The 131,155-nt window shown below is 37.4% G+C and overlaps 7 protein-coding genes, 2 long non-coding RNA genes and 2 pseudogenes across 33 annotated transcripts; 5 read left to right on the forward strand and 6 right to left on the reverse strand.

Moving 5' to 3' along the window:
• Positions 1-3,955: 3,955 nt before the first annotated feature.
• On the forward strand, positions 3,956-9,150 carry LOC148845010 (uncharacterized). 3 transcript variants are annotated; one of them, XR_016102355.1, is made up of 6 exons: positions 3,974-4,635; positions 4,899-4,961; positions 8,040-8,116; positions 8,192-8,335; positions 8,698-8,862; positions 8,946-9,150. It is a non-coding gene; the product is annotated as an uncharacterized LOC148845010 (long non-coding RNA). The 3 variants fall into 3 exon arrangements; XR_016102357.1 differs by having other exon boundaries at positions 8,211-8,335; XR_016102356.1 differs by lacking the exon at positions 8,192-8,335 and having other exon boundaries at positions 3,956-4,635.
• A 12,099-nt stretch (positions 9,151-21,249) lies between these two features.
• LOC148845011 (glucan endo-1,3-beta-glucosidase-like) lies at positions 21,250-23,810 on the forward strand. 2 transcript variants are annotated; one of them, XM_088955685.1, is made up of 2 exons: positions 21,250-21,460; positions 22,569-23,810. In XM_088955685.1, exons 1-2 carry the CDS (start codon positions 21,364-21,366, stop codon positions 23,540-23,542), a joined length of 1,071 nt encoding a protein of 356 aa, XP_088811811.1. In that variant the 5' UTR covers positions 21,250-21,363; the 3' UTR covers positions 23,543-23,810. The 2 variants fall into 2 exon arrangements, with proteins under 2 accessions (XP_088811811.1, XP_088811812.1); XM_088955686.1 differs by having other exon boundaries at positions 21,256-21,460; positions 22,572-23,810.
• A 6,519-nt stretch (positions 23,811-30,329) lies between these two features.
• On the reverse strand, positions 30,330-32,890 carry LOC148845012 (glucan endo-1,3-beta-glucosidase-like). 2 transcript variants are annotated; one of them, XM_088955735.1, is made up of 2 exons: positions 32,680-32,890; positions 30,330-31,571 (listed from the first exon to the last, which is right to left on the reverse strand). In XM_088955735.1, the coding sequence occupies exons 1-2, from the start codon at positions 32,774-32,776 to the stop codon at positions 30,598-30,600; spliced, it is 1,071 nt and encodes a 356-aa protein (XP_088811861.1). In that variant the 5' UTR covers positions 32,777-32,890; the 3' UTR covers positions 30,330-30,597. The 2 variants fall into 2 exon arrangements, with proteins under 2 accessions (XP_088811861.1, XP_088811862.1); XM_088955736.1 differs by having other exon boundaries at positions 30,330-31,568; positions 32,680-32,884.
• A 4,201-nt stretch (positions 32,891-37,091) lies between these two features.
• Positions 37,092-38,267, forward strand: LOC148845013 (glucan endo-1,3-beta-glucosidase, acidic pseudogene; annotated as a pseudogene).
• A 7,059-nt stretch (positions 38,268-45,326) lies between these two features.
• Positions 45,327-56,267, reverse strand: LOC148845014 (protein IQ-DOMAIN 12-like). 4 transcript variants are annotated; one of them, XM_088954867.1, is made up of 7 exons: positions 56,079-56,267; positions 48,319-49,095; positions 47,584-47,724; positions 47,204-47,500; positions 46,732-46,962; positions 46,429-46,569; positions 45,327-46,350 (listed from the first exon to the last, which is right to left on the reverse strand). In XM_088954867.1, exons 3-7 carry the CDS (start codon positions 47,656-47,658, stop codon positions 45,736-45,738), a joined length of 1,359 nt encoding a protein of 452 aa, XP_088810993.1. In that variant the 5' UTR covers positions 47,659-47,724; positions 48,319-49,095; positions 56,079-56,267; the 3' UTR covers positions 45,327-45,735. The 4 variants fall into 4 exon arrangements, with proteins under 4 accessions (XP_088810993.1, XP_088810995.1, XP_088810994.1 ...); XM_088954869.1 differs by lacking the exon at positions 56,079-56,267 and having other exon boundaries at positions 48,319-48,423; positions 48,574-48,715; XM_088954868.1 differs by lacking the exon at positions 56,079-56,267 and having other exon boundaries at positions 48,319-48,423; positions 48,528-48,699.
• A 2,498-nt stretch (positions 56,268-58,765) lies between these two features.
• On the reverse strand, positions 58,766-62,562 carry PAP16 (purple acid phosphatase 16). Of its 2 annotated transcripts, none has more exons than XM_088952799.1 (5): positions 62,016-62,562; positions 61,613-61,837; positions 59,841-60,117; positions 59,575-59,743; positions 58,766-59,163 (listed from the first exon to the last, which is right to left on the reverse strand). In XM_088952799.1, exons 1-5 carry the CDS (start codon positions 62,317-62,319, stop codon positions 59,041-59,043), a joined length of 1,098 nt encoding a protein of 365 aa, XP_088808925.1. In that variant the 5' UTR covers positions 62,320-62,562; the 3' UTR covers positions 58,766-59,040. The 2 variants fall into 2 exon arrangements, with proteins under 2 accessions (XP_088808925.1, XP_088808924.1); XM_088952798.1 differs by having other exon boundaries at positions 58,766-59,167; positions 62,016-62,545.
• Positions 62,563-71,934: 9,372 nt separating this feature from the next.
• On the forward strand, positions 71,935-75,593 carry LOC148845016 (uncharacterized). 4 transcript variants are annotated; one of them, XR_016101673.1, is made up of 4 exons: positions 71,977-72,117; positions 72,248-72,321; positions 73,249-74,412; positions 74,708-75,593. XR_016101673.1 is itself a non-coding variant. In XM_088952741.1 (3 exons), the coding sequence occupies exon 3, from the start codon at positions 73,344-73,346 to the stop codon at positions 74,223-74,225; it is 882 nt and encodes a 293-aa protein (XP_088808867.1). In that variant the 5' UTR covers positions 71,935-72,117; positions 72,248-72,321; positions 73,249-73,343; the 3' UTR covers positions 74,226-74,576. The 4 variants fall into 4 exon arrangements, 2 of the variants coding, with proteins under 2 accessions (XP_088808867.1, XP_088808866.1); XM_088952741.1 differs by lacking the exon at positions 74,708-75,593 and having other exon boundaries at positions 71,935-72,117; positions 73,249-74,576; XR_016101672.1 differs by having other exon boundaries at positions 72,083-72,321.
• Positions 75,594-78,621: 3,028 nt separating this feature from the next.
• HCF153 (high chlorophyll fluorescence 153) lies at positions 78,622-81,512 on the reverse strand. The gene is made up of 2 exons (XM_088954717.1): positions 81,154-81,512; positions 78,622-78,995 (listed from the first exon to the last, which is right to left on the reverse strand). Exons 1-2 carry the CDS (start codon positions 81,442-81,444, stop codon positions 78,879-78,881), a joined length of 408 nt encoding a protein of 135 aa, XP_088810843.1. The 5' UTR covers positions 81,445-81,512; the 3' UTR covers positions 78,622-78,878.
• Positions 81,513-82,758: 1,246 nt separating this feature from the next.
• On the reverse strand, positions 82,759-96,356 carry ARP (apurinic endonuclease-redox protein). Of its 14 annotated transcripts, none has more exons than XM_088954731.1 (12): positions 96,059-96,356; positions 95,230-95,408; positions 95,026-95,126; positions 94,476-94,555; positions 94,125-94,376; positions 92,373-92,695; positions 89,718-89,828; positions 88,850-88,983; positions 88,693-88,732; positions 87,253-87,333; positions 85,485-85,644; positions 82,759-83,330 (listed from the first exon to the last, which is right to left on the reverse strand). In XM_088954731.1, the coding sequence occupies exons 2-12, from the start codon at positions 95,266-95,268 to the stop codon at positions 83,209-83,211; spliced, it is 1,443 nt and encodes a 480-aa protein (XP_088810857.1). In that variant the 5' UTR covers positions 95,269-95,408; positions 96,059-96,356; the 3' UTR covers positions 82,759-83,208. The 14 variants fall into 14 exon arrangements, with proteins under 14 accessions (XP_088810857.1, XP_088810858.1, XP_088810855.1 ...); XM_088954732.1 differs by having other exon boundaries at positions 82,759-84,730; XM_088954729.1 differs by having other exon boundaries at positions 88,693-88,740; positions 88,846-88,983.
• Positions 96,357-96,932: 576 nt separating this feature from the next.
• LOC148845019 (tyrosine/DOPA decarboxylase 5-like) lies at positions 96,933-102,025 on the reverse strand (annotated as a pseudogene).
• Positions 102,026-112,278: 10,253 nt separating this feature from the next.
• On the forward strand, positions 112,279-113,066 carry LOC148845020 (uncharacterized). The gene is made up of 2 exons (XR_016101676.1): positions 112,279-112,778; positions 112,911-113,066. It is a non-coding gene; the product is annotated as an uncharacterized LOC148845020 (long non-coding RNA).
• Positions 113,067-131,155: the final 18,089 nt, after the last annotated feature.

Genomic DNA, 131,155 nt, shown 5'->3' on the forward strand with positions numbered 1-131,155 from the left:
TTGCTGTTGGGTTACAAGAAAATTCGTTCCCAGGATACAACAGAGCCTTGGGCGAGAATCTGCAACCAGCAAAGTTGAAGAGTCTCCAAAGAAACCTTCTGTGAGACTGTAGCAGGCCGGACTGAGAGAGAGAGAGAAGTGAATTTCGAAATTGTGTTTTTGGAGTTTGATTCATGCTCCTTAAATAACTTGTGAAGAGGTATGAGGAAAATGTAGGTGCTGGTTTAGAGAAGGCACCTTGAACAGTCACAATTTCAACCATTGTGACTGTTTAAAAAATTGTTAACAGTGGGTGACTATTAACTTTGAATTGTGCCTCTTGATCACACCCAACATTGCCACCTCTGCCCACCAACGCCGTTGCTGCCACCACCTCTGGCAACGTTGTCGGAGGTGGAGGCGGAGGTGGCAGCATTGGGCATAGGAATGACCACCAGCGTCACCACTGCCTCTTCCTCCACCCACCTCTGGCATTGTTGCTAGAGGTGGAAGTGGGCAGAGGAATGACCACTAGTGTCGTTGTTGTTGCCTCTGCCTCCGCCCACCTCCGGCAAGGTTGTTGGAGGTGGGTGGAGATAGGCGAAGGCGAAGGCATTGGCGGACGGTGGCGTTGATGAATGGGTTGCAAGAGGAAGAAAATGAACAGTTTTTTTTACCTTAAATTGATATTATTTTTAAAAAGTTAACCTATTTTTTATTTTTTTTTTAAATATTACTTTTATTGATATAGATCCCAAAAGTTGCCCTTAATTCTGTTTATAATTAATTTAGAAAAAAAGACCTACATCTTCAACCTTGGAACAAATTTTCTTTCCAGAAACAACCTTGGAAAAATGAAATCTTGACAATGGATGGAACTGTATTCATCCACTAAACCATCTCTTTATCTCCCTCCTTGCAAATTAATTAAAAATAATCAGATATCAGAAATCTAACCGCAAATGGGTGTATTTCACAAACACATTTGGTAATTGTATAAATCTGCAAAAAAAAATTGCAAAAAATTATGAAAAACATTTTTTTTTTATAGACAATGCCCTCTGTTCAAGGTTGCCTTACAACGGTGAGGAGAGGTTTTTGGTACACAATTTATTTCATTAGAAGAACAAAGCTACATTTGTAGCTTTGTTCTTCTAATGAAATAAATTGTGGAGTAGTCGCATTCCAAATCATCTATCATCCTGGAACTAGACCAAACACAACCTTAGAGTTAGATTTGCCATATTTGTATGCGGGTTTGCTATCCCTGGGTAACTTAATTTGCGTATCAAAATTTCTACCACTTCTAACTTAAAAGGGCTTGTTTTCAACATGTACTAACAAGGTTTTGTCTAGGCTGAAATTAATATGCCTGATGAGAGAGAAATATGGAGGGGTACTTTAGCCCAAACCATGTTATCAAGTAGAAATTTCCTGGAATTAATTTTTCGTCTATAAGCTATATTGTTGATTCATGTAACCAGAATATAAAGGCTATCAACACCCAAGTTTCAAATCACGGGGCCATGAGTTAGGCTTTCCAATACCAAAGGCGTGAGATGTATATAAGATTGCTAGAGGTATCAGCTTCCTCAAGAGAGGAGTAATAGTAATCCCACAGGTGTATTCTTCCTCTCCATTTATCATGACTTGTATGTGCATGAGGTGTAGGAAACATACCAGTGTCCAGAGGTAGGGTTGATCATGGTCCAGGCGGGGCTTCGCACTTATAATAAGGGTTACAGATCAAGCCTGGGCCCATCCTTCTGGCCCAAAATATAAGTCCAGGCCTGGGTCTGTATGGGCCCAGGCTGGGCTAGGCCAAGCTTTGGGACTAAGGCATCATATAATGACAATTTAATTATTTATAAAATTTTAAATTAGATAATGTTCAGTACAAGAAAAAAGAAACAATTAAGTGGGTGTAAGATGGATCAGGTTTGTCTTGGCTCTAGGCCTATGACTCAAAAAAGGGAAATTGTCTAAAACTAACCATGAGTCAACTGATTAAACCACTCAACATGTTTACAAAATGTTATAAATATGAAAGACAAAATGAACATAAGACCTATATCAATGTTCCTTTCTTATACTCAGACCTTGTATTGCCATTTGTTTAAGGGAATACTGGTTTGTTCATTAGTTATATCCATGGTGGGTTGATCACCATGTTTAGAATCTTTAAATTTGCAATATTAGGAGCCATAATAAATCAATTAGTGTTGCAAACTCGAATTGGATAGAGACCATTTGGAAAGTGGGCTATGGGTTAGTTAAATGGTTCAACAACTCTGTTAAACGAATACAAAAGCTTATAAAAAAAAAAAAAATAATGAAAATGATCCAAGATTAGATTTTAAGGCTTGATTTATTTGTAATACAATTTCATTTGCATTGATGTAAAAGTCTGCTTTTGTTTCAGATTTCACGTTTGCATTGCAAATAAAGTAAAGTCTGGAACAAAGCAAAATAAAACCTAAAACGAAATGAATATCAAAGTTTGCACTTTTGTAAATATATATTTATAAAAATGAATTTGCATTGCAAACAATTAAACGGGGCATTAGGGATCATAGTTTTCACGGGACATAATATTTTGTTTTTTTTAGGGGATTCGTGGGACATAATCACTCTGCTCATGTCCATTACTACTTTATTATTTATAAAATTTAACATCATGATGATTGATGAAAACCATTATTTGAGCAAACTCGCAGTAGTAATTGAATAAAATAATGCGTGTGAACCATGACAGAATACCATCTAATGGGTGTCAAAAATAAATCCATTCTAAATTTCTGTATGATGGTAAACTGCAAAATATTAAAAAGGTGAAGTTCATTAAAAAATGCTCGGAATCTAGCTCAAGAAAAATACCATGAGAAAGTAAAGTCCCAACACAGAGAGAAATTAAACCAGAAAATAGGGACTTAAACCCATCACTCGGAACGATCAGAGAGGTGTAAAATTCTAGAAAGGAACGATCAGACAAAAGGAAATCCATTTTTCTACGGACATCACCACCGAGGGTTAATTTTAGAGAAACACATCTTTAATTAATGCTAAACCAAATACACAAAATTATGTAGTTATTTATTGTTGTTTTCGTGGTAATCAAATACTATGTTCCGTTACATCAATAACTCTTGAAATAAAAATCACTTGGAACTATTTTTTCTTGTACAATGACAAATCATATCATGAATTAAAAGCAAGGTTCAAACTATTGAAAGTATAAGATATATAAAAAAAAGATAATTTTAAGAGATGTATCCAATACATATATATAGACTAAAAATTAAGATGCACAAAATTACACTAAGAAACTCAAAATGAATCATAAGAAAAATATATTAATAGTAATATATAAATATAGGTTTAATATGATCACAAATAAATTATTTAATATACAAAAACATACTTTAGTGGTTTATATAAAATGAGATATTGTCATATAAACAGTGATTGTTAAAAAATGACCGAAAGATAGATATCTTAATTTTCATAAAATAAAATAAAATACTTTGATGCTAATATTATTTGTTAGTATACAAATTTTAATAATTAATCTTAACATTTATGGAGAAACACAAAATTTAATTAATAATCAAAATGCATATGATTATGACAAATAATTAAAATATCCATAATGATGAACTTAGGACAATTACCACATTACAAGAAGGAAGAGTTTAAGGTGGCGGTTCAAAGCCGGCGCTCCTTACGACCGCCGCCTTAGAGAAGGGTAAATTACCTTCCCCAACGCATGCTAAATTAAGGCGGCGGTCTTTGACACCTGGCATGAGTCTAAAACCTAAAATGCAAATGAGAGAAGTACCAATCAGATCAAAAATCTCTAACCCAAAGTACAGGAAAATGCATCCTGACCGTTAATTAATGTCAAATTTACGGACAGGATGTGATTTATAAGGGGCAGGGGGCTAGTAATAGTGGCAGAAATTCAGAATTCTGCATCGTGTCTTTTTGTACTCCCACTTTTGAACTTCTTTTTATTTCAGCAACTCACATCCTCTGTCTCGTTTCCCTCGTCTTTCTACTGGTCGACACCCAATAACTGCGCCGGTGTTAGGTTCTCTCTTTATTCCCGCCCTCTCTCTCCCCCCTCTGTCTCTCAATCTCAATCTATAAAACTTTCCCGAATAGGGTTTCAATGGCTTATCATTGAGTTCTCTCCCCGCCCTCTCTCTCCCCCCCTCTTTCTTCTACTGTCCATAACCGGTTGGCTTTCTCTCTTCTACTGTTCTGTCAGTCTCTCTTTTTCCCCTTATCTTTTTTTTTTTTTTTTTTCTTTTAATGAAACAAGATTAACGTTTGTTGTTCAATCTTATTCTGCCTTTGATCAAGTTGTTCTTTTTTCGGTTTTCGATCTCTCTATTTTCTTTGGGTTTTCATTAGAGAAGATTAGGTTATAATGGTCGTTCGCATCTTCTCCAGTGTTTTTTGGATAAAGTATACCTTTCTATTGTGAAATGGAATGCATCCATTTCCAGATCTGCAACTCACAAGGATAGAAACTATAGAGTAGTGTATTGTATTCATCGTGTAAAGCACCATATACAAAACATGCGCAGTGAATGTCTTTCCGGTGAGGCAAGAAATCAGTTGGTTCAGCTCTGGTGCATTTGCAACACTTTGGTTAGTGAATGTGCTTCACATCGTAATTTTCTAGTAATTTAGATTTTGGTGCTTTTGAGTCTTTTCCTAATTTACTGACTAGTTTGTTAGTGTCTAGAACAGGGTTAAATTTATTCTAGTTTACCTTTCCATCGTAATTTTCTGGTATTAACAGTCATTTTGGAGAGGTCTTAGAATTTTGAAAAGTTGAAGATGAAATTACATCCTTTTTCATTTAACTTACTTTCAAGGGATCATAACTTGCCCATTTTGCATGATTTCAGTGTCATTTGAGCTATCCATTCAATGGGACCAAGATCTTGTAAATCCGGCATGTCTTGAAAGAGGTATAGCCATTTTATTGATAGGGTGCCAATCTTTGACGATTTGGGTTTTTATATTTCTTTAAGTCAATGTTGGAGTTGTTTCAAGACATATTATGCAAAAGAGAAATTAGTGCATATGTTGAAAATTAAATTATGAAATAACAATAATAAGCCATAAACAAGAAGGACAAAAATCAAGAATAATTATAGAACGGAAGCAGAGATTCAAGAAAAAGAAATAAGATGGAAAGGTGAACTAGAATAAGAAAACAAAATAGAAGGATATCCAAAACAATGAACTGCAAATGCCATGTTTGGCTCCAAATCTGCATGACCAATGTGATAAAGATGAGATGGTCCCTCAGCATCTACATCTGCAAATATAATTCAAAACTTCAAACATTGTCCTAGATGCATTCTATTATTAGTGCCCAAAGCTCAAGTGTGCTACTTGGTTTGGGTTGGATTGAGAATTTGTAAATTTTCAATGGACAGTGTAGTTCGATGTACTTGAAATTCTTCAAATTGGGCAGCTCGATCCATATGCCATAGAATAATTCCTTTATAGAGAAATTTATGACTAATGGATCCATTTTGCTGGTTTAACTTGTGCTCCAAGATGTCAAGGAAAACAACAAATGCAGTTGTTTCAAATAGTAAGATAAGAATTTTGATAAGTAACATGGGGTCGAATAGAAATTTGGTTAGGATTCTATTAGCAAATTTAGATTTTGAAACCAATTCAAGTCCAGGAGTGACCCTTCACCTATGAATTTTGATAAGTAACACCTGATTGGCTACCGCATTTATGATTCACTTGATTGATCAGAAGTTAAACTGAAAGCACAAATCAAAGAATAAGCGTTTTTTGTCTAAAAACTGCATTTTGGCTTCATTTGTTTCTTTGTAAAGCTTTTCAGGATTAAATATATTTCAGCTAGTATTTCTACCTTTTTGTAGCCAGAACCTTGCTTTCCATCCCATATCTTTTCTGCATCATAGATTTTCCCGATCATTAAAAGGGGGGAGGGGGGTACCCTGTGTTCATTCTACATAATAGAAATTGGACAGGTTTGTCTAGCTTGAGGAATCTAATGAGAAGGATGTATAGAAGTCCCCCTGGCCCTAGGAGATCTTAGGCCCAAATGGATGGCCAGAAGAATATATGAGCTGGATGTTTTAATTATAGTTATATGGTGCATGAACTACCTAGTTGTTTCTGCTGAGTAGTGCCATTTGGCATTATTTATGCCTTGCCTCCACAAGAGGCACTTAACCATCAATGCCCCTTAAATTTTTTTTAGTAGGTAAAATATGGTTTGCAGAATGCATACAGATGATCAACATTAACATCAACCCAGTAGTTGGTGCTGGTCTAGATGGGTCTATCTGCATGATGTGAGGCATAGTTAGATTGTGACTGAGTTTGATATGAGCATACATTGCCCCAAGTATTTCTTCATCTGATATTTCACTATTCTTTTCTAGAACAAGTGACTTTCAATTGTAAATGTTTACTGTTCACAAAAGTCCTTGACAGGCATGAATTCTTTTATGATATTCCTTTTTCTTTTCTAGAATGAATAATTTTCAAATGTGGATGTTACCAACACAATATCAACTACTACTGTTCACCAAAGACCTTAGAAAAGTTAAAACCGAATTGCTCAAAGTTGCACAAGTAAACTATTCTCTATTCTTCTTTTGGAGTATACAATCTAATCAATCTCAGCCCTTTTGAAAATGATACAAATGAGGTTAGGTCTGGCCTAGTGCTGAACCAGATCTGCTAAATTTGTGACAAAAAATCACTCTACCATAGTAGAACACTGTGACAAAAAATCACTCTACCAGGATCTACCAGGCCTAGAAGCCATAACAGAACCAACAGATGCAGTCATGAACGTATACAAGTGGTTTCATACGAAAGATAAATCTGGAAAGTTGACCAAGAAGAATGCATCAACCGTATCCTTAAATGCACAGACTCAAAGAATTGCAGCATACAGTTACCCAGGTAGAATTTAAGGGGTTGGCTGAAAGATGAAATGACAAGAAGAGATCTGGTTTCTCTAACCACCTCTGCATAACCATATATGGTGTAGAATTAACATAATTACAATTGAAGATCTGGTTTCTCTAACCACCTCTGCATAACCATATATGGTGTTGAATTAACATAATTACAATTGAAAAAAAAAAAGAAAAAGGAGAAAGAACAGAAAGAAAGATCTGGTTTGACGATACTAACTTAGATTGTAGACAATAAAGAAAACAAAATAAAAAAAAAAAAAGCGGTACTGACTTAAGAACCAATAAAATATGGCAATGATACACCCACAGACACCCCTCCTTTGATTAGCAAGAACCCAATACCATATCCAAACGTAATCCCAGCCACCCACATAGAAGGTGTAGATGGCAACAATAGGGTAGGAAATAAACATTAAGCATCCAAAGTGGTTTCTAGATACCAACTACGATTAGCAAGAATCATCAAAAATGCAGAAACAAAGACAGAATTGAAGAAAAAAAAAAAGATTGAAAACACTTTCTATTGCAATTTGTCGAAACAAACGTTAAGCATCCAAAAACTAGTTTTGATATTGAGAAATGGTTCAAGTTCAGTAGCTTGGTGTTGAGAAAGTAAGTTACTGTTTTGTTGTATATTAATTTTTCAGTACTAGGGATTGAAAAGTTGAATAACAAATTTTTTTATTAGCTGTTTGTGCTCTTGAATCTATGCTTTGACACCAAGCGGAGTTGAGCAGTGTGATCCTTCCACAGTCTCTATTCACCCCTGTTACAATTTTCTGGAATGATTCTCAGAAATGCCTTGTAGATCTGTTGTTGCTTTGCCCTGTGATTAAGCTGTCATCATTAGCATCGTCAACATCATCATTGTTTGTTGCTTTAGAATTTGATTTTCTATATTATAGGCTTATGATTTTAATTAGAAATATGCTTATGGTGCCTTTTAACTATATCAATAAAATATGGGATAGGACACCTGACTAAAATCCCTGTCGAGTGTTTGTAATTTTTCATAAGCACAGTAATTGAAGAAGAATAGTTGTGACTACTCTTTCGTTGTTATAGGTGCTGGTGCTGTGGAATTTATTATATGCCATTCAGAGGTTTCAATTGCTTTTGTAGAGGAAAAGAAGATTCCTGAGGTATATGATGCTTTATGTTTACTTTTCATTCTTTAACTAGTTTGGAAAAAAGAATGGTGGTTATTTTCTTCTTAGGACTAGAGATATTAAAAAGGCTTGGTTGCACACGGGCTGACATGGCCCGGCACAACACAGTACCATGGCATGCCAAGCACAGCTCACACCCTCAGGCTGGCCTCTAGAATCTGACTCCCATGGGTGAATACCTGCCAAAAGCCAGTAAGTAACATGTGAAGAAAAAATTACTGATTCCTTACTCTATCATGCATCTATATATCCAAAGTAAGTTTGTCTGTAGTCTAGTGACAGTAACTGTTTGACAGAGGGGCCAGCATTCCATTATGGGGGTTTGAGCCCCCATAATGTGCCACTTATCCCCTCTTTTGAGCAGAGGGACTAGCATTCCATGTTTATTCTCTAAATTCTAACAGATCTTATTAGTGAAAGGGTTGATTTGGAAAATGACTTTTACTTAGCTAAGATTGGATGGTAATAGGAAGCAACTTCTTCATAATTCAATACTTGAGTTCATAGAATTTTATATAATATATTGATCTTACTAAGATAATTTCTCTTTGCAGGGTCTACATCTGGACAACATTCTTGTTGTTTTTTCTTGCCATATTCAATGCTTGCATTGCCATCACTAAATTCAGTAGGATTGCATGGGGCATTTTGGCATGTTAATATTATGGTTGTTCTTTTAATCCAAGAGGCCATCAAGGATTGCATTATATTTTGCATAGGTAAATATTTATTTTTATACATATTTTTATCAATATCTCATATACTTTATATTTTCTAACAGTTTATATGTTATGATTTGTAGGTTTAACATTATGTTAAGTGGATTTGCATTGGAAGATGTGGTACATTATTTGACAAATTGAATGTTTCTGAAATCCTTGTATTTTTTTTTTATATGTCAATTGGATATTGTATTTGAACAATTTTTTTCTGGATATTATAGTAATTAATTTGTAAATTACTAGATTTTGCTTTAAATTGCATTTTTATTTAAGTTGTTTATAATATATCAATTGTCATGAGATTTGTATCAAACATGTATTAAAGTGATGAATCTTGGAATTAAAGTGTAAGTACAAAAAAAATGATGAAATTAATCTAGTATAAAAATAATAAAAAAAAGAAATATCAATGCCGGTGGTCATCCTACCATTGGTTTAGCCATAAACAAAACCTAAGGCGGCAGTCGCATGAGATCTAAGCCGGCGGTTTAGACCGCCACTAAACGCAAGTGGCATTTGACAAAAGCTATGGTGGTAGTCATATGAGATCTAAGCCGGTGGTTTAGCGCCACCAAAAGATGCAATTTATGTTTGCCAGAACCCAAGGCAACGGTCATTCAGGATCTAAGCTGGCAGATTAGATTGCAGCCTTTATTGATGCTAAGCTGATATTTCTGATTGATCGTCGTTTTAGTGCATTTCGAACTGTGTCGGACCGGCCATTAAAGGCTGTGGTCTTTTTCATCTGAGCCGGCTGTCTTGATCTAAGACAGCAGTGGTAGATCAAGGGCGGCGGTCTTGACCATTTTTCTTGTAGTCCAATGAAGCTTCATGTCAATCCATCCATTTGACGTCGTAATTTCACATGTACCGATGACAGCCGGGAGGGAAGCCCATAGAAATATTATTGCTAGATACATGCATGGTCAATGAGACCAGATTTCCTTCTCAATATTGTATAATATCAAATGACATTATATTAAACCAAGATGAATAAAATCATTTGTGCACTTATTGTACCTCAAAAAAATCAGATGATTTGTGGTCCATGAGTGCATGTGATCAGCTGACAAGCATACATTCGATTTTATTCTGAGACGAAGACTTTTGTTGTTTATTCGTTTAGTCTTTCTCCAAACAGCTCAACTTCCAACCTCTGATACTTGGTGGGAAATGCCTGTGAGGTCGGTGTGAATAGCGCGCATGTAAACGAAAGAATCTTGACAAGTTGGTGAGGCCCAAACTTAAGTCTTAATTAAATTTAACACCTCATGATTCATAGTTCTATATAAGGGGCTCAGATGTTGATGAGGTTCATGCGATCGATAGTTCTTGGCGTCTCTTCAATAATATATTCCTTCTTTTGCTAATTTCTATTTTCCAATTTGTAGATACGTACGTGGAGTTTGTTATCCGAGAGTAGGAAGAGGGCCTGTTAATTTGTCAATTTCCTTAGAAACATAGACGGGATTATTGTTGCTTTATTTATTTATTTATTTTATGAAAAAATAAGAATCACATATCTATTGTGATCAGTATAGACGGGATTATCAGGGCAAAGCTGTATTTACACCATTCTAACAATCATTTTCACCCTTGCATTGGGAATATCTCCTCATAAAATAAAACATACAAAGCATAGACATATTTTCAATGCAAGGGAGTAAATGGTGCTGGAACCCTTTACTATAATAGGAAATATAATCAGATTCATAATTTAATTATTTGATAGATGAATTAATTATATATTGAACAAATAATGATGGATATTGATGGAGCGCAATCCGATCGGTCTTAGCTGTTAACGAATTCGCCTCTGAGCTGGAGCGTCGGGGAGCCTGAAACGGAGAAGATGAGAGAGCTCTGGGGGGAACCCGGTGTGATAACTCCGAAGCTCAAGTCAGTAATCTCTCAAAGGAAAAGTGTAGACTAGATAGCGCAAAGTTCACATACCTTGTTTGTTGGGGGCAGGGGGCTCTTATAATCACTTCGCACACTCACTCCGAGGCCCTTGTCAGGTCGGGTATGATTACCCTTGCGTCTGTCAATTCGGCCGCCGTCCTTTCTGCTGGGACAGAACCGTCACTGCCTAACCGTCTCTCTAACTAGAGATGGCGGTGGCAGGTGGCCGTTTAGAGTGCGGCCGTCAAGCGTCAGATCCCAAGCCAGTCAGGTGCGGCGCCCTTGGGTACGGACTTCCTCAGTGTCAGGCATGGTACGACTTGTTTGGTTTTGGTGCCCAGAAGGTGATGCGGAGTGGTGAGCGAGGCAAAGTCTTGAGTTCGGAGGTAAGTATAGGGCGGGCCCGTTCGGCAAGGTGTATCCCGAACTGTTACAAGGTTGGCCAGTTCGGCGAGGTATATCTGGAACTGAAGGTAGGCCAGTTCGGCGTGTACCCTGAACTGTTACAAGGTTGGCCAGTTCGGTGAGTACCCCGAACTGTTACAAGGTTGGCCAGTTCGGATTACTTTCTGTTTTGGGGCCAAGGGTGAGTTCAGGCCCCCAGTAGGGAGTTCGGTCCGCTGGTGTCTCCCCTTGGTGTTCGCGCCTTAGGCTTACTTTTGTGTCGAGCTGTTGTTTTTGCCACGTGTCACATAACTGTGAGGTCAGGCCAAATCTTCCTTCATCAATTGCCCCCCACTCCTCGTGCAAGGGTCTTGCCCTAGCGCGGGGAGTTTTGCGAGGTGGTAGGTGGATTTGTCCCGTCCTTTGAACCTTGACTGCGCGAGTTGCTTTTGCGAGGGTTCTTCGGTTTTCGAGAAGGCGGGAAACATGCCAGTAATGAATGTTAATGGTTGACAGTGCGAGTTTTGAATTTCAAAAATTCACGTCGCTGGGACGTGACAACGGGTCATTCAAACTTGAAAAAAGCGCGCCACTGCTGGACGTGCGCTGGCATTTGTCAGGGAGACGTGCGACGCGGTCAGTTTCAAAAAGACGTGCGTCAACGCGACGTCGGTTTCAAAAAGACGTGCGCTGACGTTTCGCTTTTTTCGGAAAGACGTGCGCCAATCACGTCTCGACCTCAGGAGACGTGCGATCAACGCGAATGTGGGCCGTCAGATCGTCTTTGATCTGTATGGTCGGTTCTTGGTTACTGTAGCTATAAATAGTGGGGGACCCCAATCGATTTGTCACTTCTACGGTTTGCCTATTGAGCTCGCGTCCAACTTTTCAGCTCGTGTCCAAGTTTTTTCAGCTCACGTCTAGGTTGGTTACAAAGCCTTCAAGGTTTTTTGGCTTGTTCCCATCTCCGGAGCATTCAAAACTTTCTTCAGGTGAGTACTTTCCTGAATCCACCTCTTTTCCTCAATGTCTAGCTTTGATAGCTTAGACGATTCTTCAAGTAGGACTGACGTAGGTTCTACAAACCGAGCCGTATCCCCCGACTGCCTCAGTGATCCTGAGGTGGAACTCGAGGACTATGAACCAGTAGGCCAAGCCCCTTCGGGCAGTTTGGCGTCTACCTCTCGCCGAGGTCGGATGCTAGACAGGTTCGGTCCCTCGACCATGACGCCTGAGGGGCTTCAGTCTATACTTATGTCTTACAATCTGCGTGGGGGGTATACATATTTTATTCCTTCGGGTAGCTTTCCTTGGGAACACGGTCCTGATGAGATTGTGATTTTTCGAGAGCAGCTCGCTGTAGGGTTGCGACTTCCTTTCCACCCCTTCTCGTCGAAGTCATAAACCACTTCGGTGTCACCATTGGCCAACTTCATCCAAACTCTATTTGGAACCTGGTGAGGACAGTCCCTTTTTTGTGAGCAGAATTTCCCTTTAGATTTAGAGATATTCTCCTCCATCTTGATGCTTAAGAGACAGGCGAGTTCTCTTCCTGGGGAAAGACGGGCGTATTACTTTTCTCCTCGCCCGGGCTTTAAGCTTCTGCACAATCTTCCTAATAAGGTCCCTGCGTGGAAGCGGGACTACTTCGGTGTGCGAAGTGCACAAGGATGGTCCTTTCAGACCGGGTGGGGTGAGGCCGCTCCTGATTCAGGTGTTACTCTCGACAAAGAGACGGTGAAGGGCCTCCGGCAATGGGCATGACAAGGTTTAAAGTGCCATCACTACTTAACGGAGGCCAAGCTTATTGCGGTCGGCCTGAGTTCGGGTAGGTTTCTAGTACTACGGTTTCTTGTTGCTTTGTTCCTTTATTTTTTCTGATGTCGAAATCGTTTCTGTAGGTGTGATGGACGCGGAGAGAACTCGTGGTGGGCGTCTATTCCAAGGTATGAAGAGGAGGAAGCGGGTCGCCAAGCGAACTCGTACCGAGTTGCCCCCGGAAGAGGAGCCTCAAGTTCTAGACAACACGTCGGAGGATCTGCCCAGGGAGCCCGAGGTGACTCCATCGATGCATGAAGCTGTCGGGGCGCCTTACGCTGAGACCACTTATACGGGCGCTCCTGCATACTCAAGTGCTCCTGCTCACTTTGGGTCCGCTCATACACAGGCTGGGCCCTCGGGTTCGGGAGCTCAAGGGGAGTTCAGGAGCGTGTTGACGCCGAACTACACTCTTCAGAAGAGTAGGGAGGCTACTTTCCCCGAGGAGATCGCGGCGTGGACCGATCTTCCTTTGAACCAGATCGCCTGCCGCGCCGTAACACATGCTATGATGGTAAGTCAGATTTCGTTTGCCTTTTTCATTTTGTCGCTTTTGCTGTCATTGCTCACTTGCTTCTTTTGGTAGGTGAATTCTTCAATTCATGCCTTGGCAGCCCAAGTGGAGAGGAGCTCGCGACAAGTGCGAGCTGCTGAGGCTGCTGCTCATGCTGCTGAAGAGGCTTTCCCTGCTGCAGAGGCGAATACCCGAGCTGCTAAGGCGGCCGCTTATGCTGCCGAAGAGGCTGCTCGCGTCACAATGGCCAGGCAGGCGAGGTCTCAGCATGATGCCGAGGCCATGGGGGTCGTTGTCAAGCACATGGCAGACTTGAAGTTGGATTTGTAGCATCAAGTCGAATATCTTCAAGAGGACATCAGGGAGAGAACGCATATTTTTTCCCAAGGCATTGAAGACGCCAAGAAGAAGGTCGTTGAAGACTACATTGCCTCTCCGCGTTTTGACGATCTGATGGTGGATTCTTACAAAAGGGGGTTCAAACTGAGCCGGTTGATGATCTGGAACATGTACCCCGACCTCGATGTTAGTGCCATATCCACCTCGCGTATAACTCAGGAGATGGCCAATGCTGCTGATGGCGAGCAGGACTCTGAAGGAGAGGCAAGGCCTTTGGGTGTTGTTGAAGTGCCTTCTGATGGCGAAGAAGTAGCTCCGGGCATGTAAAGATATTCTTTTTTTTTTTTTGAAGTGCCTTTTGATGGTCAGTGTACTCTTGTTTCTTGCAACGGAATAGATAATCCTTTTGCCCAAGTGTTCCTTTGTTCCTTTTTCCCGAACTGATTCTTTGTCGAACTGATAATATGCCACTTTCTTGTCCGGGTTATTATACTTCCGTGACCTGTTTTGCCGCGAATGCTTTTGCAGTGAACTGATTTTTTGCCGAGCTGATAATATGCCCCTTTGCTTGTTTACGCTGAGGTTCTTGGCTCGCATCGTGGCCCATATGACCTGATTTCGTCCACTTCGCTTGGCGGTTTATAGGTAGTATCGCCTTAAGTTCACGATGTTCCATGCTCGAGGTACTTGTTTGCCTTCCAAGGTTTCGAGTTCGTATGCCCCCCCGAGCGCTCTCTTTACTTTATAGGGCCCTTCCCAGTTTAGTCCAAGTTTGCCCACGCCGGGTTCAGGCACCATAATCTTACGAAGGACCAGGTCACCGACTCGAAAGCTTCGTTGCTTTACTCTGGCATTGTAGTAGCGAGCTACTTGCTGCAGGTATGCCGCTGTCCGGATGTGCGCGAGGTCCCTTACCTCATCCAGTAGGTCAAGGTTAGTACGTAACTCATCTCCGTTTGTCCGATCGTCGTATGTTTCTAGAAGCAATGTTGGTACTTCGATTTCCGTCGTGATCACTACTTCAGTGCTGTAGGTGAGGTTGAAGGGGGTTTCTCCCGTGGCGGTTTTTTTTGTAGTTCGGTGAGCCCACAAGACACTTGGTAGCTCTTCGGCCCACAATCCCTTAGCTCGATCTAGACGTGCTTTCAGTCCGCGCATGATGGCTCTGTTCATTACTTCTGTCTGACCATTTGCCCGCGGGTGCGCGATTGATGTGAAGTTTTGCTGAATCCCCATGTTCTGGCACCACTCTTGGAACTTGATATCCTCGAACTGCTTGTCGTTGTCGGAAATTAGTACTCGAGGTAACCCGAAATGACATACTATGTTCTTCCAAAAAAAGTTATGTATGTTTCGGGCCGTAACAGTTGCCAGAGGTTCGGCTTCTATCCACTTCTTAAAGTAATCTACTGCAACAACTAGGAATTTTCTTCCACCTGTTGCTGGTGGGAATGGCCCCAGGAGGTCGATGCCCCATTGTGCAAAGGGCCACGGGCTGGCGAGGTATTTGAGGTCGGAGGCAGGCTGATGGTGGATATTGGCGTGCTTCTGACACTTGTCGCATTTTCTGACAAGCTCAACAGCTTCTGCCTTCATTGTTGGCCAGTATTATCCTTGTCGAAGTGCTTTTTGGGCGAGTGCTCTACCCCCCAAGTGTCCGCCGCACAGGCCTTCATGAGTGTCGTGGAGTACGAACTCGGCTTCGGCAGGTCGCAGGCAACGCAAGTAGGGGAGCGTGTAAACTGTCGGTATAACCGTTCGTCTATTATGACGTATTTGGCTGCCTGGCGCTGCACCCTCTTGGCCGCACTGCATTCTGCAGGGAGGGTTCCGTCTATCAAGAAGCTCGCGAGTGAGTCGATCCAGCTCGGCTCTGCTTCGAGGATGGGAGCGACCTCCTCTGCCCCCCCGAGAATACTAGGCCGAGGTAAGTCCTCTATGTACACGGTTCTCATGTTGTTGTGACTTGTGCTGGCTAACCGGGACAGAGCGTCTGCCTCAGTGTTCTCTGACCTCGGGATTTGCCTGATGAGTGTGACAGGAAGTTGAGCAGGGCCTCTTTTACTTTCGCCAAATATGCGATCATGGAGAGCTTGCGTGCTTCATACTCGCCCGTAACTTGGTTGACCACGAGCTGGGAATCGCTGCAGATGACCAAGTGCTTTGCCTTTACCTTTCGCGCTAGGTCCAGCCCAGCTATCAGTGCTTCATACTCTGCCTCGTTGTTGGATGTCGCGAACTCAAAGCGTAGTGCGTATTCTAATTTGGTGCCGCTCGGGCCGCATAAAACTATTCCATCCCCGCTGCCTTGCTGGTTCGAGCAAACATCCACGTGAAGGATCTAGGGCTCCTCATCAAAGTTCGCGTTTCGCCTGACCAGGAGAGATGCCACACTGGCTGCTACTTCACGGGGTTCAAACTCTATTGGCTTGGGAGCTCCGGGTTCGCCCGAACTGGGGACCTCGGGCTCGACTTGTAGGGCTTCGTGGCTGAAAGTGCACTCGGCAATAAAATCTGCCAAAGCTTGGGCCTTAATTGCGGTCTGGGGTTTGTACTGGAGATCGTACTCGTTGAGTTCGATGGCCCATTTCGTCAGCCTACCGGAGACCTCGGGTTTCAATAGCTCGGGTCAATTGGTCACTGACTGATTCAACGTTTTTTTTTTTTTTTTGTTAGGGGCCAGGGTTAGGGTAAAACAGAACCGATTGCCTAGACAATTCCCAATTAAAAAAAATAAAAAGAAAACGATGATTTGACCATCTAGTTCTAACAGACGACCCATTTTGACAACAAAAATTACAAGCAAAAAATTGAGTGTATAAGGTCTAGTAAGCAATATCATATGTGTTATGTCATTCAAGCGTTTGACTCATATGACCCAAAAATTGAACCATTTTGGCCACTGGTTTTTGGGTTGATGGTTCGAACATTTAATTCAAATGGACAGCCTATTTTGACAAAAAAATAAAAATAAAAACTAAAAAAAGGCCAAAAACCATTGAACGGGTCAATGGTTTGACCACCCGGGTCAATGGGTCATTGACCGATTCAATGGTTTTTGGCCAGGGACCAAGATTGAAATAAAACAAAACCAGCTACCTGGACAATTCCCAATTAAAAATAAAAAATTGCAAAAAACCATTGAACAGGTCAACGGGTTGACGGTTCGACCACACGAGTCAATGGATCGTTGACCGATTCAATGGTTTTTGGCTAGGGATTGGGATTGGGGTAAAATGAAACTGATTGCTTGGATGGCTCCCGGGCTGAAATATCCATCCGTTCGGGTCAACGGCGGTTCAGTAACCATGGTTTTTTATGCTTTTGGATTTTCACTATTCGAAGGTTTCTTCTACTGTGGGCTTTATTCGAGCGTGTGTGGTATGTTCCATTTTATTTCTTCCCTTTTATTTTTTCTTTAGGTTTTCTTGTGCAATGCTTTATTTTTTATTTATTTTTCCTTAAAACACGATCTACTTTGTCCCTTTCTTTGATTGCGTGTATGTTTAACTCAGTATCAAATTGGAACTTTGGAATCAATTTTCTTATTTTTTCCTTGGTTTTTCCAATTTAGTGGATTAACCGCCAATTTTTTTTCATGTTTAAGCTCATTTTGGATTTATCTTTCAAGGTTTTGGAATCCCTTGCAATGTTCACCTTTCCCATGACTACAACTACAAAGTTATTTTGTCTAATTATTGACATCTAGAATAAACGACTTGGAAACAGAACTGTTTGGCCACCGGTTTCTAGGTTGACAGTTCGACCATCTAGTTCAAACGAATGGCCCATTCTAACAACAAAAATTAAAAAACAAAAAATGGGCAAAAACCGTTGAACGGGTCAACAGGTCAATCGCCCGGATCAATGGGTTGTTGACTGATTCAATGATTTTTGGCCAAGGATTGAGTTTGGGGTAAAATGGAGCTAGTTGCCTGGATAGTTCCCAAGCCAAACAGTCCTACTTTCCGGGTCAACTAGGAGTTCCCGATATGAAACAAAGGACAACTATGAAGTAGAAATCAAAACTATCACCGTATGATCGCACTCTTTTATATGAGATACTTTGCTAAAACAATACTTAAAAAACAAGCACATAATAATCTATTTTAAGTCTTTATATGAGTTTTAAGACTTGAGTACTTATAATTTCAAGTTTCTTATTAAGATATCATTATCTTTTTTGATGTAGCAAATAGCAATATTGAAATTCCAATCCTACCCCTACAAAGTAGGGATCCTCCGCTAGTTAATAATTAAACAGGGTAAAACCCTGATAGTGCTGTCAATGGACCAAATATTGATTGAACCCAATCTGATCCAATATGAGTCCATAACAGATGGGACCAGGTCCAATCAATTTGATAAATATTTTGGACTACACTGGTCCCTTCAATGTCTTATTGGACAATCCAACCTGTTGAAATTGGTTTTAATTCAGATCCAACACAAACCTGGTCCATTGGCACCTCTAATCTACCAGATATTGGTTCAGCCTGACCCAATCCAATATATATCCATAACATATGCACCAGGTCCAATCCAATCCAAAATTAAGTCTAATCCAATCTAATAAATACTTTGGACCATTAAGTCTGGACTGGTCTAATTCAATATATTTTATTGGAACATCCAACTTCAAGCCATTCAAACTGATTTTGACACCCTTGAACTCAGACGACATTGAGACCAACTTAACTCAATTGCCCAACCTAAATTATTGAACTCCAACATAACCCTCACAAACCCAACCTAATCTATCACTGAAAAAAAACGAAGACAAAAAGATTAGGAAAAAAAAAGAAAAAGACAATTATAACCTCCATATACCACTATTTCTAGGTTAAAGATCTTACATGCCGATGGGGACATGGACTCGTCCAATTGTGGAATCATTATATATGCCTGATTTAAACATTTTGTTTTAAGAATCAAGATAAATAGGTTGTTTGCCTACAATTATGAATTAATTACCCATATTAATTTGCCAAGGTCTCTACCAAAAATCGGTGTATTTTTGATAGCCACTCTCTAATAATACCTAATAAAAATTGGCAATGCTCAAAACCAAGTTATCTAACAATATTTGTAAAAATGAAACAACACTAAAATCCATTTGGAAATAATAAAAAAAATGATATAAATTTATCTAAGATTAGGTTGTGATCTCCTTCATTCAGTGTATTGATAACTATGTGGTTAGGGTGCTCATAAGAAATCGAGAAACAGAGTGAAACCAAAAAATGTGGTTCATCAAATTGATTGGAGTATATATATATATATAGATTTAAAAAAATTGAAAATCCAAAGAATTGAACCGGACAAAAACTGAATTGACAACTGGTTAACAAAGTGATTCTGTTTGGTTTCGGTTCAAAACATGGTTAAGCTAACTGAACTGTAAGCACCCCTAGCTCAATATTGCTAAGCATGCATGTTTAAAGTCTGAAAATTTTGCTTTTCAGAGGCAAGGGATGTTTGAGATTACATTTATTTCTAACATCTAAAAAGAGAAAAGACATTTAAAATGCTAAGACCCAGTCTCATACGCATTTCAAATGTGATGAAATAATATTAATACTCTTATTATTATTATCGATTTAATAATAATAATAATGATGATGATGATGACTGTGGGTATTTTGTATCATATATGATCAAATTTCAACTTCTCATTCTATTATAAGCTTCTGAACTTGAAGTATTGACAATGGGCATGGCCAAATAAGGGGTGTCAATTGGTCCAATCTGATCCAGTCCAATATGAATCCATTACAATGGATCAGGTCTAATTCAATCTAATGAATATTTTGAACTAGCTAAATTTAATGTCTGGACCATCTAATCTGTTCAAATTGTTTCAATTTAGATAGATTATAACACAAATCAAGTCCATTGACGCCTATATTTTTATTTTCTATCAATGAATCAGATATTGACTAATCCGATACAAATTCATTACAAATAGATGGAGTTCGATCCAATCAAAAAATACTTTGGATCGTTAAATTTGAACTAGTCCAATTAAATAGGTTTTATTGGTCCATTCAATCCGTCCAAATTGATCCATTGAAACCCCTAGCCAATACTAAAGTAGTCTGGCCTTCCCAACCACTGAATAATTTTCACCAAAAGATATAATCCCAAAGCAACGTTCAGTCCACAGGAAATGATTCCACTTGTTTCTTCCCCGTTTCATAAGCCAAAGAATTTTAAGCAGTGTGGAGGCAATTAATGGCTCAATTTCGTACCAAACTATATATCTTACTTGCTAGTTGGGACGAAGTTGAGGCAGAGGGAGCATTATGATATTATCAATTGGGCAAAGCCGGATCTGACCGTAACATTAATTTTGGGCTTTGTATTATTAAATTAAATTTTATTAATATATATATATATATATTAATATTGTGATTTCTTTAAAATTTTAATTAATAATAAACACTTATAACAATATTGATTCATTATTATTAAATAATAACCTTCCCATATTGAGTCATGCAGCTAAATGGTCAACGATCGAATATTTAATTGCATCCAGCCATCCACACTGATTAAGTCTTTGGATTATCAAGCGGGCAAGAAACAACAATTGGGATCAAATGAAAGATTTCCTATGGGCCAAAGCAAGATGGCTGTATAGGGATTATTTCTTTTAGTTATTGGAAATTGAAGGCCAGACTGGTTTAGTGTTGCCATGCGCAGTATACTGTCATTACGTAGAAGTGAAATTGAATATCAGTTACCCATGTAAGCATTTGTTATGGGGTCGAGTGCAGCATTTAGAGCCCCAGTGTACAAGATTTATGGGGTCAAGTGCAGCATTTGCTTTACGGGTATTTGTTAGAGAATAAAAATCTATTTAATTATGTTACTCGATAGCTAAAACTTTTAAGTTGAATGGTTCAGGTCTAATATTCCATCCTCCGTCGTTATAATTAGTAGCTTAAATAGTTTATTGAAATCATTAATTACAATTTGCCAATTTGTACCCGCTATATATGTCATAGCTTTGGTCTACAATTATAGAATTACATCGTGGGACAATGAACCGTTTGGTTTGATGAAAACGTATTAATAAATTAATCAACGCTTCTATTGATTGGGTCAATCTCTAACCCCAAAGATGGGGCAATATATGATTAAAGGGGAAGGCCATTGACTTCTTGTTATAGAAGTCTAACTATCTCATGATTCACCCGGGCAAGCTGGGTCTCTCTTGACTTTGATTTTAACTCATGGTGACGTTGACCAATTTCCCGTCCCAGAGAGAAAGAGAGAGAATGTATTTATATGTGAGTTTCCATGCGGTTGCCGAAGAAGGTGGCTGCTTACTTCCGAAATCATTAATTAACTAAAGCTTATAAAAAAAAAAATTATTAATTAGGTGGTGTTATGGTTCTCCCTAGTTCCACGTCTAACCAACTGTAAGGATTTCACCTCCATCGATTCCTATAAAATGGACATACACCAGATGGATTGATAGCATATCAAAATTTCAGCTCTAAGTTCTTAATCTCCTTTTCTACTTGTTATTCTTCATGGATAAGTTCTATGCAGAAAGAAGCAATGGCCCTTCTGTGGCTACAGCTACAATGCTCTTTTTTGTGCTTCTAATGGCTATCTCAAACATCACAGGTATCTCTCTCTCTCTATTAATTCATAACCCTCTTTATTCTGTTTAGTAATGGTCTCCACTGTGGGCCTCTTTCCCATTCTATAAACTCGTGTAGCCACCTTCAATTATTCTCCTTTTCTTCTAGCTAATTGATAATCTAAAAGCTTTATATTAGTTTTCTTTTTTTTTTCAAGCATCTCTAAGGTATAGAATAGAATCAACTATGTGTTGTAAGACTGCATTTGGCAGGATTTAATTCCTTTTTCGCAATTAAAAAGGAAACAACAAATCCTTAAGATAAGGAATGCGAAATGTTGACTTATGGTTACACATTTGGCCTCATCATTGTGTAAAGTTATCCAACCAAAAAAGCAGATCATTCAATATTCTGACCAAAGGCTACCACAGACCTGCTGCAAATTAAACCAAGGCTGTTATATAACCCATTGAATTAAAGGGTGGTCATTTAACCCCTACTCAGGCTGGTTTTATGTTTCCCTGACCAATTCAAAAAACCAACTTTTTCTTGGGAAATATCTTAAAATACTTTGAAGAATTGAAAATTTAAGCCCAATAACTTGGGGTTACAAGGACCACGGTCTCGGTTGACCATTGAATCGTTTCAATGATTTGATTATGCTAACTAGGCCATATATAAGTGCAATGGGCCCATATACCATATAAAATTGTTCCTCAAGGAACAATTAGTGTAATGAAGGCCCTATTATGTGAAAACCTTAACACAAGGATATCTAGAAGATCCAAAACATTAATTTCAACCTGAAACTTTACATCCGCCATAAGCCCGTTTGGGTGGCATAAATTTCTCATGTTGTAAGGTAGACCTCAAATGATGCCATGAATCATTGAAGTCGTGTTTGAAAAAAAAACACTAGCTATGAAGCTAAAAGTACATTAACAAGAGCCAAGAAATTGGCTCTGCGCTGAAGCTATGGTAAGTAGCTTCTCAAAAGTGGCTCAGTTATTGCAGCTAAATCAATGCTGAAGCCCACCCAAACGGTCTCTAAGAGGGGAGCTAGGTTTCTTGTTAAAGTTTCTATTAGGACCTCCAAATTAAGGTAGTGTTGAAACTACAGTTAAGACTCAGTTTTTCTCTATCTTCTGCAGCAGGTGCGCAAAGGATAGGTGTGTGCTACGGAATGTTAGGTAATAATTTGCCATCGAAAAGTGAAGTTGTGGCTCTCTACGAAGCCAATAATATACAGAGGATGAGACTTTATGCTCCAAATGAAGAGGCTTTTCAGGCCCTGAAAGGCTCCAACATTGAAGTAATGCTGGGCGTCCCTAACCAAGACCTTCAACGTATCGCAGGCAGCGACCTAACCCCGGCCTATGACTTTGTATATGGCAATGTGGTAGCCAATAAAGATACTATCAATTTCAACTATATTCTAGTTGGTAATGAAGTCGACTTCAAATATTTCCAATATGTCCTCCCTGCCATGAAAAACATCCAGAGCGCAGTTGAAACAGCTGGGTTACAAGACCGAGTGAAGGTGACAACAGCCACTCACGCTGGAGTCCTGGATAAAACTTATCCTCCTTCCAATTCCGTCTTCCGGTCCGAGTATCTGCAATTCATGCGACCCATCATTGGCTTCTTAGCAGAAAAAGGGTCACCACTCTGCGCTAATATCTATCCTTATTTCGCTTATATCGGAAACCCCAGCTCTATTAGGCTTGATTATGCCTTGTTTACTGCACCAGGGACTGTGGTAACTGATGGCCAGTTCAGATACGAGAACCTTTTTTATGCCATGTTGGATTCTTTCTATGCTGCTGTTGAGAAAGCAGGCGGACCCTCTGTGAAGATTGTCGTATCTGAAACTGGTTGGCCAAATTATGGTGAATCTGCAGCAACCACGGCCAATGCACAGACTTATTTGAACGGGTTGATCCAACATGTGAAGGGGGGTACTCCCAGAAGGCCAAATGGTCCTATTGAGGCTTACATATTTGCCATGTTCGATGAGAATGAAAAGCCTCCTCTAAAGACAGAGACAGAGGCAATGACAACAGAGAGACACTATGGGCTTTTCAACCCAAATCAAAATCCCAAGTACCAAATTAGTTTCAGTTAACAACGATGGTTCAACCTTGAACGTGACAAAGAGTAGTTTCTGTTCTAATGTATTTTCATATTAAATAAAGCTTAGACACATAGGAATCACGAGTGCATGGAATATGGAAAAATTAATGACTCTAGCCAGTAGCTATTTTATTTTTACCTTTGTGTGTGTTTGTGTTCTGTATAAGATATGTCATAATCAAAGTTTGTACTATTATAAGCAACAAATTGTAATTCAATTGTAAAGTTTGAATAAAAGAGGTTTCTAATTGTTGATTTTCTATCCCTACTGCAATGATAGATTATGATTTGTAATCAGTTCGATAATTTGCTCCTCATCTTTAAAATGAGAGTCGAAGAACAAGAAAAATCTATACTTAAAACTAGTGAGTGACCCCTCCGCACAATTAATGGTTTCAAATAATTAATGTGTGCAAAACTCAAGGAGATGCCTTGGCTATCTTCCCTCCACGTATCTCATCAGTAGGGCTGCAAGTCGGGTATGCTGGGCCAAGGTTCTAAATATCGATACGGGTCAAGACGCTGATCGGGCATATCGGCCTGTATCAGTGGTTTTTGTATCTTTTACTTAATTCTTTTTTTTTTCAAAATCGATTTTCAGCTATCCTCTGAAACAGTGGCTGATCCGATACATCCTTTGTAGGGGCATATCAGGAAGCCACTAGCACGATATGTATTGAACGATACGGGCCAATACGTATCGATATTTTGAACCTTGGGCTGGGCCAGGTTTAAGTTCAACCAAAGCCCAATCCTTAAAATTCGACTTAATGCCAGAGCCTGGCCCAAGCCCAAACTGTGTCCAACCTTTTCTTGTTTTAGCCTGTACTGAAATTTGATATAGTCATGTTGGGCTCGGCCCTATGTTGGTCCAACTTATTTAATGAGTATGCGCTAAAATTTGATATAAATGTATCTTTATATACCTTTATGTATTTATATGTGATTTATCAAAAAAAATGCATATATGCATATATGAATGTAAATATATTTCTATATATACATACATGTATGTACATAGGGGTGTCAATTGGACTGGATTTGGTCCAACCTGATCCAATCCAATGTGAGTCCATTATAAATGGATCAGGTCCAGTCCAATCCAATAAATGTGTTGAACCAATTTGGACCAGTCCAATTCAATGTCTAGACCATCCAACCTGTTCAAATTCATTTTGATTTAGATTGGATTTGATCCGAACCCGGTCCATTGACACATATTCTTATCTTATATCAATAGACCAGATATTGGCTTAATCCAACATAAATTTGTTACGGACGGACCAATTCCAATCCAATATGTCTTGTGGGTCCGTCCAATCCATCCAATTTGATTTTGGACTAGACGGGGTCCAATCCAAAACTGGTCCATTGACACCCTTATATGTACATAGTTGAATTGGATCAAGCTATTTAACGGTGAGGTCCAAGCCCAACATGAAAATTAAAACCAATCAAATTTTTTGCCCTAGACCTAGCCGTAAAACCAAAAGCCCAACTCACCCTATATACAATTATGGGTTTTTCATTGGAGTACAACGGTTCAGCCCAAGGTCAGAATTTTTAGGCCCAAAGTACAGTTAGGGTGGGTGCCAGCTCAGAATTGATGCCAATTCATGGGTGGGGTCAAGGTCAGGTTGGCCCGAGGTTGCACCCCTACTGATAAGAGTCTAGTTTATGGAATTGATTTCTCCGTACCAAAGTCAACACTTTTTTTAGTGCAGTGTTCTGTGGGTAGGAAATCCAGAAATTAATAGAGTTGGAATCTCCTTCCAAGAAAACATGTTCCAACCACCTACCAATTTGATCTAACACCGCATATCTCACCATGAAACTGGGGACCCAATATAAAAGTGGGATCCCCCATCTATGAGATGTGCGGTGTTAGATGATATTGGTAGGCTGCTGGAATGTATTTTGTTGGCAGGTGATTAGGACTTGAAGTTGTGATGGGTTCGAGGATAGGTGAATGGAAAAGAAAGTCATTCAATTTTTTTTTCTTGGGAGTCCATCCCCATATCCATAACCCTCCAACCCTGAATGGAAATAAGTCATTCCACATGAAGAGGTGATAAAAAAATTTTGAAAAGCTCTGTTTGGAGCTTCCCGAAAATAGCCTAAAATGGGCTTCACACGTCTTTTTAGGGAGACATCATTTGGAGGCGAGATCTTTTACCAACCAAATGAGAAAAGACCAAAATGGGGCCTAACTCATTCATTTGCTGTCAAATAGCTAATTTCTAATATGGCTTAAATACTTGTTTCGCACATTGTATTTGTATTGAAATTCAAATTCACAAGCTTAATATGTAAAATTTCTTTAAAATTATTTTATGTTGAATGTTTTTGAAGGATTTTTTAACATGCATTCACGCACTTAAAAGTTTTATTTGCCATTTATTGAGATATGGAGCAAGAGCAACATTTTCTGCACATTAGGGGTGTCAACAGATAGGATTTGGGTTGGACCTGTCCAAATCAAAATCAATGTCAACAAGTTGGACAGACTAAGACGTATTGAATTGGACCAGTCCAGTCTTAATTGTCCAAAGTATTTATTGAATTGGGTGGGAATAAATCAACGGAGAAATACACTGCCACCCACCGCAGAATTCTGAAATTACAACCCACCATAGACTATTAGTAGCCCCCTATAAACTGCATCCTGCTTGTGAATTTGGCATCGGTCCACTATCAGGATTCATCCACCATAGAATTTTGAGGTGGGCTGAACAATCATTCTCCTTTAAATCAATAACTAGTCCATTGACATAAGAAAAAGAGTACAATCAGGTTTGCCAAATTGATTAGATTGGAAGTCTAGACATTGAATTGTACCAGTCATGGTTTTCAAAACCATACCAGACTGGAAAAACTAAGAACCGGTGACCGGTTCCGTTTTTCCCAAAAACCGGATTTTTCCCCAAAATTGTTGCTTTTGGTCAATGAACCGTTGAACCGGACAATTAATTGTTCGAACGGTTCTGACTGTTTTTTATTTTTTTATCAAAATGGACTGAGCATTCGGTTCAAACAATCGGACCGTTCAACCCTGTAACCAGACCTTTGACCGATTCAATCTTCAGATCGATTTTAAAAACCATGACACAAATCCAGAATTATTCAAAGTATTCGTTAGATTAAATGGGCATCGTCTAATCGAAATGGACTCATAGGCATTGTCATTAATCTTCTTCACGATCTTGTATGGACCATACTTTCGAGGCTTCAACTTGTTGTAAATACCTACGGGAATTCTTTCCCTCCTTAAGAAGACCATAACCTCATCACCTACATCAAACACTTGAGACCGGCGGTGCTTGTCTACGACCATCTTGTACTTGGCGTTGGATTGCTCTAGCTTCTGCTTCACGGCATTCTAGATGGACTGAATCTGTTCTGCTGAGGAATTGGGGCTGGGTATTCTGAGTAGTTTCACTAAGTCAAGTGCATGGTTAGGGACCTTCATATACATGATGGAGAATGGGGATCTGCCTGTAGAACTGTGCACTGCATTGTTATAGGCGAACTCAGCATGGGCTATGGCGAAATCCCACTATTTTGGCCTCTCCCGACATATGTTGCGAATTAAATTCCCTAAGGTCCGGTTTACCACTTCTGTCTGTCCATCTGTCTACTGATAGGCGGTACTGAGGAACCGTGTGTCACGATCTGATGTGATGGTCTTGAATACCCCATGCAAGCGGACAATCTCCTTGAAAAACAATTTGGCTGTAGCGGATGCATCTGTTGTTTTCTTGCATGGGAGGAATTGAGCCATTTTTGAGAGCCTATCAACCACTACGAAGACAGAGTCCATGTTCCTCTGAGTCTTTGGCAAACCTAACACAAAATCCATGGACAGGTCTTCCCATATACACAATTGTTCCCCTTTCATAAGGAACCCATCATAAATAAAGAAATCCTCTGTTGGCTGCTTTTTCACATATTTCTCCCATACCTAATGGAAATCCTCATCCTGGGCATATAAGTCTTTGAGACACTCAAAACCTACAATCTCAACACTGAGGGTCTTGATGAGGGCTATACGCCTACTAAGTGCATCAGCCACTTTATTTTGTTGTCCCGTCTTATACACAATTTTATATGGGAACTTATCTAAGAAGGCAGACCATCTACCATGCAACTCACTTCTTAATTGTTTCTACCCAGTAAGATATTTTAGAGCCTGGTAGGGAACAAATTCTTTTGCAATTAAATAGTATTCCCATGTCTTTAAGGCTCTAACCATAGCATAAAACTCTTTGTCATATGTGGATCACTTTCTCCTGAATTCACATAATTTTTCATTGGAAAAAGCAATGGGTCTCTTTTGTCATATGTGGATCACTTTCTTATTAATGGTCCAGCATGTCGTCCAGCCTGGGAATAGGAAATTTGTACCCAATGGTAATCTTATTAATGGCCCTGCTGTCGACACACATTCTCCAATTGCCATCCTTTTTAGGTGTTAATAAGGCAGGTACTGCACAAAGACTCATGCTGATCTGAATGTGTTCATTTTTCAATAATTCTTCTACCTTTTCTCGTAAGATTTCATTCTCTTTAGGACTCATCTTGTAATGTGGGAGATTAGGTAGACTGGCACCTGAAACAAAATCAATATGGTGTTATATATCTCTCATAGGAGGGAGTTCATTTGGTAACTCCTCTAGAACTACATCACTGAATTCATCAAGTAGTCCCTCCACTTCCACTAGAATTTTATTTTCATCATTAACATTTTCTCCCTTTACTACTAAGAATTGTATCTCATGAATATCCTTACATTCTTTAACAAATTCAGCATGATGATGGGTGATGGTAAGAAAATTCTTCTCATGTGCTTTTGGAGCATTTGTAATATTTTTCTCAACTATGGGTAACAAAGTATAACGTGTACCTTCTTTTTCCAGTTGGTAGGTATTTTTCCTACCCATGTGCCTTGCATCTGTATCAAATTGCCAAGGCCTCCCTAACAAAATATGGCAAGCATCCATATCAACAATATCACAATGAACTTCATCATGGTACTTACCAATTTAGAATGGTACCCTACAGCACTCCTCTACCCGTACGCCGCCTCCTTCCTTGATCCATCCAATTGTGTATGGGTTAGGATGTCTTTCAAGAGGTAGTTGTAACTTTTGTACAATATCCCTGCAAATAATATTTTCTTGACTACCAATATCAATGATTAAATTAAATAATTTTCCTTTGACAGTACACCGGGTACGAAACAACCTGTGCCTCAGAGAAGCATCTGTATTTTTTTGGGACAACATTAATTTTCTGACAACATAGGTATATTCCTCATGTTCATATGGACCTTCTTCATCTTCCCCATCAGGTCCACAATATACCTCCTCCTTAATATCTTCTTCCTCCTCCCTTTCTATCATATTAACTGCCTTCCTCCTGGGACAGTCACTGGACCTATGTCCAACCTCATTACATTTAAAACATTTAATAGGAGCAAGTCTTGCATAAGGGATATTGGGTTTAGGAGGGTTGGAAGGATTACTTCGAGTATGTCCTCCTGTAGTAGCCTTACTGGCATTAGTTGTGCTTGCCGGGTGAGAGGGTTGTACGGCCGGGAATGATTTGTTCCTGTTGACGGTTGCCGGCCTATTGTCACTCCCGCAGTACCGACAATAATTATCACTGCATGCCTTGTCTTGGAACGTTAATTCTGCTTTCAAGGCTAGGTTCCTTGCTTCCTGTACACTAAGAACCATTTGTACACCAATTTTGTCCTTGATGGATGGTCTTAACCCGCTCAGATAACGAGCTGCCTGTTGGTTATCACTTCCAGACAACTGGTTCCATTTTTCTAATCTTAAAAATTCTGATGTGTACTCATTAACACTATGTGAACCCTACGCACACCTCTGGTAAGATTCAAACATATAGTGTTCATAGTCAAGAGGTAAAAATCTACCTCTGATTAATTGCTTCACGCACTTCCAGGTTCGAACAGGACCCCTTCCTTCTCGGATTTGGGTCTCTCTCATCCGTTCCCACCAAACAGATGCACCTCCCTTTAATCGGAAAGCTACCAATTTTACCCTTCATTCCTCTACTATTTCCGTGTAATCAAGGAACCTATCGACTTCTGTGATCCAATCCAGAAGTCCCTCTATGCCAAGATCTCCACTAAACGTAGGAATATCTACTTTAAGTTTGAATTCATCATTATTCCTACGGCGGTTGAAGTTATCTTGGTTATGCCAATTTCTACCGTTTCTGTCATTGCCCGGAAGGACTGGAGCACCACCAAATTCTAAGTCATCATCACTGTCATCGTCAAGAACTGGTCGTCAGAATGCAGTATTACTAGGTGGTCTATCGTGATCATCTCCCTCGATTCGATGTGGATGCTCCCGGTTTCGTGGGACAACCTCCCGTAACAAGGTTCGCAGTTGTTCAACCATCTCTGCCAACTACTGCTCGATGTAACCTATGGCCGTACGTTGTTTTTCGATTGCTCTCCAAACAGCAGGAAACCCCTTATCAGCGTCTTGACCCGTATCGATATTTAGAACCTTGGCCCAGCATACCCGACTTGCAGCCCTACTGATGAGATACGTGGAGGGAAGATAGCCAAGGCATCTCCTTGAGTTTTGCACACATTAATTATTTGAAACCATTAATTGTGCGGAGGGGTCACTCACTAGTTTTAAGTATAGATTTTTCTTGTTCTTCGACTCTCATTTTAAAGATGAGGAGCAAATTATCGAACTGATTACAAATCATAATCTATCATTGCAGTAGGGATAGAAAATCAACAATTAGAAACCTCTTTTATTCAAACTTTACAATTGAATTACAATTTGTTGCTTATAATAGTACAAACTTTGATTATGACATATCTTATACAGAACACAAACACACACAAAGGTAAAAATAAAATAGCTACTGGCTAGAGTCATTAATTTTTCCATATTCCATGCACTCGTGATTCCTATGTGTCTAAGCTTTATTTAATATGAAAATACATTAGAACAGAAACTACTCTTTGTCACGTTCAAGGTTGAACCATCGTTGTTAACTGAAACTAATTTGGTACTTGGGATTTTGATTTGGGTTGAAAAGCCCATAGTGTCTCTCTGTTGTCATTGCCTCTGTCTCTGTCTTTAGAGGAGGCTTTTCATTCTCATCGAACATGGCAAATATGTAAGCCTCAATAGGACCATTTGGCCTTCTGGGAGTACCCCCCTTCACATGTTGGATCAACCCGTTCAAATAAGTCTGTGCATTGGCCGTGGTTGCTGCAGATTCACCATAATTTGGCCAACCAGTTTCAGATACGACAATCTTCACAGAGGGTCCGCCTGCTTTCTCAACAGCAGCATAGAAAGAATCCAACATGGCATAAAAAAGGTTCTCGTATCTGAACTGGCCATCAGTTACCACAGTCCCTGGTGCAGTAAACAAGGCATAATCAAGCCTAATAGAGCTGGGGTTTCCGATATAAGCGAAATAAGGATAGATATTAGCGCAGAGTGGTGACCCTTTTTCTGCTAAGAAGCCAATGATGGGTCGCATGAATTGCAGATACTCGGACCGGAAGACGGAATTGGAAGGAGGATAAGTTTTATCCAGGACTCCAGCGTGAGTGGCTGTTGTCACCTTCACTCGGTCTTGTAACCCAGCTGTTTCAACTGCGCTCTGGATGTTTTTCATGGCAGGGAGGACATATTGGAAATATTTGAAGTCGACTTCATTACCAACTAGAATATAGTTGAAATTGATAGTATCTTTATTGGCTACCACATTGCCATATACAAAGTCATAGGCCGGGGTTAGGTCGCTGCCTGCGATACGTTGAAGGTCTTGGTTAGGGACGCCCAGCATTACTTCAATGTTGGAGCCTTTCAGGGCCTGAAAAGCCTCTTCATTTGGAGCATAAAGTCTCATCCTCTGTATATTATTGGCTTCGTAGAGAGCCACAACTTCACTTTTCGATGGCAAATTATTACCTAACATTCCGTAGCACACACCTATCCTTTGCGCACCTGCTGCAGAAGATAGAGAAAAACTGAGTCTTAACTGTAGTTTCAACACTACCTTAATTTGGAGGTCCTAATAGAAACTTTAACAAGAAACCTAGCTCCCCTCTTAGAGACCGTTTGGGTGGGCTTCAGCATTGATTTAGCTGCAATAACTGAGCCACTTTTGAGAAGCTACTTACCATAGCTTCAGCGCAGAGCCAATTTCTTGGCTCTTGTTAATGTACTTTTAGCTTCATAGCTAGTGTTTTTTTTTCAAACACGACTTCAATGATTCATGGCATCATTTGAGGTCTACCTTACAACATGAGAAATTTATGCCACCCAAACGGGCTTATGGCGGATGTAAAGTTTCAGGTTGAAATTAATGTTTTGGATCTTCTAGATATCCTTGTGTTAAGGTTTTCACATAATAGGGCCTTCATTACACTAATTGTTCCTTGAGGAACAATTTTATATGGTATATGGGCCCATTGCACTTATATATGGCCTAGTTAGCATAATCAAATCATTGAAACGATTCAATGGTCAACCGAGACCGTGGTCCTTGTAACCCCAAGTTATTGGGCTTAAATTTTCAATTCTTCAAAGTATTTTAAGATATTTCCCAAGAAAAAGTTGGTTTTTTGAATTGGTCAGGGAAACATAAAACCAGCCTGAGTAGGGGTTAAATGACCACCCTTTAATTCAATGGGTTATATAACAGCCTTGGTTTAATTTGCAGCAGGTCTGTGGTAGCCTTTGGTCAGAATATTGAATGATCTGCTTTTTTGGTTGGATAACTTTACACAATGATGAGGCCAAATGTGTAACCATAAGTCAACATTTCGCATTCCTTATCTTAAGGATTTGTTGTTTCCTTTTTAATTGCGAAAAAGGAATTAAATCCTGCCAAATGCAGTCTTACAACACATAGTTGATTCTATTCTATACCTTAGAGATGCTTGAAAAAAAAAAGAAAACTAATATAAAGCTTTTAGATTATCAATTAGCTAGAAGAAAAGGAGAATAATTGAAGGTGGCTACACGAGTTTATAGAATGGGAAAGAGGCCCACAGTGGAGACCATTACTAAACAGAATAAAGAGGGTTATGAATTAATAGAGAGAGAGAGATACCTGTGATGTTTGAGATAGCCATTAGAAGCACAAAAAAGAGCATTGTAGCTGTAGCCACAGAAGGGCCATTGCTTCTTTCTGCATAGAACTTATCCATGAAGAATAACAAGTAGAAAAGGAGATTAAGAACTTAGAGCTGAAATTTTGATATGCTATCAATCCATCTGGTGTATGTCCATTTTATAGGAATCGATGGAGGTGAAATCCTTACAGTTGGTTAGACGTGGAACTAGGGAGAACCATAACACCACCTAATTAATAATTTTTTTTTTTATAAGCTTTAGTTAATTAATGATTTCGGAAGTAAGCAGCCACCTTCTTCGGCAACCGCATGGAAACTCACATATAAATACATTCTCTCTCTTTCTCTCTGGGACGGGAAATTGGTCAACGTCACCATGAGTTAAAATCAAAGTCAAGAGAGACCCAGCTTGCCCGGGTGAATCATGAGATAGTTAGACTTCTATAACAAGAAGTCAATGGCCTTCCCCTTTAATCATATATTGCCCCATCTTTGGGGTTAGAGATTGACCCAATCAATAGAAGCGTTGATTAATTTATTAATACGTTTTCATCAAACCAAACGGTTCATTGTCCCACGATGTAATTCTATAATTGTAGACCAAAGCTATGACATATATAGCGGGTACAAATTGGCAAATTGTAATTAATGATTTCAATAAACTATTTAAGCTACTAATTATAACGACGGAGGATGGAATATTAGACCTGAACCATTCAACTTAAAAGTTTTAGCTATCGAGTAACATAATTAAATAGATTTTTATTCTCTAACAAATACCCGTAAAGCAAATGCTGCACTTGACCCCATAAATCTTGTACACTGGGGCTCTAAATGCTGCACTCGACCCCATAACAAATGCTTACATGGGTAACTGATATTCAATTTCACTTCTACGTAATGACAGTATACTGCGCATGGCAACACTAAACCAGTCTGGCCTTCAATTTCCAATAACTAAAAGAAATAATCCCTATACAGCCATCTTGCTTTGGCCCATAGGAAATCTTTCATTTGATCCCAATTGTTGTTTCTTGCCCGCTTGATAATCCAAAGACTTAATCAGTGTGGATGGCTGGATGCAATTAAATATTCGATCGTTGACCATTTAGCTGCATGACTCAATATGGGAAGGTTATTATTTAATAATAATGAATCAATATTGTTATAAGTGTTTATTATTAATTAAAATTTTAAAGAAATCACAATATTAATATATATATATATATATATTAATAAAATTTAATTTAATAATACAAAGCCCAAAATTAATGTTACGGTCAGATCCAACTCAACAACTTAAAATCTAAGTTTAAACTTTTGATACTATATGCCCATATCGGGCAACAGGCATATCATATTGGGGTACTGATAAAGGGAATAAAGGGTTTTGGGAATTTGGGCATTTGCACGGGGTAGGCATACTCCCTGGTCATAGATTGGGTTGGGCTGGGCCAGGGTTATCAACTATGAAAATGGTTATATATAGCTTGAACTTCAGGCCTGAAATGTAAGTCCAATTTCGGTTCATACTGCTGGCCCAATTAGTTTCAATTAGGCACGCGAGCTTTACAATCCGAACTCGAATGGCTCATCAAAAGTTCGATTTATTTCCACACTTAATATATTTTAAAATAAAATATTATATTATCTATTATATTTGTCATTTATAATGTATCATATAATATTTTGAGACACGGCTTATATGCCAATTTAGAAACTAGAAATGATCACACATGAATAGAAGACATGCCATCATAATAATGAAATCCTAATTAATCTTTAGTTGTATTGTTTACGAAGAATTGCATTCAGTCAGATCTGACTTTGTAAGTGCTTAATATAATTATTCGTTAAAAAAGGAAATGAAAAAGCAATATATCTATTAGTTGATCCATTGTGTGGAAATAAAAGAAGAATGAAAAAACCACCCTATTTAACTAAGGAGATGTTTGGAATCGTGGTCGTTTTTCTGAAAAATGGTACCATGTTGGATCTACATAGGTGTTTCAAAAAATATCAATATATATGATCGTTTGGTTCACACGTTTTTTGAAAAAATGCTTGAACTGTGGGCATTCCTTGTAAATTGGGACCCCACCTATGTATGAAATGTTAAATTTGATATTTCATGTATCGATGAACTGTTGCCCCCAACGGTTGATTGATTGACGATTACGTGTATGTTATGTGGTGCTTACCTGTTAGTGCATATATAAAAAACGGTGATAAAAATCACCTTATCAAACAACATAGTGTTGTTCACTGTCTATATGGCAGAATTACTCCAAAATAAAATTAAAACATTTTTTTTTATGAAAAATAGGTCTTAAAAACATGGACATTTTTTCTTAAAAATCAGTCCCAACAAAATCTCACCGTTCCAAACACCATCTAAAATGCGTGGACATAGTGCATAGCTTAGACAAAATAGGTGATAGTGGTTCCATGTAAAACAAGCATTTTCCTCTCTTCTCAAGAAGTTCAATTGGAGAGATCGGGCAGATATTGCTCTCCCATTGCGTATATATAAAGTTCTGTCCATGATTAATGACAAGAAATAAAACAAAACATGGCAAGGTCAGAGTGATGCTTTGAGCTCTTTAGTTGGATAATACAGCATGAACCCATTCACCAATGCGACAAGCAAGCTCTTCCTCCACATTTAGACCTGGCAAAAAATTTACCCAACGCACAAATCTGAACCAATCCAATCCAAAAAAACAGGGTTAGGGTCTCATATTTAACTACCTAAATATGAAAATGACCTGATTCGATTCAACCCGAAAAAATTGGGTAGGGTCATGGGTCAACCTGCTGGTTCGATTGTCAAGTCTAATTAAGATTATTTATGCATTATTAGAAGTTTCCACTCTTTAATTTTTTCTATTTAGTCTTTACTCTTTAAATTGTTAAATGTTCAATTTTTTGTATTTTATATTTGGAATTTTAAGATTAATTTTTTTAATTTTGGCATTTTATTTATAGCTTTTCTTTATTTTTTTAAATTTCGATTATTTTTTAGAATGACCTGAATTGACCCATGGGTCAATCCTGGCCTAGACATTTACGATTAGGTTTTGGCATTTGACAACTAAACCCGAAATTGTTAATCCAATCCAAATCCGACCCATCCAACCCAATTGCCAATTGCCACGTATGTCCACATCAAACCATTGGAATTTGTTAGAGCTGATGCATGATATGATCAACTCATCCCAAGTCTAAGAAAAATTTGTGAAGTACGAATACATCCGTTACAGAATTCTGAATTCCAGTCCCCCGCCTACTATTACCCCACTCCCCCTATAAACCACATCTTGCCCTTAAATTTGATATCGATTCATGGTGAGGATGCTTTCCCCTGTACTATGAGACTTATAATCTGGGCTAATTGGTCATTCTCCCAAAATTTTGCGTACTGGACCCTTCATTTCCATCCTCGTCAATCCTTACGCATAAAAGAAATATATGAATCGTTTGCGTGTATTGAATATCTCGACACCGTCATCACAGTTTGTGGAGTCCAGAAGACTTGCACGCTGATGAATGGCTACGTGCTTACATCAGGTCCATCTCTCTCTTAACAAAAAATAACTTCAATCCTAGCCATTGAAATTGTAAAACTGGTGAGCAATTATTGTATTGTTCTGAAGCGAACAAAGACGACGATCCATTTGATCATGTACTCTGTCACTGCAGATCTCCTTGATGGGTTAGTTCAGTCCACTCAAAGGGTTTGTACACGAATTTCAGTTGAAGAAAAGAAATTTTTGCACGCCGAGTGGTGCATCAAATTTAAGTGGGTTTTTAAGTCTTGCATTTATGTTGTCATTGGGAATGCTAAAAGGTTGCAATTGATTAGTCCCTGTGTTGACAGGATAAGGCAGTAAAGTAATCCAAAAGGATGAAGTTATTAGCTCTTAAGTTTTCAATTTTGGCACCTATAAAACGGACTCAAATGGTGATGAGCTACAAGAGATACAGATCTTGGCATCCTTCTTTGACCCAGAGCCACAATCAACCCCCTTCTTCTACTACATCTTGGACTGCTTCTGCTAATGGCTACAGCAGGTCTCTCTCTTTTTTCTGTGTATGTTTCTAGTTTTCACTTTATAGATGCGAGGATCTTGGTGTGTAACAGCTGTTTGTCCCTTTATATTTGTGTCATCAACATACTTGAATAAGTTGTGAGCTCCATTAAGTCATTTGGTTGTTATCACTAATCAGACGGCCAGCTTCCAAGGCTCAAAACCTTATTGTATTTGGATTGAAATTCAAATCCACAATTTTTTTTTGAGGAATTTTAACATTTGCTGCACAACCCATAACTTGTAATAGGAAATATCATGCGATAATCTGATTCTGTCTTTATGAGTAATATCTTTGATTCAAATTTGGATGAATAAACTAACGGAGTTCCAACCATGGATATATGAGTGCAGGCACACAAGCAATTGGCGTTTGCTATGGAATGAGTGGCAATAACTTGCCACACCCAGATGAAGTCATTGATCTCTATAAGAGAAACAACATTCAGAAGATGAGACTTTATGCTCCAAATGAATCTGTTCTTGAAGCTCTGAAAGATTCTAGCATTGAGCTCATGCTAGGCGTCCCAAACCATGAACTTCAAGTTGTAGCAAAAGATCAAAACAATGCATCCAAATGGGTCAAACGATACATAGTAAGATAAAAGATTCTATCAAATTCAAGTTTGTTGTTGTCGGCAATCAAGTCAGCCGCACCCATCCAAATGATTTCAAATATATCCTCCCTGCCATGAGAAACATGTACATTGCAGTTCAAACAGCTGGGTTCCATGACCAAATCAAGGTATCGACTGCAGTTTACTCAGGAGACCTCACTGATACCTACCCTCCTTCTAGCTCTATCTTCAAACCTCAGGTGCTCTCAGCAGGCATGCGTGAAATCATCTTCTTCTTGGTCCAAACGCGGGCACCTTTACTTGCTAATGTCTACCCCTTCTTCGCATATTTGCATAATCAAAGAGACATCAAGCCTGAATATGCCTTTACTTGCCAATCAGTGAATCAAGTTGATTACCAGAATCTATTCGACGCCATGGTCGATTCTTTCTATTATGCCCTTGAGAAGGTGGGTGGGCGCTCGTTGGATGTGGTTGTATCAGAAACTGGTTGGCCAAATGCTGGTGACTCTATTTCCACTTCAGAAAATGCAAGAAAATACTACAAAAAACCTCATTGGACATGTGAAGTCTGGAAGAGGCACTCCAAGAAAGCCTCGAAAGCCCATAGAAACATACCTATCTGCAATGTTCGATGAGAACAAGAAGGGTGAACCTGCTAGGGAGAAACATTTTGGGCTGTTCTTTCCAAATAAACAGCCCAAGTACCAAATAAGTTTCACTTAATATAAGAGTGAGATGTGAATACTGTGGTATTGATTAAGTAGGTCCTGCACTCCTGCTTGAAGCTTTGATGTATGTTCATGTTAAAGAAAGGGTAGGGTACACTTAAATTAAGGGCAGTAGGGCCCCTCATAGTTTATCCCCTCACTAGATGGTAATTTAATGGTAGGTCCTGCTTTGCTATTTCTATGTATGTTGATGCTTAATATAAAGCATAATATAGAAGGCCTTATCTCCAGAACTGCTCCACGTAGCTTGCTGTTTATGCAATCAGATATAATTGGAGTGATATGTCAAACAGAAAATTATCAACACCCTCCATTAAACTCTTTTTTTTTTTGTTTTTTATGTTTAAAATCATAGGGGAGATAATTTCCAAATGTGTTTCACTCTCACACCCAATCCATATCTGATCCAAATCTATACCCTGGCTGTTCACTGCTAACAACCTCAACCAACTCCCAGGCGAGCTCAAATGGATGTGTCACTCCCTGTGTTATTTTGGCTTTTTCTACTCTCAAGTTCTTTAGCACTTGAGTGACCTAGTCTAAGATCCAATCCCTTGATATGCAATTGACTAATTTGACCGTTGGAGTCCTTGCTCTTGTGATAATACCAAGAGTTAGCTCTTTAATCCTCATGCTGGACATTGAAACCCTTGGACAAAGTAAAATTATCTTATTGCCCTCGGCCCATCCTTGGCAGCAGCACCTTTAAATATGAAAAGAGCAGCACAATTTTTGGCTCCTTTCCACGGTGGATGAAAGAACCATGTTGCTGTGTGCTTGAGATAATCAAACCTTTCATGATAAACATGGATGGCGTTACTTTTGTTACCCATCGTTGAAAGGAGGATTCCCTTCTTTCTAGGAGCAAAAATGAACTCCTAAACAGAGGATGAATTATGAGTTTAGGCTCTAAAGTTTAAACGAGCTTGCATCAGCTGTGACTACCGTTTCCTAAGAATCTGATAAAAGCGTGGACAGATCTCACCTTTGATTCAGATTCAACATAGCAAGGTGATCTGGTTTTCTGTTCAGATAATGTTTAAACTTCAAATAATTGAGACCTCTCGCAGGGCTGGGAGGCAGGTCCAATGTCAGGGTTTAACCTGTGCAATATTCCAAGAAGATGAAGGTATTTTTTGTGTCTCCAATGGACTGGTTCAGCACCACTTTGGCCGGTCTAGCCTGGCCCATGTTGAAGACCTTTGTCTAAAATCTAAATTCTTAAGTAAATTGAGAATACCAAGTGGGTGTGGCCGTGTTGGGGTGGGTCCCATTGGGAATTTACTGTATGGTCTTTCAGTTCCTCTTCTCAACCAATTTCGGTCATGTTTGGACTTCTTTCCAAAAATCAGAATTATTGGTAGTACTAAACGGCATTAGAACTTTTTAGACAACAGAAACGTTGTCAAAAACTTGAGTTGAATGCAGTTTCGGGTTGGCCCAATCCAAGATGCACCCTCAATAAGAAGCCAGCAAAATCCAACCTAAAGCTGAACTTGGTTTGGCCCTAGTTACAGAGATCGACAGAATTACACGGTTATTTGGGCTAAGTTTGAGTGATATTTCAGAAATGTCTCTGAAACTAGTACCAATCACCAAACTTGGTACCGCTGCTAGGAGTCAGAGTCTGTGTTCTAAAAGCATTGGAATTTGGAGCAGGTTTTAGAGGGTAGAGTCCATCAGCATGCGTCAGGTCACTGTGGTGGAATCGGCAGGCAAGCTCGACGAGTTGATAACTTGATATGTTATCCCAACAAAGGAAACCACGGCCTTGAGGTGGAGTGGAGTCCACGACTCTGACAATCTAAGCAGAAATATTTCATCCTCCAAATGCTGATTCTAAACCCGCTTCCTTTGAAATTTTCATGCCCAAAACTTTGCCGACATAACAACTGACCTATTTGTTTGTTGGGTTGGGAAAAGAAATATTCCTACTATTTCTCAATTACCTAAGCCTGATATCAATTCATAAACTATTGTTCCATTAGTCTGAACTCTGAAGATTGTATTAACTATATGACAAAATATGAAAATGAAGACTCAATCTTAGAAAGCTATCAAATGAACTGCAAAACCTCTAGCATCATATTACATCCCCATCTTTTTGTCTCTGTTTACTACAAAAGTGTCCATAGTAGAATGATTATGTTAATGAGTGATTATTGTTCCAATAATACCCTAGCCTCTTAATTTGGTTTTAGTTGCTTGGGGGAAAAAATGCTTTGTCACCACTTGTCTGATTGAGCAGAATTTGATAATCTGTATGTGACAAAAAGAAATTTTTGGGTTACAAGGTACAAATCCGATTGGTAATGCTATGCTCACAAAAAAAAAAAAAAATAGTTGTTATGGAGCTTTTGAGAAAGTTCTAAAACAAGTGTTTGATTGGACTGAAAAAAAAAAAACAAAAACAAAAATGTATGTGAAATTTGACCATATATATTCCATAAATGGGTAATAACGGTATTTTATCTCTTGATTTTTTTTGAATTAGGGAAGTATAGGGAAACCTCATTCACTTATCAGAGAATTAGCTCTTCTACTAGTGCTGCAATCTTTTCTTTCTCTGCAATGCTGCAATCTTTAATTGAGAAAAGTGACATTTTTCAAGGATTCATCTGTGAACATAGGCACAAAATGTCATTTAAATCCTCTATTTTCTTCTCTATTGTTGCATTCTTGTTTTATTTGATCTTGATTTCTATAACAAACAGAGGTGTTTGTAGCTTAAATCATGAGCATTGGAATCAAAAGTATATCTGTATGGTGCCGTTTGTATTGAATAGTGCAATTATGAACTCTATACAAAATCTGCACCTGGTTTAGCTTTGCATCCATTTGTTTTTTACTATTTTTGCACTTATACCTGCTGGAAGTTTGCATTTTTTATCTCATTTGCACTTGGTGGCAATGCAAACTTTTAGCAAAAAAAGTGGGTGGCAAATATCCATAAAAATGAAAAGTTAGTTTAGTTTTACAGTGATAAATTTACTTTGTTGCCAAACGAGTTTTAATAGAAATGGATGCAAAGACAAATCCCAAGGCATAAATATGCCTTTCTAACATGGTAAATGATGTAACCGTTTTCGGCCACGTACCAATGTTTTGTGATGTAAAAATTTTTTGGCAAAGTACCTCGTTATTTGACCCGGTGGTGGCGTGCCTTAGTAACGAGCTACTTGGTGGCGAACTCCCTGGGGGAGAACTGCTTGGTAACTAACTGCTTGGTGGCGAACTGCCTGGTGACGAACTGCCTGGTGACGAACTCCCTGGTGGCAAACTGCCTGGGGGCGAACTGCCTTGGTGGCGAACTGCCTGGGGGCGAACTGCCTTGGTGGCGAACTGCCTGGGGGTGAACTGCCTTGGTGGCGAACTGCCTGGTGGCGAACTGCCTGGGGCCGAACTGCCTTGGTGGCGAACTGTCTGGGGGCGAATTGCCTGGGGGCAAACTGCCTTGGTGGCAAACTGCCTAGGGGTGCTGCCTGGTGGCGAACTGCCTGGGGATGAACTGCCTTGGTGGCGAACTGTCTGGGGGCAAACTGCCTTGGTGGCGAACTGCCTGGGGGCGAATTGCCTGGTGGTGAACTCCCTGGTGGCGAACTGCCTGGGGACGAACTGCCTGGGGGCGAACTGCCTAGCGAACTCCCTACTAGGCGGTCGATGCCTTAGAGAATGTTGGAGCTCCCTGGTGTGGCGCAATCCGACTACCCTCAGCATGAGGTGGTCTTCTTTCCTTTGTAGGCTGTAGGAGATGAGGGACCTACGAGAACTTCATCTTTTCCTCCTCTTTGTAGGTGGCGGGAGCTGAAAGACCTCCGAGAACTCCATCTTTTCCTCCTCTTTGTAGGTGGCGGGAGCTGAAAGACCTCCGAGAACTCCATCTTTTCCTCCTCTTTGTAGGTGGTGGGAGCTAAGGGACCTCCGAGAACTCCATCTTTTCCTCCTCTTTGTAGGTGGCGGGAGCTAAGGGACCTCCGAGAACTCCATCTTTTCCTCCTCCTTGTAGGTGGCGGGAGTTGAGGGACCTCCGAGAACTCCATCTCTACCTCCTCCTTGTAGGTGGGGGGAGCTGAGGGACTTCCGAGAACTGCATCTTTTCCTCCTCTTCGTAGGCGGCGGGAGTTTGAAGGACCTGCGAGAACTAAATCAGAGGTCCCGGGGGTACTTTCCTGGTGGGGGCTCTCTGATGCTTAAGTTAGCACTCTTATCCTAGAGAGCTTTGAAGATAATAGGAGAGAGCTAAAGAGCAGGGTTACTTCCCTTTCTTTTCCATCCCCCTCCCCTTTGGGGGGTGAGGTCTTTATATACTGGAGTCCTCGCGGGTTAGGTGGGTGAAAAGCCTCCAAACGGTAAGACTCGTTGAATCCTGTCAAAACCGGGGTACGGTGGTGAACTCCTCGAGGTCGTCAGGCTGGCGCTTGTGTCAGGCGGCTAGGTCGGCGCCTAGGCCGGGTTGTCAGAGGGGTGCCTGCGTCAGTCGGCGGGTCAGTGTTTAGGCCAGGTCGTCAGGTCGGCGCCTGTGTCAGTTGGCAGGGCAGTGTCTAGATCAGGTCGTCAAGCTGGCGCTTGTGTCAGTCGGCGGGTCAGTGTCTAGATTAGGTCGTCAAGCTGGCACCTTGGTCGGATCATGCGCTAGGCTGGTCCAGGTCGGCCAAGTCGCGCAGGCCGTGCGTATTCGCGCAGGCCGCGCGCTAGGCCGCACGCAGTTCGCGCACACCGCGCAAGTCGCGACAGGCCGGCCAGACAGGTGCCCAGGTGGGTCACCAACTTCGTAAGTTTGTTGGCTGGGTGTTTTCCTAGTTGTCACGGGGTGCCACGTGTCACAATTTTACTAGAGGGCCAAATCTGCCCTCATCAATAGCCCCCCACTCCCGAGCTGATAGTAACTCAGCGAAGGGAGTAGATTTCTTCTGGCCCGTAAGTCGATGAGCTAGTAAGTGGTGATCCAATTGCTAGTATGGCCCGTAGGCTTTGGGAGCGACTCGTAGTCTATTATTTTTTTGACTTTGCCCGTGCCGAAGAGGCGGCTGGGTCTTGAGCAGTAATGTGGCCCATAGGCTTTTGGGAGCGACTCGTAGTCTACTCTTTTTTGACTTTTGCCCGTGCCGGAGAGGCGACCGGGTCTTAAGCAGTAATGTGGCCCGTAGGCTTTTGGGAGTGACTCGTAGTCTACTCTTTTTTTACTTTTGCCCGTGCCGGAGAGGCGACCGGGTCTTAAGCAGTAATGTGGCCCGTAGGCTTTTGGGAGCGACTCGTAGTCTACTCTTTTTTGACTTTTGCCCGTGCCGGAGAGGCGACCGGGTCTTAAGCAGTAATGTGGCCCGTAGGCTTTTGAGAGCGACTCGTAGTCTACTCTTTTTTGACTTTTGCCCGTGTCGGAGAGGCGACCGGGTCTTAAGCAGTAATGTGGCCCGTAGGATTTTGGGAGCAACTCGTAGTCTACTCTTTTTTGACTTTTTCCCATGCCGGAGAGGCAACCGGGTCTTAAGTAGTGAGGTGGCCCGTAGGCTTGGCCTGCATCAGCTTCGTAATGCCGGTCACCTACTCCTACAAGAAGCTACTAGGGGCTCGACCTTCGGGGGCAACACCACTAACTTTAGGTTGCCAGCTCACACGGGAGCCTTGGAAGGCTCGACCAGTAAGGGCGCCTATGTAGTCAGTTAGCCGCCAACTCCCGCGGAAGCCACGAAGAGCTCATCTTTGTAGGGGGGACCTTGCGGAGAGGATTGATGTGGCATTATCTGAATTGAAAGTAATGTTAGTAGAGCTACTTAGTCCGTTAGCTCCCTGCATAGTCTCTGAGTTCATAGAAAATGTAAACTACAAAGTGATAGCTTCAATTTCTAAAAAGTGAGGACTTAGTTTTGGCAAGATGAGAACTTAGCTTTGGTAGGATGAGAACTAAGCTTTTTGTAGCGGGTTCCCACATACGGCGCCAATTGATGTAACCGTTTTCGGCCACGTACCAATGTTTTGTGATGTAAAATTTTTTTGGCAAAATACCTCGTTATTCGACCCGGTGGTGACGTGCCTTAGTGACGAGCTACTTGGTGGCGAACTCCCTGGGGGATAACTGCTTGGTAACTAACTGCTTGGTGGCAAACTGCCTGGTGGCGAACTGCCTTGGTGGTGAACTGCCTTGGTGGCGAACTGCCTGGTGACGAACTCCCTGGTGGCGAACTGCCTGGGGGCGAACTGCCTTGGTGGCGAACTGCCTGGGGGCGAACTGCCTTAGTGGCGAACTGCCTGGGGGCGAACTGCCTGGTGGCAAACTCCCTGGTGACAAACTGCCTGGGGGTGCTGCCTGGGGACGAACTGCCTTGGTGGCGAACTGTCTGGGGGCGAACTCGGCGAGTCAGTGTTTAGGCCAGGTCGTCAGGTCGGCGCCTGTGTCAGTCGGCAGGGCAGTGTCTAGATCAGGTCGTCAAGCTGGCGCTTGTGTCAGTCGGCGGGTCAGTGTCTAGATCAGGTCGTCAAGCTGGCACCTTGGTCGGATCATGCGCTAGGCTGGTCCAGGTTGGCCAGGTCGCGCAAGCCGTGCGCAGTTCGAGCAGTTCTCGCGTGCGCTAGGCCACGCGCAGTTCACGTGCGCCGCGCAGGCGCCGTCAGGCCGAGAGCAGGTCGTGCCAGGCCGGCCAGACAGGTGCCCGGGTGGGTCACCAACTTCGTAAGTTTGTTGGTTGGGTGTTTTCCTAGTTGTCACAGGGTGCCATGTGTCACAATTTTACTAGAGGGCCAAATCTGCCCTCATCAGTAAATTTTTAACATTTGATCAATTTTGAGTGCAAATGTACATTGATTTTTTTATATAAAATTCCCTCTTATTTTGGGTGCAAACATGCCTCGAAAACTGTGTTTTCTGTTATTGTAAATGCACAAATGTATTCTTGCCAAACACTAGAAAAACTGAACCAGAGTGCATATATGCACTGAACCGGCATTTGCACTCTTCCCAAACAGAGCCTAAATAAATAACCTTCCTCCTGCCTTTATTCTCTTTTAAATGAAGTAGGGACCACATCATTTTACTTCTCATAAACAAATAAAATAAAGTCAAACCTGAAACAAAACTAAACCAGAACTTGCACCATTTGCATCCCATGCATTTACACTTGTGCAGAACATGTGAGATAACATTTGCTTGTGCCACAATGTTCTTACGAATTCTCTTATTGGATGTTCACCCAAAAAAATTCAGAAAAAAAAAAAGAAACAATATCACTTATTGGATTAAGAATACTGGTATGATATTTCATTCAAAACCAACCGTACCTCCTGCACACAAAAGGGATACATCCTCCAAAGTTTCTGCAAAGAATATCATCAATCTGCAATTTACACTAACAAATGAACACAAGCAACCTCCAAAAAGAAGGGAAAAAAAAAAGCAAACAGAAAGACTGTCAAAAATTAAATTTACTCTTCAAATGTTCATCTAGGAACACCAGATATTAAGATATTCACAACTCCATCTCCATTGAACTGGTGACAGATTCTGTTCACTCAAGTCTTTAGGATATCTATAAGATCCATTTTTTAAGAAAACATAGTATCTTCAGCTTGGAGCTTTTGGATTGCACTGTTAGGTTTAGTAAACAACCCAGCAATCAACTGGCAGACGTGGTTGTTGGAAGTCAGCCAAAAGCTTTGTGTTGGTCCCAGTTTTGCAATGAAAATATGGAATCAAGGCTGAGATCTTTAGATGTCTGGTATGATTTTATTGGAGCTGAAATGCCTCTAATTCGTGGGGATCTCTGTTGACAACCACTCGGCTTGCAAATTCTATTGATGAAAGTTGCATCACTACCATTTGTAGAACAAAAGGAATGCCTACTCTTAGATGGAGAACCATGATCAGAATAAGCATCAGCAGCTCCCAGCCTCTGCCTTGGTGTGCTAATCGATCGCACCTTTGCTTTTGCAGATTCGGTTGCAGCCATGTAACTTGGAAGAGCAGAAAAACCAGAGAAAAGATCATTGTCCATGTTGTAGCTCCGATTTGATTGATGGAATGATCTTCTTGGAAGCGACAATGGGGAATTCATTCCTAGCAAGTCTTCATGTTTTTGAATTTCTCTTGGTCTAAGATGTACCACTCCTACATCTTTGTCTATGGCATTTAAATAGGCAATTCGGTCAAAATTCTCTAGTTGTTCCTGCTTCCATGCTTGGGTATCCACCCAATGATCTAACCAGTTGCTGAGCATCCCATCTACATTATTTGGTTCAGATTCTCTTCGCCTCCTCTCCTGAATAATATTAATTCAATCCCAAAACATCAACATAGGACTAAATAATTTAAAGGAATTCAAATGAAGCAGGCTTACCTGATGGCTGTATGAGTATCTTTTTATGCGTTCTCTCTTGATCATGGCGTCTTGCTTGCTTAGGAACATGGAATTTGTTTCTTCCTTTGTGAGCAAACTGTCACCCCACCTTCTCTGACTTTCCAATCTGAGTTTCCCCAACTACAAATTGAGCAACAAAAAATAAAATAAAATAAAGAAGACATGGATGATCTAACTTGTAACGTAGCTTTGACATTGCATCTTCTAATGCCCCAATGAATGAGGCAAAACAACGTTCATTGTCATCTCTTTGAATTGCATACAGATTAATACTTCACTTACCCTTGTTCCCATGTCTTCTAATTCCTTGTTTGGATCTATCAACTCTTTTTGCTCTTCACCCGTCCAATTATCCTCCACTATTCCAAGTCTCTTTGCACGAACCTGAGATTGGATCTTTACAAGGGACTGCAAACTCTTCAGTGTAGTCATAGCTTGGCGTCTCACAGCTCGACCTCGAACAATAGCCTGAAGCTTCACAAGTGCCTTGAGCGCCCTCAGTGCTTTCCTTGCCTGTAATACTTGTGGATATGAATTCATAGACAGAATGTAATAGGTGGAGATGGAAAAACCAAATTAACTTAGATATTACTTTTGTCTTTGTAGTTCCAAAATGTACAGATGCATAAATAGTACAGAAATATTATCAGTTAATGGCAATTAGTAGGATAGAGACTGCCAATTCATAGGGCCAAAACCATAAACAAGACAAAGAGGATGCTTTAACTCTGGTCTAGAGTCCCAAGAAGCTTACAAGATAACCACGGAAAGCGGTTTGAATTTTAATGGCAGCCCATTCTCGGCTTCTCCCTTCGCATAGAGCATATGATTTAGATGTCCCCCTGAGACGGACAACCTCAGCAGCAGCCTGAGCCGCAGCTACGGCAGCCTCAGCAGCAACCGCTGTTGCAATTGCAACAGTCATAGCATGTTTGTTCTGCTCATCTTCTACCTCGCTCAGTGTCCTCTCCTTTGTTGGAGATGCAGCTGCAAGTACATGAAGGCGCTTGACCTTGAACCGTCCAAACATCCATCTCCACCTCTTCTCCTTCTGCAGATGGTTATAAATATTAACATATAGAGATGCTCGAAAGAGCACAGCAGCACAATCAATGAAATTCACTACATATGTACCTTATCTGGTTTTGCCTTTGCCTCTGAAATAAAAAGCCTTCTCACCAGATTAAACCAGCTCTTCTTCTTTGCCATTGGAGAACCATCACATCACATCATACGAGGCAAGGAGAATATGAAGGATGAACAGACATCACTGATCTGACCAATTCAAACAGAAGAAGTATATTGTAATGGTGTCTACCAAATTTGTCTGACAATTATCAAGTAGACCTCAGTTTTATACAAAAGAATTCAGAACCAAACGATTCATTCACATAAATTAAACCATACTCAATTTTACAGAGTCATTCAAGTCAACAAAAAACCTAATTTCTACCAAAAGGAGAGAATCAGATCCAGAAAAAAATAAATAAATATAAAAAGGTAAAAAGAAAGAAATATCCATTTGATGATTTGCATAAAGAAACTCAGCTTTGTTTATGCTAAGACTATAACATCATCTTCTAAAATCCACAGTTCCTATCTTTCTCCTCATAATCTCTCAAACCCATTTGCTAAAGCAGAGAAATCCTGAATGAGGATTACGAAGAACTTCTAAAATCTTAAACTCTGTAGCCGTTGTCTGTGAATAAAACCCGAGGAGCTCTCTTACCCATTTCGAATAAGCATTGAAATTCGATAAATTAAACCAGAATCACAACATCAAGCAGCTTGGTTCCTAGAATTCACAGATACTGAAACATAAATACCAGTAACAAAAATCCCGAATTCAGAGGAATCCAATAGGTGTACCTGGAAAAAACTGCGCAGAAATGGGTTAACAGAACCAACTTTCCGGAAAACTCTAATTTTCAATTCAGAATTCTTCTCTTTCTGATCTGGAAAAACACCCGGTACCTGTTGAAGCAATCATCAGTGGATAATAATCAAAGTGGGTTTCCTTTTCTTTTGTTGAATTTATTTAGTTTTTTCATCTTCTTTTTCAGGATGAACTGAGCTACCAAAAACGTGGGCCTGCAGGCAAGAACTGTCAAGAAAAAGCCAGACCCATTTCTCTTCAATGATGGAGGGAGGGGTGCAGCTACTTTCTCATCTCATGGCTCTGTTACAGGGTCCTTTTAACTTGCTGGCTCTCCTTCTCTCTTACTATACCCCAACTCTCGCTTTCCCTTCTCTTTAAGTCTTAACTGTAACTGACATGTTCAAGTGTCTCTGAAAGTCTGAATTCTGACACCAAAATGACTGTAATGCCCCCTTCACATCTGAGGAAATCTTGCATGTGAAAGTGACCCATCGTGGAAAATGGTGCCTCTCCATGTTACATGTCAATTTTTTGTTGACGTTGGAGCTTGATTCAGCCACATCAACGCAATCTCATGCCTACAGCCACGGGCCCCATCTATTCAGAATTTTAGATCACTGTCATCAATAGCTTTTTGCATTTAGATCTCTCTCTCTAGTCTCTACCAAACCAAACGGGGTATGAAATTTTTATCCTGCCTGGTTTTAGAGTTCAGAAACAGAACATAATGTCTTCGAGAAATCCAGCAGCCGTGGGAACAAAGCATCCTGGAGTCCCGAAAGCAGAACAAGAGAAAAAGAATTATTCAATAGTTAAATATTATGTATGAAATTATTTTAGGAGTCAGGTCTTGGTGGGTCTCCTTTTGATAAAGAAAACTGAAAGAGGTTTCCACGTGGCAAATTGGTTTGATTCAAAACGGGTTGGGTGCTGGTTTTACCGGCTGTACCCGGGTATATTTGACTTTCAGGAACCACCAAATAATCGGTACCAATCCACTATTCTAAAAACAATAATTCTAAAATATAAATTTTATTGAATACGTATTGGGTTAGAAATAAATAGCAATATAAGATAAATATGCATTTTTACCTCCTATAAATTTCAAGACTCATATATATACTTGAATATTCATTGGTAACCAGGTCCGGCGGTGGACCCATTTGCTAGTACGTCTCAAATGAATGGATCCGCTTGTCAAAACCAATCCAAGATTTGTAGAATGTAGAAGGTATGTTGGATAGGCGGGTAATCGGGTAGCCCGACACCTTTGCCACATGGTAGAGCCTCAGAGGTCAGAACAGATTTTCAGTAGTGAATTTGTTTGTGGAAGACATCAATTAAAGTGGAGCAACAGGCTGATTTGGACCGAAGATCTGTATAAAGTGGACAGTCCAGAGGCTCGCCTAATTAGGGTCTTTTTTAGTATATTTATAGGTAGGGCTGTAAGTGGTATTTTGTTTGTTCAAATTCAAGTAAGAGTTCCATTACGTTAAGGGCGATCTGAATTCATTAGCTTTATAACTGGATCTAATATGGATTCACTTCTATCCGATTCAAATCTCATAGTTGTTTTTGGTTCATTTTATTCATGACCCACCAGCAATTACATTGCCAAAATTCAACTGTAAACGGAATTGCATCACTCTGTTTTCCACTTTTAAAGCTCCTGGAAAGCTTAGGAAATAGCACAATTTAATTAATAAATTAGAAGTCAATCAGATCATTCAGATTTTTGGTGTGGACATTCTCTTTGCTGGGCCTCCAGTGGTGGTCCTGATGCCCAGAGCCCTGAGCCCTGTAATATTTAACGCATCACAAACCGAAGTATCAAACATTCCTTTATTTTTCCTTTCTTTTCTGGCTTGATTAATCAGATGGAAGCATGGACCCTTTAATTATCACATAAAGCAGACTGAGACTGTCTTTTTAAAGAGGAGGGTGTTCTTGAATCATGTATCATTTAAGTGGGTCCAGGAAGGAGATTATCAAATCACACAAACCAAGAGATTGGAATCATATATCCTCGTGGGTATTTAATTTATTTTCATTTGAACACCGAAGAGTACTGAAGATGTAGAACAAGGTGAAGATGAAAGCTTCCATCAAGTCAAGAGCTGTCAATATTTCAAGCTACGTGAGCCTCTTCTAGGTCCAGACTCTGTACATTTTCCCTTTGTTGCTCTTTTTACTATACAGTAGTTGACATTTTTCTTGTCTAGAAAGGAGTGAGCTACGGATGGATTAGGGCTCAGCTATCAGGCCACGACGAGCAGTAGCCCTTCTGGCTACCACATTGGGCACCCTCATTGGCTGATGAGGAATAAACTTTAAGACTCCACATGGGCTGCTGCAATGGCAGATGTGCTTGTAAGTGGAACTTTAGCAAGGGAAAGTTCATCTGCAGAACAGGACCCACTACTATTGGAGAGTCTCCTTGTGACAACAATCAGTGAACTCTCTTTTGGCTTTGCTCTCTAGGTAAGTCCTATCCCCTTTAACTCGGACAGAATGAGCAAGGAACCCAAGTTTCAGATATAGCTTAGGCTCGGTTAACTAAACCAGCTTCAGTCAATGCTCAATCTTTGTTTATGAGATGCAAATTCAAGAACAATACTATTGGGATCTTAAAAATGAAATCAAATCGAAAATTTATGCTAACGGAGGTTCATCATAGTCTAATTGTAGCCATTTTATCACAATGAAGTAAGAGATTATGGATAAATATTGCATCATTGCCTTAGTCTTCAAAGTAAGAATCACCAAATTCCTTCTTTATACCAGAAGAAATTGATCCATTACATTTTTTTTAGTAAAAGGCGAAAGAATAATTTCTCTATGATCACTATGTAGCTGCCTTAATTTGAATCACAACCCACATGAGGACAAAATATAGATTTCCCTGCTTTATCATCACTTAATTCAGCACATTTATTAAATTAACCATGTTTAACATAAAAAAATACCAAATTGAAGAAATTAATAATTGTTCAATATGACAGTTAAGTAGTTAGCAACGATCATTTTGCTGGTGGCAACACATATTTAATCCTTCTAAGATTTGCTGTCAAATGGACGGGTTGGGTTTGGGCAGATCCAATCCTAAACTGATAAATACATATGCATAACCAGTCTCAAATCATATTTATAGGCTCAGAACCAACTAAAGCATCCTTTTTACTCAAATAAATAAGGCATTAGGACTCAACTATATTTGATAACTCTACTTTTAACCTGTATATAATTGGCTCGGGACTTTACTGGTTCCAAACTCAATATAATTGGGACGGGTGATTCAGAGCCAGATCCTATTAGGGTTGGTTTGGTTTGGTTTGGCTCTCTTGGGTAGCCTACCTTTTTTTTTTTTTGGCTACTTTCCTTTTATGTCTTCTTCCCTTTGAAGATAGGGTATGGAACTGCCACTAGAACAACGTTGGAAGTAAAATGCTGTATGAAGTCAAGGCAGAGAGTGCAGTCCAATGCTACAGGTTCCTGTCCATAAGGGGTCTGGGGAGGGACAGATGGATGAAGCCTGGCCCCTCTACAGACAGAGAGGTTGCTTCCAAAGGCAAAGAGAAATTGACAATAAAAGCAACACAAAACAAATTAAGTGATCAATGAGGAAAGAGAGAAATGCCTTATATGAAGTAATTCTTAAAAGTAATTTGATGTGTTGAATTTTGCTAAACCCGAATCTAAAATTAACCCAGTTAAGATTTAGGAACATACCGAGTGAATACAACTTAATGTCGCATTTGATTCAATAGAAAATAGAAGAAAAACAGAAAGTTGAAGGTCTTAAAACGGTTTGAAACAAGTTTTCTTATAATACCCTAAATGGTTTGGTATGATATTCACAGATGGGACCTTAATGAGTTTGTCTGAAGTCTCTTAATGTGCATGACATGTGAACACTACTATAACCAAAAGATAATGGGGCAGAAAATACTGTATAGAAAGAAATGACGTTGGTGCAAATTTAATTCATAAAACCAGTATAAGTAAGAAAACAAAATTGTCAAAATCACAGTATTCTTTTGGAATTAAATGTAGTGGCTATATTGCTTTCTTCACTCAAGGTTCTTCATGGTGCATACTTTTAAAAATAAAAAGAAAAAGACAAAAAATCAACTATTTCAATGTATAATTGACAATTATACTATGTATACGTTTGGTTTGAAAGAAAAGATAGGAAAAGGTAGGAAAACCTATACATTCAATGTGTTTAGTTGACAATTAGCATGTATGTTTGGTTTGAAAGAGAAGCTAGGGAAAGGATCTACGAAGAAAGCTCCAGCTTGAATCATCTAACTCTTTATTCACCGGCATAAACAAGCTCAATCGCCTAGACCTTGGTGCTGAAGCAACTGAAATTTCAGAACTTAAAGAAAAATACCCTATTTCCTTCTTGTCTGTGGATTGGGAGACCTCTTAATTCATCCCCCCCCCCCCCCCCCGCTCCCCCCCATCAAAGACTTTGAATTCATTCTCTTCCTCTTTGTGTATGTGTTTTATTTATAGTTAATTGGTAAATAACCTCTTCTTTATCAAATGGGTACTAAACTAGTAATTAAAGGAAATGGACTGAAAAGTTTATTCTTATCTCAAAAGTTAAATGAACTAGAGCTTTCATATACTATAGTGAAGTATATATCCATGGTTTATACTATAATTTCCCAACTCCCTAGCTGACTCTATGAATCCCTTATATTGGCTCCATCCAAGCATAGGGAACTGAGTCATAGTAATGTCTCCAACTGCATATGACCTCTGAGTGAAGTGATAGATTCCTTGGGGCAGGGCCAAGGAGCTAAGAGGACATGGTCCCCCACAAAGTATTGAAAACACCCTTTATATACACTGGGAGCTGGCGGAAGGTGGACCCATGCAAATGGAGTGCCCCCTTCCCTAATCCTGACTCTGCCTTTGTAAAACTCTAATTACTTCTTTGACTCCTAGTCCAGTGACAATCACTTGATTCCTGGTCAAGTCATTTTTCATTGATTCCTTACCCAGGACCAATATCACTATTTTGATGTCCATTTTACAACAGGAATGTTTTTGTTTTTTTCTTACTTGTGTTAAAATTCATTACATCAGCAGAAATTTTAAAACAAATTCTTCAACCATTTTGTTTCCAGAAAAAATCAATCAATATTTTTGAAATTATCCATGCACCAAAATAATAGTTTCTAAAACAAAAACAAAAATTTGGAGTAGAGAGATTACATGGTCTGTGATATAAGACATCAATCACCTGATAAAAACATTTTCTTTAAATCAGAAATTCAAGAACACAGTTTTGGGTCAATTTTGAAAATAAAAACCACATATGCAACCAAGAACATGTTTTGTATTTTTTGTTATAGGAATCAATTTGTTTTTGGAATTCATAAGGGAAAAAATAATTCACCTTGAAAAACTTGACAATAGGTTTATTCAGCTTGCACACATTTTTATATGATTTTCAAATAAATTAGCCCACTTCTGTTTAACTTATCCTGACTATTCAAAATCTCCAAAGATCCCTCCTCGTCAGAGATCCTGTTAGGAGGAATGGTCTTTTATAAATTTATTATACCACCCCTCCATTGAATTTTCTATAAATGAAAGTTGAATTATGCAATGATGAAATTTATTATATTGCCCCTCTATTTGTGATTTGGTGGTTCATCTGCTCATGCTGTACCTTTGGGTTGGAGGAGGATAAAAGAAGATATATATATATATATATATATATATATTACCTGCTTTCTTTTTTAAACAATTATTTAAGAGAGAATCAGAGTTAGTTTGGTCATTCAAAAATAATTAATAGACTAGCCAGATAGTTTTGTTAATGATCACTTATGGTGACCTAATGGAAGGTAAGTTTCTGATAACAAAAATTCTCTGACAGTGGGGTTTCTAGAGAGTTTAATTTGAAAAGTCAGGATAAATTTAAGATAATTAAAAGAAATGAGGAAAAGTTAAGGAGAGTTTTAGATATACAATAACCCAGTAAGAAAGGTTTCAGCATTAGGTCCTGTTTTTTTCCCAATAGATTTAAGTTGTATGAGTTGAGTTGGGATTCTTTTCTTTCACTTTCTTTTCAATGGTCCATCTACTTTTTTTGTTCTTCAACTTAAAGAACTTGTTTTGGTTGTTATTTGTTTTGGGGATGTATTTGTGCATATTTTCCTGTACAATGATTTTGGAGTGACATTAGGTAATTTCACCATTTATATTGTGCTTTTTTTTACAGTAAAAAGGCTTGCAAGCAAAAACTCTGAATGCAAGGGGTCCCGGAATAATATTGATACTGTTTTATATATATATATATATATATATATATATATATTTTTTTTTTTTTTTTTTTTTTTTTTTTTGAAACAGGTTCAGGGGGCCTGTTTAAGGCTCCTCTACCCCCTGAACCAGTCAGAACCCCGATACATCCATTATAGGGGCACAATGGGGAGGAGGTCTCGCGAACTGCACTTCGAAAAGACCCACGGTTACAGAGATGGAGCTCTTAATAGGGGGAGAGGTGAGAAAATGGAGGCACAAGAGGGAAAAAGGATAAATACTTAATATTTTAAATGAGAAGGGCAAGTTTGAGAATGGATTTTCCTGGGGAGGGGGAACTATAGAATTCTGGCCCAATATCAAGAATACAAAAGTGTAGAGGATTCAAACATGTCTTCCATGACCCTTCACATTTCTATTGTTGAATCCATCTAAACCACCAAATTAAGAATGAATTTCTACAACATCTTGTTGAATCCATCTAAACCATCTAGTCAGATCAAGGAGGTGATTAACTTCCTTATACCAACTAACTTATTTCTACAACATGCAGAGATTGAGGGGTTATGGATCTTGGGGATGGACTGCCAATGTTGTATCCCCACGAAAATAAAAAAATATGTATAGTCTACCAGATAGCTAGGTAACCCACTGCTTGATCCTTGATCCTACAATTTTTATCAGTCATACATACATATTGTATAATTCAAAAGGGAAGGGATAATGTACTTAGCTTAACAATTTTTTAAGTTTCAAGAATTGAATTAGGACATAATAAGGTATAGAGTTGATATAGATGATTAATCCAAAATGTTATTGTTTAGTGAGGTGAGCAGTCTTCAAATTATTATCTTTTAAGTTAACTCCCCACGATCATGGCTTTGTATTGTTTGGATCTTGGTACCTGAACAGTAGTACGAAATGGGGACAAAGCAAGGTGCACGTGAGGTCCCCTCATGGAGTGCCTGCAATTCCCAAGGTTTGATCCCACGTCTCTGCCATGGAAATGATGCCAAGTGACCCTCCTCTTGGTTTCTGGGTCTTTTCTTTAGACATTTTTTGTATTAATTCATTTCTCATGCTTCAACCACGCGGTTACATATATTCAGTATCAAACATCAAAACATTCTTCTTTTTCTCCACAGGATGTTCTTTTTTTTCTTTTTCGCTTTATTTATTTGATGGGGTGGGATTGAACTGTTGAAGGGGAGATGGATGGGTTTGAGGGCGCAGAAGAAGAAGGCCAAAAGAAATCTCTCATCATGCATCTGTTTTTCAACAAGTAAATGAACCATGATGCATAGTTGGGCTGTGAAAGCTGCAATTATTAGGTTATCTATGATGTGTGGAAGCATACAGTAAGATGAAACACATCTCTTTAATTTTCTTTTTATTAAAGAAAGAAAAGAAGGAAGGAAAAAAAATAAAAAAAGACAGACAAAATGAATGACTTATCTCTTCTCACATGGCCAATTGATGCTGGATTTGATCTTACAACACTGAAGGAAAGTGATGTGGAGAAGCTTGTACGACCTGCATCTTATCTGCACAAATTTCCAAGAACAAACCCAAACCCCTCTTTTACCTTGAACAGTATCTCATCTTACTGTAAAGAAGGAGAGAGATAGAGAGAAAGAGGTTTTGGTGATTGTGTGAGACATGAGACATGAGGGGCTTGTCATGACAGGTCTGGGCTTGGGCCCTTTCAACAGCTGTCATTCCCTTGCTAACAACTCATACACACGCATTATTCTCTTCTGCTTTTCAGAAAAAATCTCTGAGACCTCTTACCCACGTCAAATACTCTCTGTCACAACGACAACATGTTCCCACCGCATGTCTGCAGCCTGCCTAACCCTATACCCTTTCAATATCATTTAATATGTTTTCATGCCCATTACCAAAATCTATTTCTAACGTTCACAACTCCTCTAATTTGGACTATTTTCAATCTCCTTATTCAAATTATTGTATTACCAATTCAATACTCATTTCATCTTTCACATGTAAATTTAACCACGAATAAAAAAAAAGGGTTTCTTTTTTAGAAGCCTTAACATATTAAAACCCATCAGTTACAATAGTACTCAGCTTCTGTTAGAAAACAGTAGAACAACATAAAAGGTTTAAAAACAAAGCTAACTCTCTCTCTCTCTCTCTCTCTTCCTTCAGAAACCCATATCAATGCTACCATCAATATCTTTTGCAAGCTATATAAAATTTAATCGATATTTTCCAATCAATACATCCCTCTTTACCAATAGAGTTAAATCAGATGCCTGAAATTTTTCAACACTTGTGTTACAAGCTTTTTTTTCTTTTTTTTTTTTTTACCCCTTTCTTTTTGTTGTTGGGGGATCTTAGAAATATTACTCTAATAGACATGAATTTTGAAGAGTAGCACTTCTCAAATGCTGTGTTGTCAAGTTGAAATAATACTGTTAAGAACTTTTCAAGCTCTTTATCCTTGTAAAGGTGTAGTCTTGGTGTGAAAGAAAAAAACATGGATAAGTTCTAAGTTTGAGCAGTATCCAGTAATCCATTGGCCGGTTTATGGTTCTGGGAAAGGAAATATCCTTGTCATTGTTCTTCATTGGCAAAATGCCATGACAATAAGGCTACCGATTCAAGGAACTAATTATAAACCATGATAACTTCACTCAGAAATACTAAAAGTTGGTCGTCCATACATGCATATTCCATGCTGCTGTCTTTGTCCCAACTCTTCAGGTGTTAAAAATAGAGAGTTGGTGGCCAAGAAGCAATTATTCAGCTGGAGAAAGCCTTCACACCTCCATGAAGACAGGAAAGCATACTTCCTCTTAATCAATCATCATATATTACGTTTCAGTTACTAATTCATTAACCCAAGTGCAAGTCAGTCGGCTCCTTGAATGAGAGTTGCATGAACACGAGTTATGAAGGTTTTTAAAACCAACTCAGAGACCGAATCCGTCAGGAATCTGATTCTCGGGTTGAATGGTCAGTCTGTTCTGGCAAAAAAAATAAAAAAAATCAAATAAAAATTAAAAAATAAAAATGGATCAACCACCTGAGTCAGTGGTTTATTGATCAAATCAATATCTTTTGCAAATATCCGGTTTTTCTAGTCCAATCATCCGATCCAGTCCGATATTAAAAACCATGATCAAGGTGGAGCTAACCAAAAAGCCCAAATTTTATTATATTCTGGGGGTGGGGGAACAAACATGGATGGGGCCAACCATCCATAATATAAGTGGGGTTTCTACGTCATATGGGGGACCAAGGCTCCCCCGGTCCCCTCTGGCTCCGCCCCTTGATGTTCTAGGCCTGAGTAGTGCTTACTTTTTTCAGGCAGCTGGCGTTCGCCTTGATTACACATCTAGCAATAAAATTCTATTGAGTGTTCAATGCTTCTGACAGGGGATTAAGGGGTGGGGATAGAGAAGGATGCACAGAAGGTCCGTTGACCTTCTCATAGAGAACCTGCAGTCACGTGGCTTTGTTCCCGCACCTCAATACTTAGAAGGATGCCAAAGGACAATCTCAAGTTCTCAACTACTTGACCTTCAATAAAATACTCGACTTGAGTAACCACTGTGAGAAAAGAAATCTTACTACTACTTTGCCGGTATATGTGTTTGAGCCAGGTCTTCACCTATAAATATATCTGTTTATTTATTTGTTTGTTTATATACTTCATAGGCAAATGGGCTACAGAATGAGACTATAAGAAGTAGCCTTCTCCCAAATCCCAAGAACCCCTAACCCATGTGAAGACGAGAAACAATCCCAAGCTATTCGGATCAATTTGAGTTTTTTTCTTGCAATGGCCTCGATCCAAAACTGAGAGAAGCTGAGCTTATGGACTATATTGTTGCCTCCTGATCTCTTAGTCTTCATTTGTGAAGAGTGCACATACAAATATGCAAGCCAAGATGACAGGATTTGTATTTGCATTCTTCCCAAACATAGCCTTAATAATCAAGTTCTATAGGTTCTGATGAATTAGTAACATGCTTGGTCATTTACTTGTAGTTATTTTTCTTATTTTCTTACACTCTCTGTGTAAACAGCCAGGAGCTTTCACCAAGTATTCCTATGTGTTAAAAATATACGAGGGGCAATAAACAACCCATTTGACCCAGCCCAAGGATGGCAAAGGTAGGATTTCCTAAACAGAAGCCCGTTGATCCTTAAAAAAGGTCCATAGATGACTAACATATTTACATATAGACAGCTGCACCCTTCAGTTTATGTTAATTACAGATTGTATACAGATTTGAACAATAAGAAATTGTTTTCTTCTTCATTTTGATTAATTTTCTTTGAGGATATACGGGACAAGGACAAAACAGATCAAGAACTCAGGATAACTTCACTGTGCTTGGTACCATCTTCCATCCTTATCCATGACTTGATTGAGAAAGGCTTTTGAGTTAGCTCTATAATTCTTGCTCCCCTTGGCCAGTTTCCATAACCACCATAACCAGTGTGTCGAGCAAAGCACAACCAAAGCTTCTCATAGGGGCAGCACCAATCCAATCCATGATTATGACCAACAAAGACTGCCTACACGGATGCAAACATGACAACATATACAGTAAACTTTAAGCAAATAATCTGCGTCTTTTTTCTACAGTTGTATCTACAATCAGTTTATGCATGAATCACTGAATGCATGAGGGAAGCATGATAAATATTTTGCTCTATGCATGCAAGATAATTAACTCAGTTTGCATCTTTATGACTATAGATCAGCTTGGTCTCCTGGGCATTCATTTGGGCTCATCAAGTTTCATCAGCCCAGAACTCTTTTTGCTAGGTTCAATTCATTATTAGCCCAATTGAACGCCAAAAAAAAATAGGATTATAATTCTTCAAAACCCACTTCAACCAAGCTCTTTCTACCTTAGTAACAAATATCTGTTTTGCAAAATCAATTCGACTTATGGCTTAGACAGCACCTATCTCGTTACCTTGACTGATGACCTATTTACAAGGGATTCCATCACCCCCATTTCAATTTCTTGAGCAGCAACTCTCTCCTTGTTAATTGAACCAACACAGGGCTTGTGTATTAGAAACTTTGGAGCAACTTTCTTGTAAGCTTTACTTGGTATATGCCAAAAAACCATCTCAGGAATCCTAAAATATAAGTAAATATCAGACTTCCCTAGCTTCTAACAGTTTATTGCATTGAAATCTAAAAGAGAAAAGGAATTATTTTTCCATTTTATTTTACCTCAGGTCAGGGTTGATCTCCTGTGATTTTTGCTGAAACCATCTTGCTTGGGCGCTTGATATCATTTCTGGATAGGACCCACCACCAGAATCTAGAAAGTATAGAAATGCAATTGGTAATTCCTGATCACCTGATGAAGAGACTTTGAGTACATAGTTGGAAACACTGGGCCAAAGTTCTTTCGGTCCATCACTAGAATAAGACAACATATTGCATTCTATCTCATTCCTCATCAATTCCAAACGTTGTGTCCCTTTGAAGCTGCACTCTTCTGTTTCTGTGAAACGTTAGACACAAGCCCATGTTAAAAACTCCTTTTGCGTGTAGCAGGTGTTTCACCCAACTTTCTGCCAAGATCTGACAGGCACACAGGGTCACAATGACATACTTGGTCACTAGTGTGGAAAAATTCCAAATCATATTGATCAGATTAGGCCCCGTTGATCAAATTAAGTAGTTGGAGGTGAACCAAAATTAAGGTAATTAATAGGATGGTAAGTTGATGATCCAATCCTTCCAATCAATTAGTGTTTTTTAGATGGTTAACAACTTTAACTAGGATCAATTCCCCTTGGAGTTCTCATGGGGACTCTGTTGTACCTACTAAACATTCCAATCAAATTGAACTTGCTCGCAAAGAAAATGGAAAAGGAAGAATGAATCAAAAGACAATGACTTAGTATATGTTTGACATGGGTTCTGTTTGTTAAATAAACGTTTGTTGTTGATCTGTCTTCAAAACTGAAAAAAAAAAAAAAAAAAAAGTCATTGGTAAATGTTTTTCCGGGATTTGTTGACAACTAGACACCACTAGGTATCATTAGGCTTCACATCAGCAGAAGAGTAAATAAATGCTCAACAAACATAAATCAAGACCAACTTTTATCAATACCTCTGCGTACAAATTGGCATGATGGGATAAATGCTGATTTGCCGATAACATGACACTGTTTATCAAATAAATGGAAGCCATACCAAACTCCACCTTAATTTTAATTTTACTGAAGTAAATTCAAAATATCAAAATCAAGAGAAAAAGTTATGATAAGGACGGAAAATAATTTTTTACTTTGATTTTTGTTGCTTTTTCTCTCCTGAAAAGGTAGAAAAAGCAGAGGAAGATAGCAAAGAGTGAGAGACGGCAAAAATGAGAAGCTCATTTTCTTGAAGAAATTATTTTCTTTTCTTTTTTCATCCCGTTTACTTCAAACCCAAACACAGTATACAACAGTCAACAAGATCATCGTCAAAGATGTACAAAAATCTTATGGGCTAGAACCCCTTCTAAATTCGTGAACTGAATAGGAAACTGGACTGTGGATTAGAAAAGGCCCATGGAGGTCCATCTCCGGGCTGGGTTGAAAAATGTCTTCTCGATTACAAGATGGAGGCTAAACATTGGCTGTCCACGTTCGTCAGCCTGGACTGTCAAAATGGCATCCCCTGCGTGACACGTTAGTTTACCCTGCGATGTATCATGTATCCACCAAGACTGATAGCTGTGAACTAGCATACCGCCCGAGGTGAGCACCTTTGACAGCCAAGGCTGTCGAATTTAAGACAGCCAACTTTTTTTCCCGCAAAAGGCTAATCGCTACACCCTCTCAAGAACCATAATCGGTATTCAGGTTAATTCAGAGTACCAGAACGATCATGGAGACGACCCCCAAATTACCTATTGACGATTTTCTCTTGATCGAGTCTTCTTGCTTAAGAACTGGGTTGGGTGTGGATATTTAACAAGTCAAACAGGTAAATTCCCAACTTCTCACCTGGAAATGGAGAATTCTCCGGTGAGCAGTGAACTTGAGGAATTCCACTGGCTGAAAACCAATCAATTGGCCACACAAATGCTGCGTCGTCATGGTTCCCAAATACAGTCGCCCATGGTACACCTCTAGCTCTTGTTGGAGAGATTGCCTGGTCCCAGTACAGGCTTGCATTCGCAATTGGTAGATTGTTCGCTGTAATGACATCCCCTAGATAAATCACGAAGTCTGCAAAACAATTTCATCCTACAATTAAAACTAATCAGCAGATCAGAAACCCCATTTCATATGCTTCAGAGCATTAATCCGTCGATAAGGAAATGGAGATGAATGAGTTCGTTTTGCTCCAAATCCAGAAACGAAATGAACTCATTCTATGTATTTTCGTAATTGAGAAGAACTGTACCTGGAGTCTCCTCGTCAAGAATGGTCGACATAACCTTATTGGACTTGACATCCTGCAGAGGTCCCCAATCGGTCCAAGCATTCTCTCCGTAGTGCAAATCTGCGAACAACGCGATCTTGAACGAAGAACCCGACGAAAATTGGAGTGATTTCTGGGGTCTCGTTCGGAGAAGGAAGGTCTCTTGGCCTTCACCGTGGTTCAGCCCACGGCCATCGACTCCGGCGACGAGGAGAGACACGCATATGAAGGCGCAGACGGCAAAACAGCACGAAGAGCTTCCCATCGTACAGTTTGTCACCGGCATCACCGGAATATGTTTAGAATTTTATGACCAAAATGACCTCATCACTAGACATAATGACAATAGCATCCAAAGCATGGACGTGCACACAATATAACAAGCGATGGTTAGAGGAAGAGGGTAATTGAGTCATCGTAAGAAGCACCAAACAAGAAAACCAATTCCATGCGAATAAAATCTGGTGCGGATTTCTTTCTTCTGTTTCATCTCCAGGAGCATAATTTGTGGTGAGTTGTGACTCTTACAAGCGAGTCTAGATTAGCTGCAATTGATATGGCTGTGTTAAGGGCTGTTTAATCAGTAATAAGGCCAAAGACGGTCTAAATAAACTGCAATTGATGGTGGCTGTGTTATTGGAATTTTGGTGTAGTAATTAAATAGAGTAATCATTATAATAATTTTTTTACTATAGTTGCAATTTATTAAAATTAATTTTATTACACTAACAATTAAATTGTGTTATTTTCTAGAAAAATTACTAAAAATCAATGAATATACAAGGAATTATTATTACATTTGATAGATTTTAAAAAATCGTTTAAAAACTGTGCGGATTTCATTTTAAATTATTAAAGATAAATTAGTATTGGTAAACGAAAACGTTAATTTGAACCAATAATTACATAAATTATTTCTGTTATTGACATAAATTAGTATAATATCAGAAAATTTTAGAAAATGAAATTATTAATTAACTTATATTGAAAAATAAAAGATAAATTAATGTAATTTTGTAAATAATATATTTAAAAAAGAAAATAAATTATTTAATATATTTAAAAAATCAATAATTTAGTATATATACTTTTAGAAATTTACCAGGAACTGACATTGAATATATCATTTTGATCATTTTCACCAACAAATTAGACATTGGGTTTTCCCATGCATGGCATGGGTTCCCTACTGGTATTCACAAAAAGAAAATAAGGATCCGTTTGGCTTGCACTAAGAATCAGAAACATGAATAGTTTATTCCCATAGTCCGTTTGATTCAAATAATAATTGGAATAAACTGGAATAGGGATTTCATTCCCAAGGGAGATGAGGGAATGAGCATTCCCTCAAATGGGGGAATGCTATTTCAACAGGAATGGGAATAGGATTCTCAATTTTGATTCCATCCAACCAAACAGTTAGAATCAGAATGACCCATTCTGATTCCAAACTATTCTCACACACCAAATAGGTTATTCTGATTCCAGACCCTTGTTCCTGTGAACCAAACAAGACAAAGGGTATTTGCATGGGTTGAGACACTTACAAATTTAGATGAAAATAAAAGAAGAGAAAAAAAAAAAAACATTTCTCTTTGTAGATTTCACCTGTAATTCTTGCATGCTGTCACAACAACCAAAATCTTAATGAGAAAAATAAGAAATTCACAATAACCAAAGATCTCCATTTCAAAATGATCATTTAGAAGAAAAAGGGAATCTCTTCAAGGGACCCAAATATATAGGATTGGCTACATGAGCCTTGTTTCTTCGTTCCATTTGATCTACCCCTAACCCTTCTAGCCCCTCCAAGTTGTAACAAATCACTTCCTTTTATGAGTGCTACTGATGGTCTTACACCAACAGTCCTGAGCACAAATAAAAGAGGAGAGTTGTCTCGAGATGGCAGCTGAAACTAGAACTTTTGCCAATTCTAATCTATAAAATAGCACATAATATATATTGTATTTGTATAAACTATTACATATGTTATATGTTATGTAATATCAAATATTATATATAGTAAATATAATGTATTTAATGACTTAGGCCCAAAGTGGGTTTATATATATTTTAGGTCTAGGCCAGGCTGGACCCAGAGTTGGGCTATAGCTCTTATGATAGGTAAGCTTGGCCCAGCCGGCCCATGATCAGTGTTCTCATGAAAACCAACACCAATGTAGTGTTGATACTTGATACAGCCAAACAAAATCTCTGCTTGGGAGTCGTGAGACAGAAAGGCATCTGACTAGAGATACGTGGGACAGAACACTCATGAGCGCTTAATTAGAATAAACACTTATTTTTCAAATAAATACTCCCAAACACCGCTTAAATATGACTAATTGATCATGAAAAAGGTATTATTTCCTATAGATCTAAGTTATTGCTTTCTTGTGCATGTTCATCGCATGGTCTGTGTCACTACCAAGCTCACAAAGTATCATATTTATCCAATATTTTGACCTAAAGGCATGATCACACACCGGAATCAAGCCCACTCACAGTGAACAGTGCAGAAAAGGTGAAGCTTGAAGAGGAAAGGACACTAGCTAAATTGAGCTTTTTCTTCGTCTTCTAGTGCTGCAAGGCTGTACACTGTACAATGGGCTTGTGGGGAATCCTCTCCACTTTGGCCTGAAACTGAAAGAGTTAGCTAAATCAGTGCTACTGACACTGGCAAAGGGTCTTTAATTTCTTACAACGAATGGGCATAGCACATTGCACAAACGATGGAGGCCTGCCTTTCTTCACGATTTTCAACCCAGCCTCTCGTGTATCTATAGCCCATGTCATGTCATTAAGGTTGCAAGAGTTGGGTTGGGTTGAGACTTTGTTAAATTTTCAAATGGGCCAAATTCTAATCCCAATCTAATTGAAATTCCTCGAATTGGACAATCCAAACTTGTGTCTACTTGGAACATACATTTTGACTAACACAAGAAATTTGGCGTTTTGGGCATTTTAACAAGCATCTTGCTGGGTCATTGGAACCAAACATATCCTTCTCTCTGGTACTTTTCATCTTTGTGTGTGATACCATGCATTTAGGTCATATTGTACACCACTTGAATTAGGTAGGGTTGATTCTTATTTTCATGTTCTTAGCTCACATTCTTTCTCTCTCTGAACTAATAAATGCTCTTATCCAGGTTTAGGTCACATTGTTTTTTGTTTGATCCATACCCCTCAACCGGATTACTCAGCTTCACAATTACTGTGAAGGTTCATTATTCAGAAGATGGTTCTGACCTTATGGGTGGTCCATGTAAAAATAGTTTTAGCGCAAAAAATGAAGATGTACTCATGTACTTATCACTTGCAGCTCCAACAAACGATGGCCGGTCCCGGCCCATTGTAATTATAATTTTTTCAGCCTTACGTTTATCCATTCAACTCAAAACAGCACGGTTTTCGAACCACCATTGACCTGTATGGTCGGATCGTTCAGCCTACGTAATTGATTCCGTTTTATCTCAAATCCGATTCTTAGTAAAAAATTATTGAATTGTTTAATGACTCGTTGACCTGTTCAATTGTTTTTGACCATTTTTATATTTAATTATTTTTTATTTTTTTATTTTTGTTGTTAGAATGAGCCGTCTATTCAAGTTGGACGATCGAACCGGTGGCCAGAACGATTCCATTTCCGGATCATTTTTTAAAACCATACAGAATAGTTGCATATCACTCCCCATTGTAATTATAACAAATCTTTGAAAATAAATAAACAATCTTAGGTATAAGCTATAAAAGATAAGTATTTATTGAATAAGTATTTAAAAATAAACCCAAAATTTAAGTTTCTTAAATAAGTGTTTATTCCAAACTAACCTAAGAAGTGTTTATTCACCTTAGAAGTCGTTAATTGACCTCACATCACCTAACGCTAAGCCAACCTAAGAGCAACTAAGTTGATCAAACTATCTAACTTGTCCAAACCAACTTGATCGAATTCATCTTAGAAGACTATGCCAACTGTATTAGGCCAACCTGATACCAATTCAAAATATGTAGTACATCTAGTTAACCGAATAAGCAAAATGTGAATATCCTTACATCCATATAGATGCTACACATGGCCAAGCTTATCAAAACATTAATACCAACACATTCAATGCAGGTCCATTGCCTAATATGTGCACACATGTCTCAATTAAAAGCCTAACAAGTGGCTCAAGCTCCAACCAAAGGGATGGCAACTTTCCCCATCCCTGACGAGTATCTGGGCTCCCCAACCTGGTGGGGTCAGGTATGGGGAGTGCTTTGGCGGGGTTGGGGTCAAGGATGGAGCTAACACTGAATCCCTGATCGGGTTTAGGGATGGGGATGGGGAATGCAATCCCTGCCCCGCCCTAGCCCGGATATTTATATTATAATATTATTATGTTATATGTTATTTGGTTAACAAATAACAATTTCAATTAACAATTAATTAAACATTACACAAAAAACTCTCGAGAGTCTCTTGACTCTCTAGTCTCTTCTACTACCACTCAACAGATAGAAGAAAGAACAGAGGTGGCAGCTGAAACTCAAAACCCTAGTACCCTATTCTTCTTATATTCTTCATTTTTTGTCTATCATCACCAACCGCCATCACCTTGTCGGTACTCTCTTTCTCTATCTCTCAACTTAGTGCTTTCGATTTTTTATTTTTGAAGTATCAAATAGATTACAGATGTAAGATGTTACAGATCTGTATCTACTCACAAGTCTCAAATCTGAAGTCTCTCTCTCAAAGAGATCTAAGTCTACTTCAATACTTCCAAAGAGCAACTTCACAAGTTCCTGTAAAACTCACAAATCATAATCAGGGATTTGGGTCTCTAACGGGGAACTCATCCCCATCGGGGTCGGGGATGGAAGAGAAATTCTTTCCCCATCGGGGATCAAGGACGGAGATGAGGGGTGATTTGGGGGTCGGGGTTAGGGATGGAGAATGTAATCCCCGCCCCATTGCCATTCGTATTCAAACATATTTGAGTGATGTGCCCATTGTTAGATGAAACTCCTCTCCAATAAATAGGACAGCTTTTCATTTGTTTAAAGACATTGCGTCAAATACTATACACAAGGCATACATCCGATACCTCAACATACTGTACACCTTTAATGATCTCACTTTGTCTCTCCTCACCTCATATCATATCTCATCAAGCTATTCAGCTCATCTTATATACTTTTAGCATTGTTTACTTGACCTCAAAATCCACACCTCCGAAATCCTTGAGGTCTCTTGTGTTCTCTTCTAGTCATAGGTGTTCTGTAGCAACTGAAATACCAAGTTGAAGTGACACCCTCTCAGCCGAGATCAGAAAATTGCCAATTCTATCCTTCTTGCAATTTTTTATATGCACAATTTTCACATCTTTAAAAGGAAAATAATTAAAGAATATTTCAATAAAAATTTTTTAAAAATGATTCAGGATTTACTATTACAGTTCGGATTAGGTAAGTACATTGTTGTAAGCATGATAAATGAGTACTTAGAAAATTTTTTGACACCTGTCCCTTAAAACACCCCAGCCTACTCTTAAAAATAATTAGTATCCACTTTTAACAATTGTTAAAAGATTTTTCAAAGGAAGCAATGCATGAATATATACTGCATGGTGATTTGAGGTCGAGCCTGATATGGACAAATTCCATTATCAATTCACTTGTCAAAAGGTCTTTCATTCGAAATTCGATGATGATGATGATGATGATCTGATACGGTTTTTCAAATATCAACAGGTTTTTAATCCTTGTCATAAAAATCTCCGGTAATAAAATACAAAAACATATATATTATATATGACCCATGTGAAATGAGAGGAATGCTTTATATGATTAAAAATAGGGATGTAAATGGTCAGAATTCGGGTTAAAGATGACCAAATTCAATATTATGATTAGATTGAATATGAATTCACCGCTATTCAATTTCATTCAAATACATATGTTTGTATATCCTTAACTTTTATATTAAGGAATCAAATTTTATAAAAATGTTTTATAGTAAGTTACTTTTGATTCATTTTTTTAATGATATATAAAATTCGAGTTATTTTAATTCATTTTATTTAAATTTTAAAAAAAAAATTGTTTCAATATGTAATTTCAATCCAAATTCAACATAATTCCATTGGATAAGATTTGAATATTCACGTCCAAATACTTATAAGAAATCTCATCTGATTTGATTCTATCAGTTTGTAACCCTACTTAAATACAAATATGAAATACCCAAGGATTTTGCACTCTCTTAGAAGTTAGAACAAAATAAAGCATGAACGAAAAATATGAAAAGAGCAAAAGTATTATCTATTTATCTTTGTCTTGGTTTAAACTTCCATATAATTCTCTTAATAAGGCACTGAATGCAAGGAGGAAATGCAGAGTCGATTCCAAGACAAAAACTCTAATAAATATCACATTCAAGAGAGGGTAGTTGTGTAATAAATTAATGTGGTGCTGGTGCACACTCATATAAATCCAAAGGAAAAGCTTAGGCTTGCTAAGGCAACAGAATAGCCCCCCCAAAGCAACTCTGGGCCCATCACTGATTGGCCAAACAAGTAGCTTTTGATTAGAAAAGCAGTATTATTTGCTACAAGTGTTGTAAAGCTGACAAAGTTGAAAAAGCAGCAACACATGGCGATGGCGTGTGGTAGGGGTCTAAGCCGCCTCTCTAGTGTCCCATGAGCTATGGCCATTTGGTGGAAAGCCCCTTTCCATGGTTTTCTTCATTTGGAAGCTCAAAGAGTCAAGTCTGGAAACTTTGCCGACAGCTTACCACATTTGCTGTATTGGGTGATACACATGTTGTGAACTCGATCCAAATTTGTTCCACTTGTTTCACACTTCAGAGGCCACCTGGCAGTCTGTCTCATCATGATCAGTGCTACTCAGTACTCACATTTTGATGAATTATTATATTAGTTTAAAATGATCTTTGTAAAGTGGGATCTACTTATATTTTTTTTGACAGTTGGAGGGCCCACTTCAAAATGACACAATGTTTTAAAACCGAACCGGTCAGGGGTCCGGTTACCGGTTCTAACGGTCCGACCATTCCATTCGAATGGCTGGCCAGTTCTGACAAAAAAAAAATAAAACAATTTAAAAAATTAAAAAATGGTCAAAACTATTCGAACGATTACTCAGTCGATTCAGCAATTTATTGACCAAAATCAACAATTTTAGGGAAAATTAGTTTAAGAGGAAAACGGAACCTATCAGATGACCAATTCTTGATTTTTCCGGTCCAACCGTCCAATCCTGTCCGGTTTTAAAAACAGTGATATACGTGCATTTGCAAAGGCATTCAAAAACTCAAATCTGTATACCTAGCATTGCGCTTTGTATGGACAATCTCCTCATTTGGATTTTGGATTTGGACCCTTCACCCTTCACCCATCCCATGGTATATACATTATCCCCTTGAGGCAAATTATAAGTGATGGCCGACGAATCCTAACCAAGGACAAGTTTAGTTAATACATGTGCTGTGGGAGAAGGCCCATGTGATAAAAATTTTTAATATCCAAACTGTTCTAATATATTGTCTTTTCCCAAAGTATATTAACGTAAAAGTTCTGGGCCAAATGATAACGGATAGATTTCATGTTTTTATAAAATTCGAAATTATGATTCTATTTTTATATTTTTACTAAATGCATTTTGATACAAAAAAAATATATATTCAAAATCATACATTTTAACAGTAAAATTAATATATAGCATTTTTTTGGGCAGGCAATTAAGTGAGCAGAATAGGTCTAAATAAAATATTTACAGAGCCCATTTCTTCAACAAGTATTAATCTAGTCAAGATAGTGTTGCTATTGCCTGTCAAAAAAAAAAAAATACATTAATCTTTCGCAAAAAATAAGCTTTGTAAAATTGTTACACATTCAGCTTCAACGGGGCTGCACACATTATAAACCTTGTTACTCACAGCACAGAGGAATTGTAAGTTATTGTCTGGATAATTATACCATAAGTTCCCTGATTGTCATTGAGAGTGCCTCCATCAGATATTATATACAAAAGAGTTTGCATCAAAATTATTGAATGTTACATTCTGAAGAGTAGAGGTAAAGAGAACATTTGAATACTCCCACTCATCTTGAACATTGAAAACCTACCAAGGCTATTTGAATTTCACTTAAGATCCAGAAAATAAAATATTTTTCCTGTCATTCTTAAATTTAAGATGCCATTGTTTCTAGCTATCCATCCAGATGAAGTACCAAGCTACAGCTAACCAAGAAACTATTTGCTCTAACAAGAATTTGTCACAGAGATTATTTTCAAGGAACTTAAGGGCCCCTTGAAAAGATTCTATTTCGGGGGGCGGAAACGATCAACCAAGGAATGGCAAATATGACAGCTCTCGCATAAGGGGCAATGAAGGAAGAGAAGCAAAGCATTTTCCTCCGGCTTTTCACACAAGGTACTTCCAACCCACACATACTGCAGCATCTATGCTAAATATATAGTATGCATTTGGTTCGTTTGTGTTTTCTTCATTCAATATTTGTACTTTATTTGCTTGTAAAACTGAAAAAGATAATAATTACAATTGTTAATGACAACTACACACTACATCAACATAACAATGAAAAAAACACCTAACCATTTGAGGAACCTTTAAAAAATAACCATTTGAAGTGGCAACTATGTGATAGCTTTTATTGAATAAGTGCCCACAGAACAAACACCCTCATACTCTATCTTCCGTTTCCTTGGTACTTACCCACATGATGACCTTGAAAGCCTTAAAACCAACACAAAATCGGATATTTTGCAAACCATCCATTTTATCATAATAATACTAAATTTGGAGGGTATTTCGGTGAATATATAAGGAATGAATAGATTTGCTTTCGGTCATCGAAAAGCAACGTTCAAAATATCGATACGTTGGTAGGGGTGTATCGGGCGAATCAATGCTGTTTTTTGTTGCTTTTTTTTTTATTTTTTCACAATTGGTTCAGGGGAGTCGGTCTAGGGCTCCTCCACTCCCTAAACCGGTCAGACCCCCAATACACCCACTGTAGAAATGTATCAAAGGGGTTTCGGAATGATATGCATCGACCAATACATGTCAATACTTTGAACCTTGCCGAAATGGGGCATTGTTTTTTGAATAAATAATTAAACAAAAAGGGTATAAATTGCTTAAACCTCCCTAAAATATTTAATTGTTGCTGAAACCTCTCTATTTAATCATTGCAATTATCTTCTTAAACTTTCAAGTGTAATCTTCTAAAAATCATTAAAATGTCTAAGATATCTAAACAATTACTATGGAGGCTGATTTTTACGTAAAACAAAAAATAAAACAAATTTTATAAAAAAATCATTGATGTCAAAAGGATATGATATCAAAAGAGGTTTTGCCAATCAAAACCCACTCATGAATTTTGATAAATAAAATCTGATTGATTATCAAATTTATGATATTAGTTAATTAGTCATAAAATTTTCAGACATTATGTCGTTTCGGTATATGAAGGATAAATTTGAAAAAAAAATAATATTAGAAAATAAATATTTGAAAAATAAAATATTTTTATCAAAAGTAACAATATAGATAATTTTATCAAAAGTAACATTTTTCACTCTTTTCAGAAGAACTCCATCGTGATCTACTCACCATTATATCAGAAAATAGGAGAAGTATTACAATTACTAAGCTTTAGGGGAGGTTCAGCAACAAACAGAAACTTCGCGAAAGGTTTCAGCATTTTACCAAATAAAAATAATAAAATATGCTCCCCAATTCGGAAAGGGCCAAGGGAGAATTCCTACCTGGCTACCTTCATGACTTTCATCATGGCAAGAACGTAATTAAAATCAAAACCGAGGGGCTACAAAAATATTTTACTAGCGAAAACCGGAGATTTTCAGATTGGATTACAATTTACAATGTATAAACAGTCGAAACGTTCGTTTGAAAACCGCCACTTCGCGTCCATTCGTCTCGATGTCTACCTCAAATTTTCTTACTGTTATGTCTATCTGATCGATCGAAACTGGGCGTTGATCATCCTTTTGAGAAGAAACTTCGAAACCCATCTCTAGTTTTTGCGTAAGAAGAGGAGACTTGTGTTTTATGGGTGTTTCTTTTGATTTATGAGTAGAGGTTTGTTGCTTTAAATAAAACTTTGTTGTTCTTGCTTTTTGGGATTTTGATTGTGAAAAATGGACGATTGGAAAAGGCGCCAAGCTGATTATCATCATCACGAGGTTCCGAGGACACCCCCAAAATCACAGAACAGAAAACCACTATCTGGTACGTTCTGTTTCCTGCCAGGTGTGCTTTATTAGATTGTTATGCCGTTAAACGGTCGGCTAAAATTGTCGATAGATGTGTTCCTATTGATGGGTTTTTGATTGAGAGTGCTAAGCTTTTAGTGTTGAGAGATAGGTTGTTAATTTTCTTTTTGTTTCTTTGTTTGTAATGGATTAGCTTCCTTCAACAGTTTTTTTTTTTTTTTTTTGTTGAGTTAAGTTATTGTTTTAGAACTCTATCTTGATCCTAGTAAAAGATTTGATAGTTCGAAGATGTTATCTGAAGGAGTTTTCTGTTTGAAAATTTGAATTTTTGTTCAAGAATTTGAGAAACAGAGGTCCTATGATTTATATTGCTAGGGTTTTGAATGTTCTTTTGGTTTTTCCGAAAGAAAGAACGGATTTATTTGTTTTTCCTTTGGGCTTCTGCTTATGGTGCTTTCACTCTTTTTTTCTCCTTCCATCTTCGTTGGGTTCCTTTCTGTTTAAGGAATCTTTGTTTTTGTTTATTTTTGATCGAGGTGGGGTGCGGTTTGTATAAGCAAATAAGTTTTGTTGAAATTTCTTAATTATGTACAAAATGAAGAAAAGAAGATCTGCCTCCATTTGCTGTTTCTTACATGGAGATGAGCTTTAGGGACTAAGGACATAATTTGCATGGCCTCTGTTAAGTGGTTTTACTTATTTTCTTGCTTCTTTTTGAATTGTAATGTTTTTTATGGGCTGAGAAATATTTTTAGTTTGGCATATTCTGGGTGTTTAGTTTATCTTCTAAATTTCTGAATTGCAGAGATGGTTCCTCTTGTTTAAAGAAAACTTCGTTTTATGATTGTATTCAAAATTTGAGTTGTAAGGTTCTCTTAAATCACTTGTTTTCCGTAATGATGACTGTTTAGTCATGTTATTGTTTCTGGTGTCATGAAATCAGGGTTTTGGCAGCCCACTGTGCCTTCATGGGAGAAGAAGTTTTGCAGTTCTGTGGGTGCAGTTCCATGGAGAAGGCTTTTGGAGGCAAAGAAGGTAATGTCCTTCTATGAGAATGTGGTTCAGTGGAATGACTCGGCTGGCGAAGAGGCATTCAACAATGCAAAAAACCGTTTTTGGGCAAAGATCAATGGACTCCCCTGTGACATTTCTCTGCCTGACCCAGATATCTACATTGACGAAATTGATTGGAATTCTGACATTGATCCTGAGCTGATACTGGACCTTGATCGAGAACCCGCTGCTACTGATGAGGGGGAAAAGAATGGGAAAGCTGGTAGTCTTGGTGATTCTCTATTATGGTTGAATCGGCCAGTCCCATGCACTGGGTGGGATGATTTAGAGGAGGATCCTGTGAGAATGGCTAAAAATTTGTCATCTGATCCAGTTTTGGGAGATTGTGATCAGGAGGCTAATATTGATCACAATCCTTGGGAATCTGGCCACAATCCTCGCGGTCAAAATGCTAGCTTTGATCATAATCCTTGGGAATCTGGTAACAATCTTCAGGAAAATGAGGGTAGTCAGGATAAAACATGGGAAAACCATGGAGGTAATTCATGGAGTTTGAACCCGTGGGACAACAATGCTAATGAGTTAGAGAACTGCGAAACTAGACAAATAAATGGAGGTTGGGGGGTATGGAACAGGAATTGCAGGAAGAGAGAAAGTGCTGCTCAGTACATGTCAAGGTACAAGACCTCAAGATTCCATAGAAATGACTACCAAACAGATCGATGGTGGAAGAATGGCAGCAGAGGAAGGAGGAGGATGAATTTTGTTTATGATCGCCCTCTGATTGATAAGAAGCCTTTGGTTCCAAGTCGGTGGAATTCAGTCCATTATTGTGGGCCATTTAGTCATCATGGATCTGGTGATGCAGGCAATAATTGGGGCTGGGAAAAGCCCCCAGTTTCTTAAGCATTAAAGCAAGTTTTAAAGACCCTCTCTGTCTCTCTTTCTCAAGCTCCATAATAGTTGGAAGACTTGGTACCAGCCGGGCAGAGTTCTATAGAATCTGTGATGTTGTTTTTTGTCCTTTGCTTCTGAATAGTTGCCTCGTCTGAGATTTTCAACTGCGGGAGTTCTTTTCAAGTGTATGTAGCAGGTATATATTGTTCCATGTTGTGATTTTGATAGTGAAATGCTTGGTTTTCAGACAACAAATCTGTAGTCTGTCCTGTAAATTGCTTTCTGACCTTTTCTCCCTGAAACTTGCAATTATGCAAGGGAAAAATCAATCAATCAGCTCTAAAAGAGCTTCTTCAGAAATCAGAATCCTGACCGCCTGGTATCTTTGTTGATTTGCATGCATGTTTGCTTGTTTTATGGTTTAATGTGGGAGTTTCAACCTGTGGGGAAGATTCCCTCAAGTGATATTTACTGAGATATTTCCTTTCCAGACTGAATTTGTGGACTGAGAGTGACAGACAATGAGAACAGTATCTTATCCATATCCACAAGAGAGAAAAAGGGAAGAGGAACATGAACATGGTGCCGAATCCATCCATTTCCTTTTGGTGTTATTTCAGTTTCATGTGAAGTTGTGTTTTATGAAATGGGCATCGTACCTGCTGGAAAGTGAGTTACACCTAACGAGGCAGTTCATGTACTAGGAGGCTGTTGGGTGTTGAGGGTGGCTGTCGGTTGGATCTGGATTTATCCATGCTTTACAACTTGCTTACGGCTTTGCTTGCATTGGGGCCCCATTGGCCGTAGTTGGCCGGGCCCACTTTTATAAATTGAGAAGAATCTTAGTCCACATGCTTGGGTGACTCGCCAACTCAAGCCCAACCCAGAGAGTTCTAAAACGGGGAAAATTATCAGAGTTTATAGCACCAAATAACATTTGTAAAAACCGGACTCTGTAAAGCCCGTTTTTGTTGTTGAGTTCTGGACTCGATAGTCCAAAACTACCTGTACTGATCCACAAGGGCCACGAAAATGGAACCAAATTAAAATGAATGTAGAGTACTTAATTGTCATAGAACAATTGTACTTTGCCATGAGATGAGATGATTATGATCTGACTCCAGGACTCAACTGCTTTGCCTTTTCTCTTAAGCAATACTGACAATGAGTGAATCAGATGACAATCACGGGTATGGGTAAACTGATTAAATGATAAAACGTTCAAGAGTATGGCACTTTACCATACAACTTCAGCAATGAAGGAGCAGGCAACTTCATTAAAATTCATTGAGGTCTGTTTGCAATGTAAATTTTATTTGCACTGGTGTAAATGGTTGTAGTTCAGATGAGTATAAATTCTGATTCACTGTTACTTCATATTTTGCTTTGTGTTATTTGTTTGTGACTTCAAATTAAGAAGTAAAATGATGTATCGCCTTGAGGATTATTTACTTGAGAGAGAGAGGCAAGAAGTAATCAAGTAGGTCGAGTGTAAATTCTGATTTTTTTTATTTGTTTGTGCAAATTAAGAAGTAAAATGATGTATCTCCTTGTAATGTGGTGTCTGTTTTATACGAGAGAGAATTGTAGGACTGAGATGGTGCATCAATATGCATAGGTCACATCAGCGCCCCACCAGAAGCACCCTACAACGCCCCACAGCACATCTCAACCGCGAAGAGATGCATGTAGGGGTGCCCCACTGATGCATCTCAACCGTGTATTGGGAACATCTCACCCAAATTCTAAGATGTGCATGCAGAGTTGCCTCACTGATGTGATCTCCAATTTGCATCGTCAATGACTGCAAAAATGAGACAAAGTACAGGCTTTTTATTAGATAAGATTGCAAATCATACTTGGAAACAAACCAATGCAAAAGAAAAAGCATTAAGCTTTTGTTGGTAATAAAGTGCTAAAAGAAAAAGCAATAGGCTTTCAGCCACTTTTTTTATAGCGGTTGATACGTATCGTTTAGCCATTCCTCCGATATGCTCTTATAGTGGGTGTATCGGGGGTCGGACTGATTCACAGGGTGAAGGAGCCTAAATTGGTCTTCCTTAATCGGTTTTGAGAAAAATAAAAGTAAAAAAAAGTATCGATTTGTCCGATATGCCCTTACTGAAGTATTGGATGTATCAATATTTTGAGCCTTGGTTTGAAAATTTAAAAACATTCGAATTATGATTAGACAAGGCAGTGCAAGATGAACAAAATAACCTTGTTGAAGAAAAAAAAATATAGATCTGCTATCCACAAACTATTCTCACATCCCTAATTTCCTATTCATAGAACACCACCACCATGTACTGGAAACATTTCATGAAGGAGAAGGAAGATATTTCCAATGCTTAACTGTAATGTCAAGAAGATTCTAGATGAATCATTCACCCAAAAAGGTTCTCTCTCTCTCCAATAACCACCATCTTCTTCTAGCCTTTGGGGGTCAATCAGAATAGCCTTATCCACCATCTCACAACAAGAAGATTCTCAGTTTTGCAAAGTGTACAATAACAAGTAAACAACTCCAAGGGTTCATTTGGTTTACAGTCGGAATTGAAATTAAAATCGGAATAGTTTATTTCCATGAATCAGAATGGGAATTAAAATCTACTGGAATTGAATTTTATTCCCAAAAGGAGAAGGGAATGGCCATTCCACCAAGAATAGGAATAGAAAACCGATTCCACCAAACTAAAACAGTTAGAATTGGAACAGACCATTCCAATTCCAATTCCAAACCCCTATTCCAGCGAACCAAACAAACCACGACCTAACAGTATTTCTTGTCTCCACATCATTGGCATTTGTGATCTATTGTTATTCAATGCTTAGGGACTTTGGTACGAGATTGGAAAAGGATATATTTCAAAGCTCAATAAGAAAATGGGAAAGTTGATTGGTTTTAAGGGAATGCGGATGCCCTTTTGAGGGGTATATTTGTCAATAATGTGCATAGTTTTGTTTTTGGAAACAAAAACAGCTGCCATATAAGTAAAAGCAAATATAATGTTGATGTGTTTATTAAATCAGAAAAACTTACATGAAAATAAAAATACGTAGGCTTAAGCTATTGAGAGAATTGCAAAAAATACTAACCTGGGGTGCGCCAAGATGAATCGAACTTCAGCATATCTTACCTCAGTTCAGCTGTACTTTTAAATTTGAATTCGAGTTCAATTCAACAATTTTGAATTGAGATTGAAAATTAAAAAAAAAAAAAACTAATATATTTTTGCATTTTATATATATAATATTTTTATGATATATAATAGGGTAAAATACAAAAACCTCCCCTAAAGTTTTTGACAATCATAAAAACTTCCCCTATAGTTTTATTTTAACAAATACCTCCCCTGAACTTTTGAGAAACTCAACAAAAACCTCCCTTCAGTCACCTTTTCAGACAGAAAATGATAGATTGATGCACCAGTTTTTTTTCCAAATACCCATTTTACCCTTTTAAAAATTATTTTACATGCAAAATTACTGAAATAACCCTATTTTAATTTGACAAAAACCTCCTTTAATGATCATCTTCTAACTTTTTTTGTCGAGTTAAAGTATGGTTATTTTAATAATTTTGCTTGTAAAATAATTTATAAAAGGGTAGAATGGGTATTTGGAAAAAACGGCGCATCAGTCTAATGTTTTCCATCTGAGAAGGTGACAGAAGGGAAGTTTTTGTTGAGTTTCTCAAAAGTTCAGGGGAGGTATTTATTAAAATGAAACTATAAGGGAGGTTTTTATGATTGTCAGAAACTTCAGAGGAGGTTTTTGTATTTTACCCTATATAATATATTATATTTTATATTAGATTTGAAAAACTAATCAAAACATATCCTGAGATTTGAACTCCATTACTATCAAAGCTGAACTGTTCAATTAAAGCTCTATTTGATTGCACGCACCCCTACCCAAACCCAATAAGGTCACAATTATTCAGGCTTATCACCCGAATGAGGAAGGGTGTTCGACCGCACCAGAATTGAAGAATGAAAAATCTGCAAATCCGTTGGAAATCTACCACCCGAATCCGGTTCAAAATGCAATCAAATTCAGTAGGAGGTTTTCAACTTGAACAGAATTTGGGTGTCATCGGATCCAATATGCAATTATATGCTAGTTGCAATTGATTAGCAGGTTTTCCTTTTTCAAATTTTCATATGTTTTGTTGACCCTTACCTCCTAAGCAAAACCCCTGCAACTTCTTTTTTGCTTTACCCCTGCAACTTCAAGTCGTCAACTGTTCTGTAAGCAATTGCCAACTTTCTGTACATATAATCAAAAAGAGCTTTTAAAGAGAATCGATCAGTCAGAGGTAATGTCAATTTTATCCCCTAGAAAAATCAAATTGAGCTCTGATCATCTCTCTTTCCATCTCTAAGTTTCGAATGGAACTGTATGAGCTCATATAAATTACAAGTTTATATCATTACTAAATACAGAAATTCAGTTATTCTACAACTATCTTATACCATACAAACTCTGGAGTGTGAATAGATCTACATTCCGGATCAGATTATTATCAATACAAAACCAGCATTAAATTAAGAAACAGAAACCAAGTGAGTTGCCGAAATCTTCTACCCTGTCTCATCGACACCAGGGAATCTGACGATCATATCAAAAATCGTATAAAAGACCAAACACAGCTAATGTCTAAGCTCCTCGCTTTGGACGGTTTCGAGTGCGTGGAAGTGCAGGTTCCTCCTCTACAGAAGCAGGGAGAGCTTCATCGTTGTCTTCTACATCCTTCATTGCTTGATTAAGAGCGAGCTGATTTAAACAATAGTTCAGGTCAGCAACAATTTTTATCATTCATAGAGAAGATATCCTCTGACAGTTTTTATCATTCATAACTACAAACTCAGCCTTGAACCAGTAAATTGGTTCCTATTAATTCCCAAAGGACGAAAGAAATAAAGCAGAAAACTGAAAAGACAATGAAAGAAAAAGACCATCTCAAAATGATGATAATGCTAGTTTCTCCCGTTCTAATATTTCTTGCAAGCAGTTAAGCCTACGAGTGTGCTCTGCTGCTTTAGCCTTTAGTAACAAGCACAACTACATAATTACATTACATCCATCATAAAGGATCTCAAAATAATTTGCTACTTCAATGTTATGCTTAAATAAATATATCAAAAATCAACTGGAGTATTTAACTGGAAAAGAACTCCCAGGTTAATATGGTTTAAACAACAGATTGGCCAGTTTGAGATAACAGGGTCGTCATGTATAACATGCAAAAGATCACATTCTAAAATTTAAATCATGAAAAGCAGTCACATTAACTTCACATTTCTATTGAGGCTCCTTTTTAATGGAAAATTTTTATTATATTTGCAAATATAAAGGCGGTATTCTCTCATTAAAATAACATGCTTTAGAGAAACAGAATTATAAAGAAAATATAACTTCACATTTCTATTGAGACTCCTTTTTAATGGAAAAAAATTTATTGTATTTGCAAATCTAAAGGTGGTATTCTCTCAATAAAATAACATGCTTTAGAGAAATAGAATTATAAAGAAAATATAATTCTGCGGATCTTTTCCCATTAAATAAGAAGGCTGACACTGAAAAGAGTGCAAAGTTGTATTGCATAATAAATCATCTGTCCTTTATTTTTATTTTTGTTCAAATTGGTCTCACAGTGACCTAGATAGTTTGTAGCAGTCCCTGTCAAAAAATGGTTAGATTAAAATCACTTGGGTCAAAGGGTTAGCTATGGCTTTACTTGGACATTGACTTACACCTTTTGATACCACATTCACATACCCTGATTATTAACCTTCCCTTATCCAATGTCATGACCATGAGAAGAAAGATGAAGGTATCCATTGTGAACTTTATCTACTATAAAACTTCATTCCTCTACTTGAATGTTCTGAATTCAAACAAGCATATCAAATCTTAAAGTTTGTTGGCATCCCAACCAAATGGACCAATATGCCAAGCAAAATAAACTAAAGAAAACATGCGATAAGCCTGTTGAACCGGATAGAAAGTCGGTTACCATGCTGTCGTTGCTGGTGATTCATGATAAAATCATTAATCAAGCCATCTACCAACCAACGATATCAGTCAAAGACAGATGTTTACTCATACCCAGAAATCTAAATTCTAAAACAACAAAAGATAACTCCATTATACACTTATCCTCCACCAAAGATGCAATGGCTACCACAAATCAGGGATAAATTTGACATGACCAACTAAAACACCTCTAGTGTACAAAACCACAGATAGCATTTGATTTCATTCAAACAACAATATATCAATTCTTAAGAGTCTATTGGCGTCCAAATAAAATGGACCCAATATGCGGAGAGGGTTTCTTTTCAATATCCAAAAAATGAAAAGCGAAATACACTAAGAAAACATGTGCTAAACTGCTAACTGCTAATCTTGATGAACCAGAGAAAATATCGACTACTATATTCTTATTGTTCGTGATTGCTGATAAAAGCATAGAAACAACCACTATTTATAAACGGTATCAATCAAAGATTAACGTGCAATCAAACCCAGAAATCTAAAAAAAAAAAAAACAATTTCACACATATTCACCATCAAAAATTACCACACAGCAGAGCTAAATTTGACATGAACAACATAAAACGCCGAACTGGAATAATAGTCCCCTGTAAACTACATTGTTAATCAGGCTTATCCGGTCTTCAACAGTCAATTGCTAGCGATGACCCAAAATTCTCAGTTTAACATGAGTAATCACCAGAGAACATTAGGGAATTTCTCCGAACAACTGGCAGGTTGGATTTAGGTTTGAAATAACTTTAACCGGACACCACTAGGACACGGTGCAAAATCCTCCACCCAATTATCAAATCCAGGAACAATACGGGTTAACAACTCTCCACATCAATAGACATAAATTGATTTGGTACAAAGCTAATCATGAGTTAATTACCTCCTCGAGGAAATCCCTGTCCAGCTTATCAGCAATTCGTATGGAGGTGAAGACAGTGAAGGCAACAAGAGAGAGTGGAAACACGAACGCGAAGATGAGACTGTTCGTGCTTGGCCCCGCCCGTGTCACCACCTCTAACCTTCTAGCATTCTGGCGACGGCCCAAGTAGCCGGAGAAACGAACTTCCCGACAAGGGAAGACGTCTGACGTCCGGAATGATGCCTGCGTTGGTTTGCTCAGATGGAGAGAAGTGAAGACGGAGTTAGAAGTGGTGAGAGTGAGACTGGCCATCCTTCTTTTTGGTGGTGACTGGTGAGTCGGGTGGATATTATCATGCAAGCATTTATGTAGATAACAAAACCTTATTTAGATGTAAACACGTGACGGGCCATACTGAGAAACAGTACGCTTCAATGGTCCCACAAGAGATCCAATATATGTGAAGACTGAAGATCCGATGTCAACCTTTTGGACGGTGGATATAAGACAAAACTTGATACAGCCTACTAAATAAAATTCAGTAATAATCACTATTTATGTGCTAATGTGTCACTACAATGAAATCACAATGGATACGTAATGACATGATTTAAAACGAGGGCAGATTAAGTACTCACACCATTGTTTTGAAAACCGGATTGGACGAAACCGTCAGACTGTTTGACTCGGAAATTAGTCGTATCTCTGGATACATTTTTCTAGTAAATAATGTTGATTTGATTAGAAAACCGCTGAAGTATTCAACCAGACAGCGGTTCATGGTTTAAGAAAAAATTTATTTATTTATTTATTTATTTTGTTAGAAAGATTAAAGAGGAAAAGATAAGAAAAAGAGATGGGGGAAGGACTGAGATGGGATCTCCGGTCTAAAGTAACTATAATTGAGTGGGTGAGAGAGAAAGAGAGATCAGATATGTCGTAATCCCTACCTCCATTGTGGTTGCTGGTGAATATTATCTCTTCTATCTCATTCTTCTTCTTCTTCTTCTTCTTCTTTCTTTCTTTCCTTTCTTCCTTCCTTTTTAAGGGTTCAAATTTTCAAACTGTTTGACCTGAATGGTGGAACTGCTGACCTGAAAACCAGTGGTCAAAATGGTTTGATATCCAGGTTGGTTTTTCAAACCTTGGGACACAACAGGATAACCCATCTCCCTCCCTTAACCGATTATGTCAATGGGTCACGTCTATCTTATAGTACCAATCCAACCAAACCGATTATGTTCATTCTGATTATGTGGTTTTGTCCGGATTAATAGTTGGATTTGGACCAATTCTTGTTGTTTCGAATCCATTTAGAGTTTGGGAAGAGTATAAATACAAATATATTTGATACGAAACCGGTGTATATAATAACCTTATATTTGCATTATACATATTTGTATATGAACACTTTCCAAATTGAGCAAAAATAATTATATATAAAGGCCTTACCGTTTTTCTTCAATTTGTGTTTTTAACTAAATAATCCAATTGCTCGTCCTAGTTGCATGAATGCGGACATATAAGTAGGAATCTGATAAATGTCCAAGAGTTTATAGTATTAGTACAATAATTCTTTTTTAATTCTAAATTGTATACCTAAAAATAACTCTTAACATTGTAGTCTTTGTTGTCAAATAGCATTCAGTGCATAAAATAACAGTATCTTGTACATTAATTGTTCATTCATGTCAAAAAAGCTAGGCGACAAAATGAAAATGTTACATAAATGGAAATGCCCTTCAAAAACCTTGTTAAGTAATGGAATTTGGAACCCTACGCCTACAAAAGCTATTGCTTAAATGTGCCTTCTGAGATATCTGATTTGATGAGATTGGAACTTGGAAGCACCATATTGAGCCCTAGCCCTTTCTCCAACCAGCAAAACAGCAAAAGTATATTTTAAAGTGCGTTGGCACCTTTTCTTCTTCTTCTTGTGTCCACAGACCAGATTCTGGCATGGTCTTTGTCTGTTTGACATTCAACTTCCCATTATCTTAATTTCCATGTTCAGCCATATATACCTAATTCCTCTATCATGGTTCTCCAAAGAGAAAAAACGCTAGCACTACCAGCCTAGAGCTTAAGAATGAGACCAATGGGACAATGGTCACTGCCAGCAACATCCGGGAGAATGTATGAATCATGAACCTTGTCAGCTATAGATTCTGAGACAAGAAAGTAGTCAAGCCTCCACCCTGTTCCACATTAATAATGGAAGAATGCAAGAAAATGGAATTAATAAGGAGCACAAATCATTAAATAATATTTTACACAGTAAGTTAATGGAGGTCCATATTGGAAAATTAATTCCTAGAATGTTTTCAAGGAGCTCCTTGTTAACCAACACCGGAGGACACTGGCATGAACCACACTAGCTTTGAAAGAACACCCAACTAGCTAGAGAGACCATATAAGAGAGAGAGCGAGAGAGAGATTGTTCATAAAGAAAAGCAAGAAACTAAATGAAAGAGGGTCAAGCAACTTCATTGGAGCCAGATGAAAAAGCTCACCAACAATGTAAAAATCCAATAGCAGTCAGTTACAATGCTGTAACTCTTACCCAGTTCTATATATAATAATAGAAGCTACTTCCTCCTTTTTCCCAAAAAAAGCCCAAATGTAGGGTGGATATACGAGAAAAAGGACACAAATTTGGTAGCTATTATCAGCTCATTGCTTGAGAGATTTTTGGACATGGAATTCACACTAAAAATTGAAAAAATCCAACATGAGACCCATTATAGGTATTTGGTATCATAGATTGCTAGACTTACTTTAAATGCTTCACTCATTTTCGTTCAGATTACATAGTACCTGTATTTATCCAATGTTCTCTTATTTAAACCCAACAATAAATATTCCTCAACAAAGCAACCTATTCATTTCCCTGCTTGTAGACAGTAACTGTCAACATAATTGGTAGTTAGTACTCAGGCACATGGAACCACATCTTCCTATCCATCCATGCAACAAGGGATCTATATATAGATAGATAGATAGATATATGTGAAACCACATCAGTTTTTTCCTAAAACTCAAAAGGCGAAGCATATAACTGTATTAAAGCTCTTCATAATATTCTTTTGTTGAAATACCAAAAAAAATCAGCTAGAACTGCATCAAACTGTCAATCAGTACCCCCCCCCCCCACACACACACACAAAGACAAGTTTGTTAATCAGTACTTTACCCTTTTTATAATTATTATTTTTTTTATCAGTGAAAGAAAAATCCATTAAGTACTTTACCCGTTTTATTTAGAATATAAATTCTGTGGTTACCTCCCAAGGATTCCCAAAACCAATCTTTTCCTCAATCTGTAAGTTTTTTCTTTTTTCTCAACCAGAAAATAACTATTGTGCATTAATGTTGCCCTCATCCTTATATTACTGATGGCATAACATACTTTATTCATGGAAAAACAATATGTTTTTGCCTTTCATCAAACCATCAACTCTGAAGAATCAGCAATAAATTAATTCAAATTATCCTGAATTGCTTCACAAGTAATCATTTTGTATTAACTCTCTGTGTGATGAGGATTGTGATTATTCTCACCTATGTTATGATACCATTCTGCTAACTGCTTTTAATTCTGCAAAATCAAGAATAAACCAGATGGAACAGAAAATAGTGAAGAATTCGCACTAAATTCAGGAAGTGCAAAACAGGTCATGTATCGTGCATGTGGGCAATACAGAAGTGACCAAAAGCTTGTAACTTGGATATTTTTAGCACTAAATTTCATGGTTACACTTCAGAAATCTCAACCTCATATACATTTCACCAATTCTAGCCAAAAAGGTATGGATGGAATCTATTGTTTAGAAATATTATTTCCTTTTGAAATGAAACAAGAGCTAAGTTTTGCTGGGCTTCAGTTCCTCCAGCAGTGCTCTGGGCTGTGTGGCCAGAAAGAAACAGAAGATTGTTTTATCAGAAATCCACTTCCGAAGCGGAGGTCATCAATTCAGCCATAGATTCCATTAGGAGCTGGTTGTCAATACACATTGAATTCAGAGATGTTACTTCTGATCATACTTTTTTGAGAGTGGACTTTCTTTGAGGTCCTTTTTTGTACAGTTACTTGTTGTACACAAGACCAGTTATTAATACAATCATACTTTACCTTCTTTCAAAAAAAACAAGAGCTAAGTTTTTGGGTTCAACAATCAGTGTAACAAGTAGGAAATAATTAAGTGTAGCTGCAAAATTATGTATTTGATGTAAGCATAATATGCATTATTTCAAAGATCCTTGCGTGGTGCTGGTTTTATTAATCCTAATTTCGTGCAATAAAATTAACAAACACCCAAAAAGTATATCAGTAAATGTAGAACGTGAGATACCTATATTCTTCAGACGCCCACCATGCCTATAACCCCAGTAAGTATAGCCAACAACACCAGGATGCTGCCTTCTGAAGGTATCCACAAAACCCTCAGATAAGAAATTTCTTTCAAACGACTCCCTTTCTTCATCTGTAAATCCAGCACTTCGTCTATTTCCCTGTGAAATGATAATATAATTGCGAAGCATCGGAATGTTAAGAGCGGTTAATATTTAGGAATAATTGCTTATCTAGAAAAATTAAGCAAAGGCACCATAGTTAAAGGCACCATAGTTAACATCATTTGATCTAAAAGGCCAAGACATAGATACAAGAAACAAGAATACAACTCTGTATTTATTTGATCAATAACAGTGAATTGTATTAAGATTATGAAAATTACAAAGGGAGCTAAATAATCTTAACTCCCAAATACAACCAGTGAACACCAAAAGTAAAGCAATTACAACACAGCCCAAAAAATAGAGTTTCTGTTCACCCCTTGCCTAGCTAGGCCATCTGCCAATGAGCTTGCACTTCTCTTTACCCATGTGCATTGAATTTCAATGTCCTTAGTCAGCCACTTAAATTTCCTCTTTTCATTGCTGTAATTCCAGAGCCCAGAGTTATCCTCTTTTAGCCAGTTCACCACGACTTCAGAATCTCCTACTACGATCAACTTATTAATATGGTTATAACACACTTCTATATTTAGTTTTTAAGTTAAATATCACTTTTTAATACTTCCATCTTGCTAAATTGAGTATAACTTCTAGCATCTATAAATTGTTCAGGTAAATATTCTATTTTTTGACCACCAAAATTTACTTCTAACGGGGAGGTCACCACCTCTTATTTTACTAATGCAAAAATTGGAAACCTATGAGAAGGGATGTTGAAGCCTTACCTCCTAATAAAAAAAAATAACGAGATCATCATTTACTAAAAAGAAACCATACAAAAAAAAATAAAAAAAGATGGTCTCAGGACTGTGTCACAAAGAACACTTATTATTTCTTAAATATGAAATTCAGTAAGCTGGCCTTACATAACAAGATAGCCACCTTTGCCTGATTTAGCATAGTGGACAAATCCATGTATACTTCTGAATTTGACATGTCAATCATATTATCCACTAAGATGTCCCATTCACAAACTTTGTAAGTGTTCATGCTATCAAGAATACTCAGGAAGTATCCAATGTTTGTCCCAGTTATATGGAGTCTTTGGAGGGGCAGACTGGATATGACCTAACCATTGGCTTTATTTTTCTTTGGGCACAAAGTGGCTGTTGTCAGATTCAAAACCACATTCTCAAGCTTGTCACCCTAGACTTTTAACATTACACCAAGAAATGGCTACTAATAACTCTAGAAGCATCCATGCAATATCTGGTATCATATCAGGTAAGTATCATGCAAACATATTGAATTTTAATTTAATATATCTCTTTTTTATGGATTTCACTTATTTATCACCTTTGTATCAAAAAAAAAAAAACTTATGTATCTCCTTAGAGTAAGCTGCCCAACCATCTTCTTTAAATCCACTTCTTACTGCCATCTGAAAGTTAATTGGGTGCTATATTGTTGAGTTCATCTTCATAACTTATGTTTTGGGCCTCTGTAATTCCTTGAACAGTGTAACTCCAAAAACTCTTGCTGCATAACACTAAGTTGCTAGTTGAGCTTAAACAGAACTCAAAAACAAGAAGAGAAATTAGAGGAATGTAAACCTTTTTTTCTCTTAACTAGAATGTTAACCATAGAATATTGTGGATCACTTACAGCTGGGTTAAAAATGTCTATCTCTTGATGAGCACAGTTGAGATCACCGGTCAAAATGACAGGCTTTGACTTTTCTAGCTCCTGTATCATGTACACGAAGCCATTAGCACTATTCATTACAAACTAGAGATAATGGTTTACCAACAATTTCATTGTCAACTTATGCACTTAAACATAACTATAGGTACAAGGCAACAAGGCAAAGATCCAAAGTATAGATGGTTCTTAACAGTAACCAGATTTATGTACGTGCGGTGGAATTTGGTGATGCATACTTTATTTGAGAGGAATGAGAAAAAAGGGTAAAAGAATAAAAAACCAAAGCTACCCACTACCATATGAATTCTATTAACTTATTGAAAAGAGGGAATCCAATGGCTCCAATCTGTGGAGTCCCACTCTTTCATTCCCTTGATTACCCTTTTACTTTTTTTCATTTTCTTTTCTGTCCCTCTCTCCATAATCTTCAGTTCTCTTTCCCTAGGCAAACATTTAGTGTTCCACCAATTAACTCCTTGTGTTGATAGTTCTACCACCTCTCACCGTGTGTCTGTGTGTTACAACAGGCAATTCTATACTTATTTGTGGCAATGTTTTCCACCATACCTCCCTGATAGTTTCACACTTCTACATGCCCATCCTAGATCCTTAACACATGTTTCACATGCCTCAAGACTGGTATCATAATATAGAAAACTTTTGCTAGGGAGTTAGGACAAATGAGAATGGTATATTATTTTTGCAAAATACTAGTTCAAATAAAAATATCAAGTAATAATGGCACAATGCTTTGAGATCTTCTAAGAATCCTTGAAAAGTTGTGACCAGAAAAAAGAATGATATGAAATTCTTAGAATATTTAGCACAGTGGAATACCAATGGTTTCACTTACCAGAATTTACTTTAACTCAACAAAGCTTTATTCAAAATCCTGACTACATTATTTGCTGCATGAGTTCTATTTTGCCATTCCACTCTATCTAGGGCCACATCCATGGTCAAGCTCTAAGACCTCAAATCATTTTTAAGTACCTCAACCCATACTCTTTTTGTCTGCCCCTAGCTCTTTTAAATCCAATCACTTCAAAAAAACAGTATAACTTCTTGAAACATTTTTGTACAAACAAAAGAACAATAGACATTTACAGTATAATTGCTCAAATAACTATTTAAAAGACTAATTCAAAATAAAAATTAAAAAAAAAATAGCACACTGAAAAATAAGGATCAATATTTAGCATGGATGTGCAAAGCAATTCAAAACAGAGTGATGAACAATAGAAATTGACTGAAACATTATAGAAGATAGGAAACATAATTGTGAACATACAGTTAGGCTTCCTTGAACTGACACCATACCATGAAATCCAAGATATGGAACTCATTGAGATTAACCTATTTTAACCTATATAAAACGAAATATAGGAAGGATCCACTCACTTTCATGTAATTGCTAAGAGAAGGATCCCACTGCATAACCCTGTAAGTCTAGAATCCAATAAAATCCATTAGTCCAAGAAACTTTCCTATTATACAGTAAATACAAACAACTTCACGAGAACAGATGTAGTCAATAAGCAAAAATTTCAATACCAGCCTTCTCAAACCTTCCCCAGAATTAGGAACATATCCACTTATCAGATAAAATTTATCAAACTCCACTGTCACAAGCCGTCCTTCGCTATCATGATCTGAGATGCCTAGCCCATATCTCACTGAAAGTGGCTTTATCTGTCAGAGATATAATTGGTATTTAGCACCAATTAAATAGAAAGGTCGCAAAGCTATTAACCATATGAAATAAATTTTACCTATATATCATGCTGCACAATGTAACAGGGTTAGAAGAGAAGAAACAATCACATAGTATATCATCAACTCATGATGATTAAATGAAAACATAGAATTTCAGTGTCAGAACAACGGATACCTGAAGAGCCAGAACAATCCTGTCTTATTCAAAAACATGTACAAATTGGAGATCTATTAGGGTAAAAGAAACTACAACATAGACGACCAAAAAACTACAAAGGAAATATACAAGCATCCGATTTAAACAATCATACATTACATGTTGGATTAAACATAGAGGTTCTGATAAACAAGAAATTGTATACTGGTGTATACACTCCGGTACTCCCATCAGCTTTCTTTTGATAGAGTATATCAATGAGCTTCCATGTCTGTACAGTTATTTACTAGTAATAGGATTTTGGTACATTTACAAGTAATATTGCCAAAAGTTGCAAACTGATGAAGTTCATATGGTAAAATGAGTCAAATACATTTTGAAAACAACCATGACTAGCTCAAGACAGTCTAGATTTCAATGTGCATTTATGACCAGATCAACATCCAAACACTATTACATAATTAAACAAAGAAATAATTTCAGAATTGAAGTATCAAAGCTTGGTTTCTAAACCCTTCACAAATGGCTACTACAAATCAAAGAAGCAATATACCCGAGAAATAATTGCAGTACCAGAGTACCCAAGCTTGGAGACACTGCACGTCCAGAAGCTATTCTCATATCCATCTAGGAGACATTGCCTGACTTTCTCCACATCCTTCTCCTATTTTCAAAAGGTCCTTCAATTAGTTGGTCAATAGCAAAAATTTGAAGACCTTTCAAGTAATGAAGGAAATACAAATCTCACTGCTTAGTAAACACATAAGTGCTTAATTCACATAGATTGAGAATGCTGTATTTTAAATGTGTATCTCAAAATTAAATTATAATTTTTGCAGACATAATCTTTTGCTTGTTTTGACTAACTTGAAGGATTTAACACTATTATTTTGCCTTTAAAATACATATATTGCAATCTTCTTTTTGGAAGACACTAGAAGCCAATGACTTCTCCTCAACAATCAGTTCTACACATAAAAAGAAGAGAACTGAGCAAAGAATGAAGCTGAATTTTGATGGGAGTTCACTAGGCAATCCAGGATCCTCGGGTATAGGCGGAGCTCTAAGGGATGGAGGAGGCAGAATTTTGGCCTTTTTACTTGGGACCAATAGGGGTTGGAGACTACTGCAAGCTGAGGTGTTGACCCTCCTTCAAGGTCTGAAATTAACTAAACTGTGCCTCCATCAGATTGAGATAGAGGGAGATTCAAGGTTGGTAGCAGGTTGGATACAGAAAGAATCTTGGAATTTGGAGCCATCAACAAGACATGAGAGAATTTTGGAGGTTAGCAAGGACAATTGGAGTAACTTCTAGATGGGTTAGAAGATCAGCCAATGGTTTGGCTGACAGCTTAGCCAAACAGTGCTCAACTAGAGGGGAACTATGTTGGGCTGCATTTTAACCTTTGTATTCCCTATGGGGCCAGCACAATCTGTGGTGCTTATATCTTGTAATAATCTTAATTAATGTCCAATGAAAGTTATTGTTTCCAATAAAAAAAAGGATATAAATCATATTTCTCTTAGTAATATGATCTCAAAAGCAGTGTTTTAAAACGCGGAGGTGTGACGCGAGGCGTTCCACTACCTAGAGGCATGAGGCGTAATTTAGAACGCAAGAGGCGTAAGCCTCCTTAAGAGGAAGGGGGGTTAGGAGGATGAGGAGGAAGGGGGATCTCATTTTTTTCTTTATTTTTAATAAAAATCTTTTATACAAGACCCCCCCCCCTAACTCAAAAAAAAAAAACAAATTGGGCTGCATCGAAAAGGGGGCAGGGGGCAAACCATTTTCTTTCCCCTTATCTTTTCCTCCCTTCCCCTTCATTTTCTTTTCTTTCCTTTTCTCTTTTTTTCTTCTCTTTCTTTTCCTTTTCTTTCCCTTTCTTTTCTTTTCCTTTCCTTTCCTTTCCTTTTTTTCTTTTTTCTTTTTTTTTTCTGTATTTTCATATCAGATGTGCATGAGGTGCAAGAGGCGTACGCCTCTAGCACGCTCATGAGAAAAGTCAGCGCCTCTGGCATACGCTCAGGGCGTTTTGGGAGTGCCTCGCCTGGAGGCGTACGCCTCCCACGCCTTTTAAAACACTGCTCAAAAGCAACTTGGCAATACAAAAGGTAAAATTTACAACTTGTGCTCTCTTTTGCATGTGGGATAGCATGACAGGAAGAGTTAATAGAAAGGTCTTAGGGAAGAGTGACCACAAGGGTTCATCTTGAGTTCACATCACATGGGAAATATGTTTTGATCCTAAAGGCATGCAGGGACTTTTCTTTCCACAGCCCCTCTCTGACATAATTAACATTGTTCAACTGTCTGCCCTTATTTTCATTTTACTTCTAATAGAACTAAAAACAGTCTAATCCTTGTTCTCTTTCATTTCATTTTCTTCAACAAAGAATATTGATTCCAAATAATCAACTCATGGTTAAACGAACCACCCTAGAGCAGGGTTAGTAATTCATCTTAAAATAAAAGAAAATAAACCTTCAAGAAGCACTAATTAATCCTGCCCATCAGCTTAATTTCAATTAGCATGTAACCATTAAATTTTGCATTTAATTGACTAAATCTCTAACACATGACGTGATGCTGCAATCCAAATCAAATACTAACTTAAGCAGGTGGGAGGACAATAAGGCTGTGATCGGGTAGGAATCAGATTGGATATAGATATATCCAAATCCAATACGATTACCAAACTGTTAGATCTGAATCTGATCCAAAATCCAATTTATCGGAAACATGTCAGATTTGTATTTAACCAAGTTCAAATGATTGTTCTTAAAATGAATATAAAAATTATAAAGTTTTAAAAAGCTAATTACTTTTTAACTTACAAAAAATATATATACAATCAGAGGTGGCCTTTAATCCAATCGCATGGGTTTAAATCCGCATCTGATCTGATTGTTAATCAGATGCAAGTTATAACATCCAAATCCAAGATAATCGGATCATATGTCAGATCATAATTCAGACTTTTGGGGTTCATTGACATCCCTAGAGGACAATATTTCATAAGGCCTATTCAGATGGTTTGCTCTTGTAATTTGTTTCATCACTCAGAACAACTTCAAACGATATTCCAGTATCTACACAAACTTTTTCCTTCTGTTAAACACCACTCTTGAGCCAATATCATTTTTAATCTTGCAGCAACCCAGTTAGAGACCAGGTATCCAGAGAGCTAAATATAGTTACAATACTTGCCTGAAGTTTGGTCTCTTGTAAGCATAACACATCAAAGTTCTCCTTCTGTGCAAGTTGTAGTGCAGAGAAGGCCTCCAATTTGAGCAAAGCTCTCAAGCCATTAACATTCCAAGATAATATCTTCACAAATTCTGTATCATCAGTAAGAGGAGGAGGCCTCATGGTTCTTGGATTATATGGAATCCACCCTTGTTGTGGCTTCCTGTGTGTAAGCACAGTCCATGGTTCACTAGAATTAATGGAAACATCAACTTTATCAATAGTTCCATCATCCTCATTACAAATCTGCAGAGATTGTCTGCTCGCTCGGGAAGGCTTCTTACCTAGCATCATTAACCACAGAAAAATCCCATCAACCACGTTAAACGAATTTAAAGTCATTAATATGAAATAAATAATTAAGCAAATCATATACAACTATAGTAAAATGTGTGTTTCCAACTCTTGAACCCTACTAAGGATGACTAGAATCTGGATCCCCACCCCTATTGGTTCTTTCTCCTGTGCCTCCTTTAAAGTGCTAAGCCAGCCCACCGATCCTGTAACCCCCCCTTTCCCTGTTAATGAGGCTTGGTGCAGGTCAACTCCTCCTAAGGTTGGTAGTTTTTGTTGGGAAGCCTTTTCTAGAAAGAATCGACACTGGTGATTTGCTCCAAAAGAAGAGACCCAGTACTTGTTTGTCCCCTCATTGGTGTGTTCTTTGTAAAGCTGATGGAGAGACCGGTTTTCATCTTCTAGTGTCTTGCCAATTTGCAAAGTCTATTTGGGAGTGGGCTTTCTCTCTTTTTGGGTGTACTTGGATTCCTCCATCAAATTTACAAGGCCTTTTTGCTCCTTCTTTTTTCAGGTGGTGTATGAAAAGATGAAGGACTATGTGGAGAGGACTGAGGGCAGCAGTATGCTGGTCTTTATGGGAAGAAAGAAACTCCAGAATCTTCTTTGATGTAGAGAGAGGTGATGAAGAGCTGAGGGCCCTGATCCACATAAGGGTTATTTAGTGGATGAAGTCCCTAGAGATACTCACAAAATATACAATGGATGACATGCTGAAGAAGTGGGGTGAGATTGCTAGCCGTACCTACACTAAAGTAGGGATGAGTGTGTCTTGGACTCCCCCACCTACAGGTTTCATAAAACTAAACTTTGATGGAAGTAGCAAAGGGAACCCCGGACAATCAGGGATTGGGGATGTCTTCAGGGATGAGAATGGAGTTGTTTCTGCCATGTTCTCATACCCAATTGGAGTGGGTGACGCTCTCAGAGCTGAGATCCACACAGTTATGGAAGGTGTCCAGAAAGCTAGGGAGATGAATATCAGAAAACTCATAATTGAAGGGGACTCGGAGGTGGTGGTTGGGTGGCTGAACAAAGAAGATAGTGGTTTATGGAGTTATAGTATTCTGAAGAGGAAATTCAGATGGCTGGTTCGAGAAATGGAAGTTAAAATCAGTTGGGTAAAAAGATCAGCTAATTCTTTTGCTGACGGGTTAGCTAAACAAGGGGTGGACAAGGATGTCATGTTCTGGGCACAGATGTAATTTAATTTTCTTCTTTTTCTGTTTTCTCTTTCTCTCTTGTTTCCTCTCTTGGGGCTCATGATGTAGTTGGAAGATAAGAAAGTTTGTCTTCCTCTCTGTAATTTATTGTAATAATTAATGAATTGTGTTAATGATAAAAAAAATGTATATTTCCAACTAGTGGTGAAATAAAGGATAAAGAAGCAAGAACTAATGCAAGGAAGAAAGAATATACCGGCAACAGCATCAACTTTGACTGATAACTTTTGTTTTGTCATTACCATTTTCTTTTTAACTTCAACACCAGTACCAACCGAAGGTGCTTTTCCCCTTCTCTTAATTCCAGAAATCTCTGAAACAGCATTCACATTTTGCTTTTGATCTTCATCATATGAATTATTACGCTTCTGTTTAGATGAAACAGTTTCGGAACAAACTGATTTGATCATTGAGGTCCCATGTTCTTCTCTTACAACTGAACTTTGACCTGCACACCCTAGAAACTTAAGACCATAAAAATGACCCATCTACCCTATAAATATTACAGAGAGAACCCAAACTTATTTTGAAAGAGATGATAAGATACCATCATTTTCATTGGTCAGGAAATTCTTCAAGGTTGACACAAGATCATTTTTGCAACCTTTAGCAGGGATTCCAGCACTCCTGAAAATTTAATACAACATAATAGGAGTTTTTTTTCATCTTTATCAAAAATAATACACGACAGGTATCAGGAACCGTTTAGTGGGTGTTCAGCAAAAAAATGAAATACCAAATCTTCAACTGATTTTACAGTTAATTGGAGTTGTCAGGGAAAAAAAGAAACATAAATATCCAAAAGGAAGTATAACGATGTATCCACCATATGCAAAGCTTGGTCTGACAAAAGCAAAAATGATTTCCTTCATGTGCCATAGGATCCATGTACTGGATGTATCAGTTATGCTGCAAAAAGGTTTGTTATATTTTCTATAGTTAAGACACTCATATCCATTTATTTTTATATATGCAATGTTCTTCATAATATTCTAGAGTTCCAGCTTCATTCTGATTTCAATACCTGTTTGTTTAACCTTGATTAATGGAATACCAGGGCAGACATGAACATCCATCTCCACACACTATTATTTTACCTTATAACTGTTCTGAGTTCTTGTACTGTCATTGCTTTAAGTCTGGCTGGGTCATCCCCAATAGTCTGAATTTCAACTACTTGATTTCTCGCTGTGTTCTCCTACATGTCAACCAGTTAGTGTCAGAGAAACCATCTCCACTTGAAAAAACCAAAAAACAAAATCATACTACTTTAATGACAATGAAGATAACTATTCAATAACCTTGACAGCACTTTTTTCAGTATTGGAAGAGATACCCATCGATCCCCTCTTCTTGATATCTTTCTTGTTGTTAATGGTGGATGAAAAAGATGCTGACAAATTCAATAGGAAACGTTGAGACTCCACTGCTGTTGCTTTCAAACAAACCAATGCTCCAGGCCTTACATTCCTGGGAGATACTGCAAAACTAGAAGATACTAAACTTAAAACACGATTTCCTATATAGTATATACGCATGAATACCAAATTGAAGCTCCCCACATATCAGAGAATAAGTCAGCTAATTTGAGTAATGAATCTATAAAAAGGAAAACTTTCGAGCAATTGATTTCAACCAAACTTACATTCCACTATCTATAGTAATTTGTTTACAAAAGAGCAAGCCCCCAGACCATCCAAGTATTCATATCGGTTCTCATGAAACCCTAAAAATTGGTGAAGCTCAGACAAGTAATGGCTTTAGAACCAACAAATCCCCTCCCCCCCCCCCTCACCACCACCACCACCAAGAAGATAAAGCAATCGTTTTTCTTATTGAAATTCCAAGTTGCTGATCGAGTCAGAGAAGCAAAACCCCTTCATTCGTGTTTCTAACAACTCTGAAACCCTAATTATCTGGTACAGCTTATTGATTTGGTATGCAAGATTTAAAATACTAATTCTCGCTGATTTCAGTCACAGAAACAAGGAAACCGAATTACAGGAATCTGTTAAGCTGGACTTTAGAGTAGCGGCAAACAACAATAAAACAACTAAACAATTCGATGTAAAATACAATAAAATAAAGAAAAAAAAAGGCGAAATGGGGAATTGGAAGGTGATTGCGTACGTTAAGCAGGAGGAGGCGCAGGCTAACGGCATTGTCAAGCGAACCGCCAAAAATAGGACTCCGGACTCCGAACATCAAGACTGGGTTCACATCTGGCCCCCACAGATTGCCCCCCAAAAACGTCCCACGAAACCTAGGCGCGACGCGTGTCATGATACACGCGCACTAAGATGACTCGTGCGGTCTCTATTTCACCTTGTTTGTGTCACGTCTGTTAATTTTTTCTCGCCCTAAAGGGTTTATTCTCTCATTGAGTATTCTTTCTCCTATTCTACTGAATTAAAACCCTTAGCGCCCCTCTTTCGTAACCCACCCACCGGAGATAAACTCTTTCGAGTTCCGCCGGCAGACCCCACGAAACCTAGGCGCGACGCGTGTCATGATACACGCGCACTAAGATGACTCGTGCGGTCTCTATTTCACCTTGTTTGTATCACGTCTGTTAATTTTTTCTCGCCCCAAAGGGTTTATCCTCTCATTGAGTATTCTTTCTCCTATTCTACTGAATTAAAACCCTTAGCGCCCCTCTTTCGTAACCCACCCACCGGAGATAAACTCTTTCGAGTTCCGCCGGCAGACGCCAACAGTTATACAAATGGCGAGAGAAAGAGAGAGTATTAAGAATCGTTGTTGTAAAATCAATAATAATTTGATAATTTTATAGTAGAAACAATTCAATGTAGATTATTTAATAGATACAAAAGAAATTAAAAAAAATACAGATGATGAATATGAACAAAATTAATGAACCCAAGTAATTAATTTCTTTTATTTTTTTCCTGGGTCTTACTCTTTATTTTCATAAGTTTGAATTAAACCCTCAACTCCATGAATACAAAATGGTGGTCGCAGGTTGCCACCTTAATCAGCACGCTTTGAGAATGGTCTATGCATGTTCCTGCACTACCTTCCATGTCAAGTTCACATGGCGGTCCTCCGTAAGGCTTGCACCAACAACGAACCTGATCATGTAAACACCCCCAACCACCGCATGTGTCATGTATATGCACCCAGCTGAGTTGATCAACTCCAGCAACTTACGGTTGATCTCGTTTGCACGTTCCAACTCCAACGATTGCCGGAGCGTCTCATCCTCATGATCCTTCACCAGCGGCGGTAGCAGCCAAAAGCATACCATCGCGAAATTCCTCAGCACCACAATCTCAAACCTCTTGTCCATGGTTACCTTCTCTTCGAAGTGCTTAGCCATTTTCACGTGGGTCCAAAGGAAATTTCTTAGGTTAGCCACACCATAGCTCCGAAGCACCATCCAGAGCTTCATGGCTCGGAATCAACGACTGAGGGCTATTTGCCAGTCTTTGTAGTCTATCACTTTCTTTGATTCAGTAGCTTTGTTCCTCAAATACTCAAGACTGGTTGACAGGGCCTTAACAAGAGTGCTAGGGTCCTTGATCCAAAGGCAGCAGCAATAGAGAGTGGTGAAGAACCACTTATGTGCATTGAAACTGAACGAGTCTACATCCTCTACCCCATCGATGAAGTGTTTGGACTCAGGACATATGCATGCACTTCCGGCGTATACTGCGTCGATGTGAGCCCAAACTCCATACTCTTTGGCCACTGCGCATAGAGGAGCAATTGGGTCAACGGCTGTCGACGATGTAGTACCGACAGTAGCACAGAGGAATAATGGGATGAGCCCAACTTGTATATCTGCTTGGATTGTAGACTAAAGAGACTTGGGGGCCAGCCCGAATGAGGTGGCCTTACTCATTGCAACGGCACGGAAGTGGGTCTGATCTAATCCATAAACCACCAACTTCCCTATGTTCTCCCTACCAATTCTATTCAACGTCCGATCTCTGGCTGCTGTGAAAGTGCACAGGATGGCTTCATAGGTAGTCCCTTGTAGCACACCACCACCGTTTCCAGAGAAGAGGAAAGACTTGGGGAGCTTAATTGCCAAGCCAATCCATGACTATGCACTCCAGCTCTGTGGCCGCCGGCGACGACATCCAATTGAGCCCAACGACAGTAAATCCGGTGCTAATCATTTCGCCGAGAAAACTAGCGACGCTTACTTCCCTCCATTACAGAATACTTACCTTCTCGCCGTTTGTATGGCCGGCGGCGTCGGCCGGCGGAACTCGAAAGAGTTTATCTTCGGTGGGTGGGTTACGAAAGGGGGCACCAAGGGTTTCAGTTCACAGTAGAATAGGAGTAGAATAGGAGAAGGAATACGCAGAATGGGAGAGAAACCCTTTTGGGCGAGAGGGAACTAACGGACGTGATACAAACGGCGTGAAATAGAGACCGCACGAGTCATCCTAGTGCACGTGTGTCATGACACGTGTCGCGCCTAAGTTTCGTGCGAACCCATCAAGACTGGCCAAACCTGAGGTCAAATCCGAGTATCCAAGCCCAACGGGGGTGATCATTTCAGCCCGGCCCAGATATTCCAGGCTTGAGCTGGGTTTTGTGTTCTTGCCAGGCCCGTGTTGACTTTACATCTCTGCCCCACAACGCCCCACCTCACATTGCCACCGTGAATTGGTAACAACTCCCGATGATGACATCATCGGTTCTAGTATTATCATTGGGAGATGTTTCCAATACACAGTGAATATGTGGTGTGGGGCGGCTCTATGTGGGGCAGAGATGTGAACTCGCCCGTGCATTAGGCCTACAAATATTTAAAACATATAAACATATATATATTAATTATATTTATATATATTTATATATGAATATTATAATATGACACGTACAATTTATATTATATATAATATATAAAATAAGTGTTTTTGGTAAACATACATAAAATTAGTTTATATAATATTTTATATATGAAAGACAGGCCCAGCCCAACCCAAGGCCAAGTAGACTTGGGATCGAGCTTATGTTTCAAGCCTAGAACTCTGGGTTGGGCCTAGGCTATAGCTCTTATCATAAGTGCAAAGCCTAACCTGGTCTATAATCACCCCTAGATTAGTAAGATTGATTAGGTTTAAAAGAATTCATAATTTTATATAGTATTTTTTATTGGACTTTATGGTCCAATTTAAATGTGCAATCCAATCAAATTATGCACAAATTTTATTAACAAATGTAATATGCATATTTTATACATATATACATGTAGGAGTGATCATGGGCTAGGCTTTGCATTTGTAATAAGGTTAGGCTTGGGCCTGATTCAAGTTTTGGGCCTAAAACATAAGACTTGGCCCAGACCTACACGGTCTCATAAATCTTGGGCGGGGTAGGGCCAGGCTGAAAATGATCACCCCTATATACATGTTTATATAATTTGAAAAAATATATTCTTATATAAATATAATGCAGGTAAATATGCATTTGTTGGGGTAGACTTGAATTGGGTTGAGCCCAAGTTCAATTGGTTCAGGCTTTGGCTAACTAACCAAGGCCTCAACGTAAGCACAACCAAAGTTTACATCAAGCACAAGTTTTTTGGCCAAAGCCTAGACTACAAGCTGAAACTTAGGCTTTGTTTGGAAACAATGCAAATATGTATAGTGTAAAACGGTCCATATAAATTGCAAAATTGTGTTAGTTTTGCACTCACAAATTTACCTTCTTACCAAATAGGCTTTTAGTTGTAATGGATGCAAACACAAATTCTAATAAAGCATATGCCTTTTTTATCAAAAGTCCACTTGAATGCAAATTTACTTCTTTTTTATTAGTGTACTTTTACATCTTATTGTCAATGTAAATATGCATTGGAAAATGTGTTTTTGTCATTTGTCAATGCATAAATGTAATGTTGCCAAATACAAGCAAAAGTGAACCAGAGTGCAAATTTATCCTAAACTGCGATTTACATTCCATTTGCATGGTTTCCAAACACAGCCTTAGGGATAACATGTGCAAAAAACTCGGATTGGGTCAAATCCTTACAACCCAAATAGAAAATGTATTATAAAATAATTGTGTTAATTTATAAACAAATTATTGTAAAATAATAGTATAGTTAAGTTAATTAACCAAAATAAGAAAAAATGTTGAACAAGAAAATTAACAAAAGATGTAATGTAAAATATTTCTATTAATTAATAAAGAATATTGAAAAATAGTTATTGTAGATTAATTCAATTTAATGTTAAGCTTTCAATTTTATGTTAATTTATTTAAATGTACTATTATGTTTTCAATTAATTTTTGCCTTTACATTTATTTATTTATTTTACTATTAGTTACATATTTATTATTATTATAAATTAATTTTATTGTTAATCTTAATTTAATTTTACTAATAATTCATTTAATTAGAGCTAATTTTATAATGAAAGAACAAAGAAAATCAGCCAAACAAACTAGACTGACTTAGATCGGATCAATAGCTAAATTTAAATTTATTTACTTTTAATTAATTACAGTAGTTAATTAGCATTACTTTTATTGCTAATTTTATTTTTTGTCCCTACCTCAAGGTATCTCTATAGTATGAGGTTGGTCTAGGCCTTCAGTAGTTAGAAGCAACTAAAATTGGCCCCAATTATGTTTGGGAGACATATCAAAATAGTGATTGGTTACAATTAGTACATCTTACTTAGTCCTCATAGTCGATTTAATTTGGTTTACTTTTATAAGGTTTACTAGCCACATCGACAACTCTACTTCAACCTTTCTTGTTAAAGTCTATCATTGGCTGAGAGATGCTTGACAATACTATCATTGCTTATGAGATGTTTCATTTCCTTAAACATCAGCGTAGAGGGACAGGCCATGTGGCTATTAAACTTGACATGTCTAAAACTCATGATAGACTTGAATGACCTTTTAAGTCTTGCAAGTCTTAGGTTTTCTTAAGTTCTATGTCAACTTATCAAAAAGTGTATTTTGTCTATCTCTTTTGTTCTCTATCCTCATTAATGGAACTTCTAAGGGTCACTTTCAACCAACTAGAGGCCTCAGACAAGGAGACCCCCTATCCCCCTATCTCTTTATCCTAGCCATGAAAAGGCTCTCAAGAATGCTTTATTAGTTTAAAGAAGAATGGGGGTATAAAAGGAATCCAAGTTGCACCAGGAGCTCCCTTCATTTTCTATCTCTCTTCTGTGGATGCTATTCTTTTCTTTCTAAGAGCTCATCATAAAGAACTGGATAATCTTTGTAATATCTTGCAGCAATTCCAATCTACCTCAGGGTTAATTAATAAATTTTGATAAGTCTGAAATTTATTTTAGCAAAAACATTCATCCCAGGCACCAAAGAATGATCCGAAGGCAACTTCATATCAAACTTCTCCGCCCCCATTCCAAATATTTAGGGATCTCTCTTCTTTGGTAAAGAAACAAAAACTCATAGCTTTCCTATCTACTAAACAACATTAAAACAAAACTAAATACATGAAAAGCTTCATCTTTGAATCGAGCAAGAAAATATATCCTTATCCAATCAGTGCTCCAAGCAATCCCTAATCATACTACAAGTGTTGTTTAGTTTAACCAAAAAACAATCAATGAAAAAAACTTTTGGTGGGCAAAAACCAAATCAAACCCTCACCCTTTTCGATGATGTGATAGGGTATAGGAAAATAAAACTTGTTAATTTGATCATCTTAAAAAAATAGTCTAGAGATATCTAAATGAATAGCATAAGCTTTGGGCTCAGGTATGGAAATCCAAGTACCTTAAAAATAAACAACTTGTTTCCTTACTTGACATCATTGTCAAGATCTTTGTTTTAGATATATGCATCTCCCAAATTTGTGATCTGCTACCAGAAGTAGGTTTCTTGGTTTCTACAAACTCTAATCAACAGATTGACCAGGTTCCCTAGATATAATCTACCAATGGTTTTTAAATGCTAGTGCAGCCTATCTCCCCAAATCTTCGTAATCGTTCTTTTCCAATTTTAATCACAAATGATTCTTGAAATAGGAACTTTCTTGATCAACACATAGATCTTGTTTAGACTAATAATATCCTTAATACCTCCATCACAGAAAAGCAACATGTGCCATGGATTTGGACACCCCATGCCTCAGGAAGATTTTCTACAAAGCATGCCTATATTCAACTCTAGCAACCAAACCTCTCTATGCGAAATGATAATCTCAAAATTTGTTTAAAATGGATAGGGAAATTTCCAATTCCTCCTTAGTTCTAGTTGTTCTTATGGAAGGTGAATAACTATTATATTCTTGTAAGGGAACACATACTAGACTCTTCTCAATATCAGAATTGTGACTCTTGTAATTATAACTTGGAAACAATTAATCATTTATTCTTCGAATGCCCACAAACTCAAGCTATTTTATTTATTGACCCTCGAAATATAAATCTAAGTGTAATTTTCAATCTTCTTGGCTGAATTGCATTCATGATTTAATTAGATATCTACTTAACAAAGGTTTGATTTCCTAGATTTTGAGTTGGTATGCTATTTTTCTGTACTATATTTGGTTTTCTCGAAATGAAAAATGTTTTAAAGATAGGCAAATCTCTGTCCAATGGCTAGTCTCTTATATCAATTCCATGTTTGCTCAAATATCTTTTCAACAAGCCTCAACAAACTTATTAACAGCTAAAAATGCTAAATTTCTCTTAAAAGTGCATCCTTCTATTAACTGCATTATTTTTGTAGATGCAGTTGAATTGCATTCATGATTTAATTAGATCTCTGCTTGACAAAGGTCTGATTTCCCAGATTTTGAGTTGGTATGCTATTGCCCTGTACTATATTTGGTTTTCTCAAAATGAAAAATGTTTTAAAGATAGGCAAATCTCTGTCCAATGGCTAGTCTCTCATATCAATTCCGTGTTTGCTCAAATAGCGTTTCAACAAACCCCAACAAGCTCATTGACTACTAAAAATGCTACATTTCTCTTAAAAGTGCATCCTTCTATTAACTGCATTATTTTTGCAGATGCAGCTATGCAGGATTTGTTTCTCACTCATCATTTTCTTATGTGGAAATCTACCTATCTCCTTATTTATCTTGCTTACATATTATTGGACGCAAAACTAACATCAAATCTATTGTGGAAGCTGAATTATTTGCCATCTTGTAGGGAATCGAACAAGCTTCTCATATGTTCAAGGAAAACCTTTTAATTTGTTCGGATTCCCAACAAGTTATAAAGTCTGTATAGAATTAATCTTCTCTCCATTTCTTTTCTTTTGAAACTTATCCTAAGGGGATACCTAATGTTCTGAACTTTATTAATGTTTCTCCTAGCTAATATAGTTATTTTATCTTAAAAAAAAAGATTGCTTCAACATTTCTTATGTACATTGCTATTTCAACACAACACAATGGTTCAAAAGGCAAACAAAAAAAGGACCATAGACTTTTAATTATGGGCTAGTTTACTATTAATTAATTGATTATTTATTTAATAGTTTGATTATAATCACAACACCAAAGCCAACCAGTTCAATCAAATTGAATCAATCTAGACTGAATCAAACCAATGCTCTAAGCCATTGTAACTGGCATTTGAATTTAGTTCAAACCCAACCCACATAACTTATCTTCTTGACCTAATTTTGTGATAAGAGTGTTCACTCATTTCATCTAACAACCAAACTCAGTAACATGTAGAAGTCATAAATACAACCCCATTTGCTATCCAAAACTTGATAGATACGTTGTTCAGTCCCCATAATTCAATTTCTGATAGGAAATCGATTAAATGCCACAAAACAACAAAAAATCAGCCCAAGTATTGCCAACCTCTCTTTGTTTTAGAACTTAAACTAAGAATGATCAGGTGTACCTTGGAGAGATGCTTTTTTTCTTCCCTTCACACCTTTCTAAGTTGTTTGATGGGACAATCAAATTTGAAAAAAAAAAAAAAAACATATGAGATCAATGTGAGCTTTGTGTGTGAAACAAAAAGTTTGAAAATATAAAACAATATTAGCAAAAATGAACTTGGATGAAAATAAATAGTGAAAGAGAAAATAATTAAGTGTTATTGAAACATAAGAGAAAATAATTAAGTTTTTTATGCTTTTGTTCTTTTGGAAAACAAACATAGTAGAACAGGGGAGTTAACATCCTCAAATAGAAGGCATTCATGAAAAGATATCAAAAATCAAAAACAAAATTTAGAAAGGAAAACAAGGAAGCAAAAATCAAAAGGAGGGGAGAGAAGAAGAAGAAAATGGAAAATTTATCTCCACAACACTTGGTCCTATCCTTGTCCCTCTCTCTTTATAACTACCACATGTCATTTTGTCCCAAGGGTGTAGCTTTGATTGCATTTTCTGAGCATTTATTTTCAATACATCTTTAAATAAACAGCCCGTGATTTTCTCTCATTGGAAAGGGACAATGAGGGGTTTCGGGAAGCTGAAGTAGTTTCTTGAGATAGCAAGGAATTGTATAAGGAAGAGGGGCTATGAATACTATCAATTGGGCTAAGAGAGAAAGAAGTGGCCATTTGATGTGGTCATCTTTGTTTTAATATATACTAATAGATATGCAATCTAATATAACTAGCCCCACATAACATAAAGAGCCCACCTGCTAATGAAATGTTTAGTGCCATTTATATTAAAATCACATGCACATTATTTTTTGAGTAAAAGACTTAAACATACCTTTAGTTTTTATAAATTGATTTAAATATACCCTATGCTTTCAAAAATATGTAAATATATCTTGTGACCATTACATTTGATAGAATGAATTGAAAGACTTTTTAAATCTTAATTATTCTTCAAATTTACAATCATAACCAAAGAGAAGATGAAATTAGAAAGATTTTACGTTGAGTTGTTCCTGGGATGCAACAATGAGATTCAATATGTGTTTGGTATAGTTTCTGTTTATTAAATAAACATTTATACTTGATTTGTCTTCAAAATCGAGAAAAGTACTTGATAAACCATTTATTAACAACTAGACGCCACTAGGCGACACATTAGCGGAACAGTGAATAAACACTCAACCGTTGGGGAAGCGTTAAAATGAAGCTTCCCCCAACAGTTGGTGCACACATAAATCAAAACACACTTTTATTAATATAAATGCATACAGATGAACATGATGAGAAAAATGTTGATTTGTCGATGACATGGTGAAGTTTTGATAAACGCCTATCATAAAATGTTCACGGAACAAAACACACACTTAGACTCCTTTTACGAGTATTAGAATATTGTGGTAGTTTATTGTTTTTGGGAGATATACAAATACATTTATGACTAGAACAGCCATATCACATGAATCAATGCAACTGAGAAAGGCTTACCACAATAAATGCAAACCCATATCACAACGTCCCTAAAAAGATCTAATCTATGGACCAAATCTTCAAAATCACAACAAATGGAAACCAATATCTTACACATCTCAACTATCCCATATCATAGGATTCAATGCAACTAAAAAGAGGTTATCAAGTTTTGTTGTAGACCTTGTGGTTGTAGAAACCAGTGCTTTTGAACCTTCATTGACCCGTATTGTTGGACCGTTTAGCTTGATAACCGTCCAGCCAACCAGTTCCATTTTTACCCTAAACCCACTTCTTGGCCAAAAATCGTTGAATTGGTCAGCAACCTATTGACTCCGGCAATCAAACCGTCAACCTGTTCAATGGTTTTTTGTCATTTTTTATTTTAATTATTCTTAATTCTTTATTTATTAATTGGAATGGATCGTTCACTTGGAACAGATGGCTGAACCGTCGACTTGAAAACCAATGGCCAAAACAGTTCCGATTTTAGGTTGGTTACCTTGGTAGAAAATAATAAAATAGGATTTTAAAATAATAAAATTGGTGCAAGAAACAATATTACCCCTTTATGTTCAAAACATTGATATTTTTCAACTAAAATTTCTCAACTTAAACTCTAGATTAATCATGCTGCAACATCAATCCGTGTACAAATGTGAGAACCATTCACCAAAACTTAGATAGAACTTTTGAATTGCAGCGCCATTACAATGGGGTGTACAACCACTGATCAATCTTTCATTTAGCATTTATGACTAATGTGGGGCATTATCATTGGTTCTACAAAATGCTATGTACTGTTAAATTCAACTAATCCTGACTTGAGATTAACAATCCAACCAAAAAAAAATTGAGATTAACAGGTAACTTGTTAGTGTTTCTAAGAGTTCATTGTCTTTCTTTCTAACAACTCCCAACCAATCCTATAACAAAAGCTTACTTCATTTCTACTGCCAAATGCCATAGTGGTTTCATTTCCATAAAGGCATCTCCAACTTCATTTGGGCTCGGGTTGACCTTAACTCAACCCCACCTGCTCGACTTTCACCCATAATCTCAGCAAGGGACTCCCATAATAAAACACCTACACACCAGGTGAAAGAAACAATGGGTTACTGGCCTAAGGGCCTATTTAATCTAATATTCATTGAAGAATTTACATTGCATTGGGATAAGCCCTAGGGCCAAATCCATTTAAAATTTAAGAAATGCTCAACGTGAATTTCAACCCCAATTCACTTCTAGAAATCGTTGCACTTGTAGAGTCTAATCTACAAGTACTTTGAGTCATGGGTGACTTAACTTTTGAAAGCCTTTCAAGGCTTCAAGTTGGACAACAGAGCTCAACTTTCTAGATTGAACTATATATAACTACAACAAAATATACCAAGACCAACATATGACACCATTCCCAAATGTCATTGCTTTTACAAAAATAACACATTATTCTTGAGTTCAAAGCCTAACCCACAAAAGAGCTTTACAAGATGGTTAGGAAAAACTATCTCAACAGCATAGGTTGTTGGCCCCCAATAGGGCTGGCAATCTTGACCCCAACCCATTTGACCCACCCAACCCACCCAATCTATTGGTGGGTCAATACGGGTCAAGTAACCCATTAGGGTCAGTGGAAAAGGGTCAGGGGTGGATTGGGTTGAGTGTACCCATTAGGGTCAGGATGGGTTGGTTCGCATGGGTCAAGATGGGTTGGGTCAAATACAACTGTATCTATACTCGCCAAATCTCAAAAAAAAAAAAACAATTAAAATGACTAGAACTCAGGCCTACTAATTTGCCTACATCTCATTATACTTCCAAACCACCATGCCACATTTCATTTTGGGATTAAAAGTGAAATAAAATAGATTTTATTAAATTTCATGTTCACATGCAATTTTATACAAAAACACTTTTACAAAAGCAATTTTATGAAAAGGGCTTTTACGGAAGTACTTTTACATGAAAGCACTTTTGTGAAAGCGATTTTACAAAAGTAATTTTACATGAAAGGACTTTTATTAAAGTACTTTTATGAAAACACTTTTATGAAAGCATAAAAGCACTTTTATAAAAGCATAAAAGCACTTTTCTAAAAGTGTTTTTATGAAAGCACTTTACAAAAGTACTTTTATAGAAGTACTTTTGCAAAAGCACTTTTATAAAAGTTATGCTTTTTTTGCATTTTCTACAAATTTTCTGTTATTTTCCGCATTTTCTATAATTTTTTGGTTTTTTTTTTGCATTTTTGGTATTTTCCACATTTTCTAAAACTTTTTAGTTTTTTTGCATTTTTTACAATTTTTTGTGCTTTTCTGCATAATTTTTGCATTTTTTGGTGTTTTTCATGCATTTTCTACAAATTTCTGGTATTTTTTGCATATTTTCATTTTTTTTGCAAAAGTTCTGAATTTTCTGTAATTTTTTAGTTTTTTTGCATTTTTGTAAATTTCTGGTATTTTTGTATTTTTCTGCAATTTTTTGCAAATTTTCTACTATCTTCTATATTTAACTACAATTTTTGCATTTTTTGGTGTACGGGTTGACCTGACTTGTTTTTGTCACATGGTAGTCTTGAAAGAGATTATTCTCTCAAAATTTATTATTTTAGGTATATGGATCATCCTGACCCATTTTTATATTTATATGTGATGGTAGGTGGGTTATGGGTGAGGGTGGTTAAGGCTCCATTTGGGTGGGATGGGAGAGGATGAGATGAGAAAATGTGAAAATTTCACTTTCCATCATTTGGTTATACATGGGAAAATAATAGGAATATTCCTTTTTCCATGTTTGTTTTGTGAAAAAATAATTGAGAAAAAAATGCGTGATTTACTTTTTTTTGTCAACCAAACCCAAAAATAAAATATTATATTATATTCAAAAAGATTTGTCCATCAATGCCTAATGAAGGGAATACCACAAATCGATTCCCTTCTTACAAATAGTTTATGCTATTTTATGAGCTATCTAATTTTTCTGCAAATATCTTTATTACTTCATTCCTATATATTTTATCACACCAGTTACAATCTAATTTAGGATGTTTAAACACATAACTATATACATTGCATTAGAAAAAATATTTATTTGTTAGATTTTGCCTTTACAACATTAGAAAAAATATTTGCATGTCATTTAGATTTCAAAGGATTCAGATGTTGAGGTGTGCAACCTACCACTGCAATCACCCTGCAATTTTGCTTGATTAGCACACAAACTATAACAGCCCTATTAACATAAGATATAACCATATGTACATTCTCCATAACTACAGGTTTTAATAAAAGAACTCTATATTGTTGTATCCTAGTAGTAGTAGAAACTAGAAAGAGTGAAGTTTCTTACAACCATAGCTATAGCCATGGGATCAAGATTTATGTTTCCATGCAATCTTTTGTTTATAGCATCTTTCTTGTATAAACTAGAATACAATAGCAACCTTCTCCAATGCTTGTCTCTATTCAGATTTGGGCAATGTTTTTAATGAGTTTTAATCTGTTTCCATTCTGTGATGATTCCATGGAACATCTTAGTGCTTGCTAAAAGATGTTCAAATGGAGAGCCAACCAAATTTCTCTTGCAAAATGGCAGAAGAAAAATAAAGGATGCATTGTTTCCCGATGTACGGCACAGATAAGACATTCTTTATCTTCCATGTAAGAAAAAAAGCTTGTCCATAATGGGAATTGCATCCTAGTAAACTCTTCATAGGAAAACATGGAATCTAAATGAAATTTTAGCTACCATATATATTTCCATTGTACCACTTGATGAAAATAGCTGGGACAGGACTGTATAAAGAACTTGTATGCAGATTTTACTGTGTAAATGTAAGAATTTGAATGTTTTCATAGCAATTGATCAGGTGCAAGTGACTAGAAGGAATGGTTATTATTTCCTCTATACTACCTTGAGGGAAAATTTAAACAAGGGTTTGTAAATCCCATTGACCATTTGGTGGGGATGAAAATTCAAAACATCTTCTTGGCTTAAAAGAAAACAGAAAAAAAAAAAACTTCTTATTTAATACTCAGGGAGCATTCTTTTTTTGGATTTTGAGAGGGGGGAAGTTGGTCAATGGGATTTTGGTTTCCACTGACCAAGAATCTCATGTTTTTTTTTTCAGATTTCTGTGGGGAACAGGGAAAGTTTATTTTCCTGAGTATCCCATCTCCTAGGTGGGTAAATAACTTTCTCACCTAGGGAGAAAGTTGTCAACACTTGAATGAGACAAAAATGCCCCTTTTATTAATGAATTTTTATGGATAAAATGGTCATTGCCTTATTTATACGAAAAATAAAAGAACGTGGGTAAATGCACTTACCCGGATAAGTGTTTCCAAGGAAAAACTTACCCAGGTAACAGCATTTACCCGGATAAGTAATTTACCAAAAAGTGAACAAGGCCTCAAAATAAACTATGACCACAAAGAAAAACAAACAAAAGACCACATTAGTTAGATATTTAATCAGTGTGCATAATTAGTTACGAATCAATGAGCAACGAAGAATGCTAAGCCTAGTTTTGAAACTAGGAATGGAGGTTTGGTGGAAGGTGATAAATTTGACTAATTAAATTGAAACAAGGCAAAACACTAGAAATGAAACAGAGCAAAAAAAGTGCAGAATAATCATGTACAATACAGACCCGCCAATTTGAGGAATCTTGTACAAAATCAGCCTATGCATCAATGGAGGAGTTGGGATTGTTTTGAGACGTTGTAAAAAATAGAAATTAGACAAAGCCCTTTCATACAAGTGGGTGAAAAGTTCAGACCTAGAAAAACTGAAACCTGAGATATTGAACTCATGTCGGTGACAAAAACTCAGACCTGGCTTTTCTTATATTTAGTAAAAAGAGCTCAGAAAGGTATTGATGCATGGAAATGATTGACATAGGCCTACAAGGCAGCCGCAGTGGTGTTGTAGACCAAGGCAGCCACAGTGGTAATACCAATTAGTGAGTAAGTCACGAGTAGGGGTGGCAATTTTTCACCCAATCCGTTGAACCCATATAATCTGCCCATTTACTTGGTGGGTTGGAAATGAGTTGATCATCCATTGGGTCAATTTAAATGGGTTGGGTTGTGGATAATCATTGGGTTAACCACTACATAAATAAGTATCAATTCCTTAGCCATTTTTTTAATTTTCTTCATTTGAATGAAATAATTTATAATTAATGCATTGATTTTTTATTAATTATTGGCTAAAGTTAGTTTTGTCTTAAATCAACACACTTCACCCAAATCGACATAAATTCAAATCAAGATAGTCTAAATATGAACAGACCTAATCACCTCAGTTTGGTTCATTTGGGTCTGTCAACCCAGCCTGAAATCGACCCGACCCAAGACATGTCGATCCAGGTTGACCCGAATCCAAAATGGGTTCAGACATCTACCCCACTTGCCATGCCTGGTTTGGATTGTTTGGTCCAGCCCGTATCCACACAACCAAACCCGAACTCAGACTGGCCCGATTCACTTCTCTTGACCCACTTTGGGCCAATTGGTTTGGTTCCAAAACTAGTGCATGAACCTGACATGGGTCGGGCAAAGTCAATCCACCATTGACTAAACCAGTCTAGTCTAGTCCGATAGGACTGATCCAGATCTAAACAGTTCAACCACCCTTGGTGTGATTAGTTCAAAAAAAATCAAATTAGATAGTTCAAGTTGGTCTAACCGGTTTGAACCTAAGTAGTTTAGTCAAACCTGAAACCTAAACATAGTCAAATGGCTTCGCCGCTTTTGTAAAAATAACATGCATGCAATGTGATTTGAACATTCACCACTTGGGTAAATAACAACTACTATTACCATTAAACTATGACCAACTTATTTGTCAAGAGAGAGTTTTTTTTTTTTAAGTACATAAATATAAGGTTAATGGGTTTGGACGGGTCAGATTGGGTTAATGCAGGTTTGGATTCAACCCAATTCATTTAATTTTATATAATTGGGTCATTAATGGGTTAGCAGGTTAGATGGGTTGGGTTGACCCAACTCATCCAATTGCCACCGCTAGTCACGAGGAATCTAAATGTAGTCTTACCTTGACTAGGGAACATGAGAACAAAGTTTGTTATGTCATTTGTTGGAGAGATCTGCTTGACACATAAAATGGAGAAGATGAACCCTCTCTGACAAGCCCCGATAAAACTTCCCTCATTTTTCCTTTCCCACCGGGGTCGCATTGTTTTGGTGTGACCCCGCATTCCACTTTTTGAGAAATTACGTCCTACAATTTTCCTGTCCCATCTTTGTGCATCGATCCCACAAACCAAACTTGAGAAAATAAAATATTTAAAGAATATTCCTACTTTTTCATTCCTTTCTCGCAAACCAAATGTAACCTAAGGATCAATATAGATGGGTCAGGTGAATCAATATGGGTGAGTCAGGATGTATTAAGGTTAAGATCGGTTATGACCCTTTAACAATGATTGATGATGAATCGTGATGAATTTACATTCAACCCTTACCCAATCCAACCCAACCCAATCCACCCATTTACCACCGTAGCCCCCAACAGCCAAACTATACCCCCAATCAAAATCCCTAATCCAGTTCTATATATACTTGAGCTCAATCTACTGAAGCCTGGAAATTTTCAATTCAATCTTACCACCTTAGAAAACTAATGATAAAAATTTAAATTTTCAAGAAATCTAGTCCGTTTTCCAACCTTACTTTCTTTATAACATTTATTGATCCGGGTAGCGTAAAGAGATCAACTACAAATTAAGTTTCATCTGTTATAACACCACCCGTGCAACAGGCCAACAGCTAGTCAGTAACCATTACCTAAAATTTGTCAGATGGGATCGATGTGGATAATTCCTTCGGTCTTCCTAACGAATTTCGAGCCACCGCGCTTTTATTAATAAGTGATTCAGTTCAATCACTTTAGCCTTTTGGAAAATGCCAATTCAATTGAATGCCCTCTTTAATTAATTAGTTTATTTATTAAAGCTACGTCGACATTCAATCTCCATTCAATCTCAAAACTCAAAAGGGCGTTGAGGAAAACAGATTTCTCGTGACTCTCAGAGATGAAAAAGATGCATGAGCGATTTGGAGCTCGAAAAGAAAAAGGCCTTCACACGGCTCTATATAAAACCCGCCTTTGCCAGCATCTGACTTGCAGCAAGCAAAGCAAAGCAAGAGAAGGTAGAAGAGAGCGAGGAGAAGAAGTAGAAGAAAAGAAAAACGAGAGAGGACCGAAGGAGATGGCAGGTTGTAGCATTCGGATATTGATAATGGCAGCTCTGTTGATGGCTGCCGTGCACCTGCAGGTGTCAGCACAAGAATGCCAAAGTGATATTGAAGGTTTGATCAGGGAATGCACGAAATATGTGACCAAGATTGGGCCAAAAATTCCGCCATCCCAAGCATGCTGTGACGTTGTGAAGAATGCCAACTTTCAATGTGTGTGTCAGCACGTCACTCAGCAGGTGGAACAGATTATAAGCATCGACAAGGTGGTCTACGTTGCTGACTCCTGTGGCAAACCTCTTCCCCATGGCCAGAAGTGTGGAGGTACCTAGTTACCTACCTACCTATTTTTATTAATTAATTACCATTATTCCATTTCATCCATCCTGTTTCTGTAAATCTACTACACAATCAGCTTACATAAATTTTGGTTCATTGTTTTATGTTTTGTTTCAGACATCACCATCCCATAGGCATGAAGTGGATAGAAAGGTGGAGGAATAGATCTAGAGAATAATACTATTGTCTATCACTCTATTTGAGTGATGAATTCCTTCAATATTGTATTTTCTTTTCTGTTTCATGAATAAATGTTAGAATTTTGGAATAATATATCTAGAAGTTAATTTGTTAATTAACAGAAATTATATTAAAACAAAAGAAAAAAAAAAACATAAAAATGCATTGCCAAAGAACATACATAAGGTAATGCATGTGGATTAATGATTTGTGCCGCCCATGTCCAGGAGTTAAACGACTCTGCCAAATCTCACTTTTCTCAATAATGCAATAATTAATATATACAATTTAAGCATAAAAGTCAGTTGTTATCAACAATAATATATAAATTAGGTTTCTTTTCTATATTCCTAATTTGATTTCAAATCGTAAGGATACGTACCCTTATTCAGACTATATATGCATGGCCAAATTTCACATATATGGTCTGAATGATTGAAATTTGAAGAATGATGATATATAGATTTGACCCAATAGCCACGATGAGAAGTTGTTTTTGCCGAATCGATCATAGAAGTCTATAAAGTTGAATGGGTATGCATGGATGAGATGTTTTTCTTATACCAATTAAACTATAGAAATCTTCTTGTCCGTGGATTTTTCATATACTTCGTGCATGCTAAGCTCGCAAGCAAAAAACATATTGACTGTGAGCACAACTGTCTTCACAGAGGGATCAAAATATAGATACGGCCAATGAACAAAGTTGGCCAAGTTGGGTATCAATGCATATTGATATGATAAGTATTTTATATCTTTTTATTATTTAATAACAATCATAAGAATGTGATCGATCAATTATTCTAAAATTTTAAACCTTTTAAAATATGCATGTATTGGTGTATTTATGTATATAACTATCACCATGGGCAGCATGACTGATTCGGGATTTCCTACCCATAAGAAGTAGGGGTGGAGCTAGTATTTTTTCTTGGGGGGGCCAAAATCTAGAAAACGTGGATGGGGGCAAAAGATAGGAAATATAGGTAAGGGCATGAGATGTTCTCCATGTGTGGCTTTGATCTCATGTGGTTAAGTGTGGGTAGAGCCATCATTGCTGGGTAGGAAATTCAGACTCAACATGATCATGCCAAGGTTATATTAGGTCGTGCTGAGTTAGCACATCATGTCCCATGCAAAGTGTGGGTCGTGCTGTGTAAGCCCATGGGCCGAATCAGGTCGTGCTTTCCTCCCTAGGATATTTTGGGGTTTGGCCTGACACGGCCCATAGCCAGAGCCCACATGAGTTCGTGCCATGCCGCAGGCCAGGCTGGTTCGTAGACCGAGCCATGGGCCAGGCCAAGCCATGTTTTTTTTTTTATTTTTGAAGAAATAATGAAAATTTTAATATAAATTAAACAATATATACAAAAAAAAATAAAAAGATCTTAAAAACTTCTAATTTTTTTTATTCATTTTAAACATAATAAGATGTTTGCAATTTAAACCCAAACTTGATAAAAAATTCAACATGATAATCATATGCCAATGCAGATATAGATAGGTTTACTTTCGGTATTGGACAGGAAGAAATGCTGTTATTTTTGATAATTTACATGCTGAACCATCCTCGGTGCTAACTCATGCTCATAGGATCCAACAAGAATTGAGGCTGGTGAGCTCCCAGTGTGAGATAAATTAATCAAGAGTATGTACTGCATCCGTAGCGGTACCCCCACGATCGTTTTGCCTTAATTTGTTTGGATGGATGGATGGTAATTTGTTTGAATTTTAATCACAGATTCGAATGGATCCTTTATTACAGCTCAAGTAGCACCTAATATTTCAAGATCAGTAATCTTTTCGGAAGCTTATGTTATCTTACTGGGAACCCAGTTAGCAAAAAGGGTTGGAGTGAGATCTGTTACTATTAAGTGCGATAATATCACTCTCATCTCCTATTTCCAATCGAAGAAATCAGAAAAACACTCAGACATTTTTGGGTTTCTGTATGAAAACATTTTGCATGAAACTGCTGAGTTTGACGGTGTCAGTTAGGTCTATGTTAATCGATTATATAATAGTGGTGTTCATTTATTGGCTTAGTCCAAAAGTCCAATAGGGTATTTGGTTTCAGAATCCCCCAGCCTGGTTTTCTCGTTTTGCTTGCTTTAGAGAGCTTCTATCCTCTGATGAATCTTGTATGAACTATTTTTCTGGCTCTGAATTAATGAAATGAATAAATGTTTTACCAAAATAAAAAAAGTAACGTGTTCAGGTAATTAAACAAAATTCTCGTGAGCCGTGAGAGGATCAGGGATGAAAAGAGTGGCAGATGATTTAACGAAGGAATGCTTGCAGTAATTTCAAAGTCTGGGCCACAAGTTCCACCATCTCAAGACATGGGAAATTTGAAATAATAATAACAGTAAACAGAACAGGATTTTGAGAATGGTTCGAATGATGATTTTACCAGAACCATGATCAATATTTATAATTATAATGTTGAGTCAGAAGTACAAAACAAACTAGTATAGATTACAACAAGAGAGATGGGAGATAATGATTATCTAACTAGTTTATCTAGAGAAGAGAAAAATTCTAGATAAATTATAACTGAGATTAACCCGTTTGAGTGGAGTCTTGATATCTATCTGATGATGTGGTAACTACTGGTGATATGTCACCATTATCCTCGATATGCCCCCTCAAGCTAATGAGCATAGGAAATACAAGCAGCTTGTCAACTTTCAATGTGAACCATGGGGACGATAGAGGCTTGGTGAAAATGTTAGTGAACTGATCAAGAAAAGGAATATGTTGTATCTGAAGTGAACGCTTAAAAAGATCTCAGAGAAAGTGGAAGTCAACTTCAATATGGCGAGTGCAAGCATGAAAAATTGGATGAACAGCAAGATAGTAAGCACCCACATTGTCACAATGAAGAGTTGGAGTTGAAGGCAATTGAACTCCAAGATCTGTTAAGAGAGATTGTAACCAAAGTAGTTCGGTGGTGATATTGGCAAGAGAACAGAATTCAGCTTCCGTACTAGAGTGTGTCATTTTCTGCTGTTTCTTAGCACTCCAGCTGACAAGATGAGAGCCAAGAAAAATACAATAACCACCAGTGGAACTTCGAACATTTGGACAATCGGCCCAATCAACATCAGAGAATGCAGTAAGGTGGACAAATGACTTTGAGTAGTAAAATAACGCATGGTCCAATGTATGTTTTAGTTATCGAAGAATGCGTTTAACTATCGTCCGGTGTTCATCAATGGGATTATGTAAAAATTGGCAAGCCTTATTAATTGAAAAACTAATATAAAGCCAAGTGAGAGTGAGATACCGCAAGCCCCCAACAACACTCCAATACTGAAAAGGGTCAGAGAGTGGCGAGCCATGGAGCTTCGAAAGCTTAGTAGAGGCTGCCATCGGAGTTGAAAGTGGTTTAACACCATCAAGACCAGCACGGTGAAGAAGATCAATAATAGCTGGCCGAGATAGAAGCCATAGAAGATAGTTGTCACTGTTTAGTTTGATGGGCAAATAATGTGTGATGTTTGGCATCGATGTTGATGCTCTTGGAGTTATAACTGAAGTCAACAATCCGACTGTTGATAGCTCCTTCGGCTGAGCTATTGATTGACGACATGATGAAGATGCTTTGGTACCAAGTCAGAAATAATAAGAACAGTAAACATAATAGGATTTTGAGAATGGTTCGAACAGTGACTTTACCAGAACCATGATCAATATTTATAGTTGAGCCAAAAGACTCCAAGTACAACACTAACTAGTATGGATTACAAGATAGGAGGATAATGATTATCTAACTAGTTTGTCTAGAGAAGAGAAAATTCCTAGATAAACTATAATTGAGATTAACCAGTTTGAGTGGAGTCTTGATATCTATCTAATGATGTGGTAACTACTGGTGACATGTTACCATTATCCTCAATATGGGATATTGGGATTTAATCTCTCAAGAGTACTGTTAAACAGGGAAGTGTTCCAATGTGTGACATTATACAGAGATAAAGAGATTGAGGAAGGAAGAAATGAATAGCCAGGAACACAAGAACTACTAGGTCTGCTTCTTCGCCAACTGCTGAGAAAGGAGGATTTCTCCGGTATACCCGGCTTGATACAGAGATTATTGAGACAGTATAAGCTTAATTGCTTAGATCAGAATAAGTTTAACCAGTTGACTCACTGGATTGTGCTATTATGGGTTAATTTGCATGCTTAATTTCCTCTACATGAGAAAAAGAAACAACACAATGTGCTCATACCTAGGATGACTTGATGAGAACTCTTACAACAGTGGAATAAATGAAAGGAGAAAAGGAACAGATATATAATGAAACCTTTAAGAAATAAGCATTTGTTAATGTACATAAATCCTCCATTCCTGGCAAGTGCACAGGAATACCTATGGAACATCAATGTGGCAAGCCAACCTCTTGGGTTGGACATATAGCTCAAACAAGCAGACTGACTAAAGGGTCTCAGACATTACATTAATCTAGAATTTTGGAGCTGATAACCATATATAAGAAATAGTTCTACAACACAGAAGTGTGTAGTGTGTAGTCAGTTTAAGCTATGGAGCTATATATACATTAACCTAGAGCACCTACGACTGAACAATCTTAAGCGATGAATCATTCGTCGGTATGCCTCGTAAGGCATGCAGCAAGCTCGTACTCACAGAAACTGTAAATGTTGAATGTTTCATGAATCAGAGCCAACCAATTAGTGGGTTCCAACTAAGACCATGGATGTATAAAAGATCAGTTTAATGAGACTATGTTTCAACCATCTTATTTGGACATTCTACATAGAACTACGTGACTCTTAGGCAAACTTATCTCCATTTTTTGAATGCAGTAACAGCAGTGGGCTGTTAACATTCTGTACAACTACAAACTGATTTTCAGCCTAACGGGTCTCCCAATTTAGGTCCCATCTGGTGGGTTCAAATGCTAGAAACGTGTTACAGGTGGCAAGTTGGGATTTATAGTCCAAGAGGACCAAGACCCGCATATACATCTTGTGTCCCCAGATTCAGGGAAGTCAGGAAAGAGTTATGGCAATTGGCATTCATAAGATGTGTAAATTTACCAAGGTTTTGAAGGATCACCTCATAGACCATGACCGTTTTAGGGGAAAAGAACTTTCATCTTCTTACATTTCCTTAATTAATTCTTGTATTTTCTTAGTACTAGTGGAATGGCCTGTGCGATGCACGGGGTATTTGATATTGATGGTGATGTTTGACTATGCTTTTACATCTCGGGCATAGATGAAAGTTCATATACCGTTTAAGTCCTAAGACAATTATATAATACATAAAAAAGATTATCCTCACAAAATGCCAAGATCCAAGTTTTATAATTATAAAATGTTGGTTGCTAATGCATTAGATTGAAACATTAATGCACCAAATCAATGATAAAATTACATTCAATGACATTATATACAAATACAGTTCATCCCAATGAAACACAAAATTTATGGAGAACTGGAGATGCTACTCTTAACCGATTTCTTGTTTTGTGATAACCTAAAACTTATGAAAATAACTACTATTAATGGTTAGAAGTAAATTAAGCTATTATGTTAATTTACTCAATTAACTACTGAATAGCGGAAGTCATTATCTAAGATGACTATTAAAAACTTACATTTAAGCCTGAAAACATTTTCTTCATACTTTTTAACCAAGAGGAAATAAAGAAATTAGTTTGAAGCAAAATTTATCAACCAACCACTAGAGTAACATGTATGCAAATACTTTCTAGGCACGTTGAGCACCTTCACACATTTGTACAAGAATAAAACAATCGAACAATTCATAATGTATCACAATGTTGCATATAACTGAGGGCATGAGTTGCAGGCCCTACTTAACAACTGGCCACATGATAATATACAGTCCTAGTGGCCAAATGCCCTTATAAGACATCGGCCCAACTAACAAACATGTGTAGGGCCCATGGAATGAAATTTCTGTTTTTTTTGTGTAATTTTTGTTATATTTTTTCATTTTTTTATATTTTTCTATAAATTCTTGTTTTATTCTGCAATTTGTATTCATTTTTCTGTAATTTATGGTTTTTTGTTTGTTGTAATTTTTGTTATTTTTCATCATTTTTTATGGATTTCTACATTTTTGTAAATTTTTTTATGTATTTCTTTGTTTTTTGTAATTTATATTATTTTCTTCATTTTCTATATTTTTCAAAATTATTTTGCAATTTTTATTTGTTATTTAATTTATGTTATTTTCTACACTTTCTATCTTTATTTGTATATTATGTATTTTTTATAGTTATATTTTTTGAGAATTTATGTATTATGTGAAAAATTAATGGGTTAGGTTATGGTGGGTTTGGGTTGAACCCGGAATGGGTCATTAACAGGTTGATGGGTCAAGTGCCCCCCAATGGCCTTTTAGAAAAGACAATGTTTTTTTTTTTTTGCCAACAACTATCATGCACCCTCATATAGAATTGGGATATGTTGGAAAAACCAAAAAAAAAAAACTAAGGGGTAGAATTGGTATGAAAAATCAAGGTCTTTTGACCACACTAATTGAATCATTCTCATTTTTTATATATGGTAATAGATATAAATTCTTATTTTATTTTATGATTTTTGTTACTTTTTTTTTTTGTAATTTATGGTTTTTTTCTTCAATTTTTAGGATTTTCTATATTTTTTCGTAAACTTTCTATATGTTTCTTTGTTTTTTTTGTAATTTATATTATTTTCTTCATTTTTTTTTTGTGTCTTTTCCCAATTATTTTGCAATGACAATATATACAATCAGAAAAAAATAGAAAGTTTAGGGTAAAGTTAGAAAGTAATATAAGCATGTTTTGAGCAAACCAATTACAACATTCTTAGTTTTTAGTGTGGTATATAGAAATTTCTATGAATTTCTATATTTTTTTTGTAAATTTTCTATGTATTTCTTTATTCTTTTACAATTTATATTATTTTTTCATTTTATGTTTTTCATAATTATTTTGCAATGACAATATATACAATGGAAAAAAAAAAAGAAAGTTGAGGGTAAAGCTGAAAAGTAAATCGGGGTGTTTTGACCGAACCAATTGTAACAAGGTCACCATCAGAGAGTGTATGTGGCCATTTATGATAAGATCAAATACTTGAGCAATCAAAATAGAATATTGGAAAACAAAAATTATTGAGGATAAAGACAAAAAGTAAAATCAAGATACAGCCATCTTAACAGATTGCATTCTCATTTTTTATCATTGGAAAAAGTTTGATGGACAGCCACATGAATCATGATAGTTAAATTAAATACTGGAAAAACAAAAATTATAGAGGGTAAAAAGGGAAACTAAAATCTGGCTTTTTGACTAAAAGTTGTTACCATCTCATTTTTATAAATGGTTAATACTGGAAAACCAAAAATTATAGAGGGTGAAAAGGGAAACTAAAATCAGGCCTTTTGACTAAAAGTTGTTACCATCTCACTTGTATAAATGGTACAGATAATTGATCAACTACTAGATTAAGGTTTCTACAGAACAACATGAAAAATGCATAGGTAGATCGCTTTGAACCTGCCATTGACATGAATAAACATCTTTTGTTGTTTAATGAGCCTTCACTCTTCAAAATGTTATTCATTTTAATTTCTATTATCACAATGACATGTAAGATTTTGCAAGTAATTTCTCTCCACCTTTTAATTTTCCAACTGCTTTTTGGAAAGCCCAAAGACAAATCCATTCCACTCAAAATCTCACTTACATCAGAATACAAGACTGGAATATTGAGAAAATCAGGGGGTCAATGATAGCGTCTTTTCTGGTTGTTTGGGCCAAATGTATGGTTCAACCATTCAGGTCAACGACAGTTTTAAGACCTTGATACAATCTAATAGCAACTAATTTATAAAGATTAGAGATTAATTTAAGATGTTCTTGGTTACACTATCTACCCTAATACTTTGTATGTAAAATATGGCTTTGACAGAGCATAATGGTGACATGTTATCGACCTCAAATACTTGGGGTTAAGGCTGAGTTGAATGCATTTGATTGTATATTTTAATAAAATTCCTTGTTTAAATGTACTACTAGATTTTATATTAGTTATAAACTGTGAAGCAACTCAGACCAAATCCATGATGAGTGGCCCCTTATTAATAAATGGATCCCTCCTTCTAGTCAACCTCTGATTGTAAAATTTGATGCTTCGAGGAAGGAGAATGGTAGAGCTTCAGTTGGCTGTATCTGCAGGAACCAGGAAAGAAAAACATCAGGAGTCAGGATGAAATTGGGAGAAAGTCCTGGGCCTCTTGGCCCAACCACAATTAACGTGGCCAAGACCTGGGCCGCAAGAGAGGCCCATTGATGGCTAAAGCAAGTAGAGTCTCAACTATATGGATCCAGTGGGATTCAAAGCTTGCCATTGACAGTCTCAACTCTCAAGAGAAACACTCATCCGCTGTGTAGAAAAATTGCAAGCCTGATTGTCTTGAAATCGCTAGGGAAGCGGGATTGGAAATCAAGTACTTGCATTTATTTCTTCAGGAAAGCAAATCAAACCACGGATACAAGGTTTTGTACTCTACAAATTTATATTTGTACTCCTTCCAAACTGAGCCTAAGTATATATTACTTCGATGGATTTTGGAGGCAAGTATAATTTGATGGTGATAAGTGTATGTGATCAACCCTAGTTGGTCAGGCATTCTCCAAAGTCCAAATGATGGAAAAACCGCACTCGAATTTCATCAAAAGCTATGGACTATTAAATAACTAAAAAGAAAAGCATCGCATTACATATGCTGTCGTGGGTCGTGGCACAAAATTTTTCTTTGGTAGATTTAATTTAGACAATCCATTTGATATGGGACCCATATTTATCACATTTTTCCACCAAGAATAATGATCATTAAATTTTGTTGAATTAGTTCCCCAGACAATACGTGGGTGAATCATGTGAAAGAGTGTTTGGGTTGAAACTTGCTACATAGAAAAAGGGTGAGTGAGAGGTAGACCCCACATCTCATGTGTTGTGATTAATAACAAGTACATCACATGTGCAGCTGCTCTTAAATCTTAACTACTTGAATGATTTAATACATGGGACTTAACCAATACAAAATTACATTACAAATGGAGAATGCATTTCCTTTTCATTTTTTTTAGCTACAAGTGTTAAGTAAATTTGATGTAAGCACCCTCTCATGTAGGGGGACCATTCACCCTTGTCATGTCAAAACCCAGATCCAGACCTTCTGCGTTGGGAGTAGGTAACCAACCACCAAGAAAATGGTGGAGTTGGCTAGGGGCATAATTTCATGTCCAACTTACATAGAAGTCTGACTTGTCTCAGTTCACAGCTGGTAACCAAGTGGTTGTTTATAAAGTAGAATGCTAATTCGGATTCCATTGATCAATTCCCCTTAATTTATTCTGCAACTAACTTATGACTTATCTCATAAATCACAATGCAACAAAGTCAAAAGGAGAGATTTTCTTCCTTCAACCCTTATTCCCATGTTCCAATTAACTTCTTGTGTTAAGCCCTAATTTTCTTTAATGCCAATTCAAATATGGTTCATTACAAAGCATCCCTACCATTGTTTCAGAGATATACCAATATTGTAAGGCTCAGTTTGAATGGAGTACAAATACAAATATGTAGAGTATAAAATCTTACATTTTTTATGTATTTATACTGTACATATTTGTATTTGTACTCCTTCCAAATTAAAACTGAGCCTAAAAAGCATATTTAAGGTGCCATGAACAGGCCAATCTGATCAGTGAAACCACTGGAATTAGCGAGCTAGGACTGTATTTACTCTTTTCTTTTATTCTCACGCCCACGGCAACCCATGTTACTGAACTACCAGGACCAAGCTTAAGGTTCCCACATGTGCCTACCACTGAACGACTGTACCATTTTATAAGGAATGGTATATAATACAACTTTTGATTCTAGGAAATGGGTTGGCTGGGTGGCAAACGGACATCCAGGTTTACACTGCAAATCTCTTGATAGAATGACACCAATTCTTTACCACTGTCATACATTGTTTTAGGTAATTTCTGAAGGGCATAATTGCTCGTGATATATGCTAGGCGGTTTGGCACTAATGGGTCTGAATCAGCCAGTCAGGTATGGTAGTCTGTTCAAACAAGCCAGCCCCTTCAATTAGGGAATATACTCCATCTCAGAGTTCTACAATTCCATTGCAGATTTACAATAATTCAAAATCTCAAATACCTCCACCCAAGCATTAATACCCTGTGTATTGGCATTAATTCCAAGTTGGCACTTACTGTACAGTAAAATTAAGATATTGAACAGTAAAAAATTCCTTCAATTATTGCTTGTGTCCATGTAAGAGAGATTGATTGATTGGTTGAGAAATACAAACTTAAACCAACCCATTTATGAATCCTATTTATTCATGCTAAGCCGAACAGAGAAAACAAATGAAAAGAAATCAGAAGTTTGTTCATGATGGCCAAAACCCTAGTTTTATAGCAGAACGAGGCATTGAACAAGCCTGATCAAAGGAGTGCATATAGAAACAATGTTACCACATGTATTATTTTTGCTTAGGCTCTATCTATTTGTAGTACAATTTCATTTGCACAAATATAAATTCATGATAGTGCAAAAGAGAAGAATGCAAATTCTAGTCCGTCTCTACTTTGCTTCGGGTTATGCTTCACAAACAAATAAAATAAATGTTGGAACAAAAATAAATCAGAATTTGCAATCAAATCATTTGTATTTCCATGCTTTGCACTATTGAAAATGAATTGCACCACAAACAAACCAGGCCTTAGTGATATGCTATGAAGGACCAAAATATCCAGTTATTAATACTTGACCTCTTTTAAATGCTAAACAAATAGTCATTATTATTTATTATTTAGTGTTCCACTAGCTAATATAACTATAAATATTTCAATCTATTAGTGTGATACGCTCAAGTTATCTAACAAGAGGGAGAAGGATCTAGAATAAGGAGAAAAGAGAGAGAGAGAGAGTTTGTTTGTAGAAAAGCCAATGCCAATTCCATTCATTCCGACTATATTTATAACCTTATGGTGCTACAAACTGGGAGTAGAAATAGGAACTACTGACCCTTAATCTTAGGAGCTTATCAACAAAAAAACAGAATGCACTTATCTAGGAAACATAATGCACTTATCTAGGAACAGAAATTTAAGACTTATCTAATGCACTTATTTAGGAAACAGAATGCACTTATCTAGGAGCAGAATTGAAGACTTAGCTATTCTAACAGAATTAAAACTGAATGGATAAGGCTTATCCCAATTAAGAGCTAACATGACCGGGTCTTCTGCTGCTATCCACTTTGACCGGATCTTCGGCTGCTGCATGCATGCACGTATCATAGTGTTAATTAGAAACTCTAGGAGTCCATAATTTAACATTACACATGACACTAAATAGAATGGATAAGGCTTTATTGAGTTGAATTTATTTTTTTTGTCTCCCACCATTATCATCATAGAATAACATTTATATATTCCATGCTAACAGACGTGCAAAGCCCATTTGTGATGGAGTGATTAATTTATTTCCTAGCTTGTCCCTTTTTATATTTTATTCCTCTTCCTTACTTTTGACTTTACTTAATTAATAATTTACTATAATAAAAATATAGCTTTAAAATGAAATCCGAGTCAGGCCTCATCCACTGGTTTTTAGAATGCTAACGGCTGCAAGTTGCCACTTAGCATCATGGATTTGATTTTTATGATTAATCAACCCCCACAAAATAATATGTTCAAATGACAAATCAATCTACTTGTTTGGTGGCTTTACATCTTCAAATTTTATGAAGGGCAACAAATAAATCTGTGCATGTAAATAAAGAATTCAACTTGTTTGGTAGATAGGGTTTTGTGGCGCATACCCATGACCAAGCCCAAGCCTGATTTCCACTTTAACATCTAAGTAGGGTTATAAATGGACTTTGACCAAACAGGCCCTTTTGACATCCAAAGCTTAAGGAAGCAGTGTGTGATAGGTTTTGCATTGTAATATATAATGCAAGGGTAATATGGTTTTGTTTTTAAAAATCAAAACAAACTTACCATTTGGTCGTTACTATTTCTAATTTGAAATTTAATACATAGTCGGAGAAATCACAAGAAGAAGAGAAACCAAGACTATAACAGACTAGAAACCTAATTTCATATTATGATGCTGGAAAAACATGATTCGGGAAAAACTTATATCCAATCAGGTGGTTTTTCGTCAAAATTAAAGGGGTTTTGATTGGTCAAAGTCTTTAAGGTATCATACATTTTTCTTTTGATAAGAATATTTTAATTAAACAAAATAATTCTTTAAAACTAGAAACTATCTGTATTTCTCACTGAGGTTGGATTTTTCAATCCAATCCAATTGGCCAATAAAGATTCGTATATATTTGTATAAGGTATTTATAAACCTTGTATTTGCATCATACATATTTATATTTACACCCTTTCCAGCATATATATTTATAAGTTAAAAAAAACTGTAATTATCTAACATGGTATATAACATAGTGTTGACATGATAAGTGAAAAAAAAAAAGATTTTTCTCTAAAAAACAAAAAAAAAATAAGAATGATAATTTATTTTGTTTTTATCTTCATTTTATGCAATCATCTTTTTCTGCATTGTGCATTGATGTCAACGGGTCGGGTTTGACATTCTCAACCCAAATCTGACCTGAAGAACTCCTACCTGAACCTGACATGACTAGATAAAGATGGGATAGCCAACCTTCCCCACCCCATCTCATATATAATATTCAATGCTACAATATATAACAGATTGGGTTCAAGTGTTCAGCACAGGTTTTCCTTAACCCAAAACCCGAGTATGATGGGCCCAACCCTAACCCGATAAGATTGGGTTATAAATCGTCTTTTTATTCACTTTATAAACTATTATTATTTATTTATTTTCTCTTTTCCTCACTCTCATGCATTGCATAATTTATTTGACAGTTATGGCAATCTACACAGAGAACCTCTGACCCATTTTCATGGATCCAGGCATAGTAACCTTTTCGACATAGATAAAAAAAAAAAAAAAAAAAAAGAGGAATATTCAAAAAAAAAAAAAAGCGTTGCCCTCAAAAGATGCATGCCACCAGCCACTAAAAAAAAAAAAAGAAGAAAATCTTCTAAAATAATCTTATTAGGGCGACAGATTACTACATTTGAATGACAATGAGATTATTCAAAGTTTCAAATTTTTGTTCCCATGTGAAGTTTCTTGGTCAAATCGTGGTCAAATTAAAATTTTAATGGGGGCCCATTATGAGCCAACATATAAGATGTGACAGAGATACCTCTGATTTAAGGTGTCCAAACCGATTTACATATAGAGAATATTCCTCAGGTTTAACTGGTCTTTGATGATAGCCACGTCAGCAACAGACTCACAAACCCAATTAATAGTTTGGTTCAATTAAAATAATAAAAGCTGTATTTTTATCAATATTTTATATTTAAAAACCATCCATATGTGCCAACATGTAATTATATATTGCCAACATGATACAGAGAGCAGTATCGATGTTGACCTAATTTGTTCTATCGTACTTGATTAGTTTCTTGTGGCGGTTGGGCCTGGGGGGCCACGATTAGTTGTCACAAAAATCAACAGCAGTTAGCTCATCCTGGTTGGATCATATCTCAACCAATCTAGGCCCTTTATTACTGGGCCACAGTGCCTTATTTGTGCTTTTGAATGGTCAACCAACACTAAGCCTGACAGCACGTGGCTGGTCAGTAATTGTATGATGTTTGATCGTGATTAATAGTTGGTTTTAAGTTGCTTGTGTTATGGGCCTTGTGGACCCTCTTTTAACGGTGGGTACTGGGACTCTCGAGAAGGCACCTAAATCTCGAGGCAAGGATTTCTGGGGCAGGCCTGGGCTGGGCTCTGGCTAAAAATTCGACACGTGTTTGGTGATTCACTTGAAGGCTGAAGCTTAACGTGCACAACCACCGAGAGCGCCTAACCGTCAATAACCTAACAGATATCTACCACGTGGCATGCGGTCGTGCCAACCACACACTGAATAAGGGTCCCGTCTATGGTCCATCAATTTGATGGCCAAATGGACCAATTGTTATTAATTAACTAATTAATTAAGAAAGAAGAGAAGAGAAGACATGAGATGAGGAGCTAAATAATGTTTGATATGTTTATTGGTGCGCTTTTTCAGGTTTTTTTTAGCTCACAAAACCAAAAACTGTGTATTTTTCCTTTATTTGGCAATGAAAGGCATGAAGTTGAAAAATCCGCACTCCAGAAAGTTCACTAAATTTTAAAATGGCCAAAAATAAGAAGCTTCAAATAAAGCTTTCCATTTTTACCAAACGGTTTAAACTAACCAAAACCCGGTAAATTATAGTAGGCCAGCATAATTTTTTTTTAAGGTTAAAATCATATTTCATTCATTTAAGAAATTGATATAATTACATAGAATTGTCAATAAGGTCAATCAGAACTTAAATGCAATTTCTTAAGAAGAATAAAATATATAAATGAATACAGGAGAATAAATAAATTTTTACAGTCCAATAAAGGTGAAAATATCACCAACAGAAGTAGAACAGCACAACTCCAAACGGTTTTAACCCCAAAAAATAAGCACTTATTTTGACCACATGAATCGTGAATATCTTTCTAAAAAAAGACTTGTAGACTTGTTAAATCGGATATCAATTAATAATTATGGTGGGTTGGTTAATCTGGTTTAACTAAAATAGTGATTCGGGTCAATTTATTTTCAAATTACAAAGATCCATTAAAGTGACCCAAGCTGTTTAATCCATCATTTTGGCTGGTTTGTCTAATTTATGAAGTGTTCAATACTGTATTTAGTGGATGAGACTATTTTGGTCCCGTTCATGATAATAATTGGTGTTCAATTCGTTGATGATAGTCCCTGTCCCCTAATAATTCATAAGCAATGATTTTGTTTTTTCTTTCCATATTTTTTTGTGAATCCACCGGTGGACAAAAAGGGGCACGTAACGTCACATGCTTTAGTATTTTGTTGTTTTTTACCATTACACTCAAATCTATAATTTGATGATATACGTTTTATTCTTTTAGCATAAATTCTACTATTTTTATTGAAGTTTTGAATTATTTAAATTTTGTTAATAAACATATTTTTTAATTATTTTCTCACTTATTTTTTGTTAAAATAAATTTTAATGGTTAATATGAATTTATTCATGATATTTGCAAATGAATTTGGGTTATTGAATATGATTACTTATTTATAATCGATTGTGTAACTATTTTACAAATTGTATATGAGATATATAGAATAAAAAAGTGTGGTATGGATGCAAACGATAAATTCACACAACTTATCCACAATTTAGAACATTTGTGGAATGTGGCATGATGTAAATTGATTTCTACCATAATGATATAGCATTAACCAATCAATACCCACCAAACCAACGAAGTCTACACAACTAGCCCCCCTCCCCCCCCTTTTTTTACCCTACGGTGAGTTTTTGCTTATTGGATTGCTCGGGTAAGACTAAATCCATCAACTCAACTGCGGTCCATGGGAACGGTAGCGATCACTATGGTTCAACTGAGAGTGGTAGATCGGACAGTCCAGGATCAAGATCTGTAATCGTCAATTTCTCGAGATGTTAATGACTGATATATTGAATTTCTCCGGATTGTGTTTCGCTGTTTCCATTCACGAGAGCATTTACGATATGAAATAAATGCCCCCACTATTTTTTGTTTTAATTATCAAAAATTGAATTAATTACGAAATCTTCCCCCGGGAGAAAAAAGTAGATCGTAAGATGAAGCTTTTAGCTTTGAGCTTAGCTGGAATTAGAAGAGAGCAGCTGTCACGTACTATTGTGGATAAGGGGTCGATTTTCAAGAAAAAACGTTCGTACTTTCAAGATCTGTTTTTCACAAAAAAATGTTTCTGCCATGAAGGTAGTGAACAATATTATCCTGTTTGGTAAGGTGATTTTCATCACTATTTTTTATGTATGTACTGACAGGTAAGCATCACATAGGATACATATCAGTCAATCATTGGAGGAAATGGTTCACCAATGCAATGGCGTTTCATGCATCGGTGGGGTCCCGATTTTTTAGGCATGCCCAGTTTTTTAATAATCGGGTGAACCAAACAATGAGATACATGGGTGTTTGTTGAAATGCCTATGTGGATCCGACATGGCACTGTTTTTTTGAAAAACGGCCATGGCTTCAAACATCCTCATAGCTACCATCGTCGTTGCCACTTGCCATTTCGTTTCCCATAAACATTAAATACAAGTAAAGGAGGTATTTTAGATGCAGACTATGCAATCGAAACATGCTATGAGGTCTGTGTGAGGTGCATTCTATAAGGAGAAGATTCAGACTCGTATTGAAAGTATCTCATGAAAAATAACAAACAAGAATGGAAAATGTTCTCGATATACATAGTTGAAATGAAGTGAGATCTGTTTCTCACACAGGGTGCCTCACAACAACCTCACAGGAACATCCCACTGTGCATTGGGAACATCTCCAATATATGCCAGTGAGGTCGATGTGAGGCGTCATTTGTGAGGAATAGATATGGTCTCAACTGAAATATGTTGTGATGTCAATGTGAGAAGCACTCTCTCAAGAGCAGGTCGAGATTTGTGCGCTCCGCTTCGCTCTGGTCTCATCTAAAAGAAAACTGGATTCAGTCAGTGTAGAGCCCGTTCAAATAGCCACTATAACTTTGTATTGGGAATATCTCCCCATAAAATAAAGCACAGAAGCAGAAAAGATGCAAGGCTGTAGAACTATTCGAACGACGCTTGCACCAACTGAAGCAGATCTCCGAAAGCTATAATATAGGAAAAAAATTTAAAAATAATCAGACCAAAACTCCATAAGCTGGATGGGAAACCTTTTAGGCTACCCCTACTCCTAATTTCTGTCGTGCTATGCCCTTATATTTCAACTTAATTCCAAAGTGGTACTAATTACTCTTAAATGTTGACACGTGGCAAGTTAAATTACTAAAATACCCTTTGAGTTTCACAAATATGTATTTTACCACCCTCGAGACTGAGATCAGGTGCATGAATAATCAAAAGGGGAATATGAGTTCACAAGCTGAATAGTTGCACAAATGACTTATTGGATTTAGTCAACATCTATGGAACTTGAACAAAGGGTATGTAGAGAAATACAAAATTGGGCACAGTGTATGTCTGCTTTAGTTTGAATTAAGACGAAGTAACGACATAGAGGCCGGCTATATAGCCTATACTTATAGGTTGTACTGGTCAATAGATTATTTATTCACAAAGGATGTGGACCTATAAGATGTCGTGGTTGCCAGGAATTTATTTCCTTAAAGCCAAAGTTTCCTCTGCATTTGTGGAGAGTGTGCAACTCATCAAAGTGAATTTATACTCAGTTTGGTTTAAAAAAAGTGTTGGATAAGGATGTGTCTTGCAGTCTTATCACTGAAAATTAAAGCAAATGTTTTTATTTTTTATTTTTTTACTTTTTGCATTTAAAATATGAGTAAAATTGGTCAATGTAAAAAAAAAGGTAGATTTTAATAATTTCAAAATTTGTGTTTATAGTCATCACAACCAAACAAATTTAATATGAATGTAAAATTTATCAAAAAAACAAATGAAGTTTGCATTTTCATGAACCCAACAATATTTGTATTTGCCTTTACACTCTTGCCAAACACAGTTTAAACTCAAGTTCTTACATGTTGAGTCTTATAAGCTTATTTAGACACATTTAGCACGTTTTGATTGATTAAAAGATCATTTTTTTCCTAGTAAACATTTATGCTCCAATCAATCAACCCTTCGAAGGAATCACAAGAGTGAAACAATGTGGCTTGTACAAAGCAAAAGATGGTGTACCTAAATACACTCGGATGCATTAATACATAGTTTTTTTTTTTTTTGAAACATTTAAAAGCTGGCAATTGTCTTCCCAACCCCTTGATCTTATAAATAAAATAAATAAAAAAGTAAAAAGGACAAACATAATACCCATGTTTGTATATCAATCATATCGATATTTTAATCCATGTGTATCAATGTACATCAATATTTTAATCCTTACTAGTGACTTGATTTTGCACATGTAGTTTGCATACACATAGGCTTTAATTTTCAAATCTATTC

This window comes from Nelumbo lutea, chromosome 7 (assembly GCF_056320005.1).
Source record: "Nelumbo lutea isolate HS-2025 chromosome 7, American lotus-T2T, whole genome shotgun sequence".
Classification (NCBI taxonomy): Eukaryota; Viridiplantae; Streptophyta; class Magnoliopsida; order Proteales; family Nelumbonaceae; genus Nelumbo; species Nelumbo lutea.

Excerpts from the sequence above, each read along its gene's own strand:
- LOC148845011 (XM_088955685.1), top strand. The coding sequence starts at position 21,364 with ATGGATAAGTTCTATGCAGAAAGAAGCAATGGCCCTTCTGTGGCTACA. Across the intron at positions 21,461-22,568 it reads GGCTATCTCAAACATCACAG|CAGGTGCGCAAAGGATAGGT; the intron begins GTATCTCTCTCT and ends TATCTTCTGCAG.
- LOC148845012 (XM_088955735.1), bottom strand. The coding sequence starts at position 32,776 with ATGGATAAGTTCTATGCAGAAAGAAGCAATGGCCCTTCTGTGGCTACA. Across the intron at positions 31,572-32,679 it reads GGCTATCTCAAACATCACAG|CAGGTGCGCAAAGGATAGGT; the intron begins GTATCTCTCTCT and ends TATCTTCTGCAG.
- LOC148845014 (XM_088954867.1), bottom strand. The coding sequence starts at position 47,658 with ATGGCAAAGAAGAAGAGCTGGTTTAATCTGGTGAGAAGGCTTTTTATT. Across the intron at positions 46,963-47,203 it reads CCGCTTTCCGTGGTTATCTT|GCAAGGAAAGCACTGAGGGC; the intron begins GTAAGCTTCTTG and ends CAAGTATTACAG. Across the intron at positions 46,570-46,731 it reads TAGAAGACATGGGAACAAGG|TTGGGGAAACTCAGATTGGA; the intron begins GTAAGTGAAGTA and ends CTCAATTTGTAG.
- PAP16 (XM_088952798.1), bottom strand. The coding sequence starts at position 62,319 with ATGCCGGTGACAAACTGTACGATGGGAAGCTCTTCGTGCTGTTTTGCC. Across the intron at positions 60,118-61,612 it reads GGAGAATTCTCCATTTCCAG|AAACAGAAGAGTGCAGCTTC; the intron begins GTGAGAAGTTGG and ends AACGTTTCACAG. Across the intron at positions 59,744-59,840 it reads GAGATCAACCCTGACCTGAG|GATTCCTGAGATGGTTTTTT; the intron begins GTAAAATAAAAT and ends CTTATATTTTAG.
- LOC148845016 (XM_088952740.1), top strand. The coding sequence starts at position 72,231 with ATGGACGATTGGAAAAGGCGCCAAGCTGATTATCATCATCACGAGGTT. Across the intron at positions 72,322-73,248 it reads GAACAGAAAACCACTATCTG|GGTTTTGGCAGCCCACTGTG; the intron begins GTACGTTCTGTT and ends TCATGAAATCAG.
- HCF153 (XM_088954717.1), bottom strand. The coding sequence starts at position 81,444 with ATGGCCAGTCTCACTCTCACCACTTCTAACTCCGTCTTCACTTCTCTC. Across the intron at positions 78,996-81,153 it reads ACAGGGATTTCCTCGAGGAG|CTCGCTCTTAATCAAGCAAT; the intron begins GTAATTAACTCA and ends TGTTTAAATCAG.
- ARP (XM_088954718.1), bottom strand. The coding sequence starts at position 95,466 with ATGCGTATATACTATATAGGAAATCGTGTTTTAAGTTTAGTATCTTCT. Across the intron at positions 92,696-94,124 it reads CAAAGTTGATGCTGTTGCCG|GTAAGAAGCCTTCCCGAGCG; the intron begins GTATATTCTTTC and ends TAATGATGCTAG. Across the intron at positions 87,334-88,692 it reads CTCTTAGCAATTACATGAAA|GAGCTAGAAAAGTCAAAGCC; the intron begins GTGAGTGGATCC and ends TACATGATACAG.